The 144,179-nt window shown below is 39.3% G+C and overlaps 2 protein-coding genes across 3 annotated transcripts; one reads left to right on the top strand and one right to left on the bottom strand.

Annotated features, from left to right (window-relative positions):
- Positions 1-2,490: 2,490 nt before the first annotated feature.
- On the bottom strand, positions 2,491-25,744 carry SLC17A5 (solute carrier family 17 member 5). 2 transcript variants are annotated; one of them, XM_054280446.1, is made up of 11 exons: positions 25,536-25,744; positions 22,055-22,251; positions 20,414-20,647; positions 19,844-19,931; positions 17,116-17,202; positions 15,704-15,822; positions 14,628-14,786; positions 12,244-12,376; positions 10,416-10,563; positions 5,745-5,835; positions 2,491-4,146 (listed from the first exon to the last, which is right to left on the bottom strand). In XM_054280446.1, the coding sequence occupies exons 1-11, from the start codon at positions 25,594-25,596 to the stop codon at positions 4,009-4,011; spliced, it is 1,455 nt and encodes a 484-aa protein (XP_054136421.1). In that variant the 5' UTR covers positions 25,597-25,744; the 3' UTR covers positions 2,491-4,008. The 2 variants fall into 2 exon arrangements, with proteins under 2 accessions (XP_054136421.1, XP_054136422.1); XM_054280447.1 differs by lacking the exon at positions 25,536-25,744 and adding an exon at positions 24,970-25,035.
- Positions 25,745-41,876: 16,132 nt separating this feature from the next.
- On the top strand, positions 41,877-107,544 carry CD109 (CD109 molecule). The gene is made up of 33 exons (XM_054279971.1): positions 41,877-41,962; positions 42,232-42,392; positions 56,635-56,663; positions 60,238-60,468; positions 60,612-60,737; positions 67,195-67,234; positions 67,714-67,798; positions 70,130-70,226; positions 71,254-71,389; positions 72,258-72,367; positions 74,097-74,336; positions 74,666-74,767; positions 74,858-74,920; positions 76,313-76,489; positions 77,355-77,507; positions 78,242-78,316; positions 78,773-78,833; positions 79,346-79,481; positions 80,255-80,372; positions 83,104-83,217; positions 83,423-83,641; positions 84,336-84,480; positions 85,164-85,340; positions 89,345-89,426; positions 90,712-90,940; positions 91,446-91,611; positions 92,684-92,874; positions 95,248-95,403; positions 95,489-95,554; positions 99,705-99,841; positions 103,862-104,018; positions 104,436-104,538; positions 106,911-107,544. Exons 1-33 carry the CDS (start codon positions 41,889-41,891, stop codon positions 107,099-107,101), a joined length of 4,347 nt encoding a protein of 1,448 aa, XP_054135946.1. The 5' UTR covers positions 41,877-41,888; the 3' UTR covers positions 107,102-107,544.
- Positions 107,545-144,179: the final 36,635 nt, after the last annotated feature.

The following is a 144,179-nucleotide window of genomic DNA, read 5'->3' as shown; positions in this document are numbered from 1 at the left end:
GTGGTGATTTCCTCCCCATGGGCACAGAAACAGCAAAATGTGTTAATACCAAATCATTCATGTCACATTATATCCTTTCCTTAGCTTCAAGGCAGACAAAACTTCCTCCGGATAACAATTCAGGCCAGTATAATGGAGATATAAATAATTTGGGCTTGTATTAATGGAGACAGCATTTTTACTGACAGGTCTCAGAAAAGGATTTGGCCAACCTACAACTATTTGAGTGATAATTGCTTTGATCAATTTGATGTGATTTAATTGATCTTAAATAATGTAAATTAAGAGTAGACATGCACCTTTCTGAGATTCAGGTGCACAGGAGAAATGGGAGACTCTCTTAAAATGCTACTTACTGCAAGAGTTAACAAAACACAGTAGCAGTGTTTTAGTTGTGATGATTGAGCTCAAAATATGAAGGAGGAAGCCTAAAATTTAAAAACATGTCTTTTTTCTCTGAAGCTCTAGGTGATCTAAGAGAAGATACCACCTTTCCATACAAATTGTGTCTCACATATCTGTGGGATGTACAGGCTTCCTCATCCATGGTTTTCCTTCCTGAAAAATGCTAAAAATATTGGAAAACCCCTTAAACTCAAAGCTAGTTCATTTGTCATGGAACCAAACATTCCCACACAGCAAAAGAGGAGAAACTGAGAAATAAGTGAATAAATGATTGAGAGGAGAAGCCAGACGAAAGATACATCACAGGAACAACTCAATTTCTGGGAAATCAACCAAGATGACCCTTTCATAGAGCAAATGCAGTTGTTACCAGTTACAGAGGAACATGCAGATGGGGAAGCACCAAGCACTATGTATTATGGTGACTTACATGAACCTTCACTAGGTTAGCATTTAAAAGACCTACCTAAGTTAACTTGTATTTTTGGATGTCAAATACTTTGGACTTCCGTAAGGTACCTGACTGATGCTTTGTACTCTCAGAACAAAGAAATAGTGAACTGAAAACCACACCCATTACTTTGTGGCATTTCATCTTTTGCAAAGCGTGAGGAAGGCACTTTGTCAGGCTGCAAGAGACCATGATTCAGATCTCAGGCAATACCCATGTCACATGCTGTAGGATGTTCTAAGAAGGTAATCCATCTCTGTTTCTAATGTTGACAGAAATTTGCACTAAATGTTAAAAAAAAAAGAAATTTAAGCAGAACTGTGTCAGAAGCAGACATTGAAGAGAAAGCACTTAAAAATACCTGACAACACTAAGACATGTTCCCAAAGCAGTGGTTCAACTGCTGCTCTGAAATGGGTGAAATCTGTTTTTGAACTGACTTCCCTCATTCCAGGTGGACATCCTAGAGGGTTCTTCATGGAACAGAGAGCACAACTTACTCTGGTACTTCTTACCTGTTAAGGAAATGCAGCAAGAAACAACAGTTATGGGATTGTTTCAGGAGAAGAGTCACCCCAAAAATCACACAATTTCTGTGAAGATTCTGTGTCACACAGGTGAACTGACAGAAGAGGTGCTCAAACCCCTTGTTATCCCTGAAAAAAACAGAATATGAGAAATGTCTTTGAACAGATGAAACTGGCTGAGAGAACCATGCAAACAGTAGTGTGGCAATGCAATAAAATATAATGATTAGCAGAAAATATTTTGACAGCTTCTTCTAAAAGATTTTCATTTTTTGCAAGCATGACACAGAAAGGTAACTCTTAGGGGCTTTTTTGGGATATTCCTGCTTGTCATGTGTTAAAAGCCTCACTGAATCAGGAATCCCACCATATATTTTGATACTTTAAAAAATGAAATCAGAAATAGCTGTATATTAACTTCAGTGCAGCCTGCTGTCCACAAATAACATAAAGATTTATAGCATTTTTTCAGTCCTACTTTCCAAGCTGCCTTAGAAGTTACAGAATATGCAAAATTAATAATAATGGTGCATTAGGTGAAGGGAAAAGAAAATCTAGTGTGATGGTCCAAAATTTTCTGGACTGCTCAGGTGCTCATATGCCTAAAATTCAGTTTTAACTAAATCCAGTTCAGACTCATGTAACTGATACAGGGAATGTCTACATACACTTCTACTGCATCTACACCATTAAGTACGTTTTTTTTTTAAATTTTAATATTCAGCTGAACAGTTTTCAAGGAAAAAGACTAAAAGCACAGGAAGCTGAAGTTTCCAGCTTCAGAAGAGGTGGAATTGCAACCCTGTCCAATCTTTTATTTTTTAAACTCCCCCCCCCCCTCTTTTTAACAAAAGATACGGAAAGAGTACAAATTTCTTTTTACATAAAGTGCAATAATTACCTTTAATACAGTGTCAGGTGGAAGATAACACTTACCTGAAAAGACAGACAAAAATCTTCTGAGGAAGGTAATTTTCCAAGAAAACATTAAGTATTCCTTAATCCAGTCAACAACCTTGTTGTTCAGCATACTTTCAAAATGCTGTTCTAACTTCATGGAGACAGTAATTTTCAACAACAGATGCACATGTAAATATTCAATCCATTTATTGTAGAAACACTGAAGACACAATATAGTTTTAACATACTCCTACTGAATAAGTACTAATTTAATCTGAACAAAACATTGTTTATTGTGGAAATGCTGCAGACACAAACAGAGATTTAAACACAGTTTAAATCCACCATCAGAGAACATGACACTTCAAGGAAGGCCAAAACAAAATGGCTCTTAAAGCTAAAAAGTAGAGGCAGATGCCATTTCCTAGAAATGAAGGAAGGTAGGCTCCACTGGAGCAGCTTTAGTACTGGGCTTTTCTTTTGGATTGGTGGTAAATGAAAAACCCAGAGCCCAGTGATTTTTCCTTTTTATCTAATTGCTCCAATCCAGGAATCTTTGGCACAGGAATTTTCCTTTGCTTTGTGGCTCTATCATTATTCAGCCATTTGTTCTCAACAAGGCCACTGTTTTTATAATTTTTAATCCTACTCTGTGGCATTTAAGTGTGTGTTGTGCAAAGAATGTTCTTGAGTGTCAAATTCTATATTGATAGAAGAGTAACAGCACCAAGTTGTTGCACTAGTTCTTTTATACTCTAGTTTTATCTGGCTAACAAACAAGGCTGTTAGAGAACTGATTTTCCTCATTATTTGCTACACTGGCCTTATTTTATTTCATTTACACCAACAAGCTGACAAACATATCTACATGTAAGAGGAAAGAATTCCACTGCATTGATTTAAAGGGACAAAAAATTAATTGCCAAACTGAAAGTTATTTTAAGGTAATCATGCAGCTATTCTATTTCTAGTTCACTCTTGTACACTGCCTAGATTTAAACCACTGAGCTGCATTGCTTCTTTTTTGCAGAGAGAAATAAAAATAAGGTCTGTTTGAAAAACTTGCACCACAGAGGACATGTGGCTTATTCTCAGTTCCAATGCTACATTTACTTCTTTGTTGCTGTGTATTAGTTGTGAAACTGTATTCATGAAACAGGGAATGTTTATATATTCAAAACTTGTGCATAAAATACAAGTTAGCCATTGTTAAAACAATGACAAAATAAAAGCACTATAAAAGATTGAAACTAGAGCTCTTCTACAAATTTTTAAACAGCAAAAAACTATCAGTTTCATAATGGAAATCAAAACACATTTTTGGGTACAATTCTTTGCATGTCATTCCTCCTTACAGTGCTACAAAATCACTTTACTTTTTCCTCTCATTTTAGTATCAGCAAACATCTGCCTACACACTAATTCAGAAAATATTAATTAAAAACTGGAAAGTACTAGAGCCTAGCACACAGATTTAAAAGTCTCTGATCATATATTTGATATCAAGTCCTAGCATGAAATTTCTATAGTTAATCCAAGTAGTTTCTCGTTAGGAAATAGCAGATATAGTCTGCCAGATTATTTTCAGTACAAAAGATACAGAGATAAAATCATTTAACTGAATAGCTCTGAAGACTCCTAGGTATCAGCAGGGAAGGCACTTTCTGGTCACACAGTTCTAAGCACAACGGGACTCAGCACAGCTTTGGTATTTCAACATCTCCTTCAGTTTCTATGCAAGTGATATCCACTGACTGCCCAGTCCTGAACTTCTCCACTTGCAAATAATGCAAAGAAAATTGCTCCAAATAGATTAATAGAAGCAGCAATGTAGAAAACCATCTGCCATTCTTCCACAGTATTCTGTCAAACAGGGAAAAAAAAAAAAAAGATGCAGTCAATTTGCAGCTTCACACTCAAGAAAAAGTAATTTTAAAATCGATGCTACATGCCTTGCCTATTTAAATGTAAATGCCATTCAGCATGATTTCACAGCAACATAAAAGCATTATAAACATAAAGGATGAAATCATTAGTAAAGTCAACTTCAGTTTTATAATATAGTTTACACAGACAGTCTTATCAGAACTGCATTACCCTACGTGGATCAGTTTATCACCCGAGAAGCAGAACCATTGACACAAAGGCAGACAATGTTACTGTAAGGGAAACACTACTTTGGCTTCCAGATCAGGTGATCCGAGAGCTGAAGTGCCCTGCACTGTGCAGTATTCCTAATGACCACTATATGAACAGTCCAGATTCATGTGCCTTTTGGTCCAAACAAGGCAGCTACCCCTACTCAGATTTCAAGAGTAACCCTCTAAACTCTGGTATTTAAGAAAGGCCTTAATAAATGTGTAGTAAAGAACTGTGGTTTATTTGCCTTTTGGGTTTTTTTTTCTTTTCAAATAAAGAAAAAACATCTATAGACGCCTTAAAGGTTTGGGTTTGTTTTAAGTTCCAGATGATGCTGTAACAAACCTGCAAATGATCTTACTACAAAAACAGAATACCTGAAGAGTGCATTAGTATGGAGGGGAAAGAACTAAACTGAACAAAAATACCCTAAAACAACGCACTTGTTAAGGTATCTGGAAGAACTGATTTTATTGGAATGTATTAATGAATATTTTCTGATTGTTTTTGGTTAGAGCATGGTGATAATAACACCAAGGTGAATAGTTTGATCCTCATATGGGCCATTCACTTAAGAGCTGGACTCAAATATCCTTGTGGGTCCCTTCCAATTCAGAATATCTTGTGATCTGTAATTTTTAAGAAAATCTTTAGAATGACCTCCAACTCCAAAAACTTCAAGTGTATCACTAAGCTTATCTCCCAAGTGTATCACTTATCTCTTCAAGTGTATCACTAAGCTTATCTCCCTTTCTTGAAAAGGACAATGTTCACTGATTGTTCATCTTCACATTTTCATTGAAAAATTAGTAATAAAAAACTCCTCAAAAGCCCCAGTGCTTCTCTTTTTCTATCCAAATCACCACACCACCTTGTTAGTCAAATCTAACACTAGAATCTAGTTTCTCACTTGTCTGAGAAGTGCTGACATTAGAACTCAACACCTCACGTGAGAACCTAATTAAAAAAAAACAAGGAAGAACTTGTTCTAGTTTAATAAAGCAATACCACAAATGTCTCATCTAGTTGGCATTTTATCAGAGTTCTACTGTGATAAAAATATATTCATTCAATTCCTAGAGAATATAAGGAGTGAGTCAGTAAAATTTTCAAATCTTACAAAGGTCTTTGATTTTACCCTTATTTTCCTGATCAAAATCAGGAAAATAAGAGCTAGGAATTAAGTAATTCACAACAATGGAACAATGTGACTTACAGGTGTAACCCATGTTTCATTTAAGGACTGCAGACTTGAGAAGAGGGAATTTCTATTCAACTGAGATAAAAATATAACAACTGAAAAAAATAATAAACAGACTCACATTATGAGTGAGGCTTTTGGCAATAACTGGCCCCACCATTCCTGGGATAGTAGCAAAAGAATTTGTGATCCCAAGGAGAATTCCAGCATACCTGCAAGAGAAGTTGCTTATTAACTTGTAAGGCTTATCAATCATGGAAAAAATTTTGTCTAACTTGATCATGTAGGCCTTGTCTTGATCACACAAGAGAAATTAAAACACAAATATTCCACTGTGAATGACTTGCATTTCTTCTAATAACAACTGACAGCTTGGCACATACATTTTAAGGGACATAGTTTAGTGGTGGAATTGGCAGTTAGGTTAATGGTTGGGTGTGATGATCTTAAAGATCCTTTTCTACTTCAATGATTCTGCATGTCTTTATTTTCCAGAGGCTAGGTATGGAATTTAACTTAAATTGCCTATGGCTTTGCTTAAGATCCATAATCCAAACTCACATCCCCATTGCTAAGCCACAACCAAACTGACTGGAATGGATCCACTGGAGCAGTTAAAGACATTGCATGTCTTGAAGCAGAAAGACAAGAAGTATGACAAAGTGCTGCTTGCCAACAGTAAGAGTTGGTTCAGGTTTCACTGCTAAAAATTTGTTTGCCAAGAAGGCAGTATCAGCAGTGTGCCTGGATATCCCCATTACATTACAAAGTGTTTATTCCAAAGATAGGAGTTCAGAGTGCTGTGGCAGTCCTTCCCATCAGCTTTCTGTGGGTCAAGGCCAATGGGAAATGGGCCTGACCAAACCAGTTCTGCTGGTTGTCCTTCCTGCAGCTCCATTCCGAGGGCTCCTGCTCATGAACGTGCTGCTCTCTCACACACAAAATGTATGTGTATGTACCAGCAGCCATAAAAACTTGCTGGTAACTTGCTTAATATCTGAGTCTCAGCACCTCACCTCCAAGCAATTCAAGATCTCTCTCACAGGCATGTTGCAATACTGAAAGTTTGAAACTGTACCACAAGTGCAGACTTGTGAGAGAGACTGAAGAGAATTAAGAGCCAGATGTTCCACAGAAGTTTGACCTTCTAACCACCAGGGCACAGATCCCTATGTTTTGGATTTTCAAGGTGAATTTGCTGGGTGAAGAAACTTACAAAATACTAATAGCTGTAGTTTACTGTAAGAGAAAGGAATCATATCCCAGTGATCCTTTTCGGCTGTTCAGCGTAAAATTATGTCTTCACCAATATTAACATAACAGAAACATATTTCATCTCTAAAGTGAAATTCATAGCTTTGGAATTTTCTTTACCAAAACAGGAGAATTCAACATTCAACCATGCAGCATTGTTACAAAATATTGCAATATTCATTCCAGTGATATTAGAAAAACACGTGCTTTTTTTCCTGAGAAAGGGAAACAATAATCTAGCCTACTAGTTGATTTTGTTCTTGAAACTCTGCACTACATATCAGTTTAAAGCACGGCAATGCTTTAGTTAAAACTTCTTTATTTCTTATAAACCTAGCATGCATTCTTCCTATCTTGGAAAGTGGTTTAGAATTATTAGGCCTTTATGAAGCTGAATGTCAAAGTGTTAAAGTTTCCCTTAGGAAAATAAGCATATAAAGCAAAACCCTGTTTAAAGCCTTTAAGTAGAACCAAATGTACTTTAAATGTCTTCAACATGTTTAAGCACTACAACACTGCTAACAGACACTTTTAAAACTAAACATAGTTTAATAGTTTCTCTGGTCAACAAAGATCTTTGCCAACCAATAGCTGGCTAAATGCCTCTGTTTATGCCCAGTGTTTCTGACATAGGTTGCATTCCTGATAGTGCTTGCTGTTTGAAGCAGATAACTGGGATGGCACTCCCTTAGCACAGTGGAAACTCCCATATGAAAAGAGAAAGCACAGTGACATGTCTGTAGATCAGAACCAATAGAAGGCTGTTGGTCAGGTTCTTATGGCATACTGGGGATAACCAAATACAAATTAACTTGCAGAGCAGTCAAGTAGTAAAATCAAGAGTAAAATAAACAGCTATGTGAAGTATTTAGTGTACAACAGAGCCACATGAATATTACAAGGGACCATGGTAACACCAATATTAAAATTTTTAAAAATAAAAAGGTATTAATGTAGATTTAAAGCTAAAATAGAATATATACTCCCCAAAAGAACAATCTTGTGTCCCTCCTGTCCTCAACAGCATAATAAATACACCTTAGCAACCAAAACCACACAGCAAATATTGTTGTTAATTAAGCATCAGTATTTTCATTCACTTTTTTTCCTGTGAATATAATAATTATTTCTTTGATATAATGGAAGTTTTAGTAGCAAAAAGGGATCATTTGCTATTCTTGACAGCATACTTTTAACCAGTCTAAATAGGCATTTGTGCGTTTTGAAACTGCTTTGAACAATTTCTGGTTTTTCTAACATCTTCCAGTAAATTATGAAAAATAAATATTGAGCTCTGAGTAAACTCTTTACCAAGGTTTCCTTCACAGCTTTATGCAGAGCCTGTTTTTAGATTTCTACAATTATGTCAAGCATTTCGTTGAAATTGTGCATATCTGCCTTGATAATTTTATCCAACAAAGTTCAGACAAGTTGGAAAAAATTAAGTGTGAGGGAAGAGGAAAGACAGTCTTCTTTTTCCTTCTCATCTCAGATGTTTTTTGCATTTCTGTATCTGAAGAAATTTTTTAATAAGACCTTTGTTATGAGGACATGCTTTTTTCCTTCTCTGTCCCCATTTGAACAGATTTACCCTGAAGTAAAGCATGCACGTGCTGAAGAGAAAATCACTGATTTCAATCAAACAGCACTCACCCTGACCACATCACCACCAAGGAAAGTCTTCACACATATGCAGCCACTTGCCTCTAGAGGCAATGCTGGGCCAAAGTCTCTGAACCATCAGCAAGACATTTACCCTCTTGCAATCAGTGTGCTCCCTTCTGCCTGTCTGAGAGGGAAGAAGAGCTAGAGGAACTTGCCTGGTGCAAATGCAAAGGGAAAAAGCAGGATTTATCGAGGGCAGGAAGAATAGAGTGGGATTTGGATCAGCAGCAGTTCATGTGAGATAACTAACTATGCCTGCGGACAGGCATCAGCATGGTGTAACATCATTTTCTTCTTGTGGCTTTTTTCCAACACCTAAAATACTCTGAATACTGTTATAAACAAATTGGCTCTTGAAATACACATATTTGAAATGCAAAATGAACTATCTAAAATTAGAAGACACATACAACATCCTAGTTTGGGAAACCTCAACCACTGCCTACATACAGAAGTTCCTTGTATATGTAAATCACACTGCAGTTGCATGATTCCCTTTTTCCTGTCACAGCTCTGTTGTATTCCATGGACAGGTTAAATTGTACTCACATAACAAGCACCATTTAATACCTATTTTGGAAATTAACTCTTGTAGTTCTGCAAAACTAAGCTTGAAACAGAAGTTGTGTAATGGTCCCATAACATCCCAGAAGAACTGCTTTAAGTATATTTTCTAAGTTTGTAGTTATTTAAAATATGATTTAAAACAAAGTGCACCACAGAAACTGTTTTTCTTACTTTCATATTCAATTCAGCATTACAAGCTGTTTACACCTGGCCACTGATGCCTCCCCTCTTGCTCACTACCTAACCTCACCTGCCAAGATTAACCGGATTCCCATTATTTCATATCCATTTGTTAAGTCAAAAATTGTCCATTATTGTGGATATGACCACCGTCATTTCAATTGCCAAAGCCTGAATACCATCTTCAACGGGGATGCAAGGTCTCCTGTAAGTTGTCTAGATGATCAGAATTTTTGTATAGATGCTACTTCTACAAAATATTTTTTCCTCTTACACTTAAGGTCTTTTCATTTTACACATTAATACTGAAACACACTTTTCTTTGGACATTTGACCCTGTTCACATCTAAATGCTACCACAAATTGGTAAATGAAAGACAAAGCAAAATACTTGACTTCTACCAGTGCACTTTTAAAAGAATATACATACATACACACTCCTTGGGAAACTGACAGATCTGCCCAATTATGAATTTGTAACACATTGGAGAAACTACAGCCGGAAGTCTCAACTTTCCATTCTTGAAAATTATGCTTTTAAGAGCAATTGTACATACCTGATTTGTTACCTACTGACAAATCAGGTCAACTACTTGTAACAAGATTTAGATTTCAGTGTACAGAATGTTTTGCAAATGCACAGTGCTTAAATATGGTAATGTTCATACCAGAGGTTGATAGCTCTGATGGAGAAGTTGAAAACAGTGAAACACTTAGCTGTATTTTACAGTTCAAAAAGGACTCTCCTATTGTAAACATGAATAAAAAAAAAGCTGTCCTATTATAAACATGAATCAAAACTCTATCAAGTCTATAATTAAAATCTGTAACTACAGAAATTATATAATTAAAATCTGTAACTACAGAAATTATATAATTTATTACTGCAGGATCAAAATGAAATTATTTCAAACTATTGTTTGTGTCATATCCTCTGCCAAACTAGCACTTTTTGGAAATACAGTGTTTAATATTGTAAACCCAAGTAACTGTCAGTGTTTACACTCCAGGCCTGTACACCACATGCTCCATAGCTACATTTCCAAGGCACCCCAGCAACACAAAAAGAAAAAAAGGGGGTCATAAACTTTTCACATGCACTAACAACAGTTTCAGCAATACTTACGAAGGTGCTATGTCCAGATGGTTGATGCTGTAGCCTGATGTACAAAATCCTCCTAGTGTTGTCGATATGGTCACGAATGCCACAGCCAGGGCGTAGTTGCAGCCTATGAATCCGGCCGCTACTAGGAACAGCGCCGGTCCAATCATTCCTCCAAGACAGAAGCCTGAGACTCAATGGACGCCTGGAGGATCCCAGCGCTTTCCATCCACCCTCGGCCGCCCCCTGGCGCACGGAGCCGGCACCGCAGGGCGCGCCTGACGGCCGGGACATCCCTCCCACGGCGGCGGGACAGAGCCGGGCCGGGCCGGGCTGGACGGGACCGAAAGATCAGCCAGCTCCAACCCCTGCCACTGGCAGGGCCACCTTCCACTACATCAGGTTGGTCAAAGCCCCTTCCAACCTGGCCTCAAGCACTTTCAGGGATGGGGCAGCCACAACTCTGAACAACCTGTTCCAGTGCCTCACCACCCTCTCAGTAAAGAACTTTTTCCCATTATCTAATTCAAATCTACTCTCTTTCAGTCTGAAGCCATTCCCCCTTGTGCTATCACTACATGTCCTTATTAAAAGGAAGAGCAGACGGGTTGCAAAACTTGTCTCAGGAAACAGCAACTCGATCAGAAATATCCCACTCTAGTGGCAAGGAACAAACTAGATTAGAAAAGTAACAAAACCAACAGGTTCTGAAAATTACCTCACAAGTTAATTTTACTTGTTGCTATAAATAAATTGAAGCTGCACTGACACTGTGAACCCTGGGGGACTCCAAGATAGCTGTAGAGATGCTGCATGAAGCACTGGAAACAGTTTATCAGCCATCATGAGCTCATGCACACTGCTTCCTATCTTGGTAGCCGTCTCTCAGTACCAGAGCCCATTTCCATGACCCCAGCATGACTTCTGTGAACAGCTCCAAGCACACACTTTTGTTGATGAAGCCAATCTAAGTCTTGCTTTTCCTAAGACAACATTTTTTCTCATGAGTTATGCATACATGGGTGTGAGGTGTGCAGTCCTGCTGTAAATAGAATCACCAAAATAGCACGGGCTTAAAGACAAACAAAATGCCTGAGAATTTATTACAACAGCTGCTTTAAAGAAAGCAACTGAATCAGCAGAATTGAGCAGGCAGCAAGGATCACCATACAATAACTGGGTTGTAATTTTTGTGGATCATGTGCCTAATCTTTTTTTTTCTTCAATTTCTTTCTCCTGTCCCCTCTTTATTCAGCAATCAACTTCTCTTTCTTAAATACAGCCTTTTACCTGTGTTCATTAAAAGCCTGATCTGGCTGATCTGTTGGTGATTTCAGATCATCTCTCCTCCCAGTTAGTCAAGACCATTTTGGATTGTTTGGTCTTTCTACCGTGGTAGCAGCTGTAAATTTTGCAAGTGTATTCCAATTCAGTTACTTTAGTTTTAGATAAACAAAACACTGAACAACAGAATAGGCTCATGCAGAACAATAATCCTGTCAGTTTGATAAACCTTTTCTGATAACAATGCTTCATTCACCCTTTTATGGTGACTTTACATGACCATTTATTTGATTGGTTTGCTTGTAGTCCAATTATCTTGACCTAAAAAAAGCTTTTGACAATCTCTTATTGTTCTCTTATCCAGCAGGCCTACTTCTCATGGAAAAAGACAGGATTTACTCCTGACACATTAATGTACAAATAAAGTCGTTCCTCTCAAGCCATGCACAATGCTGACCCATCTCACAGCAGAATGTCAGACTACTCCCCATAGCCCTTAAATTTTCCCAAATTGATATTATTATATTTTCTAAGATTATATGTTCCAAGAGATAATACGTGCACCTACCTATTAGGGTAAAACATTTGCGAACACAAACAGTGGAGAAGTTCTGTTTTTCCCGTAAATAATCAGCAATTTGACCAGACAGAATTATACATAACCAGCATCCAAAATAAGGCAGGGCAGACAAAAATCCATTCTGTTAAGGAGGTAAAAGAAGGACAGTTAAAACACTAAAATGACAAACCAATCCTAACTTAATCCATAACTACCAATGCAGTCAGACCAAAAACTCAAAGGTTTAGATCAGCAACTAGCTCCAGGAAGAAGGAAATCATAACTGAAGGTATCCTGTGGACATTAACCTGATTGTGGAAGTTGCCAGGATACCAATATCAAGCAAGTTACTAAAATAACTGGAAGGTGTAAATATTATTCAGAATTTTGAAAACCACACAGAATCTCTGGGTTTTGTATATTGTTATATTATATTATAACTGTTATATTATATTATTCATAATCCATCTGCTGAAACATCTGGTGCTGCCTGTAAACAGAAACAAAATCTAGAACTAGAACTTTTCATCACATCTAGACTGGACATCCCACAGTCTCAAAGCTGAGTTATTCAGGATCTGACATCACTCCCACTGAAGTCACCAGCTAGTTCCCATTACTTTAAACACATGCTGCTTGGACCTCTGCCTGATTCTACATGATTTTCTGATGAAGGGGAACAAAAGATGCTACTAAACTGCCCACATTTACAGCCTTTCCAAAAAATTATGGATGGTTACTGATAACAAAGCTATAATTTGACCTTATCTGTGATTCAAAAGTAGAAATAGTATGACCTTTATACACTAGTATGAAATGTATATTTGCCAAGAAGTGAAAGATTCCCTAGAAGTTTTAACTTGAAATGAAACAAGAAATTCATCCCTACCTGGAGTCCATTCTACCAGTACTTAAGCATGCTGCCTGTTGGATTTCAGTGCTCAGTTTTCAAAAACAGTAAGTAAAATTTTGAAAAACAGAGACAGTCTCAGTAATTAAAAAACTTTTTCGAAGAACGATTCAATGACACAGTATTATTTTAAACTAATTTCTGTATTTTAGAAAGGAAACTGAACACCAGCAAGTGTATAATATTTTAAACCGTAATGCAATTTCCATCTAAATGTGTGGCAACACTTAGTCCAACACTATTACTCAAGTTTTGGTTTTTTTTGATGTTCACGACAGTCAGTACTCTAAGCTACTCCAAAAAGAAAAAAACATGACCCAAAGTTAAAGGAAATCACTTCACAGCAGAATCTGCTACCATTTAATGCAATGGTGTTTTACAAAACACACGCAACTGAGAGTTGTGGTAGCAAATGACCTTCACAAATATTGATGCCTCTTCAGGGAATACCTGAAGGCATAACGAGGAGCCCAACAAGCAACATCAGTTAGCTTTTTCCAGCTATTTTGCAGCTTGCCCTAATGCAACCTTCTGTTCTAATGCTAAAGTTCCCCATCTTCTCCTCCCAAGATTGTTGGTATCACCTCTTTCTTGCATGGCATTCATCTTCAGATGGCTCTAAACAAGTTTGGTTTGCTAAACAAGGAAAAGACTACATTAAACTTCTTGCAGTTTCTAAGCACCTTTTTTTCTTAGCTATACCAGTTTCTCCAGGTAAGCTATGCCATCACCAAAACTGCTTCATTAAAGACAGACCAGTACAGTCAAGTAAATGCTATAAATAAGAATATTCTGACTTCCTCACCCCTTAATTTTTCCCTGATAAATAATTTAATTTTATAAAATTTCCTTACAAAGCACTGTATCTGGATCTTAAGACTATGATTTTGTTTCATCCAGTTACCTTAGTAAGAAAAGGAATTTTACCTCTACTGCTCATTGAGGAAAGAAATGGACAATCTGGAAAGTGATCCTATCAGAATGAAGCTTCTCTCTGGTCCCTTTCTCCCCCCAAACCCCATCCTTAAAATAGTTTCAAAAATGCCACTTGTCCAATGGTTTTCTTAGTTTTATTTTTAACTGGAAATGTTCTCCTTTATGAATTAGCGAAGAAGTAGATACTATTTCAGAAGTCATAAAACTTGGTGTAAAATCTGAAATAGTCATAGAAGTCATATAACAAGGAAACTATTTTTATAGTTACTGTTTTAAAACAGGGCAGGTAAAGATGGGTACCATGCATCTTCAAACAGAAAATTTAACATGAAAGCTAGCACTAAAGGAAATAAGTCAAATAAGTCCATAAAGTAGAAATTAAAAGGCAGGCAACATTTTTGATGCATCTGCTTAACTGCGTGGGGTTATCATTTCCCAGCTATACATTTACATTCCAAGGTTCTTAAACAGCTTCCTCTATTCTAAACAGCAGGTGATTTAGTTGCTTTAATTCAGAAGAAAATTACTGTATTTGTATACATCTCACCTCCTGTGCATCAAATCGCAGGATTTCCTTCATGTACGTGGGCAGGAGTGTTAGAAGTGTATAGAAAGTCCAGTTGTAAGAGAAGTGTGCCACAACAATAGCCCAGAGTGGAAGGGACCCCAGCATAGGTCTCCAGGGAACAGACTTCTGTGTAGACAGCTGGCAAGCAGGAGACAAAGAGAAAAGAAGGAAATCAGAATGGTGATATGAACATTTACTAAATACAGTGGTTTTGATGCTAACCAAATCTATGCTCATGATCTATTCTGAAAGGCACAAAACAGTCTCAGTCGAGAGATGCAAGTCATCAGCAAGGAATCAATTACTTGTCTTCAGTTCTCAATGAAGGTTTACTAAAGTATGTTACTGCTCTGAGGTTTACTATTCCAAAGTAAACCAATTACTACATTTTGTAATTCAAAAAGTGTGCCTTCTCTTGTTGAAATTTGATGCCTTCTGCTTTTATTATAAACAATTAAATATTTAGTCACCCCTCAGGTGTTGATTTAGCTGAACCCTTCCTGCTCAATCCTAGATATTAATTTTGGTCTCTCAGCCAGCTTCACTGTTTGTAGATACATATCCCCCCAGGCATAGGAATGAATCTTATGCAGACTTCAGGAACTGGCTCATAAACATTTTCTCTGTGAATAGTAATCTCTTTCTTAGTCAAGATGACACACTGAGAAAGAGAAATGCTGTAAAATATGGTATTGCAAATGTTAAAGACATTATACAGGTCTGGATCCAGTATAAAATTACAGATTTGAGCATTTTTTTAATACAAAGTTTTTTAAATAAAGCACCTCAACAACATCTGTAACAAAAAGCATTATTATAAATGCTTTGTATGATTACTGATTGTTTTTCAGTTTACAACTGCACTATTTAAAAAAAAAATTGTTTGAAAAGTCCTGTCTCCATCTCAGGTTGAGAATGGTATTCTAAACATAAACCTATTTACAAAAACATATAACAAAACATGTAACAAACAATAAACAAAGCTTGACATTAATGACCATGTTTGTGGTTTATGTTCAGACTGAAGTAGGTTGGTCTCTACTAAAGTGCTGTACCTGATCTTTTAGAGAAGACAGTATATATTCTCTTTCAGCATGTGAAATGCTCCTGTGAGTTTCTGGTGTATCACTAACCAACAACATCCAGAAGAACCACCACAATACGCCAAGTGCACCTATTGTGAAAAGATGGGTGAAGAGACAGAAACCTTAAAAAAGCAATTTTATTAAGTAATACTCTCAGATGATATAGTCAGAAATGTTTTCTCAATACTCTAATACAATTTTAATGAACATTATTTTTCTATCTACTTACAAACGCCAGTTCCCCAAAGTGGCTTAACAATGCCCATTTAGATACAGTAAAGAATGAAGATGACTAAGCAGAATTTTTTCTTTTTATTTTTTCCTCTTTTGTTTCCTCTGCTTGAAGTTCTTCATACAGCAAGAAAGCTGTGTGCTCATACATAATTGTATTTTTATCAGTCACATGGAAAAGCCACAAAGGGTATGGCTCACCCTCAGGAAATAAAAAGTTCATGTTAAATTTAATCACAAGAAATACTCCATGCCCATATACAAAATATCATTACATAATATACCAGCTTATTACATACAATTTTATTAAGCTTTTATTACATAAAATATCAGCTTAATTCTGCAAGCCAAGTACAGAATTTTCATTTGAAAAAAGTTAACTTTTTTCCAAATTAACTGGACTTTTATGTACTTGTAACATTTTAACTTATTTCATTTTGTTCAGTTCTACATTTTAACTTATTTAATTTTGTTCAGTTCTTTGGTTTGAATCTATGTGACTTGTAAAAAGTTGGAGATTTTTTGTGAGGAAAAGGTAACTCTTGTCTTATATTCTGATTCTGCCTTTCCCATGCAGAATATGAAATGTCTCACACACGTAAACAGACCTATAAAAGGCATTAGGTGAGACATGCTGTTAAAAATAATTTTCTGTTTCAGCTTCTTCCAGAATATATGACACAGTAAATATGCTATGCATTCCTTCAGGGTCCCTGTGACTGCTAGGGATTTTCCAGTTTGCGTTTTAAGCAGCAGTAACTTTTCACACGTTTGTTCATTCAAAGTTGAGATTTATTCCTGGGATTAAAGTTATTAACTCAATTTCACACTTCAGATAAGAAATTTCAGCCTGTTGTTTTCAAGTGGTGGGAGAGTTAAGAGCATTTGACTTGCACCAGCTTTTGTCCAACTCAGAGACAGCTTTGCTCACTGGAAAAAGGCTTATTTAGCCATTCATTGGAATCTACTTAGCCTTAAATATCTCTAATTGCCCAGAAGAAATAAAACAGCAACCCAACATGTCAAACACTCTTTTAAAACTTAAAATAAGTTTTATATTGTATGCTTTTCAAAAAGAATATGGATTGTACTTTTAATAATTAAGAAAAATCAAAACAACACCAAAAAATCAAAGAAAAATCAAAACTCACCAAATATGTAGAACACATAAACCCAGTTCATATAGTAACAAATTAAACCAGATAGTGGCAGAGACACAACAGTTCCCAGCTGTGCACCTACCAGAAGAAAGCAAAACAAGGTAGAAAAATAATCAGATCCTCTATGGACCCCTTAAGTATAAGTGCTGTTTCAGAGTTATTTTATTTTTCTGTAATAAATCATGAATAAAAATTGTCACTACCACTAGAGGGTTGTGCACTGCTTTAAAGAAACTCAGGCACAATGAGCTGCCTTGGCAGCTCCGAGCAAATAGAGCCATAAAGCCCTAAGAAGCCAAAATTAGAAGCAATGAGCAATAGAAGATAAGGATTCTTAGCACATTTGTCCCAAAAAAGTGATGGCTCTAACACATCTAAACCAATGCAAATTAGTCAAAACAAGAGAGAGCTGAGCACAGTATAATTAAGGCCTTGGGAGTATAATGTGCCAATATAGTCTGTTTGCTTTTTTTGTATCTCCTTCTAGCACCACAAAACCAGGAATTCTAGAAACATGAAGCAGAAGTCAGGCATATATAACCAGTAAGTTCAAATTCCATGTTTCCTGAATGTGACAGGGTCTAGGATCAAGGGAGAAGGGAAAGATAAGCAGTTCAGAATAAAGCCAAAAGCCAGAAAGAACTATTCCTGTGCTTATAATTCAACATATATTTTGCAAAGAATAAGGATGGGCAGGTGTTTCCCTTTCAAAATCTAAACCAGAAACCTGTATTATTTACATACTTGACAGCCTACTGGTGATAAACAGCAGGTTTTGTCTCTTAATGTTAGCTGCAAAATTACTTCTCTGAACTTAATCTCAACTCAGAAAATATTATGTTGATATTCTGGCTACCTAGACTCCATCTTTATAGAAACAATTTTTATTTGAGGCAGAAAGCTCCAACAATGAATAAAACCATATACATCATGCAAAATATAAATCAAAATAACAACTACATATAACCTCAACCACATGTTCTCAGAAAATCAACAGGATCGTGATTAAATTAACTACAGACCACATGACTGCCAACGTGGAAGGAAAGGAAGGAAAACAGCCTGCCAAGATTACACAAGATATCTTATCCACCCGTGACTGCTAACAATGGGCTGCTCAAGGCCACAGACTCTTCTCACTAGTACATTAGCATATATTTTCACACAATACAAAAGGACAGTTTAAAAGCTTCCAGTTGTAAATGCAGTAGAAGGTAATTCCAACTCTGTTTGCTCTGCTTAACTTGTGTGCTAGGTCCCACATGAAGACTTCTTTTGAAGTATATTTAATTAAATACCAAGGCAGAAAACAGATTTTTAAAAAACAGAAAGAAAAAACTTTTTTGATGCATTTGATGAGTTGAAGTAGATCTTTGAAGGGTCACTTCAATGAGTGATGAGACACTTGGTTCAGAGCAAAGTGAGGAATTGTGAGGAAAACGGATTAAGGCTGCATCCCTCTGGGAAAAATGAGTCACTCTTAGCTCCTTAAGAAACTGTAGCTGAAATTTGCATTGTATAGACCTGTCTTCTTGATAAAAAACCTAATTATTACTAATAAGAGTGAGCAAAGCAAACCATTACTTCAGTAATCAAATACAAAATTTGTCATCCTCAAAGAAATAATATCAATTTTGACTAGCAAATTTAGAAACCTGTATTTTTCACCTGCCCCTCAAATACTGCACTGAGCAACGTGACTGACCAATAAATCCCCAAAAAGAAGGCTCAGTGGAGGCAGGCAAGAACAACATGTCCATCACTTGGGGAATGACACTGGGTGTGACCAACCACGACTTTATCTCAATACAAAGGGCACCAGAGGGTGGCTTTGGCTTAGATAAACAGTTATGTCAGTCGAGTGGATCAGCTGGTGGTGTAAATGTTTCTCCTCATTCAGTTCATTAAAAGTGAGACTGTCTCACTGACTTAGCCAGACCAACATGAGGGGAGTGAATACATGGGTCAGTCTAACACAAAGTACAAAAGTTAAACAACAACAGAATTTCTGAGAGAACAGACTTGACCTGCAGTCAACCCAAATTGAAGTGTATTGCAATTGCTATATTTTGCTAAGTGTCAACTTACATTTGCTAAGTGCTAACTTACACTTGTGCTGTGCTTTCAGTACATTCTGTATCATTCTGCTAAATCAAAAATCCTGTGTAACATCAAGTATCTTCAAAGAAGTTAATCTGATATCAAACATAACCCCTTCCAGACACAGAATATCTAGGACAATCTGGTCAGAGAGTACTCGACTCTGACAAGGAGCTCTTGCAGCAATATATGGGACCTTGGATGTTTTCCTCCCAAAGTTCTTCCAAGAACACTTAAAAAACCCTCCAAAAACCAACCAAACAGCTCTATTCTGTGACTGCCCAGCTTTTTTGTTCCTAATGCTAAATATTTTTTATTTTCAGTATCTTCTATTAATCATCTTCACAGTAATTATTTTCACCACTTTATACCAAAGTTAGACCCAAGTTTATACTTATTTGTAGATCAATACCTTTTGTCAGGTATTGATCACGACAAAATCATGACAACCATGAATAAATTAAGAAAACTAATGGAAAGCAAGATTTACTTTAATGTTACACTTTCTGGATTAAATGCTGATTAAAATTTGCAATATAAATCCCTTTGATTTAAGTCAATCCTCCCTATTTCTGCAGTAAAAATGTATAATCCCATTATCAGCGTGGGAATTTCTCACCTGCATATGAAATGCTAAGGAGCTTGCTGCGTTCCAGCGGAGGAGCCCAAGAAGACCACATTGAATGCATAGCTGGGAAGGTAACACCCTAGAAAACATCATTTCATTCTGCTGAAATGCAAGGGTTTTAGAACTCACTTCAACTTTACACGCTTCAAAGCACACTTCATTAAAAAGCAGTAGTACAATCTATGAGTTTGTTGTCTACCAAGAAACCACTTATAAAATTGTGCAAGGCATGAGAATACGGAGGCAGAATTATTTTCTCCTGCTTTTGAGTCTGTATGTACTGGAAAAGCAGCAACAATACAAACATCACTGTTTTGAGGTCCTGGTTTCCAAAAAATGAGAATAGTTTTGTCTCAGGTATCCTTACATTTCTTATTTGAAAAGCTTAGACTAAAATGTAGTACAAATGCTTTAATTATCTAAAAACCATAAAACTAAGCCACTCAAATGAAACAATCCATATACTATTCCAGCATAACAAACCCCACTGAGTCTAATCACTACAGTTTAAAACAAATTATTCAGATACATTTTGAAATTACATAGAGGAAACAGGATTACCTCTCCCAGTCCTTCCAAGGCTCTGACAGCTATGAGGTAGCCAACTCCCAAATTTGCAGCTAAGGGAGTAAGCAAGGTGAATACAGAGGTACCAAAGATGCCAAACCCCAGCAACAGTTTGCCTCCAATTCTGCTTGCAAGATATCCTCCTGGAATCTGAGTAATGATATAGCCATAGAAAAAAGAACCAAGGATCCATCCCTGAGTCTCAGCATCCCAAGAATACTTTTCTCCCTAAGAAGAGAAAAAACCCCAACAAAATGCAGTAAGTTAAAGATAGCAGTTTCTCTGACCGCATTTTTTATTACATTGATCCACTATTTAGTCTGTTATAGATAAATTTCAATATTTTTGTGACGTGCTCCCTAGGGTCTCCTTCCTCTACACCCACCTGTACTGCAATTAAAGTTGTGTTAAAAGCTAGTTCAGGTAGTTCACAATCTGTTTGGACATATCTAATCCAAGTATGAAAATCATTACTACATGAAATACAAGTGCTCTGTCCGTTACCCCTTTCTGAATCCTAAGCAGCTTGGGTTAGGTGACAAGTACTGACTATGTAAGTCTGCCTGAGTATGAATCCCACTTCTGAATCACAGAGTGGACATTCTGTCATGCTCTATGAAAAGGCTCTACCTGCAGAAAATTTATGGACCAAAAAAAAAACTAATAAGAAAATGCAGGTGCTTAAATTTAATGGAAAGAAAGAGAGCAGTCAAGGACAGGGCTCACAAGGGTAGGTAGAATAATGGGAGAAGCACAACAGAGGGAAGATGAGTTTAGTGGTCAATGCAATAAAAGTGAAGATGATTGAGACAGGAATCTGCAGTGTAAAGGAAGCCAGCAAGAAGACAGGAACTGTTGCCCAATAAAGTGATTCTGAAATTTGGGATCACTTCCAAAAGATCAATTTTTCCACATCTAAACAAGCAGCATACATTTCACAGAAATGATGAGACAGAATCTTCCCATAAAGTTCACCGTTATAATTTGTGATAAATAATAAATGAAAGCAAACAAAATGAAAGCAGGAAGATGGCAAGAGTGCTCACAACTACTTCAACTACAAGATAAGATCTGTGCAAGTCCAAATTCACAAAGCTGAGGTTTTTTTTAGAAATCTTTTTTTTCCATATCTGTCAGCTCAGTTAAGAAGCGTGATTTTAAGGATTACTGGAATTCAGAGGTAAAGGATACAAAGACAAAATGCATGATCTGGGAAAGAGATCGAAGAAGTGAAGAGAGAAATGGTACATGTTAATTTGTAATGAAATTTCATGCCATTGTGACTGTACAAAAAGCAGGCAAATTGGACAGTGATGGGAGCTCTGACGCAGATATAACAGTAATCAATTGGTAAGTGGCACACAAAACAGTGAGTCATGGCAGACCTACGTGGTCAGATTAGCCAATTTCTAAGGAATAGCACAGAAAAGAGGTATGTAAAAAGCTGACCCTGAGCACAGCACTTCTCAATTAACTAGTCATTTAAGGCTAATATTTCCCAGAATAGCTTTAAAAGAACCACTGGAAAGGCTATCCAATAAAAACCAGCCTGTTCTTTCTATGGTTCTATCTATCCCAGAGTTCTAAAGGCACTTTGACATGACATGTTACAGGACAACATGTGTGAGACCTCACCGTGGTGTTGCGAGGAACATTTATGGTGGAGGAATGCTCAGGGCACACATTGGAAGTCACATTCTTGACCGAGCTTGTGTTAGGTTCTACCATATCCACCAGAGCGACGCTGAGGTTCACACGCAGCGCATACACCAGGAAGAACCCAAAGCAGGCCAGGAGGGCGAGATTGTAGCGAGCTGAGCAGCACGCAGGGACTGAAATGAGAGCAAGTGAAAAATGTTTAACAGATCTAACAGAATAAGAACAACTCATCAGCAGTTTCTACTAAGATTCTCAGAAATCTTTGGGTAAGATAAAGAATCAGCAAGAAGACAAGATAATTTTTTTTTCTTAAAGGGGTAGAGTCTGAGGCTGGTTGAAAAAAATTTAAAACCCCACTTTCATACTGATGTGCAAAGCAAATGTAATCCTCGTTTAGACAACGGGCAGCTACCCACACTAGAGTGAGGACTGCAGAGGATGCATAGTGTGTGTTCTGTGGAAATGGATTTAGAAACATGGTATCAGAAGTCCTCTCCAAAATACTGTAATATTTTTTCAAGACAGAATTTCACACTTAAAAAAACCCCAAAACAATTAGTGGGAAGCCTGTAACATACACAAAAATGGCTCAAGAAACACAAATACTCCTAAAATTGTGCCGAAGAACAGTCATTGCTACTTCAGACTGTTTTCTAGAACAAATTCTCCTTCTATAAGTTTGCTTACAAGGGAATATGCATTTGCTGACAGCTGCCAAAACTACCAGAAAGGGGGATGGCAAACACTGTGGTGGCACTGTGAAACAGTAACAGGTTCCCAGTTGCCCAGTACACCCTCTTGGCCATCACAAGACAACAAAGGAAATAAGTCCTAAGATTCAGCACAAAATCTGTGCTGTGACATTAAAGTCAGCTCTGTCAGTTGTTTATACACAGATAGCAGACTATGCCCTGTAACACAGTTATTGATTTCCTACAGCAGTACACAGCAGCATTAGGCAGAGAGCATTCATCAGTGCCAGGAGATTTGGACCAGAGCTGAGCAGTAAGAGTTTGAATATCTGCAGCTACTCTTTGTGAACTAGGAATGCCTGAAACTACTGAGCAGGAATGTCAAATTGAGGAGGAACTAGTTGAACAATCTGCTGAATTTGCAAATTGAGCGTAGAGTTTCCCCTCCTGTGAGGTAGCTACATTACTAATGGTAAGATTTATAACCTGGATGTTTGAAACTGGGAAGATTAGCAGATATTACATCAGCTCACATCAGTCTACAGTGAACTCATCTTTCAATAGTCAGAGTTCAAATGATGAATAGAACAAGTACATCTATCAACAGGACCGACCAGAACCTTATCTGCTACTGCAGAATGTCGCTTGAGTGGATTTTCTGATCTGCAGTAAGAAACAAAGGGCATGCCCTGTGGACAAAGATACCTTCCCCTTCCCAGTAACTTGCCTGAAACAAGGAATGAGCCTATGTGATTTTAGATTTCAGGGGGAACACCAACAGAATCTTCCTGCAAGATTGTTTTCATTAAATTAAGAGAACTTTCCCATTTTTGAAGTCTTTAATCCTGACAAAGTTTATGTGAAGTTCATTATGCCTGCACAAGTTGTTAAAATGACACAGAGATGCTGTACTTGCTGTGTTCATTTAATAAATAAATAATAAACAAAGCTATTGTACAAATATGCAAAACCCCTTCCAGACCTGTGGTAATTGCAAATTTGGCCTCAGAAGCATTTGAAAAAGCCATCCTGGATTTCTAAATGACATGAGGGAGAGCAGCCAAGATTTTATTGCTTACATTAAAAACAACAGGCACCAAGAACAGGAAGTACTACACAAAAAGTAGTCAAGCAGCTTTGTTGTTCTTTGTTGCTGTTTAAAAAGCAATTTGCCTTAAGTAGAAAATGTAAAGTCATATAATTCATAAAAATGAATATAATTACAGGTAAAGTTACTTAACTGTTCTACTTCTTGTAGTTGCTGGAGTTAGATAATAATAACAGAAACCTGAATAAGACACTGATGATGTAACTCTTCCTTGGAAATGTAGATTAACTGGAACATCCATTACTCCTCCTCTATAAGGCTCTTACTGCTATACAACTTGCATGGAGAGCAAGCTCCACAAAACAGATGTGCAAGAACTTAAGGTCACTAGTGTCAGATTTTTTTTTCCCAACTGTAAACATTTTATTAAAAACGTTTGCCTAACAAACATGCAGAATTGAAGTCTGAAGCAAACAGCTACTAAATTATTGGTTCCCTGTCATTCCATCATGTGCATTTGAAATATGTTAAGAATATTAGATCAAGTTAACAAAACAGAAGATTCAAGAAGATTACAGGTGTGTTTCAGGAGAGTGCCATAATCAGAGACACAGACATTCACTCCCCTGAAGTTTAAAGCAGCTAACCAAAGCTTAAAGCATTGGGTTCAAGACTAGCAGTCTTTGGTCCTACGTCTATAGCAAACTCTGATTTCAGGGGCATGTTTTAAAGCAACGTAGCTATAATTTAACAAGATTCTTAAACTGCAGTTAAAAAAGGTCTGTGCTGCAAGTTGCACGGCAGTTTAAAGGAAGTTGCTCATCTGCAGTAGTTTTCCTTGTGGGTGAGGTGAGCCACCTCTAACTGGAGCCGGATACATTGTGCAAACTTATGAACATATTGCTTGAGGAAGACCTGAGCACAAATTCTCTCCTTCTGGCACTTTTAAAGTCATTTTGTTAGCAGCACTCCTTGATGCAGTTGCACATCTGCTAAGTAGGTTAGAGCATTTTTGCATGGCATGCTAAAGAAACTAAAGATCTTATTCTACTCTTTATAGGTTGTACATTCTGGGAAGCAAAACAGCACAGACAAATATGAACACGCAGGCTCTGTTAAGCTCTGACCATATATCGAGCCTCCTCTCCTACCTTCGTGCATCCTTTCACCTTCCTTCCTCTCCATACTTGCAACAAGCAATCAGTCTTTACTCAAATTGTGCCTTCATATGAAATTTTGACACGATCTCGGTGGACCCCGGTAGCTTTTAATATTTGCACCGGTATTTGGGCTGGGATGTCTTTACTGCAACGACACCGAGCCGAGGGCTGGTGTCTGACAGGGCTGCGCGCCTGGCCCCGCCACCGACAGAGCCGCGACCGCTGTCGGGACTCGGGGCCGTGCCTGATCAGCACCCCCGGGCACCGCGGCGGCCCCAGCACCGAGCGCCGCTAACGCCGCGGGCGGGCGGCACAGCCCCCGGGCCCGTCACCGCTGTCCCTGTCACCGTTGTCCCCCCGTCACCGTGCCTGCAGCCACCGCCGTTCCCCGCCACCGTTGGGCCCCCGTCACCGCTTTCTCCCCCGTCACCGCTGTCCCCCCGTCACTCCGGCAGTGTCACGGCGGCACCGACCCCGGGCCCCACAGCGGCGCTCGCGGCCCGCGCCTCCATGGCAACGCGACGCCGCCACCCGGGGGCAGCTGCCGCCCGTCTCACCCGTGTCGGGCTGGGGCTCCTTCAGCAGTGGGGTGCGATCGTCTCCCTCCTCGGGCTCCATCGCGCTGCTGTCACCCGGACCGCGCAGCGCGCTCAGGGCCAGACCGCCCGGCGCCACTGCTACGGCCAGGAGCGTGGCCCGGCCTGGCTCGACTTAGCTCGGCTCGGCTCAGCTCAGCTCTACCCAGCTCTGCTCGGCTTCAGTTTCCCCCGCCGCCGCTCCCCGCGCTCTCGGCTCTGCCCCGCCGGGGCCGGGCAGCGGCGGCCGCAGCCCCGGCGATCATGTGACGGGCAGGGGCGGGCGGAAACGCCTTCAGCGCCGCGCTGCTGGCGGGCCGCCCTCGGCCGCCATCTTTAGTGAGGGCGGCTGCTCCCTCGCTCCTCCCCCCCTCCCTCCGGCTGACGGAGCCGCAGGAGCGCGCCCACAGGCGGGCGGCGGGTGTCGCTGTGCGCGATGTCCCGAATGCTGAGGGAAAAGTTCCTCGTGGTTAGGACAAATCTGATCAGGCTGATTTCAGCACAAGCGGCTGCTCCTCAGTGAAGGCGAGCGGCCTCTTGGGGCGGGTCCCCTGCGGCAGCCACGGACGGAGAAGGAAAGGCTCGAGCTGCGGGCGCTGGGTCTGTCTGTAACCACCGAAATACCATTTAACAATAAATTGCAGTATCTGCAGTACATGGTCCTTTTGCTCTGTGTGTGCGTGCAGTGCACAACTGCTGGAGTGAGGCTTTAAAATCAGAATGTGAAGGGGTTGGAATGGACCTTACAGATTGTGAAAAATGCATATTATATGGCTTTATGCAGATATTTACTATATGTATTATGTTGTATTGATTAGTAGTGCTTTATTAACATTTTAATAGTATGGTAAATGTAGTTTTGTAGTTAAAAGGTAACTTTTGTAGTTAAAATAGGAACTATGCACGTGGGATATTTTTTAAAGAAAGGAATGAGGTAATCGCAGATAGCAGCCACAGGACATCTAAATCTTTCAGAGAAAGAGAATTTATCTCTCTCTTATCAGAAGAAACCTTCTTCCCGCCTTGCTCAGCCATGTGGACGCCGTTAGGATTAAGAGGAAGAAGTTGACACTGACCAGACCGAATCCTTTGTTTGAATGGAATTTATGCATCATGTATGAGATGTATGAATATGCTACAGGTTATGGCTTTCAAGGGTTAATCCTTTGTTAACAGGTGTCCTTTTTGGGGCTTATTTTGCCCAGACGGTCTGTAACTCTTTATTCTTATTGTCTCGTTTTGTCCTAATCTCATTTGTTCCAATTTTTCTTGCTCTAATTATATTGCTATTTTTATAACCATTTTATTACTGTTAATCTTTCAAAATTTCAAAACCAAGTGATTGGCGTTTTTCACACAGATCATCTTGTCCCAGCCTCCCCTGCCATGTGCAGGGACACCTCCCACTAGACCAGGCTTCGCCAGCCTGGCTTTGAGCACTGCCGAGGTTGGGGCATCCACAACCCTACCATGGCAACCTGATCCAGCGTCTCACTACCCTCACAGTAAAGAATTTCTTCCTACCATATAACCTAAATTTCTCTTCTCAATTTATACTCATTGCTCCTTTCCTGTTAGTACAGCTCCTGACAGAGTCCCTTTCTGGCTTCCCTGCAGGCCCCCTTCAGATACTGGAAGGTTGCTGTGAGGCCTCCACACAACCTTCTCTTCTCCAGGTGAACAGTCCCAACCTTCTCAGCCTGTTTTCACAGGGAAGGTGCTCCAGTCCCATGATGGAATATATGTGAAAATATAGATTTATAATCAATATAGATTAATAAGCATTGTGGGGTATGCAGTAGAGCTTCTCCTGTTGGAATCATTGTTTTTCAATCTCAGTCAAAGCTAACAGCAGAGTGGAGATCTTTAAATGTTACAGGCTCTTTCCTACATGAGAGCCATCTCCACCCACCTTGTCCACTCATCAGCCTCAGCTGAGTGCTGAGTCATTTTGGTGATGCTGCTGGTCATCACTGGAAGCTTTGACTTTGCTTAGATGCCCGTGCCATCCTACTAGTGTATAACTGCCTGGAAAATTCTGCATACTGGAAAATAGAGGAATGTAAAAGATTCCTGGCAGCATATTCAGCTATATTGTTTCACACAAGGTTAGCTAGATGAGTTTGCAAGTATCAATAGAACAGCTGTGGCTGTGTGCCTATCATACAGTATTGCACCTATGTGAAAACATGAAGCAAGTCAGTGCTTCTGTTCTAGTTCTGAAATTTAGCCTGAGGGTCTTCTGTGAGTCAGACTTACCTGGAAGCCAATCTTACAGGCAAAATTAAGGGAAGAAAACAGAAAAACAAAACAAGTATCAAACATATTTTGCATCATTTTATGAGAAGTGGTGATTTGGTTTGTAATACTCAGACTTTAGCTTTGCATTTCACACATGCTGTACTCTTCTTGGCATTTCTGCACCTACCACCAGAGAGTAGCACCCAGCCTGTGAGGAAGGAAGTGTAGGGGTGTATGGCCAGGACTGTGTGCAGCATACACAGGTTATGAGTGTGATCACTTCCATCCACAGGCTGAACCCCAAGTTCTCCATAGACTCCTCTCATCATAACACACGGATGATGAGGGGCTGCAGGGCCTGGAATAATAGACAAGGCTTTTTCTAGAAGTCCCCTTTTTTTTACCTCTTGTTTTTTCTCCCTAATGCAAGTTGCATTTTGAATCTATCTACACTCCCAGTACATGATAGTGCCAAAAGCCCTTGCATTAACAAGGAACATGGATTCATCTGCCTTGCTGCTTCCTTCTGGGGATCTTGCAGACCCTCACCATGGAGTGAATCTTAGTGACACACTGCACCAAAAGCAGCTTGATTGTGAGGCTTCAGACCCATAGGCAAAAGGTGACACCCATGAATACAGATTCAGGAGTGTGTGAGGAGCACTTACCTTTGTCACAGCAGGTAAGAATGTCATTCCTGACACCCTGGAGGTTACTTTGTGTGGACTTTGTGTGTAGTTGTGTGGTTTGCCTCTGTCCAACCTATCAGGCGTTGCTGGTTGTTGGTCTGCTCTGCCAGTGTGTCATACTTGTGATACATCCTCCTGATGTGGAAGAATTGAAGTATTTTCAGACTGCATTTATTTTTATTTCTAAAAAGGATAATTGTTTGTATTCAAACACTTTTGTCCTGGTTACTTCCATTGCTGGATGCAGCTGCTAGGCTGGGGAGGTGGTGAACAGCACTGCTCAGCACACTGCTTCCCTTGTCACCCAACTCCACAGCATAAAAGAGGAAAACAGCACAGCTTTCCGCTTCCTTCCCTAAATCCCACCCTGACATTTCAAATCGCCAGTCTAAAAAGACATCCTCCAGCATGTCTCATGTAGAGCAGTAGATGGCTCTCTTTCATCTGAAGTCCTGTTGGGAAAAGAAACACTGGGTCTTAAGAGAAAATCCAGCCTTGTTCCCTCAATGCCATGGCTTCTTATGGGCAAACTCTCATATCCATTCAACAGTGCAGACAGGATATAGCTGTGATGATGGAGGAATGTATTTTAAACTGATTACCTCTGCTCAATGGCTTAGAAGATGAAGAAGGTGGCCAGGGAAACTAGATCAGTGATGCTAACTTAAATTGTGGTATTTCCTCATGGAGCAAGATAATACCTCTTCTGTCAACCTATTAAGTTTTCTAGGATAGAATAAAAAAGTTGTTTCTGGATTCCTACATATTTTTCAGTTTTTTCAAAGCTACTATTACAAGATACCTTTATTTATTTTTCCCTTTTTAAGGAATTTGACTTTTGAAATGTTGTCTTTTCAAGATAAACAGAAGAAAGGAGCAGAGAAATACAGATCATATTCACAATATAATAATCATCTGCTTAGTCTCAAATAACTGAAAGTAACATAACAGAGTTCAGTGAGTGAAAATTTGTCTCAGTCTCCTTAGACACTGTACAGGATATAGAGCATTTTAATGTTGTAAAGGCCTAACAAGGATATTAGATTTTAGAATGATAATTTACAAAATAGAAGAATATAAAGTTAAGGTGTAAGATTGTATGGACAAGAAAAAATACACACATGCATCCAAGCAAAACATTTCTCAGGTTTCCCATAAGAGAGCAAGTTGCAGTCAATCAAAAAAGAAAATAATTAGGATGCCTTAAGCTGGGCAGTTCTGTGACTGTAAAGCTGAATACAAAGTCATTACTTAATCATGCATAAGATGATGCTGACCAAATCAGAAATGGCTTATGTGGCTCTGGCAGTACAATGTGTTTTCATCTGTCTGGAAATATTCCGTCTGCTGCAAATGCCTCAGGGCTCTCTGTCACCATGGATATTCTTGCCTGGGGGTTTATGTTGGGAGAGGAGAACCATTCTGCCTGCTTTTCTTATTGTTTGTTAGCAGAAGCATTCCATGCTGTTCAATTTTTGGCATTGGCCATGGCAGCAGAAAGCCTGGGACTTTCCTCAATTAGCAGCATTGCTTTCAAATGGAAGAAAGGAAGGCGTGTATCGTGTCCTCTACAAAGTACTGCTCTGGAGCACTATGCCAGTGCTCAGCTAGAGTTAGAGAAGTAGCTTAGGCCTTGTATTCCTACATTTTAGTGTTATGTTAGCCAGTGGAAGTATAGATTGGAAGTACAGGCAACCTTAGTGTCTAGACTCCCTCATTTATAGGTATTCTTTCTAAAGGATATGGGAGTGGCAATGATGCTAGACATTTCCTATTAAACAAGTGGCCTCTGTTCAGAACACTCATCTGTGCATGGAAACGTGGTCTCATATTTCTCCTCTGTCAGTGGCATTTAGTAACTGCAGTGAATGCTGAACCTCAGACAAGACAAGGCACTGGGGCTTTGTGGAATCTTTGTTTTTAACAGTAGTTGTTTCCTTATGTATAGAAGCCATGAATAACCTTAGGGAAAACAGTAGATTCCCCTCAAGCTTTGTAGATTGGTATTTTCTGGGTTAGTCGCTTTAAAAACTTCACTGTGGACTACAAAGGGATGCTGGAGTATGCTGGAGTGTTCACTGTGAAGAGCAGTTATTTTGTCTGTGGACTCATAAAACCATAGGAATAGGTATGGTCTGTCAGACCAGTGTTCCTGTCCCCACAGTACCCTGTCTCACACAGCAGTCAATAGCAAATGCTGAGAGAAGGGCTTGAGAGAAGGGACCAAGCATAGGGGATACCTCCTCTGAATAGTCTCTGAATGTTTGAATACACTGACTGGTGACTCAGGCTATTCCTGAGCAGGATATGGTACCTGTGTTCTGAATAGTCCCTGACATCTATCAGACAAGAATTTATACCATCTGAATCCATGTAAAATTCAGTATTCAGGTTCCCTGTGGCAATGAGTTTCACGTCTGAATTATATACTACGGATGTGTTGTACATTTATGGTCTTTCTGAGATTAAATGTTTTTTTTTCCTGAAACCCCAGTGCACTTAACCTCTCCCTGTGCACACACCTACCGATAGAAACATCAGCTTTTAAGGCATTTTACTAGTGGAGAGTCATGTTGGACTTGTTCTTTCAGCTGGGTGTCTCACTCTTGCAACACCATGACTTTATACCTGCCTGGTGCCAGGTTAGAATGATTCTTTAAAGAGTTTCCACCCCATGAGCACTGCATTATAATACTGCAATGTTGAAGGTGTTCAGATATGTGGCAAAACAAAATTAATCTGAATTATCCTGTCATAAAAGATGGAATCATGAAGATAAAATATGCTGATATCTCACAGGTTGTCTCCATAGTGTTGTCCTGTTCCTGATGGGAAGTTGATTAGTAGCTGGATTTGTCAAAGCCTGGAACTGCCAAAGAACATGCTGCAGCTCTCACTAAAGTGGTTTCTTTTTTGAATTCAAGCTCTATAGTGAAAGTTAATGGTAAAACTTAAAAAGAAAATTCTATTGGCAAAGCCTAAGTTAGTCTTAGAAGTGGTGATATGTGAAATTATGCACAATAAGTGAGAGATTCTGAAAATTATATTTCTCTTGTCAGTAACTAAGCAAATAATTTTTTCAGAGGTCTCAAAAATCTGGATGGAATCCATTATGCAGGACAGGCCAATGTGCTTTTTATGCTCAAGGAGCCTGATATGCCAATGAAGGTAAGAACGTGTGAATTAAGTACTTAATCATTGTCAGTCTCTTGCATTCACTAGGCATTCTCCTAGTCAATCTGGGAGGCTTCAAAATATGTGTGACAGTGTGATATGCCTTAGACTGGTTTGGGAAATAGAGGATGACTCTACTCATTTTTACCAGCAGGTGTCTAAGGAAGATGATGGTCTGAATATTCTCAGATGTTTGGCATCTAGGTGTGCCTAGCAAAAAGAAACAAAGCTGCCTGCAACAATAAAGACACTTCTCCTTTGACAAGGTTTTGAAAAAGTGTTGAACTTCTAAAGAGTAAATGTGGTATCTTTTTATTAAAGCACTTTTTTATAACTTTGACCAAAATTTGCCACTCCATACTTAAAAATTAAGACTGAATTAGTGGTAATTCTAACATTTTCACAACAGAATTGACCTGCTTTTTATTCTGCAAATGTTGGCAGCTATCCCTAGCTATTACATCTGGAGCATGTACATAAAAGCTTTATATAAAAATGCAATAGGAGTATTACAAAACAAATGAGAAATAAAGAGGAAAAGGAAGAGAAAGAAACAAAGAGAGGGAGAGGAAAGGAGAAAAGAAGGTGAGCCCCATTTAGATAACTTTTGAAGTGCTGAACCTATTTGTACAGCAGTGCTCATGCTGTCTCAGCTGGGTTATTTGCAGCTGAGAAGCCTTTTTGTAGCTGTGATGTGCTGCATGGTGGCAGGGCACAGAAGCTGCTGCAATTCTCTTTGGCTGTGGAAGCCAGCCATCCCTCAGAGATACCAGCATCAGGGAGCCTCTAGTACCTCGCTGCAAGCCCTGCCTTATCCTCCTGTGGAGTACTGGGGCCTTTGAAAAGCCCTTGTCTTTTTCCTCCTGGAAACTGGATCCATGTCCATGCCTGCCTCAGGATATCTCTCTGGGACGTTTCTCCAGTTACTTTTAAGTTGTTAATCCCAGAAAGATTTTGGTGTATGACTTAACAACTGTCACTTTCTACTCTTCAGGATTTGGAAAGTGGTACATATTTTTAAATTCAGCCTATAAAATTCTCAGATAATAGGCCAATGCACCTGTTACAAACTCTGTTTTTCTCATGAGGCTTGCTTTTTATCTTATCCTACACTTCAGATAGCTATAGGAAAAATGTTCTTTCTGACTAGCATGGAAAAGTCTTCTGCAGTCTTACATAATTTTTTAATGTTCCTTAAATACCCTTGCGCGCATTCTTCATTCTGTTTCCTGGGGAGCATATCTCCAGGGCTAGAACTTAAGATATATAAAATATATCTATACTTTCTTTGTGGTCCATGTCAGGGAATAAACCCTGACTTGACTCAGTTGGTGTCAACACATCCATGTTTCTCAGAATCACTTTTCACAGAATCACAGAATCACTGGGTTGGAAGTGACCTTCAAGATCATTGAGTCCAACCCATGCCCAAACACCTCAACTAAACCATGGCACTGGGTGCCACATCCAGTCTTTTCTTAAACACATCCAGGGATGGTGACTCCACCACCTCTCCAGGAAGACCATTTCAGTACTCTATCACTCCTTCTGTACAAAACTTCTTCCTACTATCCAACCTATATTTCCCTTGGTGCAGCTTGAGACTATGAACTCTCCTTCTGTCTGTTGCTGCCTGGAGAAAGAGACTGACCCCCACCTGACTACAGCCACCTTTCAGGGAGTTGTAGAGAGCCATGAGGTCACCTGTTTGGAACAGCCTGGCCTTGTACAAGATCAGCTGGATCGAATCCTGGCCTGGTGCCTATCACGTAATATTTTGTACCTGTATAGGCATATTATTGTACTGCCATACCTCACTGAGAGAGGACTCTGCTTCCTTTGCACCAAGTCACATTCTGTGTTTTGTACTATGCAGAAAAACTGCGTGTCCTTTTGTTGAAAGTTCTGTTTACTGGAGAAGGGGAAACAAGACAACAGCAATTCCTGCAGTCAGTAAAACAGCAACCTGGTTGTGGTTTACATAATGTCAATTAAGATGAAAATGCATAAGCATTGCAACTAAGCATAAATAAAATTGGAAAAATTTAACAGCCATTTCAGACATAACAAAAAATGTAATTACCAACTCCTGAGCTCTGTGTCATCCAACCATCAGCTTATGCGTCTCAATATTTGGAGATTTTCAAGACCTTTTTGGATCAAGCCCCAGGAAACCTTTTCTAACCTCATTACTCATCTTGCTTTGGACAGCAGACTGTGTCAGACAACCTCCTGGGTCCTCTGCTCTGAATTTTCCCATGGTCCTGTGATTCTGTGACCCCTCTCAGGACTAAAAACATCATGTGCACTAGGTGTTTTAAATATAGTTCATGTGTTTTTTAATATCCAAAGTAGCCAGCTGCTAAGAAAGAAGTGAAGAGAAAAAGAAAAGAAATAAGAAAGAAAAGGAAAGGAAAGGAAAGGAAAGGAAAGGAAAGAAAAGAAAAGAAAAGAAAAGAAAAGAAAAGAAAAGAAAAGAAAAGAAAAGAAAAGAAAAGAAAAGAAAAGAAAAGAAAAGAAAAGAAAAGAAAAGGCCTCCTAGACCTGCTGTTAGTGGTACCAAAATCACAGGGTAAGTCTTTAGCATAAGGACATGGCCAGGAGACCATAGAAGGATGTACAATATAGGGCACATTTCAGACATATGAGAGCAATGGCCAAACATTTGGTTGCTACAGCAAGGTTTGGAAAGATGTAGCTCTTGGGTCCACACCCTCTTCATTTAAATAAACACGACTGCTGCTGTGGGTGGTTGGCAGTGGAACAAACAGTTGCTTTTTGGACCGTGTGAATGAATACCCTATAGTGGCATTACTCAAGGGCTAAGTTTATTTAGACTGTGGCGTATTTGGTGACTTGAAACATGAAACCTTTACTCAGTTCCTTCTTAATTGCTGAGATCGGACTCCTCACCCTCCCTTCTTTCTTGTAGGCAGTATGTGGTAAGAGTTATTCCTCAGGGAGAGATAACTGGTGTTTACCTGTGTCAAAACTCAACACAGAGTTTTGTGCAAGTTTTATAAATAGTTAAAGTGTATTTTAAAAATAATTCTTCATCACTCTGTCTGTAGAAGCCATTTTAGCTACTACAGGAACTGATCCTGTAAGGGGCAATTTGTGTAATATGAGGTTGACGAGGCTGACTCTCATGTTATGTGATTGTCAAATAGATGTCATCTAAAATAGAATGGAGTTTCTAAGAAATTTTACCTATATAATTAAAGTCTACATACCTCTAACTATTTTTTCTTTATACCACAGTGGAGTGAGTTGGAAAGGGAAAGATTTCTTGTTTTTCTTTTTTTAATTATTTTTATATATATAGAAAAAAAAAGACAAACTAAACTTAAAAGTCACAGTTTTAACTTTTTAACTTTTGACCAATTTCCAAGCATAAAGTTTGGCTTTTATTTTTGGAATGAAAAAAATTTGTCCTGCAAGAGATCACATCCTACAATTTCTCATTTTAACAGCTGCTTCTAATCCTGTCTTCTTTTCTTTTTTCAGTGTTGACCTTTTCTGGATGTGACAAGATGGAGGAAACCAGGACTGAAATAGTATACACCATTAAGAAGTGTTTTTCTTTCCCTCTTGACAATTCTATTTAATTCCTTTGGGAGCAGATCCCTTCTCTGTCTTCCTAGGACATATTCATCTCTAAAGGATTTTTGGTCCCTTGACTCAAGAGCAACCTTACAGATTTTTGCCAAGCTGCCTGGAGTTTGCCTAGTCTGATCTCTATGTTATGGAATACAGAATTTCAGCAAGCTGACCCTCCATTAACCATCATTGCTTGGTTTAGCCTTTTGAAAAGGCATTCAGGTTTAATGGGAAGATGTAAAAAGAAGCAGAAACCACAGCTTTTCCTTAGTGCTGTGTTCAGGACAATAACCTCTGTTAAGTTGGAGATGAGTATGTGCCTCATCTCCAACTTGCATTTGACTGACTTTAATTGCTTGACCAGTTGTTCTTGTTACACTTTCTACCATAGATCAGCACCTGGTATGTTTTTTCTATGAAAGAAATTTGTGTTATGAAGGCTCCTCTCAGCCTTCTCTGACGGATAAATTAAAAGAGGCATCTTTTAGTCTGTTGTTTTAGGGCCTTGTCTCCACACCTTGATTTACTTTTGTGTAAAATGTGGGAAATGAGTTTTCTCTACACTATGAATTGCTCTCAGGTGAGTCTGCTTTTGAAAGGAAGCTGCCTCTGCCTACAGGGATACACTGGTCTATAAAACAGACTGCTGTACTAACATTCCCTTTTTTATGGGTACATGAATGAAATAAAAGCTATTACAGAAACACACATTCATTAAAAAATCTGCCAGTTTTTATGTCTTTAATTTAAAGTGAAGTTACAGTGTATGAATGCACATACTCCAGGGTGCTGTGATATACTAGTTTATGACATTATGGAAACACTGGGTTTAGAAGTTCCTTTTTAAAAACCTGCAATTGAAATTTATTGTTTAATTATAGGCTACAGTTTAAGATAATTAAATCTTCAGGGAATTCTTACATTCTTTAAAATCAAATAGTGTTAATTCACACTAAATTATTTCATAAGAATAAGGTTTTTCTTGGCTGTACTGACCTTTTGAAAACCCTGAAAGCAAAGGGAATAAGGACACTAAGGTAAAATGATTAATGAAGCTTGGTAAATGGAATTTCATCCCATAAAATATTGCCCTAGGAAAATAGGTTTTTGAGGACAAACTGTCATCATTTATGTATGTTTTTAACTTCTCTCACTTTCACAGAAAGGACATGTTTGCACATGTTTTAACATGCCCCTACTGTATGGTTGAACATTTTACAATCAGAGAATAATTCTAAAATAAAATAATGGCATTACATGAGGTTGCTTCCTAAAGTTCTGCATGTATGTGTTGGATAGGATGCAGCATATCACTCTAAGTTAAGGGGCTCAACATAGCAAATAACAAAGAAGAAGCTTTTCTCCTTTTTGGACATAGCTTGTTTGTTCTTATGCCAGTCTGAACAAAATCTGATCTCTTCAAACAGTGCCTGATCCAAAGCTTGTAAAAATTAATGTCTTTCTTTAGGTTTGATTCACTGAATACTCAGTGAGGACTCTTAAGATATAGTCATCTTACATGCTTGGTAGACAACAAGATATTTCAACTACTTGCCTTGGTTTACTGCTTAGAAATGTAATAGAAATTGGTGCTTTAAGAATGAGGATTAGCCTGATTCATTTAGAAGGCTACTTTTGAATGTCTGTTCATTCAAATGCTGGTATTTCAATGAGTCATAAAAATCTGTTCTGAGAAGTGCCTGCTTCATTCCACTGTCCATCCAGTGAATGTAAATAACCAGTTATAGACAATTGCACAGTCCACGTTTGATCACATGAATCCTACCCACTCTGGGTGCAGAAACAGTTCAAGCTGGAAGAGAATTTATAAATAACATTTTTCATCAAGGGAAATGTCTTCAGCTAATAAGAAAAAATAGTCTTAATTGTAGTTCAGACCAGATTTTCATAAAGCTCCACCCTGATAGCTCAGGGCAAATTTCAGTGCATGGCACACCCATTAACAGTGCAGTGTAAAACATTATGACACATTCCATCATCAGAAACAGCATCAGAAGTGTTCTGGGAGAGGTTTATAGCCTCTGCTCCTTGTCAGTAATTTCCAGCAAACACAAATTCTTCAGGCTGACATTCAAGCAAGGAATGTGCCTTCCTACTACCACAAATGATCTTCCACCCACTTATTTTTAGTATTAACTTTAATTCTTGTCCCCTCAGTATGAATGATAAAACAGACTGTTGCTTCCTTCCTAGTTCCATGAACTGCTGAATCACAGTTTCTGCTGGGACCTCATCCAAAGCCTATTGAGATTGATTAAAAGATTTATCCATCCCCTAAATGAGCTCTGCTGCAGACCTTGAGTTCAGTGATGCATAAGGCAACTGGCTAAACTTTTGAAGAGAGAATATTATGCTGGAAGAGGCTGAAGTGGTCTTCTGATTCAAATAACCACATAACTTTCCACATAATCTGAAATTCTTCAGATTTCCCCGAATTTGCCTCATTTCATGGAAACATATTGTTTGTACCATAGTCTGGAATGCCTGATGAATCCAGTTGAATATCAGATCATCCAAGTTCACTAATGCTAAAAGCAGATACAGGGCATTGACCATTCTAGTACTCACTGCTATAATTTTTGAGGAGATTTCCCCCAATATTTTAAGTATTGTAGTGCTCAGGTGTTTACATTTACCACAACAGCAGTTTTTACATGTGACATTAGAGAAAAGCAGACTTGCTGTGCATGTGTTTCCAGCCAATCTTCATACAATTACTAGAGCTTGCTAGAAGCTGAGGTCCTTCTAATTGATCAAGGCAGAAGTTGCTTGCTGGACTCATTAAGAAACCATTCTGGTTTTTTTTGTATTTACTTAAACACATTTTTATTTTCAATATAGTTAGGCTGCAACTCAGAGGTGTGATTTCTGCTGGTACTGGTACTTATATTTGGGCTAGACTTAAACTAAGTTGTGTAGAAACAGGTAACAGAATATTTGTTAGCACAGCCAGTGCTGTAGATGACTTTTGCAGGCTTTACTGGCTCTGCCTGTCAGACACCGTGAAGGATTGGCAAAATAAGGTTCCTGGGTAGCAGCAAAGGTGTAAAAGTGGCATTTTCATAATGATGACATTTCACAGATGAGTGTACAACTTGGGTCTGGTAAAGCTTCTTTAACTCCAAAGTGTGAACTTTGAACAGAGAGGGAACTGGCTTCTCTGGCTGGGATGCTGAACACAAGAGCCACCTTTTTTACCTCCCAAATTGTGTCTCCACTGTATCCACTTGACCAGCTTGGAGCAGTTGATTATTGTTAAATCCTTTCATGCTAGGTTATACTCCTTCAGATTTATTCCTAATATGCAGAAGTGAAGTCCAAAACCAAATTTCCCTTGCATGGTGATCTTTGTGCACAAATTAGTCTTTCAGGTGTTTGTCAGAAACAGGCATTTAAAACATACTTAGGCCTGAGATGCTGATAAATGGTTGTTTCTATAGCCTTAAGCGTGTAGACCAAGTAGTCTTTTGTTGAGTTAAAACACAGATGTCTTAGCAGTTAATTAGTACTAATGTGATCTGTTCCTTCTGCTTGTTCTGGACGCACAGGAATTTTTTAGCTGAGAATGTTGTGCATTTTATAACAGAAGCAGCTTTTTATAACTAAGTGCCCCTAAGTTTAAATTTGACAAGTTTACCACAAACTGAAGCACTGCTTGTTTTTGTTTGAGTTCCCAGTCTGACCTAAATCAAACAGAGACATGTAACTGCCTAACAAAACCCTAGTATAGACAACTATCAGTGCAAATGAGCAGATCAACAGAGTGCTGGGGAATGTAACAGTAATACAACTGGTAGGGTTGTGTGATCACTTATGCTTACCCAAAATCCAAGTCAAGTCCAAAAGAACAAATTGCTTAGCACTTAGTGAGCATGAATGGGATGAATGGGATACCAGTTTAGCTCAATTCTCTCTAACTGGGCTAATTTTCCAATTACTCATAACCAATTTTTATTCTTTGTGTGCAGAGAAATGTGCAGAGCAGGCTTGAGATACATGGTGTAGTTACAGGCAGTCACTGGCTATAGGGCTGAAAGTTGTCTCCATTTCTGATCTGCTCATGCTCCATAGTTTCTTATCTTACTATACGGATACCCACTTCTGGGGCTATGGGGCTGTGCTGCAAACAGGGCCACTGAAATGAGCTGCAATAGTTGTAAAACTCTCTCCAGAAAGCATTGTATAGCACGGGCTGCAGAATAGGGTTTGGAGGACTGTGGATTGCAGAGCTGGGAGGTGCTGAATGGAGGATGGGAGAGGGAGACATCACACAGTAAAACTGCTCCCTGTTCAGGTACAGTAGTTAGTGTTTGGGCACCAAAGAAGGACCATTTGATAAAAAAATGTAGGATTTGAAGCGGTGTTTTGAAGAAACCAAAGCATATATTGCAATGAAAATTAGCAGCTGCAGAGCACTTTTGAAAATCAAGACCTTGTTTAGATGCTGATAAGACATGACTCTTGAAATTATGTCTGAATGAGCATATTCTCATTCCTAAACATAAATGTGTTTAAGTTTTCTGCTAACTGGGAATTTACTGAATCCTTACATGCCACACTTGATTTCTAAATGTTTAACCATTAAAATCTTCTACATGTTACTTACAGTGTAGTATATCCTGTTTGGAAATGAAATTATGAAAACATCTCTGAGTGCATGGATACATCTGTAAGAAATGGAGCTTGTATGTTGTTATAGAATGGAATGTAACCATTTCTGTTCCTCCATTTCTTATCTGTTCTAAATCTATTCAGGAGAATCCCTAAGATGATAATAAATTTATTCTCTTACTTTCTGCTGTAGAATTCCTTTATTGGCATTTTTGAAGAAGAAGAGATTAAATACATATAGCAAGGTATCTTAAACTAGCAAGCCCCTAGGAGCACAAGGGGAAGATGGGAGTCCACAATATTGTTGCACAACTGGGCAGAACCTGTGACATTTGCAAGCATTTTCACTAATGAATTTTTGGGCTACATTCACGCTAATGAATTAAACAGTGCCAACAAATGTTCTTGGGACTGCAAATTGATTGTCTCTGCCCTCAAGCTGACCTTGGCATGGTTTTGCCCTGGCTGTGGTTTTTTCTTGAACAATTTCTGGTGCAGTTTGGGGGTTAGCATGGACCATACCTGATAGGTAGTTGGGATGTGACCACCTTGTTTTGGAGACTGAGAGAGCTGATTAGTACTGATAGGTATGGTGGAGTGCCAGTTTGGCTCAGTACCATGGAATTCAGATATCTGTACCATGTGTAGCTTTGCCATCTGAGGCTGGGGTTCTTAGAATGCAGTGCTACTCATAAGCACTTTTTCCCAATCTCCAAGAAAAGGAGTGGCAGTGACTGTTCATCTTCCCTGGCTGTTTCTCACCTGTAATAAGGAGTTACTAAAACCAACAGCAAACATCTCCTGAGCTTTGCCTCATTATGCACCTTTTGCAGGTGAGGAGCTGCCAAGACTGACTTTGCAAGGATGAGGTGGTTGTTGCACTATCACCCCTTTCCTAGTCTACAGAGATGACACCCTCTCTTCTGTCACCACAAAGACTGGTGGTCCAAAAGGAATCAGCTAAATATGAAAACCTAGAAAAGCAAATGTAAAAGATTTGAAAAGACTGCATGACTGCCTGGCATACAATTAAAGCACAGTGTTTATGCACATTACTGTTCATATCTGATTTTCATAAGAACATAGTGTGATGCTTCTGTTTAGGACTATAGCTGACTGCATTTTTCTGTGTACCACAATGCAGAGGATGCCACTCCAGCACTTCTGAAGAGGCACACATCAAGAATTGGGTATAATTTCTAAATCTATTAGACTTGTCCTGCAACGAAAGAATTTGCACAAATCAAACACTAGATGTTAGTCTACACAGTTAAAATTAACCTGCTAAAGGAACAGAAAAGATTCTGTTACCCAAGCTGCTTCAGTGCACTTTTTGAACTCTGAAGGTTGCTTAAGATTTATAAGTAGGTATGACCTTATTTTGCAAATACAGGGCACAGAGGACAGTCCAGCCGGAGCTGCATTACCAATCGGTTCACATTTAAGCAGCTGCGAGGCTCCTTGAATTTTTGCCAGCATCCTTCTCCCTGTTCAGACCCAGAACCGCTCCCGACCCGCCTCCGATCCCGACCCCCAGGCCAGGGCGCCTCTGCGGGCTCTCCGAGTCTCTCCGAGCCGATAACCGAGCATCTCTCCACAACGGGCTGCTGTTCTGCTCGGAGTTGCAGGCAGAAAACATTGCTCTCGATGCTGCTTTTGTACGGCGCTGGGTTCTGAGAACCCCACCCGCTTCTCAGCTGCATCAGCCGCAGCGTGCGGGAGCGATGGCAGAGGGGGTGACACACCCCTGCATCCCTGTGCAGATCGATGTGTGCTGCCGCCGGGCCGCCCACCCGGGCCGGCCCCGGGAACGCCCCGCGGCTCCTGCCGCCTGCGGAGCGTGCCTGGCGCTGGGGCAGCGGCCGCCTCTCCCTTCCCTTCCCTTCCCTTGCCTTCCCCTCCCCGCCCGCCCCGGCGCCTCCCGCCCGGCCACAGCCACAGCCCCGGGCCCGGCCCTGCGCGCAGCGGCGGACGCACCGGGCAGCGCGCACACAGAGCCATGGCGCGGTCCCGAGGCGATGTCCTCCTCTTCCTCCTCCTCCTCCTCTTCCTCTGCAGCTCCGCGGCGGCCGGGTACGTGGGGCTGGGGCACGGGGCACCTCTTCTTCCTCCCCTGCCGCCCGGCGCGGTGGCTGCGCGGGCAGCGCTGCCCGGGGCTCCCGCCTGGCAGCCGGTCCCGGGCGCTGCCGCCGGGGGTGAGCATCACCTCCAGCCTCCGCAGCGCAGAGCGACAGAACAGCTTGGCTCCGTGTGTCCTATGGCTTTATGTGTACGCAGTTACTTTTTATGAGAGTGTGTTTCACTCCCTGCCCTTTCTCCCTCTGCCCGTTTGGGCTTTCCAGACCTACGTTCCTTGTGGCAGCTCCCTGGAACATCCGGCCTGGAGCAAACTTGACTGTTGGGGTAGCTCTGCTGCCGGACAGCCCGGCACAGGTCACCGTAAAGGGAGAAGTGATCAGAGATAACGAGACCGTCCTGAGCAGGGAAGTGGTCTTTGAGAAAGGTAAGAAAAGTAATGGACTTGGTTTGGAAGTATTTCTGTCTGCCTTCTCACAGGAATATTTTGTTCCTCCCAAAATATCATAGCTTCTAAGTGGTACTAAAATAGGAAATTTATTTTACCAAGTAGGAGCCGCTATGGGAAAATAATCTTGTACACTGCTGGCTCTGTTTGGAGTTGGGCAACTGAGCTGGATATGAGTGATTGCATGGGAGTGCTAACTGTCTGTAAACTCTGAAAATAATCAAATAGCAAAGTGTGATGGATGTGGGATTTGTGAGGAACCAGGAAGTACTCTGGTCTGTGTAGTGGGGCCACTGTGGAAGTAGTGGAAAAGTTGCTTACTGGGAGCTTGCTGAGGTGCAAAGTGGAAGCGGTGGAACAAACAAGGTAATGCAACAACTGAAGCTGCTTCTTCATGCCCTAAGAAAGTAATGACCTGAGGACCATAGGAAAGTGAAGATGACTGTGTCAGACACTTGGAAGCTCTGTGCATTTGAAGAAACAAGAATTTTTAAGGATCACGAACTGAATTGTGGAGAGTTTGGGGATGGAAGATAAGTAAATGTGAGAAGAGACTTGATTTAATTTATGCCACCAGGCAGGGGTAGTGGATGGTAGGAGTTGTGAAAAGCTGAGATATCCTGGCCAATGTTCCTTTTTAGAAAAGTCACTTGGCAACAGAAGCCTAGAGATATCCTACCTGAGATTTGTCCTCATGAGAAAGAAAATATTTTTATGGATAGTCCAGCTTTCACACTGCTTTTACTATGAGGTGATATAAACGACATCTAAACTCTAGCTTTTTGTTTGTTAAAAGTAGAGAGTGTGAGGGCAGTGTGAGCTACTAAAAAATCTACCTGCTATAATGCTCTTCCTCTACTCTTTGTGTAATTCTTCTCTTAATGTCTTACAGTTAATGTAGATGCCTTAATTGGAAGCATCACACTTTCATTTCAAAGCCTGCCTTCACAGCCTGTGGAGAAGATTGAGGCTTTGAGTGTGATGGAGTGCATTTGAACAGATCAGAAAATTTTGAAATAGAACCAAAACAAACCTAAACCAGCCAGCTTTTTTTTTTTTTTTTTTTTTTTTAATTCAAAATTTTAAAAAAGAAAATAAATTGTCTTCTTTTCTTCCTCTAACTATACTGGCTTTTCTTTCCTGCTTCTGTTCTGCTTTAACATAGTGAGCCTTCAGTGAGCCTTGCATGAGTTTCAACCTGTCTGTTTTTGTCCTTCTCAATATTAAAAGCCAAGCAAGCAACTGGTAATTCCAAGCTGGTAAAAATATGTGGCTGTCTCTATCTTCTGAGTACACAGAATAATGCTTGACACCAGGAGCTGCTGAAGTCAGTGAATGGTGGGTTATTAGGAACAGGTATGGCACTGCATCAGACTGGATACAGTGAGGAAAAAGGACAAGTGCTGTAGTGAATTACTAACTTCTAATATTTTCCAGTCTTTTAAGTATATCTTTAAATTTTCTATGCTTTTTACTTGATAAGTGAAGCAAAGAACCAAAAAAAAAGGTGCTGAGCATGCTGTGTATTTCCTCTTGCAAAATTCTTAATGTTTAGTATGTGGCCATCAATTTTTTTTCTAGTCAGGTTATACAATCTGTTAGTCATTTGTTTTCTGTGAACAAATATGTAAGCAAATCTGTTAAGGGCCAGGGGTAAGGGAACTGTCCTGTAAAAGAGGATGTAGTCTTGAAGACTTGTATCCAAAGGTGATGCAGGTGTGGATCAGTTCTGACTCAGAGAGAAAGCAAGTTGTCAGGGAGAAGCAAATGCAGCTTGTCAGAATAAGAACATAAATCTTTAAAATTTTCATTGAAGAACACAACAATCTTAAGATAAAATATGAAGTAGTATTGTTGTAGCTGATCTTAGTCTGTGACTGAAGGAGGACTGGAGGTTTTATCAAACCAGCTGTTGCAGCTGAAGGAAAAAAACCAAGCATATCTCCAGGCACACAAAAATCTTCTTCAAATTACATAATTGCTGCATATATTAGTGCTCAGAGAATGTTGGTTTATCTGTCACTGAATACCTACCTTGGTTAGACTGCACATTCAGTGGCACTGTTGCCTAAGCTGGCTCAATTATGCTCTGTAGTTTTCCTTGCATGGTGACAGCAAAAGCAGGGGATTAACTGCTCTGAGAAACTGATCTGACTGGAAAATAAAGTTTTTATTTTGTTTGAATGTTTTTTTAGGCAGACAGGTCCCCTGGTTCAATGTGCAAATGTTTGTGCTGATGGAACCGAGTTGGAAATTGGATGCTGGAGACATAGCACAGGCTGAGGACACAGTTTTTATTAGAGGTGTTTAATCTGACAGGCCAGGTTCATTCAAGTACCTCAGTATAAATGGTATTACATACTTGTCTGTTAAATGCTTCTGCAATTGCCTTAAATTAAGGATTTAGCCTGGTTCTCTAGAAGGTGCTCAATATGATACATATAATGGTCCAAGTTTCTGAGTTAGCTCCATGAGAGGACCTTTTTGTATTAGAGGCATGGGATTTTTTAATTTCTATAATATAATTCTTGCTTTGGATAAGAAATAGAGTGTTTGCCCTCTGATGGTGGATAAAGCATTTGCTATTCTAATATGACTGGTAGTGGAATTTTAATAGCTCAGTGATTCTTGGGCAATTGTCTGTTTGATAAACACTTTAGCAGTGAAGGTTCCCATCATTATTGTGCTTTTTATATTACTAAGGGAAAATAAATATTAATAAGTGGCTAGTGGGTATTTGGAGTGAAGGAGAAAGTGTGCATGCACATGGATTTAAAGATATTTTGAGCTTGGCACAATATTCCAGAATCTAAATGTACTGTATAGGAAGGGAGATTATTTAGGGCCAATATTTTGGTGCAGAAATTAAGTTAATTGCATTTAATATAATGGAAAAAAACCCCAACAACTGAATGTTTGCAAGGGGGAGGTTGCTGCTGCAGGTAAATTTTGTGTGAGCAAGCACAACCCAAAAAAAATAGAATGCGTCATCAGGAGAGAATAGGTTTCCATTGCCTAGAGCAGATGCCAGGAAAGCACAAAGCACTAGCTAAATCTGTTTTTGTGAGCTGTATCAAGCCTTGACACACTTTCTGTGGAGATGCAGTATTACAAAGATCCTCATTGGAAATGACTGCAGAAGGTAACAATGGCTTGTGTGCAGTCGGAGATGTTGGGTTTTCTGTGTCAACAATAGCAAAAAAAAAAAAATATGGGAATAACAGAAGAAGCTAAATTCCCTGCATGAATAACTTGATCTTTAGTGATTGCAGTGAGGGATGACTCCTGCCATGCATAGTCATCCAGTCATTGATAATAAAGATGTAGTATGAATTGGCAGGAGGTGTTTTCTTACAGCGTTTGCTACCCAGACATTGCTGTGTGTATGAGAATCCTTGTACCTTGATTGCAAGAGGTTCTGAAAAGTATTTTCTGTGTTGGTGCTAGAATGATTTGTAAAGAGTAAGAAGCATATAAGTTGGAAAAAAGAATTGGTTTTCAGAAAATCTTCTGTGTGTAATGAGGTGTCATAATTTTCCCAGCAGCAGGAATGTTTTTAATTCTAAAGAGTACAACATAATGTATTTAAGGCGTGGTGAGTGAGAATTATGTGAACTTACTGGAGAATTATGTGAAGTTACTGGAGAATTTGGTTTACAGTAATGTTCATAGTTTGTAAATAACTTGTATGTGTTAATTAATTTATTCTGCTTTTCTGTATTTCCAGAGAGGAATACACTGACTTGTTAACAGAGGTTACTGAGCTAGAGCATGGTAAATACTCAGCTAGGATTTGTGAAGCATGATGGATTGTGAGAATGCTTGTCAAGCTCAGACATGTAGTGATCTTCCATAGAGACAATGGGAAATCTCCTTTTACCAGAAGGCATGTTTTACATACTTAATAATATGATTCTGACCACGTCAGTATAAGAATCAGTGAGAGACACTAGGATTAGTAAGTTGTAAAGTAACACCTAAGTGGGAATGAATGGCCTAAACCCCTCAGTCCCTGTTATTAACCTTGAGTTGCCTCTGTACCTTATGTCAGAATAAAATGACTGAGTTATTGGTGACTATGGTGTCTGTGCTGAATATCTGTGGGGTGAAAGGTTTTGCTGGCAGTTTAGTGGAACATCTCCTTTCTGCCCAATTTTTTGTCAATGCCTAAAAAGCCAAACAGTGAGAGAGCAGGAGTTGCCAGCAGTGATTTTGCATCCATAATCTCCACATCCAAAAGCACATGTAGCTGTGCCTTATGAAAAAGAAGTTGTTAAATAGTCAGCACATTCACATAACCTATGCAAAATCAGAATGAAGGAAAAGTTTTTGGGAAGGAGGTGTTGGGGCTGGACCCAGAGATGACTGATGTAGTAGAGAAGGTGCTCTTTTATGGGCTTTCATATAGCTGGAGTAGATTAAAAAAACAAACCAACCCAAAAACATAGAAGGAGAGAACAAAACCCAGCAGGTTGCTGTGCCTGTTGTTGAATCCATCCTGCTAAAGTTGTTTGCAGAAAAATGGGAGTAGTGATCCTATGCAGTACTTGAGCTTTATGTTACTGTTTGCATGCTGTTTGAGATTTGAGGGAAGGAGTCCTTCTGTGACTCAAGGCTTGTGTGGTTGTACATGAGGATTTTCTGGTCACCATGTTCTTTGTCAAGGGAGGGTGTGGCAGATTGAGCACCCCAGGCTGTTTCACAATATCTTCAAAAGAGTGGGATAAAACAGAAATGCAGACAGTGAGGCAACTCATGCAGATGAGGGAATATTACATGTCCCTGTGTGCAGTTCCCTGTTGCCACTGTGAACTGGAGGGGCTTTGGAGCTTTTAGGAAAGGGAGGAGAGAAGAACAAACTAAAGGTTGTGAATTAGGGAAAAAAAGAAGTGATGAAAACAAACAGAAATTGGTAGGTAACATGCTATCAGAAACAAGAAGGGAAGCAAAGGGTGAAAATTCCTGAGGGAGTCATACTGAAAGGATAAAAGTGCACATTAACAGAGCAGAGAGGTAAGAAATGAAGTAACTAAACACATTCTAAAGTGGCCAAAAAAACAGAAAGAAGGAATACTGTATGTAGAAACTATAAATGAGATCAGATTACAAAGGAACTTAAAGAAGTACCATGGGTAATGAAGAACAAAACTGGTAAGGCCAAACCATTAGTAGGAAAGAATGTGAAGGATAGTAAGGCAGGGTTTTTAAATAACGGATTAGTAGCAAGAAATCTAGCAAAGGATGTGGCTTGCTACCCTGATGAGAAGGGTTGCTACTTTGTTGGCTTGCTACTCTGATGATTAATGATGTTGAGAGGCAATAAGTGTTTAGTCTTCACTAAGAACATCAACTAACTGTCATGGAAAAGGCTTAAGAATTAAGATTACAAAAGGGAAGGAACAGTTTAAAGAGTACTTTGGTCAAGTGTTTAGGCTTGATAAAATTGCCTGTTGAATATTTAGGAAATTGATTGAAATAGTTTAAAATCTGCTAGTGAAGTTCTGAGAGCATAAGTGAACAGAGAGGTTCTGGAAGATTGAAAACCTGCAAAGAAAATGTGTTGCACTATGGGTTGGCAAGGGTTGTAAGTGGAGAAGAAGCAGGAATTTGTCATATTTTGATTTTACTAAGGCTTTTGATAGTCTGGCACAGAACTTTGGCAAGCCAGCTGAGGAAGCAGGGACAGCATGAAATTCTTATTTAATATGTTTGTAGCTGGATGAAAAACAGTGTTCATCAAACTTACTTGATGAACTTGATGAACTAAGTGGTTCACTCTCAAACTGGAAATGAGTTGCCCTGAAACTGCAGTGTTCAGTATGATTGACATAAATGAAAAGGGGAGAATGTTTATTAGATTAGTGAAGGAGTGGTAAGGATGCTGGGAAAACGGATAAGATTTTGAATGCATTTTGGCAATACCAGAAATGATTAGGGGAAAAACTGGAGTGTGATTCACTAGCACTAGTGCGTAGTTCTGCTTTTGTTGATGAATAAAAGAGCATGTGTTTATTGGATGGGGAAGAAGGTGATGCAGCCCTGCAGGAAAAGGGGCGTGTGTATGGGGTGGGGGCAATGGCTTAAAGGCAACAGAGGGTGAAGGCTTGTAAGTAGTACTGTGGTGCTCAAAAAAGAAGGTAAACATTGTACTCAGAGGTATACACAGAAGTATTTTCTGTAAGCTATGAGAAAGTATTCTAGTAATCTTCACAGCTTAACTGGGCATCCTGGGGAATGCTGTGCTTGAGTTTTGGCACTCATCATGGAGCCTGTGAACCAGCTGGAGAAATGCCTGGGAGAGCAGACAGAAGGATCTGAGAACTCTCGGGAGACGAGCTCAAACCTGACAGAAGATGGGCCTTCACATGAGGTGAAAATAAATTGTGGAACTCCATGTCCCAGTTGTTGTGAATGGAAAACATGATTGCATGAATTTACAAGACAGAAGTCCATGGAGGATTGGCCCAGTATACAGACACAAGGATTGCTTAGGTTGGGAAGAGTACCCAGGGAAGGGTCACTGTGTACCTGTTTGCTTCTGACACTTTTCTGATGTCTGTCCTTGACAGTTGCTGCAGATGGGATCTCGGGCTAGACAGCAGACAGACTTGGGTTTGACCCTGGGAGTCTCTTCTGCATTCTGGGTAATGTCTGAGGAGAGACGGGAGGAGCTGGTGTGGAGTATCAGGAGAAGTGTGCTATACACCTGCTATGTACTATTAGGTACATGTAAAAGCAGCTTTAAAGAGAGAAGAGTGGCAGCTAACAGTGGATGGGTCTAAGGTGATGTCCTTAGTGGTGTCTAGTTAGGAGATCCAAGCTGAAGTGCCAAGTTAGAGAAATACTTGCAGATGCAGCAGGCAGCTGGGAAATTGATGAGTTTCCAGTCATACAGTGGTGGCTTCTCTTTTCATGAGACCCTTATGACTCAGCACTGGCAGTGTTGCTGGTTTCCAGGCTGTGCTATCCATGACTACCTGCTTGTGAAGGTGGAGTTGAGATCCTGTCAGCAGAGACTGAATAGCAAGTGTCAAGAGGTGATGCTGGTTCACCTACATTCACTGCAGTCCAAATAAGTATGTGCATAGAAAACATGGTTATAGTGGCAGACCACTTCTTCAGCTTCCTGGAGGTATAACTGTGAGGCTCAGGTGCTTATTTTGTGTGGTATGGGTTTATATTGCCTTTATGTACTGATAAAGGAAGTCTCTAGTACTATTTTTATATTTTCAAATAATGTTATTGCCTCAGAAAAGTTATGTGGCTTTGTCATCATAAACTTTAAATGTGTTCCAGAAAATGGAACAAAACCAATATGAGAACAAACCTTCTTATTTTATTCACTTTAAGCAGAAATTTCAAGAGATCCTGAATGTGTTATTTGCAGTGAATGAGTTTGAGAAGTGACTTGACTTTGAAATTTTGCTCCAGTTACAGCAATTGATGTGATGAGGGTGGTGTTAATACTGCCAAATGTCTGGCATGTACAGGCTTAGCCATATTTTTTCCTAATGTGATTTTCTTGTGTTTTAATTTGGAATAAAAACTGCAGCTGCTTTTAATTGCCTTGATAGTGGTTTTGTCTGTGTTTATTTCATGGACATAGGAGTGGTGGCCAATAGTGCCTTGAAAGCAGCATGTGGAGATGTGTATGTCTGCGTGTTTGTACACAGTCACCAAGGGGATGAAGTGTATTTCACATTTAGTTGTGTAAAAGGCTTAAGTCTGAGATTATTCTGAATTGTCTGTATAGTTTCACAGTCTGGATCTGATGTCAAGAAAGTTTCCTGTGTAGTATTCAAAAATTGCCTTCCTAACAGCTGTATATTTATAGTTCATGGCAGTAGAGTTGTTATGGTATGGTAGGCAGTGGTAATATCATATGCGTGACAAGAAGTCCACAGATGGCTCTTAGGTTTGTCTCGGGAAAAAGTTGAAAAGAGGCTGCACTTGAGTTTATGCAGTGATAGTGCCTGGATAGCTCTCAGAAGGTCTCTGATTAAAAAAATTATTTAGTTTTGGAAGTATGAAGCTGTTCTGTTTTCCTACCCAGCATGCAGTGTCTTAGAAAACACTCTCTGGTTTATCTAAGTGTTGTGTTCTTGGAACTGGCCGGTCTCTGACTACTCAGCTGAAAGTGGTAATAAAAGTATAATCCATGGAGCTGGTTGGTTGTCTTCAGAGGATTGAGTGAAGAATTAAATGTCCAAATTATGCTTTAGGTCTAAAAAGGGCCAGCCAGCAGGAAAACATGCTACCTGCTTGGGGAAAGGATGGTGGATGTGGCAGGGCAAGGGAAGAGGTGCCCGGCCATCAGCAGCCTCTGTTGGTCTGAGAGGGTGGGAGATGGTGGTGTCCCTCAAGGGTAGGTCTGACAGTGCTGACGAGGCAAGAATGGCTGGAGCAGTAGAAGGGACAAGCAGGGGGGTACCACGACTCCTTTGCCATGTAAGGTAGAAAGACACAGAGAATGCTGTGGTCGGAGGCAGAGGAGAGGAAGGGCAGTGCCTGTTCATGCCTTCTGTTTGTACCTTCTGGTAAATCTGCATCTGTTGTGTCCTGGCCAGGAGTGTTTCTGGATGTGCTACGGTTGGGTTTCTTCCACTCTTCTGATCATGGAGGTTAAGGAAAAACTTTTATATTTAGATGAAGAAGGGTTTTTATCTAGTTGTCAGGAAAATATTCCTACACTTCCCATTGTAGACTGAAGCTAGAACTTGCTAGTAACTGCAGAGTTTGGTAAAACATAGCTTTAATCACAAAAACATTCATCCATTCTGCCTTTCTTTTGTCCTCCAGGCCTGTGGTGCCCTGTCTCTTGACCAGACTCTTAGGTGATAAAGTTTGGTCCAGTTTAGATTATTCCTCCTGTCCCCTTACATCTTTCTCCATAGGCAGCACTGCTACCTTGCTTCTCTCTCCTCCGTTATAATTTCTGAGTGCTTTTATCCTCCAGGTTTGCAAAAACAACTGAAAAAGATAAGGGGAGGAGGGTAGGAAGCGGCTGTGGAGGGAAGAGTACGTAGTGCTGGCAGACAGGGTTTAGGAGGCATTTTGGAGCAAGTCATACCCCTTTGCTACAGGCCTGGTGGCCTCATTTGGCTTTGGATGTCAGCCCAAGTGCTGACGTCCCCTGGCAGTCCCCGTTGTGTGCTTGAGTGCTGTGCTGCCCCTCCTTCTGTCATCTGTGCCAAACTGAGCCATAACTTAACAGCCATGACTTAAGCTCTGTATTTTGGGCTATTTTTGTAAATAATCAGTACTAATTTGGGTGGTAGCTTTAGCATGATAGATGAGGAGTATGACATATTTAAAGCAAACTGTGAACTCAACAGATTTGCAGGTCTTCTTTGAAGAATAAGTTGTTTTCACTTCCTGGACAGCTTAAGCCTTGGTATTACTGCCCGTTTTTTTTTTTTTTTTTGTTAATACAAAATTAGTATATATTTTGGACAAGAAAAATAATCTGGAAGGACATTTACTAACAGTAATTTTTATTTATATGATGGGAGTTTTTGGAATTGTTTCAGCAGTAGAAAATAACTCCATTTGCCATTGCAAAGAAAATGTTTTTCTGTAAACATTTCCTATGTATGGGTATATAAACACAGCTGTGAGAGCAAAGATGTGGCATAATTTCAGTAAATCAATCTGAAGTGATTCCAGTTTAATTTTCTGTTCTTACACATTACTAAGAAGGATTGGTAGAAAAGGATATAGGTAGAAAAGTTTAAGTGAGAAAATCTGTTTGTAGTAATAGCTGCCATATGAGCTAGAATATACAGTCAGTGCTGAATTTATGTAAATCAGAGACTGAAGTGCTACTTCGCTGATATAGTGGCATAAACTCTCGTTCACTGTGCCAAGCCATGCAGTCATTTTTCTAGAACCTCTGTCCTTTTTTGGGGTGGGAAGCTGAAACATTTATGACTAGTCCTAGTGGTGTCAACTCAAGAAGGCGTAGCACAAGTTCCTGGGTCTGGGTCAGGCCTGTGCAGTGGAAAAGAGTTTAAGATGCCATTGTTTGTGTTGTTCTCCATAAGTCTAAAAAAACCTTGCATGTGTTTACGTAGAATTTGTTGTATTTGCTTTATTGATAACAATACTATTACACTGACAAAAAATGGCAGGGTAGAAAAATACTTTCAAATACTGCTGATATGTCACTCCCACACTTCCTTTGATTCCTTTTCTGCTGGACAATCCTAAATGCCAGGGATTCTGAGGAAAAAGGGCAGGACAGTGTGGCATTTGTTTCCACTGTATTTCTATGTATTTTCTCAGTTCAGTAGTTGTTGAATGAATACAGTACAAGCTTCAGGAATTTTGTGAAAGAAACGGTTTTGCAAATGACAAGGAAAGAGATTTTTTTCTTGAAGGCTCATGTGACTTCTGTTGGGATTTTTGGTAGTTTGTATTTTAACTTCAAGATTAATCTTTAACAGTCCACTGAATTTTTCATGTCTCCCCCTAAAACAAAGTCATGATTCCCAGCTGGAAGTATTCCCTAACTAATCTGTTGTGCTAGCAGGGCCGTGTGCTCTTGCCTGGTTGTTCTCTGCTGTGTCCCACTCCAGTTGTGCTGGTGACTGCTGCTGCAGAGAGCAGATGGAGTGAGTCAGGAGGAAGTGTTGTAAGCGATGTGGTTTGCAGGGCTTGGTGTTGGTGGCTTGGCTGCTCTGGGCTCCTTTCTAAACCTACTTCTTCTGCCTGGTGCTAGCTACCTTGCATTTCATAACTGAAGGGTTTCTTTGCAGAGGTGTGTTGAAGGAGACAGAAAGCTGTTGCCATTTCTGGGGACAGTAGATGCCAGACTTGGCTGATCTCGTGGGAGTGTTACATGCTGCACGTGGGTAAAAGCTACACAATAGGAGGGCTTGCAGCAGAGCAGGGATATGTGCTAGCTGTTGGACCATGGTTAATTCCTTATAAACCTGAAATTGCTGTATGATCAAATATAACTTTAATTCATCAAGTGAACAGAAAAATTTGTGAATTTCCTCTATTCAGCATTGACGTAAAGGAAATGTTTTGCTATAGCTCTTGCTTGAGCATGTCCAAAGTCATCCCTAGGCATAGTTGAGCAGAGCTCCAGGGATTTGACTGTAGCTTGGTAGTCTCTGAGAATATGGGAAAATCTTGCATGACAGGAGAATCTGCTGCAATGCTAAAGAATTTCCGATCTGCCCAGGCTGCTCAATTCCTAGCAAAATAATTACATAGTGACATAAATTGGAAGATTACCTCATGCCCTGGAGCCTCTTTTATGATTCTCACTGGCTGGGAATTAGAAAGTGCTCTGAACTTTATTACAGGGATGCTGTGGCTCCCTAGCACTGCCTGAGAAGGTAAATCCTTCCTGAGTTGCACAAATGCAACTGTGATATGAATCTCCCTCCTCCCCAAGTCTTTCCCCATCTGCATTACATTTTTTACCTAGCTCAGACCTGATGTTAGATCTCCCAGGCTTGGGAGCAGGAAAAAAACCCTGCCATAAGATTTCTGGTTTTTTGCATGCCTCTTGTTCTCAAAACAGGTGGAGGCAAGCAGGCACTGCCCTGGTGAGAAAGCTTTGAAGTGCCTGCCCTGTTGAGGTTGCTTTGCAAGCTGCTGGATGCTGCACAGGACTACCACAGGGGTTCCCTTCGTCACTCTGCCCTTGTGGGGTGTGGGAACCAGTGTGTTTGCACTGGTGGGGTAAAGATGGAAATAGAAAACTCCATGTTGTGGGCTGTGGCACAAATACCAGATTTGTGTCTCCCAGTGTAATGAAGTCACTCCTGTAGCCATTGCTGTAATTAGCTGTGTGGATTAGATTAAAGCTAGCATAGCACAACAACCATGTGCATATCCCCTCAGTCATGTGGTAAATGGTTTCTATTCCTTGGTAATAACCAATTATCAGCAGTGACAAAGGTGATTTTTTTTTCCTCTGGTGTTATGGGTTGTGGTTGTACAGACCCCAGCTTTAGCACAGCCTTATTTCAGAGAGGGAAAGGAATGAGAGAAGGATTAGGGTTTTAGTGTGTAACTGAGAGAAATTTCAGAAGGTAACTGTACCATCTCTGTTGCTATTTACCATGCATCTTGCTCCCTTTACAGTGAAATATAATGGCCTAAGAAAAATTCTTCCTATTTAGCAGTAACTCACTCTGTCCTGAGTTAGGAAGACATAAGTTTTCTTTAGCTAAAATTATGTCTCTTGGTGCAACTGTTTGAGCATGGGGTTGTTTCAGTAGATGTTGGGAATAAATGTATCTGTGCATCTAGAGGTGTTTACATTGCCTATGGATCAGGTACTCTGCAGGACTTCGTAATGCCTCTCCTGTGTGCCAAGCAAGCTTGGCTAAGTGTGAGGGCTCCCTGCCACTGGAATTGGGGCAGTTTGTCCTCTCCACTGGCTGCTGAGAAAAGTATTTTGCCAGACACTGCTTTGTGGAAAACCTCAAAGGCCAGTGGGGTTGCTCAGAGTTAATGACTGCATGAGATGCTTCTCAAGTGGCGAGACAGGTGATATGAAAAAAAAAAAAAGTAGGTATAAACATGTTGTGGAAAGAACTGTGTTCTTTAGGCCCAGTACTGCCCATGCCTGTTAAGATTTTGAGTACCATAATGAAGTATTGGAGTGTGCTACCCGCAGACTTAATTTGTGGGATGTGAGTCATTTGGTTTAACCTAGTTTATAATTTGGATAGATGGTACACACTGGATAGCATTTTTCTTCTGGTGCTCTGGAAGCAGTCAGGACAACCTGCCTTCAGTTCATCGAGATTCCTTCTGTTTGCCATTGTCAAAGGCAAGAATTCATTGACTTCTAAAACTAACATTTATTGAAGTTCAGGGGTCAAGTGATTGCTTTATCTTGGAAGCAATCCCTTTAGGTCCAGGATCAAGAAGGACATAAATAAATAAATAGATTTTTTTTTCCCTTACTCTGTGAAACAGTTGAGTAAAAGATAGGTATAAACCCGTGGCTTTTTAGGAGATACAAAAAGATCTAACTGAATAGAATCAGCAGAAGCAAATACGAGTCAGCAGTGTGCCTTGGCAGCCAAAAGGGGGAACCATGGACTTGAGGGTGCATCAAGTCCAGCATCACCAGGCAGTCAATAGAGGTGATAATCCCACTGCATTCAGCCTTGGTGCTGCCTCACCTCGAGTACTCTGTGCACTTCTGGGCCCCCCAGTTTTAGGAGGTCCTTCAGTGCATCTGGAGGAGGGCAACAAAACTGGTGACAGGGCTCAAAGGCATGTCCTGTGAGGAGCAGCTAAAGGATTTGGTTCCTCTAGTCTGGCTGAGGAGCACTCCCATTGCTGTCTACAGCTTTCTGAGGAGGCCAGGTGGAGACAGAGGTGGGATCTCTTCTGCCTGGTATCCAGGGGTATGAGGTGTGGGAATGCTTGAGAGCTGCAGCAGGGGAGCTTCAGGCTGGACAGTGGGGAGCATTTCCTTACTGGGAGGGTGGTCCACCATTGGAACAGGTTTCCTAGAATGAGATTGATATCTGAAACCTGTCAGTGTTTAGGAGGATTTTGGACAATGCTGTTATAACATGCTTTAACTTTTGGTGAGCCTTGAAGTGATGAGGTCCCCTTCCAACTGGAATGTTCTGTTCTATTCTGTTCTGTCCTGTTCTATAATTCATGATGTAATTAAGATAAGAGCTGTGACACTAATGGCTTCATGATGTAATGATATCCAGGAGTTTAACAGGACATTTATTTGGATTTTAAAAATATTTGAAGCCACATTAGTTGAAATAGTTAAAGCAATAAGTTATATTAACCCAAATATATTGATATGTTAGTTACTTTTTACCATGGTGATATAATTCTGTGAGGTTAATTCTGGGTGCTCCTTTCCTTAAGAGTGATAAATCCTGTGTGTGGTTTCAAAAAATTTAATCTTTATCTGGGCTGCAATGGAAAATAACAACTTGGGTGGCATAGAGGGTTGAATGGTTCGTAAAAGTGTTTCAGTCTCTGTGGATGCAAAGAAAAATGTTCAAACAGAGAACATGGAAAACAGCTCCCACCAAACAGAGAAGTAATGTTGCTGAAGGTTGGTGTTCATACTTTTGCAGCACTGCAAAAGGTGTCTCACATCTTCCATCAGCCTTGGAAGGGGAGCAGCACTGCTGTAATGTTGATGCTTTGGTAAGTGTGTGGTAGTTAATCTCACAGATTTCTGACGCTGTGATATTTCTTCTTTTTCGTTCAGGTACCTTTGGGACTCTTGTTCTTCCAGCAGTAAGTATTGTTTTCCTTCCCTCCTTCCTCAGAAAATGTTGACTGCTTGTAGCTTACCACCTGTTGATGTTGCTGATATATTTTGCATATGATCCCAGCTGTTTTCACAGTATCAGATGAGTGTATTTCCTGACCAACAAATCAAGGGTTTTTCAGATCAAATGCTCTGCAACTTGTTAGAAGTAATTACAGGACTCAGGAGCTGATTTCCAGCATCAGCACAAGCTATCATAGAATTGAACACAAAAATTTAATTTATGTCTTTTTTTACTGATTGATACCTGTATTTTAGATACACCATGAAGGCTAATTACAGCTGAAAAAATCACGTAAAGCAACAATTGAGAAATACCAAAATAAAATATATTTATATACAATCTTTGTAAGGGCTTAGAAATGCATTTTCAGTGAAAGTACATTAAAAACCCAAAAATGTATCTTGAATTGTATGTTGTGTGTGAATCCTGAATTTATGATCTTGGATATTCATCTTGAAAACCCAATCTAAAGAGTTATGTATTTATATCAGGAAAAAAGTTTTACCAAAGTCAACTATAAGTCTGTGTATCCCTTAATCTGGGATAAACTGTCTCTGGTTAAATAATCTGGAAGTATTTGATAGATGGATAATCACTGACAATGAGCAGCTCAACATTATGAAGATTACTAGGTTGAAATGCATGTGTATGAACTATACATTAGCAAATGTAGAAAATTCTTATAATAAAAAAAAAATCAATAAGTTTCTTAATATAATCTGGACAGGTTTTAAAATGTTCAAGCACCTTACACTAGGCAGGGTATTTTCCTCCCTCTCTTGCTGCTGTCTGAAGAGATGAAAACTGACTCATTTTAACTGCAATATTTTCTATTCGTTTGTGTAGCCATGGTAGACTTAGATTTTGTCCAGAGTGTAATTTGCTAGCAGAAGGTGGGTAATGAATTTCTGGATTCAGCCTCATCTTTTCCAGAGGAAACAGTAGCTGCTTTGTCTGAGGTACTCGTGATGGTGGTTGGTGCAGTCAGAAGTACGTGAGATGGCCTTTTTCTCTCTTGTGCTAGGACTGCCAAAATGGGGATAGTAATACCATTCATTTGGGATGTTTTGACTCAGATAAAATATTTTCACAGCAAGTTCCTACTACTTAGTGTTAAAAGCTGCCTTGCTCGTGTTTGGGCTGAGAAATAACCCTTTAGAGAAGGAGTTGGTGAGGCTGAGGTAGTCACTATTACTGTAGCAATTGTGGAAATGTATTAGTGCAGTTTCTGGTAGCATAAATGTGTGAAACAGAAGGTGGGTTACATTGGGCCTCAGCTGTCCTAATACACTGCCATGGCACTGCAAACCTCATTGTCTCTGACCTTTACATCAAGAAAGGCAGTTGTGTCACCATGTTTTGGAAGGAAAGATCTTTTGAAATGTAACAGGTATAAAAATCTAGGGAGAAACCCATGCTGTCTATCGTTATTTGTGGTAGGAAAGGGAAACAGGAAAATAGATGAAGTCTCTAAATGGCATTTATAGAAGATTTACATTTTAAAACATGAAATTGAAGACAATACTTGCAGCAAAATATTACCATAAGAGTACAATTCATTGCAACGGTGAAACAAAACAAGGTTATTTTCCCCATTTTGATTTTTAATTATTATAATGTGTCCTGGACTTGTTGTAGCAAATCCTATCTGATTTTTAGGGATTACAGCTTCTTTAAGAAATAGTAATATTCATAAAATGAATGTTTGAGGTTACAATAAGGTAGTATTTGATAGATGCAGTAGCTAAGGCTGTTCCTCTTATTTAAGATATTGCAGAATACTTGGCATGGAATTTGGACGGTGTTGAAATATGTGAATCATATGTTCTTGGCAATGTGTGTACAAAAACCTGCAGCTGGAGAAAATGCAAAATCCTTTTCAGTGTGGGACTTTGCATCTAAAATTTAATTCTATAAATCCAGATTTTAAAGGGAGGATGTCTTCTTCCCATGTCATCACAGGCCTGCTTATGCTTATAGGTGAAAAAGGGCTTTTTTTTATTTTTCCCCCTTGATTTTTTTTCCTGGCTTGTTTTAAAAACAGAAAGTTAATAGAGAGGGATGGAATTGTAGTTTATTCCTCTTTATTGGTAAACACACAGAGAAGGAAATGTATTCTCTACAGACATTTGCATCTACCTCATTTGTCACCCAGTGACATTTTCCTATGTTTGTGAATCCCTGTTGCCTCAGTGTGTGCTGTTAAAATGAGCTTTGACAGCAGCACAGCCTTTCTTTATAGCACTTGGTAGGATGCTTTTGAAGTGCTGTGCCTGCTGAGTTAACAGCTGTAATTTTCATTACACTGCAGGAGGAGTGCTTCAGTTCCATATGTTATGCTGCAAAATGCAAGCCTGCCTTTAGTTGTCTTAACTTCAGAGGTTTTGCTCCAGATTTACAGTTTCAACTCCAAACAGAAGCATGTGACTCTTAAGCTTTTCAGCAGGGCTGCTTGTTGGAATGAGCTGTGTGCTGTGTTAAAGCCCTTCCCCTTCCTCAAAGAGCCATTCTGGTGGGACAGAAGCAGCATCTGGGCTGGGATGTCCCTGGGGTCGCTGGCTGTCTGTGAAGGCTCTGCTCAAGTAAAATTCCAGTGTGCTGCAGCATCTCTGCTTTAGGCCTTTCAACCCCTGTGACTGGGATTCCTCCCAGCTGACTTTAGGAAATGAAGTGATGCATCTGAATTATGAGCTCTAGATTTCCTCTGTGCACTGGAAAGACACAGAGAGAGAGAAGGAGAAGAAGTCTGTGCATGATTACTCTGACCTTACGTGGTCTAAATTTCCTTGCCAGTGATATCTGTCTTCTGCCAGCACTGAAGGAGCTTTCAATGTCTATCCAAAAAAAGTTAACCATATAAATTTTATATTCCTTTATTTCCTAATATTTTTGGAAGAATAATTATTTTACTTTCTAAATGAGTCATGGTACGTGCTGTAATTATTAATTATGAAAATGAAATGAGACAAAATCAGTGAGGTTGCTATTGAAAAGCAGTACCTCACTTTATGAAAAACAAATTCTGTATTTGATTTTTCTACCCCATAGGACATAAAGCTAAAGACTGTAAAAAAATAAGTGCAAAGTTCTCTTACTGTCTTGCTCATCTTGCTTACACATACTTTCTTTAGATATTTTATTTTTGGAAAATTTCATAGCAAAAAATGATGAAGAAAAATATTAGCCCATTATATCAAACCAAAGAAATTTCTAAATAACTTAAAAAGAGAGGACAATCTGTGCATGTATAAGACTGTGAATTGCATATAAATGCATTGATACTTATATTCTTGAAAACCTGATTGCTACTTAAAATTAGATGGAAATGTGTTGTTGTGCTTCTGGTAAGACATTTTCTGGTAATTGTTGAAATAATACATTAAAGTAGTGAATAAAATCCCCTTTCTCTTTTTGAAAATTTACATAAGTTGACAAGTTCAGGTATATATTAGTCTTTTATGTAAAATGTTTTTTAAATAATAGTGTTTTCAGGAATATTTTGGATACCTAACAGAGTGTCACTATTTCTTTTTAAGCTGCCTCTGAACAGTGCTTCTGGGAATTATGAGTTACTGGTGGAGGGCCGTGCTGATGGCCGGCACATCTTCTCTAACCGTACCAGCCTGATGTACATGTCAAAGAGCACCTCTGTGTTCATCCAGACTGATAAATCCATGTATAAGCCAGGACAGGATGTGCTCTTCAGGATTGTCACTGTCTATCCTGATCTCAAACCTTACCAGGTGTCTCTGAATATATATATCCGAGTAAGTATCCACAGGAACGCGGTTAGATGTTAGATTGTGTCACATGTTCTGAATTTGTGACAAATATAGGTGGTATGAATTGCTGCCTAAATCTTGCCAGCAAGACCACTCACATTTAACATGCAGCTTGGCTTTTCTCCTAGGACCCTCGGAAGAAATTGATTCAGCAGTGGTTGATGGAGGAGGGTGATTTGGGTGTGGTTTCCAAAAAATTTCAGTTGTCAATGAACCCTCCACTAGGAGACTGGTCCATAGAGGTGGAAGTGAATGTGAGTATTAACATTGCTAAATATCAGAGAGATTTATTTCTTCTGCTAGATGTGTATAAAATTGTGTTTACGTTGCTGAAACCAGTTATAAACATGGATCATGAGATGAGCAAATCCTTTCCTCGTGTCAAAGATTGGGCAAGATGCTATGCAAACCTCACAAGATTTTCAATAGTACATGGTTTTTTGGGGAAGAATACAAAACCCCACATACATACTTTATCCTAAGGCCTGTGTTTTGATTCCAGGATAAAAATGATATTAAAAGAGTGAGGAGTTGTAATATTAATATAAAAGAAAGATATCATGGAGTAGAGTTTTTTTCCTTTTTAGGTGAAATGCTCCTACATTTATTTTGCAAGCAAATACACAGAAATTTGTTGTATCACGCTGTGCAGCCAGTCAATGTCTAAAGGGTTGAGGAACCAAGACTATTTACAGATCTTTGCCTAGTTTTAGGCGTGTTACAGCAACTCACAGTGACTGATGAGTTACTGAGGAAAAAATAACTTTGTAAAATAGAAAGGATGACTAGTAATACAGGATGATTGCAAAACAAAACTGGAAGAGTCTGTGTTGCATGTTGCTATTGGAAGTAGCTCTCTCAGGCCAGTCCTTCAAGCTGTTACACTCCTCATACACCATGGAACATGTTTCAAAAATAGCTGGAGGTTTAGCTGTTCAAAACTCTGTGTGTCAGGGTTATTCAGCCTGCTTTTTAATACCTATAATTTGGGAACTGCATTTCCTATTTGGCTTGCAGTGGCTCTTCAGAGACATTTAGCAAGTATAAACAGGACTGGTTAATGTTACATAATGAGGGAGATGATGGGTAGAAAGGGGAAAAACTCACATGATCATTTATTACTCAGGAGTAACATTTACCAGTACCAGTTATATGTTTGATAGATCTCTATAGTCTCAGGCATGTGAGGGTGGTGCTCAAGTGAGTGTCAGGACTGGATTTTTCAAACGCTTTGTCATGTGGGTGTGGAGTTGTTGCTGTTGTCTGTGATGGGAAAAATGTATGAAGTTGTTCCTGTGCTCCTCCCTGTGCTCTGCCACTCCTTCCCATCTCCTGCCTACTATTCAGTGGCTTCTCAGTCATGCTAAAGCAGCTGTAGTCAGGCTGAGATGTAAAGTGCAGTGGGGAAGTGACCCAAACTGAAAAGCATCTGTGTGTTTTTCTTGGCCTAGACCAGACCAGATCACTGATCCAGCTGAGAAGCCATCCCCACTCACAGCTATTGTAGGTGCTTCTCAGCACTGGGGCAAGCATGGCTCAGACATGGAGACAAAGCCTGGTGGCAGTGGTGGGCTCCTTCAACAGCTCATATGCCAAGCAAAAAAGTGTTTGTGAAATGTGGCTTGGGCTTTCTGCAAAAGCTTGAGAAATGCTGAAATTAGGAGATAATTGATGAAGGGGTTGTGGCAGCTATTTTCAGGATCTGAATGAGTGCCACTCCCTCCTGAAATAAAACCGAAGAGAAAAAAAAATTGTGAAGTTGAAAGAAACATGCCTTGTAAATTCATCTGGGGTAATGAAACAGCTGTGAGACAAGTGAAGTGAAACATTAGTAGAGTGTAGTTGATGGTATTCTAAATTTTAGCCATGCTATAGAAGGTTAATGATCTTGGAAAATATATGTCAGAGTGAGAGTGTCTCTCAAGTCATGAGTAACAAGGAGAAAGTAAATAGAGAATGTTTTGTTTCTGTCTGTTTCAACATATAGCTAAAGGGCATCAGGTAGAGGAGGTGAAGAGTGATTTCAAAATGACTGAGACATCATAACTGAACTGCAGAGCACAGCACTGGCAGTTATTGTGAATACTCAAAACTTGGGATTAAAAGGGTCTGGACAAATTCTCGGCACACTCCATTGAGAACTGGTAGTAAAAAGGCCTTAGGTGTCAGCTCAAGACACAGTGTCACTCCTGGTTACCCTGGTTGACGCAGATCCCTAGGCATTCTCTATTATTTCATGGTTGTCTTTTTGGAAAATGCATTCTGACAACACAGATTGCTGGAGCAGCTGAATACAAAGGTACCAAACTTGTGTTAAAAGGAGATCAGGCTAAATGGTTCCTTTTGACATTTAAACTCTTTGAACTGAAAATTAAGATAGGGGAAAAAAAGAAGTGTATATTATACTTCAGGAAAAAAAAAAGGTTTTAGACCTCAGTGTCCAGAAAAAAAGGCTATTCTTACAGTGCTTATCCTTTGGGAATAGAATAGCAACCCCAAGTCCCACACAGAAATAGTTATGTTTACTTTCAGGCCCTTTTTTCTTTAACTTGCTCTGCTTTAATTTTCAAATTCCACATTGACATAATGACAAAGCAATATGCATTATTTCTACAGCAGTGCCAGCATATCTTCGTTGGCTAAGGGCATCATATGCATGATACATTAAGTGACTACTGCAGTATTCACACTATTGGATTAGGTCTGCCTAGTGTGTTGTCTCACAGACTTATTTTTCTGAAAGTATGCCAACCATCAGATTATTGAAACCTGCAAGACACCTTGCAGAATAAAGGAAAAGAACTTTCCTAATGGGAAACTCTACTTTATTCTCTTGGTTGCAAGGGAGTTTATGCTGTGAAATACAAGATCATATGGGATGGGATTGCATTTGAACATGGAGTTGTGTTGGTGATATTGTGGAGATTTAGTGGGTGTTCAGTGAAAGCTGCTGAGCGACTGGATCCCTCCTCGTGGATATTCCTAGCTATTAACTGGGTATTCCATTCTCTTCTGCAGCAGTTCTCCTGTTCAAGGGAGATGTAGTTTTATTATGTCATGTATAAAGTCGCGTAGATCCGCCAGCTCTTCCTGATAAGAGAGGCCACTGAGAACTTGCAATTACTGCTAAGGAAAGCTTAGTATAAAACAGATATGTCTTCCTCTCCTTAACTAGTACTGCCAGCTCTGGCCCTGCATGGCATCCAGCCAGCTAATGGATCTGTTGAGGCTTTAGGAACATCTTCATATGGCAAACCCAGGCTGATCTATGCATGACTTAGCTATCCTGATGCCATGACTTGGGCTTTCTAGTTAAATAGCCAGCCTTTCTTTCTCAGTTTGCCTCTTGTCTTTAAAGAATTGTTAAGTGATTAAATAACGTTTCCCTTCTCTTGATTACAGATCAGTTTCCAAGTGTACCGAGTCTTGATTTTTGGAAGTGCTTCCTCTGAATTCTGTTTTAAATCAGGTTTTGGCTGCTTGCTGCTGTTAAACATCCTGTAGTATTTTTAATAAAAGTTCAGGTGTTAGTACAGCTGTTCCAGGAAAACTCAAGACAGAGTAATTATGGTCTGGTTTCCAAGCCTCTACCTTGTATTTTAGTTGGATATCTTATATTTCCTGTTGCTGAAAGACTTCCAGTTGCTGAGTTTTTGTAGCATGCACCTCTAACCAGAAGTTTTTTCTAGTTAAATGGCATTTTGTAATCTAATTTATGGAAGTTGTTATGTATAAATTTATGATCAAATATCGAAGAGTAGTAATGTTTCAGGTGCAACAAGGGCTTTCCAAAATATTTTTAAGAGTATTACATTTTTTTTAAAGCTTCAGCTATAAAACAAACTTTCAGAATCAACTGGGAATGATTATATACTATACAGGTTGAATTTTTTAGCTTTTGAGGTTTAATACATGTTGCAGTGTATCCACAGCAAATTTTGTCATGTTTTATGCTAGATTAGTTATGGATTTCACATTTGATGCGTTAAGTTTAATGTTGTATATATAATTGCTTAAAAAATGTGTCACACTTCTTCAAAATCAGACTGTACATAAAGCCTTTGGCATTGCCTGAGTATTCAGTAGTTTGAAAATGTGCACAAATATTCAATCAGGATCTGCTTGTGTAAATAGTGGTGACACTGGTGGGATGCTGACTGGTTTTTGGAGACTGTGCTATTGAATTTGAATAGAATTTCATTTTGGGGTTTGTTTCTTGCATGTGCAAACAAAGCATGGAAGTGATCATGAAGTGCTTCTGTTAGTTCTGTCTAGACAAAAATCTGTTTTATTGAGCTTCAGAGCCAAGGTGGAAGAGTGCTCCTGACAGGGCCTGTGGGACAATGAGGTAGCTCAGGAATGCTGCTAGTGCCAGCGCTGTGCTTTTCCAGGGCAAAGCCCTGGACCACACCCAGAGTCTTTCCCCATGCTCTAACAGCAATGCATGTCAATGTCAGAAACAAATAAGAAAATGGACACAGATGAGATTGATTTCAGGGACTTTCAGTTGCCAAAGAAGAAAAAAAATCTGTGGGGAATGGCTCCTGTGACCTCAGTTTCATTGGATCAGACCCAATGAATTAAAACAGGAGAGTTCAGCACAGCAGAGCAGAATCTAGACTGTAGTTAGGGATTCTTGGATGTCAGGATACACAGCATCTAAGGCTTCCCTGCAGAAAGGCTCATCCTCATCATCCCAGAACACCTCTTTGGATCTCTTTTTGGCACAATTTTCTTACTCTGGGCGATTGGCACAGAATGCAGTAGGTGTTCTGCAGTTTAAGAAATGCTGATTTAGAGCAAAATGTTGTTAGTCTGGAAGGGTGAGTGTAGCTAAGAAGCAGGAGAAGGCATGGAAAACAAAACCTGTACTAGAATGAAGCTGCTCTGGGAAAAATGGAATAGGCGTGGTGTTGTTTTCCTGTCCTAAAGAAAACCTCTAAAAATCTCTCTTGGGTTGTACATATATAATTAACTGACTAACTGCTTGTCTCAAAAGCTACTGTTCCTGGAAACTGGTTTAACAACTTCCACAACAGTATATTTGAACAATATTTGCCAGAGAGACAGCCTTGCCCTAATGAACTAAAATGATTGAGTGGTTGAAGTGTTGTTACTTGTTTTACTTCAGACCAGCTTGGCTAAAAAATGTGTTAGTGGAAAATCTGGCTTGGTATTCACATCATCAGGATGACCAAGTAGGGTCTTTGCCTTTCCCTGAGCTATCAAGCACGACTTGATTTCTGTCACAAAGCTTGTCATTTTAGAGAAGATGCAGCCAGGAGTACTAGCCTCTGTAGTACTAGTACTGCAATCTGTTTTCTACTACTTACAGTTATCTTAGTTTTTAATTGTAGTTTTAAAAATTTTATTTTTACTTCTAAGATGATGGGAAACAATATTTCATATTCAAGGGAGATGCTTTTTAAGTGTGCTGTCTGGGGTAACATTTTGTTCAGGTTTTGCTTTATGGCAAGGATCACGTACATAGTATTGAAAGTAAAAGCTGTACAGAGAGCAAGAAGTGAGGTGAATTCACTTCAGGACATTTCCCTAAGAGGTGTTCCTAAGACAACCTGATAGTAATCTGATTGTGGACTGATTTATGCATGTCAGAGCTGTAGCATTTTGTCTTGCAAATATTATGATTTGCACAAATGTTGTGAAAGTCGATAATTCTGCATGCATATTTTCAGACATAGGCATATAAAGATGATCGGTGCCTTGATCATCAAATTGGCAGCAATCTGATTTTTACTTTGATGGGAGTATTTTGCTAGGAGATGTGTAAATACAGATACGTAAAGGGCTTGGTCTGAGGTGCTTAACTTGCAAGGTTGTTGATCAGGTAACAAAAGTTTGTAATTGTTTCCATTTTAGGTCCTGGTCCTAGGGTTTTCCTAGGGTTTTTACCGTAGGAGTTCTCAGCTTATCCTCTCTTGTTACAAAGAGTCATTCCTATCTTACACATCTTGATGCCACCTGACAAATGGTTATCCGTATTCATTTTTCTTTTCCCTCCTGGAGGAAATGAGTAAAAAATTTAGAAAACTAGGAAAATAGAAGAGAACACAAGTAACAGCAAATTATGTAGTTCCTTGATTTCTTTCCTTGATTTTAAGTAACAAATAGCTGAAACAAGAAGAAACAACACAAGGGTGTCTCTGCTGAAGTAAGTATGGCTGTGAACTGTAACAAAACTGCAGCCACCTTCTGAGTAAGTGTACAGTCATAAGATTATACAAGATTTTGAAATAGTCTCATCCACTAGATAGACTGTGTAGGAGCCTCTTGTTTGTAGAAGTTAATTAAAGATGTGCTAGCAAAGATGGTGCTGGTATGTCAGTCATGTTTTATCATGACTGTGACTACTTATGCTAGTTAGCTTTATGCTAGTTAGCTCAAGTATTTAGTTTTTTAGTACAGAAACCAGGCATATATTGATAGATGTCTGCAGACTGGAAGCTGCACAAGCTGTTCATGATAAATACTTAGAATCTGCTTCACATGAACTTCTGTGTCCTTCTGCTCTGTAAATATGTACTACTGGTCTCTAGAGGAGCTGATAGTGATTGAGCTATGATTTAAAATCACACCATGTCAAATTGTAGTTTAACTTGAATATGGGTGGGATTTGGCCAAGAAGGTATGTTAAATTTACTAATCTAACCACAATTGTATGTATTTTCTCATATGAATTTTTTTCAATAGGGTCAAGTTCATTATCAAAGATTTAAAGTGATGGAATATGGTAAGTGCTATTTAGTAGTGACCAAAATCAGTAGTGATTCTCCATTAATTTATACTGGCTTCCCTTGTCTGGCATGAACATTTTAAATACTCACAGAAAGTTAAATTTCCAAATCTTTGGTTTCTCTGAGACTGACAAAAAAATCAAATCTTATCAGCTGCCCTGTTTATCTTTGGTAGTTTTAATGATCCCAAATTACCTGGTTGGGAAGCTTGCTGATGAATTCTGTAAAGGCTGAACAAGCTAAATGTTTTATATTTCTGATTTAGAGGCTTCTATGCAGGCTGTTTTTATGATGCTTTTTTCTCCTTTCAACAAAAAGTCGTAGTCAGGCAATTGGCTTAAAAATACATCTTACCTTTTATTAGGAAACTTAGGAAACTAGTAGTGTTTATTAAATTACATGTTCTACCCTTGTTACTTAAAAAAAGAAATATTCCTTCTGTGAATTTAATACTTCTTGTAATTTTTTTTTTTAGTTTTACCAAAATTTGATGTCCTAATAACAACACCCTTGTACTACTCTTTGAGAGATGAAGATGTAACTGGTGTTGTCTCTGCAAAGTAAGTAAATCGCTGATACTGTTGTCACGTTCACTCTTTAAGAAACTTATTGTGGTTCTTTAAGTGTCAAAGTAAAAATTAGAATGCTAATAAAGCCCCATCTATTCAAAATTTGTTGGCTAGTATCTGTTTCTACTTGCTGGATTTTGTTGTAACAAGATTTAGTAGATTTTCAGACTTCTAGTTAGTTCTTTTGGTCTGGTAAATATAGTTCTAGACTACAGCTATACATTTTCAGCTACCTTACTTGAAAATTTCTTAAGTTTCTTCCCTGTTATATGTGTTTTGATGGTTTTTTTTTGTTCTTATGGTATTTATGTTCTCTTATGGTACTCTCCAATTTACCATGTTAAGGTCTGTAGGTATAGTAGCTGTATTTCATTAGACCACTTGGAAAATAAGGCAAACTTCTATGAACATCTTCCTTGTTCCAGTAAATCAGCATTGCAGATTTCAAGCCTAGGTTTCTTGTATCAAAATACCAATAGCTGTAAATAGGTAAAGAATGAAAACTTCTTGAGAAATTCAGAAGAGGCTTCAGTGTAGACTCCTGTGTAAATTACATTTTATATTTCAGCTGAGCTAATATCTAGACAAAAAATTACTATGCATTAATCTCAGAAATTAATTTAATTTTTGAAGATGAGAGCCAGATAGAGCTACCTGATAGATCCATCCAAGAAGACTGAAATAAAGGGTTTTTTGTGGGTTATGTAATGCCTTAAAATACATACCTTCTGAAGAAGCACTCAGTTTACAAGTGAAATGCAGAAATCATTGTTTAGCAGGCTATTTAAATTGAATGTTTGGACTTTGAGAAAGCACTTCTTTCTGTAGAGTGCACGCAACCTGATATTATAAACTATCAATGCCAGGTTGGATGGGGCCCTGAGCAACATGGTTTACTGGGTGGCATCCCTGTACATGGCAAGGAGGTTAGAACTATATGCCCCTTAAGATCCCTTCCATCTCAACCCATTCTATGATTCTGTGAATCTCCTAAGGGGCAATTAAAAAAACGTTTTCCTTACTTTTTGTCCCCCCATTCTACTTTGCTTTTGGAATTCATTATATGCCAGCTAATATTTGATTTCTTAGGCTATTTTGGACCCTTTCATTTGGTATACTCATAAGGTGCTTGAAAGTGTACCTGTTTGCTGCAATAAATTCATACTTAGACACCAGTGAAGCATCTGAGGTTGAATCCCAGCAGTGACAAAGTTTTACTGATGCATCGTAATAATTTATAGAGAATGACTTGATTCCTGATGACTGTTTTTTAGAGACATAATGCTTCTTTATACGACCTGTAGATGTCATAAAGCCCATTTTATTCTCTGGAGTATTATTAGATCAAGTTAAGTACAGGGATGCTGCTCAATGGCAGTATAATTTCAAGGTTAATGGCAGCTTATTACTGTAATAAATAATAAGGTCTGCTTAGACTGAGTTTATATGCCAGACAGTGTTATCAGAGTTGTTTCTGTAACTATGCTGTTTGATTTTTCTTTCTTTCTGCTTTTCAGCTTTGATATTACTTAAGTGGCTGCATAATTATTTAAAGTACTTAAAAGTTACCACAGCTACACGTATTACTGCTGAGGACTAGAATGATTTTAGGTGTCCTGTCTGTCCTCGTGTCGTTCCTCCCCTCCTTCACTTCTCTGTCTCAATCTGATAATGTTGTGGTTTCTCTTAAGTATAACTTGGAAACATTTATACAAAAATTTTGTTTTATTGCTGCTTAGTGGCTGCAGGTTGCTATTGTCATGCTAAGAAGGGAGTATGTTACAGTTTTCAGGTTTGCCACAGCTGGACATTGTTTGCAATGATTTATTGAGACTGTGTTTACTAAATAAGTAGTAATAATTATGACCAAATGTCTAGAGATATCTCATTTTGGGTTGGCAATATTTGGTAAGCAAAACACACTTCCCACATCCCATTTTAACTCTACTGCATATTAGTTATGATGCTACATCAGTGTTCTGTCAATAAGAACAGAATTGTTCTTCTAATTGCTTTCAGCGTTTAGCCTAGTATAGTTAACTTTTGTACATCATACAGCCCATAATAATTTTAATAGGATTGTAGAGCTTGTGTAGTGGAAAGAACAGCACTGTGTATCTTCTCCAGGTTTTAGGTTTCCAGCTTTGATGTTGCTAAACTGGTTTCAGTATGGAAAACTCCATGTTTTGGAGTAGGAATGTGTTCTGCCCATATCTGAGGCCAGAGAATAAGATTTTAGTAGGATCTTGTGCCTTGAGAGCTCTTCAGGAGCCCAAGTCCTGGAGGGTGGTGTGTTGTTTGACTTTGCCTGATGTGTTTCAGGTACACATATGGAAAGCCAGTAAAGGGAACTGTAACAATCACTTGCCTTTCTGTTTCTTACTGGACAAACAAGAGAAATATAACAACAACAATGGAGGTGAGTAATCTCTTAGTAGTTTCTTTAAGTCTGTGTCCTGTTGTTGGTTAAGTGATGCTTGGAATCATTCCTGAGTGCCAAGCTGGAGAGTGTTAAACTCTCTTTAATTTCCAGCCTAAAGCTTCTACATTCAGACTGCTTCTTGGGAATGACACTTGGCACCTGTGCTCCATTTACTTGTGCCTGGAAGTTATTTTGGAGTGTACCAACTGACCCAGGTAGAAAGATTTTCCAGGAGCTTCATAGGTGCTTGAGGACCCATGCTCAGGAATGCTCCCTGGCCCCGTGTCTGCCGCTGCACACTGAGCTCAGTGTCACAAGGCTGGAGGAGAACACTTCAGGTGTCTGGGTGGAGCTCTAGCATGGTAGAAACCAAAGCATTTTGCCTACTAATTGCCAGCAATTACATTTGAGCTACTGCGCTAATTGTAACCTGAAGCATGAAATTTAAAATGACACACAACGTGAAGGCTTAAAAGAGGTGATAGATTGGTTGCATTCTTTTTGCAAAATCAGACATTTTACTTTTAAGACGTGGACTGTTAAAAAAGGTTAAGGTTTTGCTACATTAAGTGACTGTAATTTTATGTTTGCTCACTTCAGCCCCTGTCTGTCTTCAGTTCCTTCAGCAGCACTTAGTCTACAGAAACTCTAAGTTCAGATACTGAATAGAGTATACCCCTCTCCTTAGGCAGTAACTTGTTCATTGTATTTTCCTGTAAAGCTTAGGTACGACTGTGCTAGCCATGTAGCAATGGGTAATTCTAGAAATTAGGACAAAAAAGTAACTTTTTCCCTAAAGCATTGTTGCCTCTAAAAAAGTAGTGAACTTCTACTGGATTTAATAAAAATGGTTGCTGACAGCAAAAAAATAAGGGGCCAGTGTTCATAATTTTCTGGTGTTCACACTCCAAAACTTGGTTGTGGAGAGAGCTACAGGACTTAACCAGAAATAAGCTACAGTAGACAGAAAGGTGTCCTTTTCTGGCTTTTCTGGCTCAACAGTTATTTTTTTCCTGTGTTGCAGATAAATGGATCTGTGAATGTAACCTGTAACAAGCTGATGTTGCAAAACTTGAATGCGGAGCAGTTGTGGCACCACGGTGGCAGCGATTACACGGAGCCGATCGAAATGATCGCGGTGGTGACCGAGTCACTCACAGGTGTGTGAGTGGGAGCTGTGGGAGCTCTCTGACAGAAATCCACAGTGCCTTGCTGCTCTGAGCAACAGCTTGGAGCTCGGGAAAAGTATCATGCACTGATCTCAGCTCAAACCATCCACATTCAAATATATTGTCTGAATGTTGCTTGCCTAGAAATGTAATAGTTTAACCAGCTGTTAACTCAGTAGAATAGAGTTCTGTGCTAAATGATTTATTAAATAACCAAGAAACACATTCTGATAGGAGCTTGAAGTCAGTGACTGATCATTTTTGATGAGAAGAGCAGGCATAAAGAATCGCTAGCATTAGCCTGAATTTTACAAACTTAACTTTAATCATAAACTTACTGACATTGTGGGTTTGTAAGCCACATTAGTAGAAAGAGTTTCCTGGTCCTAGCTTGTCCACAGTCTAGCCTCTTCTAGGTGGACTGATTTGCAAACTGAGGGTTTTTTGTGAGTTCATGTTCCACTGCACCTTGCACGTAAGAAAAAAAATAAAAAATCACATGTACAAAATGTATGCCTGTCCCAGAAACTAGGTTTCATTACAGACTTTCTGTAGAAACCCCAGCAAGGTGAAGCTGACTGATTTGGGATTTAATAAGTTTCTTCCTTGTATCATTCTGGCATAGTCTGTGTGAGCGGAGCCCTGTGTGATATATCTTATATTGCATTGTGGCAGGCAGTACCAGTGTATGTGCCAGCTTTGTACTGATGCTGAGCTAGAAGGATGAAGAATGATAGGAGTTCAAATGGTGAAAAAGATGATAGAATTATTTCAAAGTCATGGGCAGCAAATTGTATTGCTTCTAAAGCAAAATATGTGTTAAATGCATGTTGTCTAAACACATACAATTATTCAACAGGAATCTCCCAAAATTCAAGTACCATCATATTTCCGAAGCAAAGTGACTATTTTATTGAATTTCTGGACTACACTAGAGTTATAAAGCCTTCTCTGAACTTCATAGCAACTGTAAGTTCATTTGTTTGATATCATCTGTGGGTAAACAAATGTGACTTCTCCTCTATGCTTAGATAGCAAAGATTGCCTTGGATTTTTAAGTGTAATTTACAGATTTATTTTCAAATTCTCTCTTTTTTTCACAATACATATCAGCAAATACTAAACTTGGAGACATTTGCTCTAGAAAAGGGTAAGTGGAAGGGAATGCTGTATTTTGGCAGGATATATTTGTGTATAGTTTATCAGCATTCTTGTGGAAGAGAAATCTTCCCTAGCTGATTTTTTGACTGTGCTTTGAAACAACACATTAATTATTATGTTTCAAACCTCTTTATAGTATAGATTTGTATATCCAAGTAACTATATATATGTATCTATACATACACACAAATATATACTTTATATAGTGAATTTGTATATTTAAACAGCTTTTATTTAATTCAGTTAAAACTCATCAAACCACATTGCTTTCAAGTGAAAGTGTTGCTTCTGCCTTCTGTCCTGTCCTTTTCATGCCAGCTGCAGTCCACCCCTATAAATATTTTACGTTCTTCATTCTGTCCCTCATCTGCACTCAGTATTTCCACATTTTGCAGAGGTTGCATATTGTATCACTGCATTTTGCTTGAAAAGGGGGGTGAATTTTACAATTCTTGAGCCTTTACTATATAGAAATGTGACTAAATAGCAGTGATTTAGGCTGAATATTCTCTTCCAGAGTGGATTGGCTCAAGACGTAGCTTTATGCTAGCCTGGTCATTTGGGCTTTTTGTTTTTGTGCTTTTCATTTTCTTTGCCAGCATCTCAGTTTGAATCCACCTGTTTTTTAGTCCTCTTCCAAAGATGAACTAAGTGAGAGATAGCTGAAGCATCTGGCAATTCTTGCCGCTGGCAGACAGGAAGGTTTCAGTTGTGCTGCCAAAGAAGTGGGAATGAACAGCTGCTGCTGTTACTAAAAAGTGGATATCTTACATAAAGAGCATATATTCTTCAGAGAGAGCACAGGGAAATAGGGGCTGAGGAGGAGTGGTAATGTAGTGACATCTATGGGCTGAAAAAGAAAAAGGAAACATTAGTTCAGTGCTTTTAAATATAAAAGTTGATTTTTATGTCATGTATAATGCAGAATAAGAATGATTTTACTGGATGAAAATCTGCTTGAATGTGGGAATGAAGGTTTTAAGTTGTAGTGCTGATTGATGTATGATGGAGTGAAGATGTTGCACACTGTCAATTTTGGGCCTCGTTTCAGTCTTCAGCTCATTTGATGAATTCATAAAAACATCCAACTCAGCATCATCTCTGCTCATGTGACTCATTTTCCCACATTATGTAAATGTTGGGTTGCCCTTTCTTGTGGTGATGAAGTGCAAGTGATAAAATTAAGTATTCAGATTGTAGGTAGGATATGTATCATTTACTTGAGACACAAACATTTTCAACTAGAAGAGTAATTGGGAGAGCAGAAATGCAAAATGTCTCCTTTCAGTTCCATCTACTTTGCTTTCACTCTTTTTTTATTCCCTGGAGTTATGAATAATTTTGTTCTTGCCTGACTTGCCTACTTGCAGTGCTTACTAGGGAACAGAAATAAAGCTATTGATGTGTGAGAAACCTGAGGATGCATTTTTTTTTAATGTGATGTGAGTGCAAATATATTGTTATATGCTATGTGTTGTGCACTTTAGCTTTACCCTGTTTGATGTGTTTGATAAGTGTTTTGTTTCTTTTTGTTTAGCTAAAGGTGTCACGTTCTGATAGCAACCAGCTGACAGCTGAAGAGAGGCAGAATCTTGTAACAATCACTGCAGAAGAGTCAGACCTGCTTTTCCATCACTCTTCACTTTCTCACCTGGAAAATGAGGCAACAGAGGAGAGAAATCTGACAGTCCATGTCCTGAACTACACAGTTCCAGAAAATGGAGTAATTGATGTTGAGTTTCCAATCCTGTCTGCTACAAAAACTCTGAGAGTTCAGGTACTGCTTTGTAACATGTTGCTTTGGAGTGTTGACACACTAAATTGCCTGGGCTGGGATCACTGATGTGCTGTCCTGCTATCTGCAACAGCTGACATGTCACCTATTGTTATTTTTATTACTTCATGTTACAGCTGGAAAGAAAGTGAAAGATCCTCTCAAATGGGATTTAATAATTGCACTATGATATCAAATGAAAAAACCTCAGATACCCAAAGCATAAAGTGGACTTTTGCTAAGGCTGCCATGCTCTTGTAAACTGTACCACAAAAATGAACACCACAGATTTTGCTGTTTTGTTAAGAGGGTTTTTTTGCACTGTCTTGCAGGCAGAGTTCCTCAGCAGTAAGACTGACATAGGTGTTTATGATGTGTTCAGCTCCCCCAGTCAGACTTATCTGCAGGTTAAAACAAGGAGCCAGGATATAAAGGTACAGTCTGAGACAAAACTTGCCATGATTAAAGCCTAGTTACTTATGGTTTTTCCATACTCATCCATATGAATTGTGTGCTTTTCCTAGGCTGGGAAGCCTTTTGAGCTGAGTGTTGCCAGCAACAAGCCAGTGAGAGAGTATCACTATCTGGTAAGTTACAGGCTTTACATATGGGGACAGTGCAAGGTGACCTTTACCAGCTTGAGAAATACTCCAGTGAGTGGAATGTGATTAAACATTTGAGATTTGGCATTTTTTAATTGTGCTTTGTGGAAGAGAAGGCCCAAAAACTTCCTTTCCACCAGAGGGTCCTTTCTGAAAGGGAACTCTGTTATTCTACCTGGGAGGAATGCCCCTGGCACTGTAAGGAAGCCTTCTCTCACCTGGGTGTTGGGTTATCTCTGACAGCAGATGTGAGACAAGGCACTACTGTGAGAGCAATAGTTTCTGACTGTGCAGAGCATCTGCAATGGGAGACGGGACAAGGACATCCCAGGGCAGCCCAGGCTGTGGCTTTGTCAGCAGGTCCTGCAGGTGCAGGTGGAAGCAGGGGCCTGGTGGATCCTGTGTGCAGATTCTGGAGTGTCAGGTTGAGCCTGTGGGTGCAGGGGGAAAAGGGCTGCCTGCTGAGGAAACAGATGGTTGAGTGGACAGAGAGGCATTTTAACAAGGGAGATTCATAGGAAGCACTTTAAAATAAATGAGTCTTGAGTAGTGGCTTAATTGCTCAGCTGCTCTACTGTATCTTGAAGGATCAGGAAGATTTATTATATAGTCTATTGTAAGTTTCCCATCCTGTCTTTAACACGTACCTGTCTTTTTCACAGTCTGCATCTTAGTACCATGGTAGCTAGGATTCTTTTTCTTTCACAGACTTTAAAGGTAAACTGAATTAGGAAAACCATATAAAATTTGGGCATTCATATTTATTTTCTAAACTAGAAAAACTCTATAGAAGCTTTGAAATAAATCAGGTCCATGCAACCAAAGGCAGGGAACTGCCCTTCATCTCTCTGTCTTCATTAGTAAGTGTATGATTCAGTAGGAACAAATTTAGAGTGAAAAAATTGAAAACTAGGTATTAGACTAGCTCTAATCTGATCTGTTAAAATGAATGTCTACTTTTAACTGGAGAACATGACTAGACCCCAGTTCACACTCTCCATGAGGCAAACCAGGTGTTCTAAGTAGTTCTGGAGGTTTGCTTTTAAAACTTTGTGCCTGATCCAAACTAAAATGCTGTTACAGATAACCCACGTGAGTCAACCCTCTTACTGTTGTATATTTATGCTCTCATGTGTGCGATTGGTGTAGTTCTTTACTTGTCCATAGTGATACAAAAATTAAAACATGGGGAAAAAACCTATTATTTAAATATTACAACAGATACCATGCCTGTTTTCACAGAACTGGTCTATGTGTTAGTGGAAAAAATAATGAATCACAGCTATGTGTCTCTTCTTTAGCAGCTACTTGTAGAACCAATTGCTGATGGCATTGAGGATACCAGTAGTTTGAGTGTTTGATTTTTTTCTCTTTCAGGTATTATCTAAGGAACAAATTATGGCTTTTGGCACAAAATCCACAAAAGCATTCACTTTAACAGCAGAAAATTCCTGGGCTCCTTTGATATCTATACTTGTATTCTATGTAGATGAGCTTGGAGTGGTAGTAAATGATGCTCTCACTGTCCCCGTCCAGCCTGCTTTGGATGACAAGGTAATTGTGTTGAACTTGAGTCTGAGACCATGGTTTTGTCTGGGTGTTGTGTGGTAGCTTAAAAAAATTTATTTGAGTTCATAGGATTGTAAATGCAGAAAATTTTCATTGAGGACCTAACCTGAAGTTTGTGCAAGTCTTTAGAAAGACTTTCGATGATTTTAGTGCAATTAGGGTCCAGTTTTTGCATATTTGAGAGTCCTCTCTACTGGTGCTGTGTTTTCCACATAAAGAGATGCCCAGCATCTCCTGGTGTTTTTAGTGGTTTGGTCAATTACTGAGCCAAAGGTTACTGTGGCCAATACAGTGACAAGGTATCGTGTGCTATAAGGGTAGAATTCTAAAAGTTTATAAAGACCTTGTTCTAGCCAGGCAGTTGTCACATTGTGACCAGTGTTTGTGTTTCATGTGACTATCCAAACTTTAATTCAAAAAAGTTTGAAGAAGTGTGGGGAATTTCAATTTCATCACTGAATTGATTTTTCCAGCTTGCTTACCAGGATGAGATTTGGTCCTTTGTGCAAATTAAAGCTTCCCTATAACTTTTTATAGGTAGACCATCCAAAGTCTGAATGGGTTCAAATTCTTTCTCTGCTCTGGAGACTTTAACACTTATAACCAGTAATCATTAGCAAGTCTGTTTGTCCTGCTGCACGAAAAATGTTTCAATTTGCCTCATAAGTTATCCAAGTTACCAAAAGTCCTAGGAAAAAGACTCTCAGACGTCCCCAGTGTCCCAAAGATTCTAGGAAAAACAAATCCAGGCTCTTAATTATAGCCAAATAATCTAAAAAACCTGCTTCCTGGGAATTGTTAACAGCTGTAAATAGAATTTAAATCAGTGTTGTGTTTCACTTTTTTCTAGATTAAAATCTCTTGGAGCAAAGATAAGGCCAAGCCATCTGAGAAAGTCTCCCTTAAAATCAGTACAACAGAGCCAGGATCAGTAATTGGAATCTTAGTTGTTGATAAAAGTGCAAAGCTTCTGGGAGAAAGTAGTGACATAACAGAAGAATCTGTAAGTATATGGGAAAAGGAGGTTGTCATTATTGTGTGTATGAAAGATGTATGTTTGTGGAAATGTTGCAGATTATATGTTGAACTAGTAATGTTCTTTGAGCATGGTTTTTACACTGTAATTATGCAATTTGTTTTTTACTTTTACAAGTCACATGAGTGGCAGAGACTGTAAAGCTTAAGAGGTAACAGGCACAGCATTTCCAGTTCCAATCAATACTTCATTGTTCTTCACTTGATAAATTGTTAAATAGCTTCTTCTTTCAGAATAGACAATGTCAGAAAAAAACCCCTAATGATTTGTTCTTTGTGCTGTTTAAAATTAATATTATAAAATAAAGATTTTTTTTCTTGGGAGGGCAGAATACATTATTCAAGTTTAAATTACCTTTGCTTGCAGAAGATCAACTGCATTTACATTTTTAAAGAGCTAACAATATATATCATTCCTAAGGTGCTCAAAGGACATGGCCTAAATGCCATAAAATATCAATGGGCTGTAGGCTTTATTCCAGGCTTATATACAATCTTGGTCTTGGTCACTCTTCCATTAATCATAAACCCACTACAACTAACCCCCTTCATCCTGTCACAGATTTTCTCTTTGGCATGAGAGCTAAGCAACCCACAACTTGTGGTGCAGCTGTATGAATTAGCAACAGTGAAAGTTCTTAAAATGTGAGCTGACATTCAGTCTGTGGATGATTTTTGTTGTTTTTTTTTTTTTTTTCTTAGATCCTCCATGAGCTCAATTTATACAGCACAGTGCAGTATTTCCCCCTGGTCAGAGGTTCTTTTGGTGTATTTCAGGTACTGGGTTTTTTTCATAATGCTAGGCTGTGGGTTTTTTTTACTGCTTAGTGATTAGAATGTCACTTGCTAGAAAAAAGTGAAATTTCTAACTTTTGCAGCTATAGACAATGTAATGTTTTCATGGCTTGTATGAGTTTCAAGTTGTGAATCTTGTCAATATGTGATACTCTGAACGCCAAGGAATGTATTTATTTCTCCTTATTTATACCTCCATAAATACAGGTTGCTATATGCTTGATATAGTCTTCACTTTGGAAGGTTTTCAGTCATTATGACAATATTCAGATTCATATAATCTCAGTTTTTTAGGTTTCTGTATATTATTTGCTTTAGTTTTATGCTTGCTTTATGACTTTATTTACTTAAAAAGAAAGAATAGAAAAAGAAAATAGATAAGCACTGCTGATGTCCTGAATGTCCTGTACTGAGATATACTGTATAAATTTTATCCAGAAATGCAGCCTTTGGGTATCAACTGATGCAGTTCTTGAGGAGGATAAGGAACATTTTCTTTGTAAGTAATGCAACAAATGAAGCCAAATCTGATTTACTGAGAGGGGAAGGAGGTCCATGGGATAGGGCCCCCATTATATCTTCTTACTGTGCTGCATACAGGTTGCATCCAGCCTCGAAAATCATTAGCATTTCAAAGGTTCAAGTCATACAAAATTCATGCAATCAGTATTTCAGAAATTGTCCTTTTTTACTGCAGTGACATTACCCCTAAAAGCCTGAGGATGAGTGCAGTTTTCATTTGCAGCTCCAGTTGATATATATTGCTGTGGTTTGTCATGTGTAGCCAAATTACACCAGTTTCATTCAACTCCACAGAGGCCATATAGAAATTTGTGTGAAACTTTTTTTATTCTTAAAATAAAAAATTCCTAGAGTCCCAAAGTAGTCTTATATGTAACAAAGCTATAGATTAGACTCCAAACAACATATTAATTTAACTTTTCTTATCTGTATTTATTTGAGCTTTCTAATGTGGATATTTGGAGTAGGACAGCATTTTTTATTTTGCAGATGGTGGAATGATACCTATAGAAGATGGTTTCGGTGATGATATGCCCGTATCTAAAAATGGACCTCCTGATTTCAGCAATATCTATGTGAGGACACATTTTCCTGAGACTTGGCTTTGGATTGACACTAAAACGAGGTAAAAGTTAGAAGCAAAAGGAAAACAATTTGCAATTGCCTTTTTTTTTTTGTAGGTTTCAGTAGAATTCTGCACCAGTGCTGAAGAACGCTGCTTAAAATGTAGATTTATATTCTGCTACCACCTAGAGGCCACAAGCGAGATTGGAGATGGAAAAAATGAGGAATTGTACAACTGCACAAGAGAGGATTATGAGGCCTGACTGTAGGCCTAGGAGTTTCAATAGAAGTTAGATAAAAATCCTGAAGACAAAAGGAATAAACTCTTAAATTTACAAATGGGGAGATGATGGATAGAGAGACCTAGCCTTTTTCTCTACAGTATATAAAAAGATGGTGATTAGCCCAGAAAGGGATCTGAAAGGGAAATCTCTTGCTATCTGCACCTAATTCAGTGAATAGATCAAACTGTCAAGTGATGGTGAAATCTGACCTGCATTGTGAAGAACAAATCTTGTATTCTTTTACAGCTGAGAAGTTCAGGAAGCAACCATCACCTGGGATTGTTTTAAACGACCTGTCAAAGTGGATTACATGTAATGTGATGCAGTGTAATTACCTTCAATTAATGTAATTTAAAATAATTTAAATTTTTAAAATAATTTTGATCCCATCACAGTATTTTTAAATGGTTAGAAAAGGAAAATTGTATAATGAGCAACTTTTCTTTCCAGGAATGGAACTAATTTTTCATGCATTTTAAACATATATGTCCACATAATGATGTCTATAAATGGATGGTTTTGAAAGTCTGCTCTCCCCTTCTGCCATCAGATCTGGCCCAGAAACCACAGTGGATGCCCTTGTACCTGACACCATCACGTCCTGGGTAGCCAGTGCTTTTGTGGTCTCTGAGAGCGGCGGGCTCGGAGTGACGACTGCTCCGCTGGAGGTACCATCTCTCTGGAGAGCTCTCCTCTAGGGCTGCTTACACTGCAGGCTCCTGCTGGACTCCCTGAGTTAGTTCTAACAGCAGCATCTCCTTGTACTAATGAGGAGATTGAGAGCCTGTGTGTGTTCAAGCTGTAGAGAAAACATCACTGAAAAGATCTGTGATACTGTATCTGCCTTCCCTTCCTGCTCTTCTAAGACTCCACACAGATATTTGGATGCCTGTTTCTGTTGGAGAGGTTTTTTTTGTCAGAGTACTTCCAGGATTGTGCCCATTTCAGAGTCTTTGTATGTAGGAGAGTGGAATGACTCTTTGGGAGCACTGTTCCATGTTTTCTTGGCTCTGCCCAGAGGGCAGTCTATGAGCTGGTAATGGATGCAGTGAGGTGTGCACAGACTGCCTGGGATGTGAGAGGCATTTCTCTGCTGCTCTGTTAACACTTATGGCTAATGCTTACCCCAGGAGGGAGAGCAGGAGGGGTGATTTAAGGCTAAATTTATCTGTCAAAAGCAGTCCTAGAGTAAACACAGGTACAACCTGCTCTGGGTAAACTTGCAGGGGACTTGGACGAGATGTCATCCAGAGGTCCCTCCCAACACAACCATTCCGTGATAGGTGCCAAGTTTTGGGTGACTTAGCTTGAGGAGCAGAGTGGACACTGAGAGCTGGCATGGGATACCTAGCTCTCAGTGTCCACAAAGGAATTTGTTGCTCCCAAATTCCTGTGTCCTGAGGCTCTTTTCTCGCTTCCAAGTGTTTGAGGAGTTTAGCAATTTAAGCTAAATTCAGCAGCCCTGAGGTTCCCAGTGAACAACTGCAGTTGTCCTAGGATCACTCTGTAGTCAAGGAAACCACTACTTAGAGAGTTGTTTGGCCTGTTTAAAATAGGAGTTAATTCTTGAAGTCTCATTTAGCTTGTATTTTACATACACAGAATAATCTGTCCATTCATCATGTAAAGAGCCTAGAGAAACTATGTTCCTATCAGAGACAACTCCACTTCCATACCTGAGTTTAGAAAGGCTGAGACTGTGGTAGTGCGCTGTAGATTTCCGTTCTGGTTCCTGGACTAGTGTAAGCATAGCCTGAAGGCAGCCAACTTACCCATTCAAGTTCTCATGCCCTCAAATTCTTGGGGAGGGGCAATTTTTGAGATCCAAGTGGAAATCTAAGTCCAGATTTCACAGTTGGCTGCTATACCAGACACAGAGCTTGTGCTTTGAACATCCTGATCTGAACTCCACTACAGAATTTGGAGCCCAATCTGGATTTTGTGGCTAAGGCTCCTTTGAGACTGGAATATTGATTCTTGTTTCTTTCACTTGGCTTGGCAGCGATGGGACAGAAAGAGGAATAGTTTTCTGATTAAAACTGTAAGGAAATACACACTTGGCTTCTCATCCTCAAATGTGAGAAGGCTCCAAGTAGAACAGATGTTGAGATAATAATTTAGCTATAATCACCCCCATGCACTGTTCAGTACATCACTATTGTTGGGACATTTAGGTTGTTCTTAGAGCTCCATATGGCTGAAACATGTTAATCAGTACCATACAGAGAAGCAAGTAAAAGCAAGCCATGAAAAATGTAATGGGGGAAATAAATGGCATCTGCGTGCTTTATGTCATGTACTGCTTTGCATCACGGTTTTATTTTGACTTCTCCTACACAGAGTGTCAGTAATGTTACTCAGTTGTATTTTTGTAATATACTGGCATATTCCTGAGTGTAAAACTTCAGTTTTAAGGAAAAGTAAAACAAAAAAGACAAAGAAAATAGGTATGTAGGGAAAACCTTTACTATGAACTAACCAAAAAGTTTCCATCAGAACTTCTCTAATGTTTAATATCTAAAGAAGTTCATGATGCTGAGAGCTTTAGCAAACAACTTTTTTTTTTTTTTTGAGAAAGCATTGGAATATTTGCTAGCTAGAAAAAAAAAAGCTGAGGAATTTTTGTTTCTGAAACTCAAAACACTTGGAAGATGTTTTTAAATGCAAACTGAATTAAAGTACTTTTTAGTTGACATTTTGATAATAAAGGATAGCATGTCTCAGCCATTCTTATTGTGCCAATGTTCAGTGAAATTTTGATCCCACTCAGCTTGATGAGACCTTACCATTGACTTCTTAGAGGCAAGACTTCTTCCAAAATTCTCTATTTGTAGAAAAAAGAAACTCCTTGCTGGTATATTTCTGCGGTTTATATTTTAATTACTATAGTATGTATTTTTAGAAGTATAATTACAGAACTTTTGATAAGATTAATCTTACTAAATAAAAAAACCAACGTTGTAAACATTTTGTTGTTTAGTTACAAAATTTGGGTGAGGCAGTTATTTAGTTACTAGTGCATTGACATGAAGATAAGTCAACTGACATTGATCCATTACTTTTGTACTCAAAGCAATTCAGTTACTTTAATTAGAGCTCAGGAGAGATCACAGCTTCCAAATTTGCCAGATGATACTCTCATAGTCCTAATTCAGTTGCCTCTGTTGGGACTGCCCTGTGAAAGCTGTTGGCAGCTCTCATCTGAGTACTGTCTCTAAAGGTGCTAATGTCCAGAAGCATCTTCTCCTTCTGTTTCAGCCCTGCAGTTATATGTTTTGTCAGCTGTAGAGTACAACTAAACTCTGTCATTGAATTTAAAAGTGATTGGAAGACACGTTGTATAGTAATTTTCTGTCTAGTCTTTGGTTGTAAGGGTTCATGACTGATTTTGTTTTGCAGCTAGAAGTTTTTCAGCCTTTTTTCATTTTCCTGAACCTTCCATATTCTGTCATCAGAGGAGAGCAGTTCATTTTGGAAGTGAATGTCTTTAATTATTTGAAAGAAGAAGCTGAGGTAACATAACAATCTCTTTATCTTTGAATGTTACTATATATTGCAGGGTTTTCCTCACTGGTGGAGACCATGTCTTTCTTTGTGAGGACTGGTGTATTTTCTTCAGTGGGCAGACCTATTTCTCTATATACAAAAAGGGTGGCAGCTTGTGAAAGCACCTTTTCAAAATTAACCCTTTGTGTTGCAAATTTTACTGTATTTTCAGGTTACTGTGATCCTGGATATGAATGATGCTTTTGAAATTATTCTAACATCCAATGAAATAAATGCTACAACAAATCAACAATCTGTATCTGTACCGAGTGAAGATGGGAAAACTGTTCAATTCCCAATCAAGCCAAAACAACTGGGAGAGATTCCCATCAAAGTGACAGCAATATCATCTGCTGCTTCTGATGCTGTTATCCAGAAAGTTATAGTCAAGGTAAACAGTCTGCTGCTTGCCTTGTTCCTGAAGTAAATTGTTCCCCAAAACAGGCTACATAGTAGGGCAAAAAGGCAAACCAATGTACTTGTCTGCCTCGCTCTGTTTGGGGTTTGCGGTCAGGTGACTTTAAGTAGAAAACACTGCTTATAAAATAGTTTTTTAAAAGTGCTTTAAAATTCTTTAGAACCCCTTCCAGGAATGAGCTCATAGATCTGTTCTACTACAGATAGTTTATCCAATGCTTCTTGAAAGCAAGGTGAAAGCTGTTTGTGTATCACTGAACTCCTGGTGCTGCAGTTAGTTTAACAACCTGTGCAGAGTGGACCTGGTGACTGTTTTGGATAAGTGCAATCGACGTTGCCATACATCTGGCTTTCATTCAGATTATTTATTAATAATTATTAATCTATTTTAGATTTAAATTTCTGTATTTTGCTACAGATGGAATTTTAGCCTCCAGATTTTCTGATAAACCAGACACTGATAAGACTTGCCTAGCTTTGGATATCTAAGTCTGGTTCATATTAGGCTCCATTTCAGTGGTGGACATTTGTGTATCTCCTCCTGCAATAAAAGCTTAAGATATAGAACCAAAGAATGGCTGAGGTTGGAAGGGAGTAGCATGACCTTCCTCTTCAGGGCAGGAGCAACTACAGAAGGATACTCAGAATCCCTGTCTTTATCTTTATAGGCTGAAGGATTGGAACAGACATATTCTCAGACAGTCCTTTTGGATTTGACTGGGAATAAACGACAAGCAGTGTCAAAAACTTTGGAATTCACTTTTCCTTCTGATGTTGTAAGTGACAGTGAGAGAGTGCAGGTCACTGCTGTTGGTAAGAATTAACTTACTCTGTTTATATCATTAGGGAATTAATTAAGGCATTAATTTTTATTTAACTGCAATATAAGTAGGTTGAATCATTAAGTCACAGTAATTTACCATCGTGCATTAGGCTAAACATAGTAAGACCTTATGGATTGATTGTTTTATTCCTTTAATTTGTTTAATTTATGACAATATGACATTTGTAAGTTATTTTCAGAGTTAGAGAGTTGGATTTTGGTCAGAAAGGTCCTGCAAAGTTTTCTAGTATCCTGTTATAATTACTCTGTCTGCGGAATGGTAACTATAACCTGACTAACTGTTGTTTACTGTGACACCTACGATAACTATAGGTGAAAGAAGAAATAAATTAAGTTTACATTTTGCCGGATTAAATAGATTTTGGTTATGTAGGGTTTTGTTTGTTTGGTTTGGGTTTTTTTCTTTTTCATTTTTAAATGGCAACTCTTTGAAATTACTCTGTAATTGGAAAGGTCTGTAAAGAGCTGCATCAGTGGGCATAAAGTGGATTAGTGGATGAAGTATCTTTTTTGCCTGCTTAGAGGTGTTTAGTAGAAACATTCCTGATGTATCGTATATTCCCCCAGTTTAGATTATACCACCCTTTATATATGATGTATGCTTTTATTTGCAATAAGCTTTAATTTATTTCGGTTGAATTTTATCTTTCAGGTGATCTACTGGGGCCTTCTATCAATGGTTTGTCATCATTGATTAAGATGCCTTATGGCTGTGGTGAACAGAATATGATCAATTTTGCTCCCAATGTTTATATTTTGCAATACTTGACTAAAACCAGGCAGCTGAGAGACGATATTAAATCAAAAGCGATAACATTTATGAGAAAAGGTTTGTATGCATAAACTAAAGATGTTAGATTTTTAAGAGCTCTTCCTAGTAAAAGATTTCAGTGAGTCTGCCTCTGGTGTTTGAAATATTGCTCAGTTTTTGTCATGAGAACGGGAAGAGAAACCCATTTTTTCTTTTTCTTCCTCTTTATTCTGGGTTGATAGAAGTAGACAGCAAGTTATTTTGTTTACAAGGGCAAGTTTTCTCAGAAAAAAATTGTTGGTTTTGTATAATTGCTTTTTTTCATCTGAGAAATGTATTTTAGAAGATAATTCACACGGATTTCCTAGATGGTTATTACTTCTCGTTTGATAAAACCACATGTGAGCAAACATTTCTGATCTCTGCCTGAGGCACAGCAGTTTACAATGAGTCAGTGAGCAGAGTGAACCGTGTTCATTCCACGTCTTCAGTGACACATCCTGACCTGACATGTCCTTGTAGAGCTCAAGGAGTGCCATTTGATCTCATGGCTGGCTTTTTTGCCCACACAAATTTTAGACTTGGTCAGAAGTGAACTCTGTGCTAGAAATCAAAAGCTGGAAAATTTTAGTTGGAAATTGTTATATATTTGAATCGGGAGATACTCCAGAGCATCACAAAGTTTGGAGACCACAGTTGCACTCTGGCTTTTGGATCAGACAGTGTCTGACTGTGGTGTCCCACACTTGCCATGAGTCAGTGTCATGCTGAGCCTGCTCCTCAGAGAGCAGTGACACCAGCCCCATGTGAGCCTCACCCCTACTTAGGCATCGTGATGACATTTTCAATTCTTGTTTACTCTCTCTAAGTCTTTTTTGTTTGATTTTTTTAAGTTGTTGACATTTCCCTTGGAAAAGGCAGAGCTCAAAATAAATTTTCCTTTCATCGGGATTCCAATTTTCTGTCAAAGCAGTTAAATGATTTTTTTTTTTAAACTCTTCCTACTACATGGTTTAGTTGAAAAGTACAGTGGGGAGGAAGAGATGTGTTATGTACACAGCTACTCTGAAGTTTGTAAGCAATCTGTCACTCTTTTAATTCTGAGCTTTGGTACCATAGTTTTCTGAAGTTTTCCAGTAGTGGGTTTATTTATTTCAAAGCAAATGAAAATTACAGGTTTAATGTCACTTACATACAGATTGTTTTGTGTTCTTAACTTTGTTCTGATGCTCTGAAATGAGGTATGTGTTTTTAACACCGTAGGTGCCAGAATATTGTGTGCTGAAATATTTGTAACCTTAACATAGAAAAGAACCACGACCTAAAAATATTCTGTTTTTTGCTTTATTTTAATAATTGTTTTCTGTTGTTGCACTGATTATTTTCTCAAGTGTTATAAGTTGAAATTGTTGAATAAGTTGAATTCAAGTGTTTTAAGCTGAAATTAACTAGCTTAAGATGCAATTTTTATAGGCTCAGTTTTTGAAAGGATTGTTATGAAGTTTAATTGAAAACAGACTATTTCATATGTCATAATTCACCAAGTATTTTAAAAAGTAACCTCAGAATCTGAAGTAAATATAATTAATTTATGGCTAAATACTTGTGAGAAGAAGGGATCATATACCTAGCAGAAACTGCTATATGGTCTTTATTTTAGCAGTTTCATTTACTTAGAACAGAGGCAAAGCCAAAGAATGGTTGCCTTTTAGGCACATTTCTTAATTGTACTAATGACAAGTCCCATCTTCAAATCACTTTTTCTGAAATGAAAAAGACCCCGGTTGGTCTAAAAGCTTTGTAGTTAGACCCAAAGAGGTAAGGATTTTTAGCAGAATTTCCAAGCTGTGTAGAAGGCGAGATCCTTTGGATCTTTCCATCTTTCTGAAGTCCTTTCCATCCTGATACATTCCTCTTGGAGCCTTGTGAGCTCTTTTCAGTGAGCCCCTTACATCTCTTGGGTTGCAGCCAGCCCTCTGAGAACAGCAGTGGGCATCTTCATAACAGGATCCCTCTTTTCCTTCCACGAGCTGACGTTGGAGTGTCGTTTCTCGCGCGTGACCGAGTGTGCGCAGGGCCGAGCGCGGCGGCTCGCAGGAGCCTCTGGCCATCCTGTCCCAGCGTTCCCGTGTTAGATACGCTCCTGCTGGAGGCTCGTGCGTGACTGCAGCAGGGCTGGCACGGAGACGAAAGCAAGCAGAATGTGGGAAATAGCTGAGTGATCTCTCTCCCTCTGGTTCTGCTCATCTTTCTGATCCCTCCCCAGCTCACGCTCTGAGATGAATTTGTGCCTGTGTGCCCGGCAGCCTCTGTTGAGCAGGCTGAAAGCTGTAGTCTCATGCTTCTACACTGCCAGCAGGATGGTGGTTATTGCTTATTGCTGTATATTGCCAGTCCTGCAGAGAAGCAGAAGACCTTATTTTCAGGCCTTGCAGTCAGATACTTTTGAAGAGGAAGCAGTCTGTATATTTACGTGTATTTGTGCTCCTCTTAGAACATTATTTGAAACCTTAAACTTTGACATTGACTTTTGCTTTTCTTGGGGACAAATGCCACTCATTCCTCCTTCTTTTTCCTTCCATTTAGTATCATTAACTGAGTTGACAGGTATGTCATTATCTGAAAGATTCACCAGTTGTAGTGATGCAATAAGCCACTGTCATGCTAAATACATAATAAACCCCCTATATTAAAGAAAAAATTTCAATTGCAGATTCTTCTAAAGACCTAAAAGCTAGATTTCTTGCATGGGAAGGTACCCATATATACTGATTCACAGCTTTATTTCTCATTCTCTTCTATTACAGACAGACCATTCATCTTATACTGGCACTTAGATTGAGGGATCAGGCCCTTTGTTCCTCAGTAATTAGGGGTATGGTTCACTCACTGTGTATCTACAGTCAGGATTGTATGGAAGTGGGTGATTAATTCTTTATCAGTGAAAGCAAGGAACATTTTCCAGGGATGTAGTTACAGTTGTAGCTGGATGGATCTCCTGGGACATATTTGTGTGAATTCATTCATTTGTGTAGGACTTACTGATGCTTGCCCTGAGAGTTTTCTTTCTGCCTGTCTGATTCTGTATTGTGTCTGTATCTATCAGGTCTTCAGTTAATGAGTATACTTTCTTAATTATAATAGCTAAAATAGTCAAACCAAGGGAAAAGACAAAGTGGAGGAAAAGAAAAGATGTGTTATGAAATGGTATAAATAGATGCTGTTACTATTCTGGATTCACAAATGGCAGGCAAAATGCAAGGGAACAAAGGCTTTAGATACCAGAAACTACAGTGAATAGCCTATCATAGGAAGCTCTTAATTTCTACCATGAATGAACCCTGGTTCTGTACAGAAATCATCTATGAGTGACAATGCTGCTGGTGGTTATGAGCAGCCAGTGAGCCTTTGAGGTCCTTTTATTATGGATGCCTTGCAGTCAGGAGATAGCTGCACTTGTTCAGGATATTGAAAAAATCTTAGGGTAGCATTTTAAATGGTGGTTCTTCTTCTTCTTCAGGTCTTTTGAAATTTTTCACTAATTTCAGAACAACCAATTTTCAACTTGCTTTTTCTGATAGCAAGCCTACTGATTTGTCAAAAGCCACCTGAAGAGGAGACCTGGTTTTCCAGCAGCATTTGTAGCCTTTCATTTCCAGTTGGAAAACACTTAATTTTTGCTTGTGCTGTGAAGATAGAGCACTTCTGTAGGTACAGAAGATCCCCAGAATGATGAAGCAATGAGCTATAGCTGCATCTCTGCTCTGCTCTCACTGCTGTGCTCCTGGAACCTCTGGGTGTGTGGGAGGACATCTCTGCACTGGCTGGGCAGCCACAGGGGTTTCTGGTTCTCCTTTTGCAGATGGATCCTTTCTATTGTTCTCCACTTCCTCACCATTTTCTACATGGTTTTGTGTGTCCCTGCATATTTGGGAGGTTTTTTATGAAACACAAGCCTTAAGTACTGCCCTTCTGAGCCTTAGAAAGTGCCTTGGTTCATACCAGCAGTTTCAGTTCCAGTTTGTGCAGGAGCCCACATGAGAGGAAAGTGTTCAATACCTGTCTCTACTTTTCCACTTCAGGCTACCAAAGAGAGCTGCTTTTCCAGAGGGATGATGGCTCTTTTAGTGCCTTTGGAAATGAAGATCCCTCTGGGAGCACATGGTGAGTAGTTCTGCCAGAATCATTGTGGAATTTTAGTTTTTGAGATATTTTCCCTGCATCTGAAAAGTTTTTGTGAAGCTGGTAAAAGTTTCCAGCTGTATTAGCCTTCTGCCTGGTTTTCATTAGGTGTTTAGGCCAACTCTAAGTCTTTCTTGCTGGATAACATATTGTCAAAGGCATTATTAGGGCAAGGCTTTTTAATTTTGTGGGAAAAAAAAGGAATGATGAATTATTTTAACCAGGGAAATAGTTTAGTCTGAAAGTTTTTTCTGTTGCTTTCCTCAAAAGAATGAAGACTAACAATTAAATTAGTTATTCTTGCACTTGACTGAAACCATTTAGGGCTGTGTTATCATCACTGCTTCAATCAGATTATCAGTTATCTCCATACTGGAAGCTGAAGCATGACAGACATTTTGTAGGGGGTGAACAGAGTTACTAGTGACAGAAATTTGTTCTACTTGCATCTGTCACACTTCCTTTTATTGAGACTGTAAACACAGCTGAAAAAGTCTTTTCAGTGCTGAGTTTCACTCTGGGAAGCGTACAGAGCATAGTTGTGGAAGCCAGATAGATAACAGAGAGGGGTTCCAGTACTTTGTTCTGCTAACCCTTGCTCAGTTTAGATGTGGTGACATATTTCAGTACAGGCTTTTGTCCCTGTTAAATGTGCCACTGAATGAGACTTTCTTCTGGACTCAGTGGGCATCTTTCATTGCCATCAGCAGGATTTGCCTTTGACTCAACATTGATGGATTGGAAGATGAAGATTGCTTACCTCTACTGGCAAGTCTAGTACTTAAATAGTGCAGTGACAAGTTACATGAATGCACATTTGGAAAGAAGGGAGTCGAGGGATAATGTGAGATTAATAATAAAGCAAAGCTTGTTTCAAGGATATCATTACAGGGATATTGCTGATAATTAACATCAAACCTCTTGCTGCATTACTTTGTAAATTATAACTTCTGTCTAGTGGCAGAAAGCCGGAGAGCAATGTTTGAATAAAGATATGCTTGTGCTGGCAGACTCAGAGTCTATACTCTGTATTTATTTTTGAAACATAGCTGCAGAAGGGGTGATCTTCAGGAGAAAGGACATATCTTAATTTTTTGGTGGATTAAATTTAGCCTACTTGCTTATCTGGGTGAGGCATGCATTTTGCTCTGCTTGGTAGGGGTATGTAGAACACCTTATGCTTTATAGTTATTTTTATATAATCTGAAACAGAGGATGCTGTAATGCACGGCTAATTTTGACTTATTTGATGAACCTTTTCCCCAAGGTTATCAGCTTTTGTATTGAGATGTTTCCTTCAAGCTCGTCCATTCATAGATATTGATGAAGATGTGCTCATGGATACAGCTAAATGGATTGTCCGTCATCAGAAAATAGATGGAGAGTTCCAGGAGCCTGGGAAGGTGTTACACAGTGATCTTCAAGGAGGCACCAACAATCCAATTACTCTCACAGCTTACATCATGTCATCTCTCCTAGGGTTCCCAGATAAACAGGTATTGGAATTCATAAATATGATTCATAGTTAGGAGACCTGGAAAACACTTGGTAGTTAATAGAAATAGAGGAATATTTAAACATTAGACAAAATCTAACCTCATTGTGTTAAAAATCCCTTACCTATTCAAAGCAATGCAAAGTTGTGTTAAGCCCTTCAGTTTTATATTTGCAAAATCTAAAGGCAGTTTCTGTTGGCAAGAATACTGTCATGACTTGAGTCCAAGAACTTGGAAAGAAATTTCTTGGGGGCAACTAGTCTTAAAGATATTAAGCCATTCCAATTGATTTAATTGAAATTATTCATTGTCATAAAGACAGTGCCAGATCAAAAGGCTTGCCTTTGAGATTTGTGTGTGACTCTGAAAGAGATTTTCATTGTTTCTTGGCTGTGGTTTGGGGCCAGTAATTTCTCTGGTTCAGTACAAATTTGTCTTTAACATTTTTCTACTCCAAGATATGTTTTATTCACTATACATTCTTCAATATTATCTTAATTTCCAGCATGCTTATGCCATCAAGACTGCTACAAACTTTCTAGAAGATAAGTTAGAAGAAGGCATTTCAGATAATTACACATTGGCACTTGTGACATATGCATTGTCCTGGGCAAAAAGTCCAAGAGCAAAGGAAGCACTGAATATGCTGAACCAGAGAGCAGAACGCCAAGGTACTCCACAAATATCTCACATGGTTGTACAGATAGATTTTTGTCAAATTTAAAGATGTCTATCAGATATCTACAGCTCTGTGCTCAGAATTCAAATCTGTTCAGAGTATGATATGGAGAACAAGCTGAGAAGTCCCAAGACAGCCTTAATAAGAAGTGTCCATAAATGAGTGACAATTCACTCAAAGTGTGTTCAGTCTCAGTTAGTGTGTTCCTGATATAGGAGTACTGTGATGCTGTTGAACGACATGGCTTGTCAGGTTTCCTGTTTTAATCACCTCGTATTATCAGCCTGATTAAAGAGAGATGGATGAAATTCACTCTTCCAGTGTAGTTTGGAGAGATCAGGAGGGTATTGGGGAGCAATGAGTATTAGAAAGAAGAGGTGAAGTATTGGAATTTCTATAAGGCAATGCAGAGGTCGATTGCACTTTCTCTGGGGACCTATCATCTCAGTATATTTAACTTCTTTCAAGTTCAGCTGAATTATTTTTCCTAATTCAGGGGAAGAACAGACCATATGGAATATAGGAAATTGAAGTTTTTGGCTCAAAATAGTAACTGTCATCATGAAGAATCCAAAGGAATTTGTGTTGTAGCCTAGCAAGGGAGCCTTTTGAGTGTCTGTCTGTCTTTACTGAGTTAGGCCTTTTGGACAGCCACTTCTTGGAAGAGAAGAAGTAATTTTTTTGGGAAGGCTTTACTCAAGAATGAGTCTGTTGAGCAGCTGTGCTGCCTGAGGTGCCTTCTCTGGTCCTGAGAGAAAGGAGCACTAGAACAACAAGGTCGCCTTTTCAGAAGGGCTTCTTTTTGTGAGCACTTCAGGCTGACAAGGAAAGGATCAATGTAAAGTTCACTGAAATCAATTGAGTGACTATTTAGACCCCAGCTTTTTTTGTAGGTAGATTCAGACATTGCTGAGGAAGTACCTTATGGAACACACACCTAAACATTAACACAAATGTGTATAGAGCCCATGTGTAAGCATTAATGAAGAGTTTTCCCCTAAGACTTTTCCAGAAATCCAAAGACTTCAGTCTGTGGATCAGGTTATTGTTGGTTTCTTTTGCAGGAGAATTTCGTTTTTGGGTAACGCCTGCTTCTGAAATTTCTGACTCATGGCAGCCACGGTCCATTGACATTGAACTTGCAGCATACGCTCTGCTCTCGCACTTTCATCAAGACAGATTAGCTGAAGGCATCCCTATTATGAAATGGTTAAGTCATCAAAGAAATCACCTTGGGGGATTTTCATCTACTCAGGTAATATCTTGTCTTAAGAGGTTTTGCTGTAATTTTTAAACAAGCAGTGTATATTTCAGAATTAAAAAGGACCATTCTTACACAATAATTACTGAGTTTTGTTTTGCTGTAACAGCTTTGGTTATGTACAAGCTTGCATTATTGGCATCTTACTCCTGGACTGCCAGTTTTAGTATTTTTGGGAAGTCTAATAAGAAAGAGAATTAGAGGGAGACCTTCTTTATATAATGTACTAATAACAAATAAAGAAGAAATAGTAGTGCTTGTGGAAAAGTAATTAAATATATTTTCAAAATAAGTATGATGAATATATATGCTTACTTCCTTTCCAAGGAGAGAAGCCTCTTTTTATTTTTACCATGTGCCAGTCCTCAAACTCTTGAAAGGCTATTAACTTAGCCTTTTACTAAATGGAGTAGGTTTTAGAAAAACAGCCTAACCTAACCCCTCTTCTGGCAGCTGGTCTTAACTTACTGATGTACTTTGTCCTTATTATTGCATAGATTTTTGATGGGCCATGAAATTTGGAATATCATCACTATCTCCAGGAGGCTTCCATGTTATTGAAGCCGCGTCTTGTAAGCTATGCTGACATCCAAAAAATTAGATAGTACTATGGATTGCATTGGTTTAAACTAGCTTTTAAATTAACTACAAATGCTGGTCACAGTAAAATGTCACATTTCATCATGCTGCTGGTACCAAGGTGTACAGGCTATCCTTCATTATTTTCAGATGTTGGTTAGTATTAATCTGAGAGAAATGTGTTCTGAGTAAAATGCAATTTAAGAACCGGCCTGGTTCCCCTGAGGTATTACTGCTTTCCTAATGTGTTAATTCTTGCTTATTATTTGGAGAGGTTGATTGAAGCATTAAATGAGTTTTAAAAGCTTTTCTCTATTCTCCAGAAACTTATTTTACTTGGAAGTTTAAAAATCTATCTTTTACCCTTGAGAGTGAAATTAAGAAATTAATTTAATCCTTTTGTTCTTCCATAGTCTAAACTATTTGGATTTCAAAATTGCTCCAATGTCTTGCTAGATGCCTTTTTTAATTTGTAGAAATTACTCCATAATTTTTTATTTATCTTCTAAGTTTGCTCTAAAAAATAACATTTGGAGTGTTTCCTTCCATGAGTTTATTACATAAGAAACTTAATATATTGTTGAACAATAAGGAGGAAAGCATTAAGTTGTATGTGTGATGCTTTATAAATTAGGGTGTAGGAATTCACCATAATCTGTATACATGATACAGTTTACTGTGAATTTGCAGTTCTTTCTGCAAATTCAGCTGATCTTTCTGCATTTCTGAAATCAGTGAAGCAGGGCATCTCAGACAAGGATGTGGCATGGGAAGGAAAATGTTTTTTTATCAGTTAGAGTGAATAGTAAGCCCCTACTAGCCCCTTAAGGTATGGCACAGTCACCATGTTGTAGTGAATGAATTCCTGTTATGTTTTACTAGAAGGGGCCTAATAATAAATAAAGTATCTGTATGCCAAGCCTGAAAGGCCAATTTCTTCACTCTGACTGGTTAAAAATAGGTGCAAAATAAACTGCTTGAACAGTAAAAGTCCCTGAGATTAGACACATATATTTGATTACTGTATTTCTTCCCAGAAAATAGTGGATGTTAAAATTCTCATTCCTTAAACTGGGCTGGACCAAACGTTCAAACACTGCCTCTTGTGCTCAAAACCTGGAGACCTAAGCCTACAATCACACACAAAGATAAAAAAAATAGAATTTTAGATACATATATGACTGTGTGTAAGTATATTCTGCAGTGGTTAAACAATTGCACAAAACCCTTGAATCAAATACAGAGGGCAAACTGGGCTGAAACCCTTTGAAGTTGTTGCTGAGTGTCTGATAACAATTCATTTCACCCTTTTGTTAAAATTAGTGTTAATGATTTTTCAGACCTGGAGCTTTTGCATCAATGATCAAGGCACCCTGAAAAACTCCTGTGCAGTACTGAGCACTTAATGCACAGTCACTAAATAAATCTAGAAAGTATCAATGTTGTTACTTTCCTCTGTGTCTTTCTCCATGATTGGTGTGTAATTCTGACTGTTGTGTCTTTCAGCTTGTCAGGTGTTGCATGTACCTTGCACAAGAAAAAAACTTCCTTGGCTGGCTCCCACCTCATTTTCCATTCCCACAGGAGCTAACTTCTTGTCTTGTGTTGCTCTCTCTTCTGGGCTGGCATCTTCATGCCAGGGGAATCCAGACATAGGGAGGGCTGCAGGAAGGTTCCAGCATGGTCAACAAATGGGTCAATGCAGGGACTACGAGCTCCCCAAGGCATGGTCTGTGTGCTGTGCTGGCTGCTTCTTTTCAATACAAAAGGGTTTGTTTCTCTCAACAGGACACAGTGGTGGCTCTACAAGCCTTGAGTCTGTTTGCAGCTCTCACTGTGGCAAGCAAAACAGAAATGGATATAACAGTGACAGCCCCTTCTTTGGAAATGCCAGAGACATTCTCAATTGATACTCAAAACCGTTTCCTGCTTCAGACTAAGGAGGTACTGTAAAAAATGAGGAATACTTTTGTACAGTCTGCTGACTGAAAGTACTTTGAAAATACTGGTTTGCTCATCTTTCTTTCAGATTCCCCCTGCACAACAAATGACAATGACAGTGTCAGCGGAGGGAATGGGATTTGCTGTCTTTCAGGTAGGCAATGCAGGCAATCAGGTAGGTATTCTTGCTGAAGATATGCTTTCTGTAAGGAAGGTGTGTTTTGGAAGTTTTATAAAATCTGTTAATAGGAGCAGTCTTCCAAAATGTCTTAAATCAGTAGCAAAGCACTTCTGAGTGCTAAAAAGCACTAACTGAGGAGTGCTGTGAATAAAATATGGATATATTCCTGTCGTTTCTGACCAATGGTGTGGCCTTTTAAGTACTGCTGGATGACCGACAGTTTTGGGGTACTTCCATGAGCCAGAGGTGTATCAAAGCAGCCCTGTCCTGCACAAATGCAATGTCCATTTGCAAGACAAAGGACTGCAGTGGTACACTGGCAGACACAGAGTTCAGAGTAAAACAGGTATGTGGACTAGAAATGCCTCAGAAATGCCTCATTTGAGAACCTGTGGTAAACCATAACAAGGCACAGATCAATACAGAATAAGATTGCATTGCTGGTTATAAGAATTGTTTTCCTTTCATATCCATGTCCATATTCATATTATTTTCCTTGAAGTAGAAGGCAACAAAAAGTAAAAATAAGAGGTTATTATAGCTAGGTTCTCCAGCAATTTTTACAGTGTTCTGAAATAGTATGAAAAACAGAGTCAGACAATTCTGCACACTACAAAAAGTAATAGACACTTAGCATCAACCAAAAGTGTGGGCATGGCAGAAAGTGGAAGGAGAAATACCATTTCAGAAAACAGTATTGGATCTAACGTGATATGGCCAGCAGTGGATCTCACTTCCCTGGTGCCCTCTCCATGGCAATTGGTTGTGACCATGCAGGTGAAAGAGCAGACCTTGGAAAAGTTAGCAGAAACACTAGTCTCTGAGCACAAGAAACTGATTTTATTGAAGTATAAACTTAGACTTGATGATACTGTCCTTCACTGTAGTGTTCTAACGCATCTGGGAAGCAAAAAAAGCCTGGTGATAGTTGTAAATGTACTTTGGGATAAAACAACTTTCCAAAGAATTCTTCACAGCTGCCTATCAGCAGTGAACAGCATCTGGAGATACACCTCATTCATTCACCACCAGTCTGCAAAACCCACAGTGCCATAAATCACAAACCATGATTATTAATTCCCAGAAGTACAAATGAAGTTACAGCAAAGTTCAAAAGTTTCAGAGGATAATTTAGATTCAGACTTGCAGGCCAAGATAGTAATGAAGATCTCAGCAGGACTGTGTTCACACATCTGTGGTTTCAGTGTGCCTGTGTGTGTGATTGTGTGGAATATAACAAAGGGGGCTCCAGAACAGTTAAGACTATTTAACCCTAATCATTGTTGAGAAATACTTTGTGATATTTAGTCAGTTAATTTGTCAGGCGAGCTGATGAAAAACTTTTCAGCAAATTGTTTCTTGCTGGAAAACACTAATTTGTTGAAATTAATACCTTTTGTGAAAACACATTGGTTCCTATTATATTATTTCCAGCAGGAAAATTTCACGTTCAAGCTAGCATGTCTGGTGAAGACTGGGCAGAAGTCTTCCACTGAGAATAGCCAGTTGACTGTGGTGGAACATTCCCTGGGGGTGTATAACACAAGGGTTTAAGTTCCTGGTTTGTTGCATGAACGTGGAAATGTGCTCACAAAGAACTGCTGTTCACGAACCAAGGCTAGATTACCTTGTTCATTTAGGTTACTGTGCTGTTGCCTCTTTTCCTGAAGCTTTGAGTCAGAGATGCTGTGACTTGATTCAGAATATTACACTTAACACCCTGGAGTAGATCCTCCAAAACCTTGTCTTGGATGAGATCAGTTCCTTCCTTCTGCTTCCTTTGGCAAGTCTGGTATTCTAAAAGAAAGAGCACTGAGGACATTGAATGAGATTTCTCTTTTTCCCAGACATAGGCTAGGTCTGGATCAGATTTAATAAATCAGATAGCATATGACATTGCAATCACATTTCTTCAGCTGGGTTTCATTGTCCTGGGCCCGTCAGAGTACAGTGGTAAGAATCACTTTTCTGGGATTTGGCTTTCTCACCAAATGTAGCGTGTCAAAACAGTAATTCATTTAAGTATCACACAACACAAGATTAAATCCATTAATGGAAACATCATGCTTTTCCAACAGAATGGATTCTTAGGAAAATTTTTTTTTTGTGAAATCTCACTCTCTGTGTGCAAGTTGGCAGTGCATTCTCTCCTGACCCTTCAGGATCTCATAAAATGTATTTATTTTGGATATTATGATTGTAAAGGCAGACATTTACTTACAGCTTTTTGGTCCAGATGTCAATAAAGTTTTCTAGCTTGTCTCTCCATTGTAGGTATATCCCATTGTTGGTATATCCCATGCATGACCTAAGACACTTTGCAAGAGGGAAGTGAAGATGGGTTAGGGTATTATGAAGGATGCTCTAGAGAAGGGAGGCAAAGAAGCAATCTTCCTTAGGAGGCCTGCTGAAAGTCTTGAAAGAAACATGTTTCTTCTGTGAGCTGGACTTGACACATGACTAAAATAATTGGCATGGCCTGTGCCAATTGGCCTCCTTCTTGGAAGGAAGGAGAATGCCACTAAAATCTAGAACCAGCAACAAGGGGAGGGTGGACAGGCTCAAACAAGGGTGGGTATGGGCAAAGTGGATAGGTGAACAAGATCTCCTCAATCTCCTCATGAGGTATAGAGAGGGAATGAGGAAAAAACCTCAGAATTCCCTGTTACTCATTACTGGAAACAGTGACTGTTTTTTCCACTCAGTATATTTTTGCTGGACTTAGGCAGAGGACTGAATGCTATTTAGTGTGATGGTACTGAAATAGGTACATGATGAAATGCACACACATTTCTCCATTACCATTTGAATGGATGTTGAGTACTCAAAATGGACAGAAAATATTGGAGATGTTTTCATTGAATTCACATGCTCAGTCAAGCTCATTTATGCTGCTAGTTAGAGAAGAAAAGGGATAGGCATTGATTAGAGGATTATAAATGTGCCATATTTTTAAAAGTATAGCACAATTGATAGTGTCAGCTACTATTTGAAGCATCACTCTCTTTCAGAACACTAGCTTTTAATTTTCTCTCCTTCAGCCTCTCACCAGAACTGGTTGCACTACACACAAGACTGGACCAGTTCTGCCTTTAGCTTTGGCAGTTGCCTTTTAAAACTTAAGAAATGCATTTGCTCATTTTGTTAATTTAATGTGAGTTTCTGTATAATAGCCTTCTGTCCCCAATGTGAGTGTGTATACAGAAGAAGGCTTTAATTAAACTCTGTGTTGTGAAAATGTTTGCCTTTATTGTCGTGAGGAATAGGGAAAAGAAAGACCATAACAGCAATAGCTTATTCCATGAAAATACTAGCTGATTGACCTGTTCAGTATGTGGTTTCAGAACTTCCTGCCTTGGCAGTAAATTCCCATTCATTAAGTTTTTTCTGGCAAAAGTTAAAACAGTTTTGTTTCTATGGTGACAGATTGTTGAGGCACTGCTTTTTGTGTGCCTTCAACTGGCAGGCTTTCTCGATTGGTTTCATCCTTGGTACTGCCTTCTCCTGGGGAGCAGTTGTGCATGATGAATCTTCACAGCTGCACCATGGCTGTCCTGAGTGCTGCTGCAGAATTGGCTCTGCACTCTTACAGCATGCTAAATTCAGCAGTGTTGGGCAGGGCAATGGGAATTATGTGTAGAGATTGAAAGAAGGAGCATAATTTTTGTATCAAGAAGTGAGAGGCATAGCAACAAAAGCAAAAATCAGAAATTAAAGATGATTCCCTCCCTCATCCAGATAAAACACATAGTATGGTGAGGGGGTTCTTCTTTGCTTCTGGTAGAAAAATAAGCAGAGAGTGGCTAAAATAACTCCCCTTGCAAGACCCCAATATGCATTTTGCTTGGCTAGAGAAAAGGGAATGAAAAGTGCTTCTGGAAAATCACAGTCCTTCTACAATGGTTTTAGGTAGCAAATGGAAAATTGTCAGTCCGAATTTGAAGGTATGACACAGGGGCTTGTCCAAGTTATAGGTTAGCAAGTCAATTATGGGCTAGCAGGTCTGTGCAAATGTGTGTTTTCTCATGTGAACACTCCTCTGGTGTTACAGTGCTAGCAACTTGGTGTTTAAACCACACTGATTTGCTTTGTGTCACCTGATATCTGTACTTGCAATCCACAGCTGAATGTTATGTACAACACAAAGCACACTGATCAGACGCTCAGATCTTCCCAAAATCCAGAAGCCTTTGACTTGAATGTTGATGTAAAAGATGATAAAGATGATACAAACCACTTGACTTTGAATGTGTGCACAAGGTAGGTAAATCAGTTGGAGCTTCTCATACACGTTTGTATATACCAACTTTAGATTGCTTTTAATAAACTGAGTTATCCATTTGTTTGTATGAATTTACTAATGTCTGGGATATAAATGTATACCTGAAGAAGATAAAAATTACTTTGCACAAATGATAGTAGTGAAACTATGAATCAATTTATAAATCAATTTTTGCTGGCCAGGTGATTTTTTTTTACTATTTTGCATAAAGATCGAAGTACCCTAAATGTTAGAGGAATGTGGAAGAGTTTGTGTGAAATACAAGAAAAAACTCAACAGTTTCTTTGGTGCAAGTGCTTTTGAGCTATAGGTATGTGTGTGGAGAGACTTGAAAATTGGATCAGTATCTCTGCGTTCTAACTTCAGTAGCAAGCTGTGACAAGGGCCTATTACTCTTACCTTTCATGAAAACAATCCTTTGCTTTTAATACAGAAGTAGATACTTTTTTTGTAAAGAGAGAAGTAAGTTCTAAAGTGCTGAAAACACCATGAAGTAATCATTCTTTTTTTCATCTCCATAATTAACTCACTCAGAACGATTTTGGCAGGAATCAAAATCCATATTTACATAGTAATAAATTCCCATTGCCTTATTGTGCAACTATCTTTGTGGTCTTTCATTCACCAGTAGCAAGGAACTTGGTAATAGACTACAATACATTATTCTAGATTTGAAAGAGGTGGAAAGTTTTCCACCCAGGCTAATTCTGTTCTTTTTGCTGGATAAGGGAGAGGGGGCAGGAGGATATGGGAGAACATGTGCATCCGGGGTGATGGTTCTTGTTCAGTAATCAGCTACTAAAAACTGAGCTGAGCCTACTCAAGTATCATCTCAGGGACCACAGGACAGCCACCTGGTGTTACCTGGATAGAATTTACATCACATGAGAATAGGTGACTTTGAACTGAGTATTCCTAGATCAGCCAGTCAATCAAGTTATTTCTTTGACTGCTTTGTGCCTCCATTTTGCTTGCTGTGGAAGTGTTCATACACATATTTCTGTCTTCTGTCTTTTATAATCCACAATAATGTTGTTGAGATGACTGCATTTGTTGTATTTAAGGATTTCATCCATTTGTGAATACTTTCTCTAGAAACACTGTTTTTTTCTTGTGGCATTATGCATATTAGATATGTAACATCTTGTTACATTCCTTGTAAATGCAAGATTTGCAAAGTACCATCTGATCCACCATGATTCCTCTTACATGCCCTTCATCCACACCCTCTTTTTGCTATTTCTTTAAACTTTGTACACCATATGCCTTGAACTATTCTTGTGCTCTGCCTTCCACAAGGGAGCTGTGACTGGAGATGAGCCTCTAGGTGACACCAGCATACAAATAATCAGCTATAGAGAATATTATTTCAGTACAGAGCATTGATTTAATTTGGGAAATAGCCAGCAGGCATAAAGCCAGAGCTCTGTTTTTATATGTTTCTAGTATCCAGTTCAGTGAAACAGATGGTGGGCAGAGACGCTAGAATACATGAGAGCTCTTGAAACAGAACAGGCTTGTTATCTTTTAAACTTTTCTCTGAAGTGTCAACAGTATTCTAAAGTCTAGCACAAACTCCTGACATGTAAAGGGTTTACATGCTGAGTTTTGGGCAACTCTCTAGCTAAGACCTTTCGCTTAAAATACAGAGAAGAAGTGCTCCATCTCTCTGGGGATCTTCTAGGGTGGTGATGCTTTAATTGCCAAGTGTTCAAAAAAGAGAGGGAAATCTAGTGACATTGAAAAGCAGCCTCAAGAGATTACTTGGAACATTTTGATAGTTCCAACATCAGTTCCATCAACTCTTATTGTGAGAAGTGGACGGGTACTTTGAGGAAGTCTGTTTAAATTGCTTAGGCTATGGCTTCATCTCTGATTGCTGAGCTTCATAGACGAGTCACCTTCCTCTTCTTTTCCCTATAAACTGTATATAATACATGCCTTATCTATATTTCTAAATTAGTTTAAAGTTGCCTGCTTAGGATCTTTATAATATGATCTGGCTTTCTAGTAGAGAAACCAATACAAAAAGGCTGTTGAAATCTCAACGCATGGGTGTGTATAGTCTAGCTGTGGCTATGCATCTAGTTGTGGGTATACGTAGTTAGGTACTGAAGGCTTCAACTTCACAATTTTTTTTCTTTAATCTGGAGAATATCCACCTTCTCTCAGCAAGCTTGATAGGGGTTGGCTATGGTCTTCTTAACTGGTATTATTTATGACACTCGAGCAGATGATGTCTCATTCAAATTGAAGTGGTTCTTGGTTAGAGGAGCTAACACACCCTCTCTGGGAGGCAAATACCCAGGACTACTAGTTTTTTCTAAGTCTTATTGCCTGCATACCTTTTCCAGGCATGGGAAACTGATCACTGATGGTTCAATTTACACTCTCATTTCTGCTTTCTGCCTACATTAGCTTGGTTTTGTTTTCTCTTTGTATCATCTCTGAGAGGGTCTCACCCTGATTTCATATTGCTGAAGAGCTGAAACATAAAGTTCAACTGAAAATATTATCCGTTTTCCTCAGGTCCAAGTTTCAAGTCTGTCTTTCTCTTACTGATCATTCTTGCATGATGATTCTTTTCCCTTTTTTTAAGAGACCATGGATTTGAAGAGATGGTACCACAACCCACCTCCAAGGCTGCCTCTCTTCCTTTTTTTGAGAGGCAGATCCTCATAAATTCTAGGGATATATCTAATTCACTCCTTGACAGTACCAAGATAGTTTGGTTCCCTGTTGGTGTTTTAGTAGCACCCCAGGCTGGCTAGACGCTCGGATATTTTATTCTCCTCTTATTGGTAATTATGCAGAAATAATTACATCCAGTTCCAATTCAATTATTTATTTTCAATAGCAGCTACTTTGGCACAGCACATCATCAAACAGATGGTTTCAGTTGTTTCTAATCTTGTGAGCCAACTGAAGTCAGCAGTTGTGCTGTATTTCTTTCAAAGTTGTATCTGCCTTGAATCAGCCAGGCTTAACAGCATTGCTTTGAAAGCAACTCGTCCCTTTTATTTTTTTTTTAACTACCCAGCTTTACAAAGAAATAATTTAATTACTTTCAATACTGCCAGGCTTTCAAAATGAGGATTGGAGACACTTTTATTTTAGTGGAAAAATAATCATTTACCTTCTGTTCTAAGGCCGGGGAAACTTTTCTGCTACCTGCTTTATTTAAAGGAGTAGAATTTTTTGCAGGTCATTTAGGTGACACTTGTAGCACAGAGCACCATAAGTACATTTTGATACATCTTTTATGCACCATAGTGTGCAAGACTTGCTCAATAGAGCAAACTCCAGCATCTGGTTTTTACATTGGAAGAAGATATAATAGTAAGCATTATTTAGGAAAAAAAAAGGGACTCAACTTATTAAATCTTCTTCCAAATGTGGATTAATAACATGGCTATGCATTCTAAAACTGAAACTTTGTGAAATAATTTGGTGATGACTTTGTTAATGGTACCATCAGTCTCTGTAAAGGAAATATGAAAAGGTCTGGGAGACTTCTTTGGTGTACACACATGTATCTTGACCTCCAAAATGAATAAAAGCAAACCAATGCATCCATAAGAGGAAATACATATATTTCAGTACAGGAATTCCTACAGCAGTTTCTTAATTGCTTCTTTTGAAATGTGTTTAATTGCAATAGTTTCTGCATATTTGTAAGATAAACCTGTACTAATAGGTGCCGATTGAAAGTTCCTCATGGTGTCAGTGTAGTCTCTCACATGATTTATGTATTGCAGTTTTCTCAGTTCTAAACCAGCTTTTGCATATGTGTCTAAAATTAGCTGGAAAAATAATTGAGAAATTACTTATTAGCTCTTTATTGTTAGACATTTTCTTGTCAGTATTTTGTTCCATTTCTTTCCCAAGTATTAAGCATTATTACTGCATTAGTTGGGACTTAAAGATCGAATGTTTTCTTTGGAGAGTGGGCTACTGTATTTCTACTAAAAGTTTCTTTGTCTCTGTGTTTTGAAAAGGTACTTTGGCTCTGGCTCGGCTCCCAGTAGTGGTATGGTCCTCATGGAGGTTGGCTTACTCAGTGGTTTCTCTGTGTCACCAGATTTTGTTCCATTAGACAGTACAGTTAAGAAGACGGAAAAGGATAATGGAAAAGTCAACCTATACTTTGACTCTGTAAGTTGGAAATAACAAAGAAATGTGTTTGTGGTGATTTTCATCTTGACTCTGACATTGTTAGGCTTAAATTTGGAATGGCATTATGATTGTGTTCACCAGGGAAAATCAACATCTGCTATTTACATGGAATTAATAGTTCTTCTCGTTTTGAGTGAGACTGATTGGATAGGTGCAACTCAATTTTATTTGTAAGGACTTTCTAAATTAGACCTCTTAAAAATCACACATAAGAAGGCAGACATTTAATGAAGTCTGTAATTTAACCAAAATGACTGCAAATAAGATAATCATCTTTATATACATCCTGACTCTTAAGCCTTTAGAAATGGACTACCACTGAGCTAAAAGTCCTTAGCTCCTCCATGAAGCCACCATCCCATGGGTTCTCAGGAAGTTTCTCTTCTGTTTTCCTAGCTAAATGAAACACAGGTTTGTGTGGATATTCCAGCTGTGAGAGACTTCAAGGTGGCAAATATCCAAGATGCTTCAGTGACTGTACTGGATTACTATGAACCTAGTAAGTGCCAGTCATTTCAAATTTAATAATTCAGAAGTTTAAAAGAAAGTTTCTTCTTGTGGGAATAGGAGAAATTTTAGTGAAGAAAAAGCTGCTTTGAACTGTGGTCTTTTAGGACATTTACATGCCCAATTTGCTAACAAGTAATAGTGTTTTCACATATCTGCTGTCCTAATGGGTTGATTCCTCAACTGTTGAAAATTGTTTGGCCCAGTATGTTCCCAAAACTATCAAAATGAAGCAGGAGCTTCACTGTGATTCACTTACCAAGTTAATAATACCTCTCCAGTAGCTTTGCCATCTGTTTCTTACTTAAACTAAGAGTCCTTCTTGGGAGAAAATGCCAGTGTTTTGACTTCTGTTGTTACCTAAAAAAGGTGTACATTGAAAAAGGAGTTTTAAAGGGCTTTTTTATTGAGAGCGGGCTTTGGGTTGGTTTGCATGTTTGTTTGTATTTTTGGGGGGTTTTTGTTTGTTTTTTGTTTGTTGTTGTTGTGTATGAGTGTATTATATGTATTATTAGTATGTGCTGTGTAGAGTGTGTTTTAGAGATGGGCAACAATTTACAAAGGCATTTTTCAGAATTAAAAGCAAGAAAAAAATTACAGGCTACTGGAGAAGATACTAGGTTTTCACTACATGAACCACTTGGTACATTATTAAGGATTTGGGCTTGGTTTGAGATAAGGCGTAAAGAAGTTGTATAGGCAATTTTTTCATGCTTTTTTTTAGCTCAGTACAAAAGACAACCAGATATGATGTGTGCTACTTCAGCTAGATGAAGATCACATTTATTCTATATAGGCTGAAATTATTGTTCATTTACAGAATTTTAAAGTAAAATAGGAAATTAATGGTTATAAGTACACTGCCCATTAATTAGACCATGTTTAAGGGCTAGAGCCTTAAAAAATTACAGCAAATTTTTATTTGAGAGAAACACTCAAGCCCTAGAATTAGAGGCTGAAATGAGTTTCGAGTTCCTAGGAGAAGAGCTCAGGATCTAATCTTTCATAAGAATGCTATTAGATAGAATAATAAATATGTTTGTTGCAAAGTTACAGGTAAATGCACATGTAAATATTTTAATTATATTAATAAATTTAATTCATAAATTCTCAGTTAGCAAACTAATATTAAGAACCAAAATTTATATTATGAAATCAGAGCTGTAATTTTTTAATCAGAGCTGCACAAATCTTTAATTTCAAGATAATGATTTGTGGAAATATTATTTTACAGGACACCATTCCTATCAATATATAGCAAAGATATATTATTGATCAATAGATATATATATATATGCCATGATTGAGTTCTTTTGGGAGGATTCTTTCCAGTCTAATAGAGGAATGTGATTTTATTTTAAATTATTATTTTCCATCACTGTTTTAGTTGGTGACCCAAGCAGCAGGGATATATTTTATGTGATAATGACAGATTCATGTCATATTCAGAGCTAGGAAATGCTCTGGAATTTATTGATAAATGTGATTTTGTTGTGGCAAATAGTACAATTGACAAATGTGTAAGAGCTGTCTTGGATGTCAGTTCAGCAGTATTCTCTTATCTGACATTTTATAACTAGCTGGATGTCACTGTTTGGTAAAGATTTTGGCCCTTAAAATTACATGTTTTTAAATACCCTGAGACTTGTAATAAAAATGAATGTAATTCAATACCTGTAATAATCAGGTAAAAAATGCTACTACTAAAAAAAAAAGAGGTTGCAAGGTCTCTAGTTGGAAGGACAAAAAAAAAAAAAAAAAAAGGCCACTATGAGGAAGAAGCTTTGCAAAAGCTTGTTCTGTGAGCCATTACCATGTATTGATGTTTTTGAAATGAAATGATTAAATGAATGATTTCTAGTCTGGCTCTGTAGCAATCCTTAAGGGAATGGGAGAGTAAAATACAAGAGCAGGACCTAGGTTAGGTAAGCAGTCCCAGATTCAGGAGGCTGGAGCTCCCATACATGATAGTGAGAGAAAGCATCAGTTAGAAAAGAACTGGCTCTTAAATATGATAGCCAGCAGCTTGCCAGGTAAAGCATCTGAGTTCCTTTGTCATGTAGGTAGGGACAAAATTCCTTTCAAAATGTTTTTCCAAGGTTTGTGAACAGATTGTGTAACAGTTGAGATTGAGTCTATGAAAGTGTGCCTTTCACCAGGTGTTGGCCTGAATATATTGAGATGTTCTGGGTGAAGAAAAATGAGTAATGGCTGGGCTTAAGTATCTGGGAAGTGTTTTGCAGTGCATGGTGAGCTCTGTGTCAGAGTTGAGTGGATCCTTTAAAAATGATTTCTTTTTGAAGCTGGGTTCTTGGTTAATTTCCAGAAGTTCATTAACTGATGTTAATTAACCTTTCTGAACAGGAAGAAGAGCAGTGAGAAGCTATAATTCAGAAGTAATGCAAAGTATAACCTCTTGTGACTTCTGTGAAAGTGATTGCCACCTTTGCCACAGAGATGGTTCTGCAGCTTTGCTTCAGCACTCTTCATTGGCCTCCTTGTTCTGTGTACTCTTTGTCCTTCATGTAAACTTGCTGTGCAGTTGGGTGCTGTAAAAGGAAACAGATTATGTTTCACATCTAAGGTTTCCATAAATTATCCAAAGAAAATTTTATGTTCAGATACCAGCCTGTCTTTAGTGATTACCATGACCAAACTCCTGCTGTGTTCAGGGAGAGCTGGGCTGGCCCATATGGTAAATTTCTGGCTGTGCCAGAAAACTTCTAAAAGTGTCTGCTGGAAAAGCTTTCCAAATGTTAGTTTCATACTGAATTTATTTTCTGAAGAAGCACAGAGTTACTGAGAAAGCAGTGTGATAAAAAGTAAGCTTAGCTCCATATTCCCACTTTGTTTTTACCCCAGCTTCCAACTGTGCTTATTTTTTAGGGATGTTAGTTTACCATGCTTTTCCAAAGCACTATCTGCTTCTCCATTAGGGTGTTGATAAGCAATGATAGGAGCTTGATATCAGAGCACACTTTGTTCTGTTCTGAAGATGTGACACTCAACATTAATACTGAATTTCTCTGTGTGCTCTCATGGGGAATAATATGAAAAAAAAAAGACGCTGGCTTCAGAGCAAATCCAAGAGCCAAAAAGTACTGCATTTACAAACTGCTGGATGCTCCAGAAATCTGTCAGTCTTCTTCTTTTTTTTTTTTTTTTTTTTTTTGTTTTGAATCATTACAGAGCAGGTAGGTGGATTTTTTTGTCAATTCATAAGCTAATAATGCTTGAAAATAACGCCTCAGGATGTTCTAATGCATTTTACTCTGAAAAGCTTTTTACTGTAAACATGTCAAAGATAAAGTCTGTTTATCAGACTTCATTTTTACAGGGTTATTCAGAAATAAATGCAATTCTCTTTCCGTGTGAGAATGCTGGTGTCAGCTGGCATATATCTATGGCCAGATGAAGGAAGTTTGCTTTGAACCTGTTCTGGTTTTTTTGATATCTCCTGGAAGTGCTCTGGGGCATCATTTGCGCTTTCAGCGTCACCTTGTCAGCAGTTCAGGTGGCATAGCCCAAACAGTTGTTTACTGCTCTCAGTGCCATGTGAGTTGGTGGCCCTGGTGCCATCTGTGCCCCTATTGCTGGTGGTGGGAGAGGCTTTTAGGAGGCATGGGCTGCATATGCACTCAGTCCAGCCAAACAATTCACACACTTCCTTTACTTTAACCACATCCATGTGTGCTCAAGTGCTCTGCTGAAGTGGAATGAAGGAGAGGGATGGTGAAAAGTAGCAGGCACTTCTACACCCAAACCTGCCCTTTGCACATGGGGAGAATTACAGATCTCTGTGAGTGTGGAAATGTGTGAGCTTGGGAGCTTGTTGCTCCTGAGTGAGTGTACAAATGCCTTTGTTGTCTGGCAGCCAGTCTGTCCTTCTTGTACACTACCTGTAATATCTAATGCTTATTTCTTTTTGATAAGGCAGCCAAGCTGTTACACTCCTAGTTACTGAAATGAAGTTAATAGCTGTCATGCTGACTAAGAGAGGTGGAAATTTTAATTGTTATTGATTCCCTTTCTTTCATACCTTTTTTAGACGGAGTGTGTTTTTGCGCACATGTAATAATATGGCAGTCACTTTCCTTGAGCAATTTCTAATTTTTATTCCATTTTTTCTACTGCTTAAAATGTATATTTTTGTATTTATGGTCATCTATAATGTTGTTCACAAAGGAAATTTTGCATATTAGCATGGGAAGAGGCCTGAACTTCCTTGACTTGGGGTGCCTTCTATAACCAATGTATACATTTTCACTGCAGAACTAGTTTAGATGGGGTTATTTGTTTTACTTCACCTGTTTTTGGAATTTACAATGTTTTTCACAAATCTGGGGTTCTGTCCTATTTCTTAGGTAGAACTTAGTCCTGCTGCTTCATGGTCTTTCATGCTTTTCACTTGTCCTTGGTCTGTTTTGGATTTAGCCTTTTGAGTAGTTAATTAGTGCCTGAGCAGAGTGTGTGTGCTGCTCTGACCCACATGAAGTAATATATTTATTGAAGCCAAACACACTGCTTAGTCAGCTGGATGCAGGATCTTACCCCTGTAAGCCATTCACTTGGTTACATGGGTCCAAGGCTGAGAGAAATGAAGATACAGAATTAAACACAACTCTACATCTCAAATCCTTTATTCATTTATGGGAGCCTAAATCTGACTGTGCCAAGTTTGTAAGATCTGGAAAAAATTCTCATCTAAACTGGGATGTGGTTTTTTGTTCGTTTGATTTGTGACCTATGAAAGTTGGTCTTCTCTTGTCTTTGAGAACAGCATACTTGACATGTCATTTGTCTCCTTTTAATATAATTTCAAAAACCTAAAGCTCACATACTTCCAGGTGTTACTATGTGCAGGGCTTCTAATAGGGACATTGGTACCTGATTAATGATAGGATAAAGGGGGTTATTTTCTAGACAAGATGTTTTGGAGATAAATTGCTCTGTTGAAGTAGATAGTAGGAATAAATTAGTTCTGTTTTGCATGCAGTCCAATCTTCCTGAAAATCCTCCAAGAAAAACAGATTTAAACTGCTTAGTTGAGTTTTGGACAGTGCAGCTTTTACTAGTATTCCCTTACATTTATTTTTCAGACAAACAACACATGTTTTTAAATGACTTTTGGCTGCCTTGCACACTATATTAAGAATCATCAGTCATGATGTACCATGTCAGGGAAATTGTTGGAGTCAGTGAATAAACATCCTCTTTTATTTTACTTCATTCTATACAGAAGGCATTTTATTGCAGGCATCCAAATCTGCATCTGTATCAAGCTATTTTAAAGAAAGCATGTACATTGTATGACTGTAAACAAATGTTTACACTAGGTGGCCTTTAACATTCCTGCATCAGTGCCTTCAGTCACTTTGCAGTAGTGACTTTGAATGAGTTGCAGAGAATAAAATTTGTACTGTGGTGGCAGTGAATGGAATATTATTTGGCATAGTGACTTTTTTTTTTGTTTTCCTCATTGTTGTATGGGAACCTTTACACAAATGTTCAGCATATATATTATCCCCATTGCTCTATGACACCCATTTTGGATGTTAGGGGGGCCGTGCTCCCACTGAAGTTAATAGGAAATCTTGTAGTAAAAAGTCTTTTGGAGCTCTTTAGCAATAAGGTCTACAAGGTTTTAAGAAGTGATGCTAAAAAAAACCAGTAATGAACAGGTATTTTGTGATGGCATCTTCATATTGTGTTGTCTGAGCATTTCTGCTGTTCATTGAAATCTGAGTGTATGCTGGTATTTCGCGTGCCCTTTTCAGCCACAGGGTGTCAATGGACATGGTCTGTCTAGGGCTCTTAATATGCTATTCAATCAGTAAGAGATATTTATTTAGGATTGAGTCTATGATGTATTTTAAAGGTGTTCCCCCTGAATTCTGCCTCTGCTGTCATCCATGATCTTAGCTGAGGGTTTCTCTGCAGGTTTTGATATGGGTGTCATTTAGAGATCTTCTGTATTAAATGCTGTAGTACAGAACAGGGAACGAGTGCTGCTTAACAAGTTTAGAGCACCTCAGAATCTGCAGGCTGGGCCAGTTTGGTTCCGCACCACCATGGAATTGTTTATGTTGGAAAAAACCTTTAAAATCATTGGGTCCAACCATTAAGCCAGCTTTGCCAAGTCTGCCACTAAATCATGTTTCCAAGTGCTACATCTACACTCTTTCTAAAAACCCCCAGGGATAGTGACACCACTTCTTCCATTGGCAGCCTGTTCTGATGCTTAACAGTGAAGAAATTTTTCCCAATATCCAATCTAGACCTCCCCTGGCACAGCTTGTATCAAACAGAAGCAGTGTGGGTATTCCCAGTTAGCTTCCATACCACATGCTCCTGTTCACATCACAAGCAGGAGTTTGTGGCTTGTGCACATCAGCACCACAGGATGAAAGGGGGAGGTGGCCAGACAGGTGCAGGAGAAACAGGAGAGGCAGATCCATAGAATCATAGAATGTGAAGGAGTTGGACGGGACCGTAAGATCATCTTGTTCCAGCTCCTCTGCTGTGGGTAGGGACATCTCCCACTGGAGCAGGTTTCTCAAGGCCTTGCCCAGCCTGGCCTTGAGCACTGCCAAGGTTGGGGCATCCACAACCTCCCTGGGCAACCTGTTTCAACATCTCACTACCCTCACATTAAAAAGCTCCCTAATAGCTAGTCTAAGTTTCCCTTCTTTCAGTTGGAGCTCACTTCTCCTTGTCCTGTTACTACAGTTCCTCACAGAGTCCCTTTCTGGCTTCCCTGCAGGCCCCCTCCAGACACTGGAAGGTTGCTGTGAGGTCTCCACACAACCTTCTCTTCTCCAGGTGAACAATCCTGAATTTCCCAGCCTGTCTTCACAGGGGAATCTACCCTGGAGAAGTGCTTCAGTCCTCTTGTCAGCCTCATGGCCTCTGAACTTGCTCCTACACTTCCATGTCCTTCTTAAATTACAGGCCTCTCTTTTGCCTTGAAAGTCACTGTTGACAATCAAACCTAAAATAAAAAATTTGGCTTTATTCAGTTATCAAAATATTATCCTAGCAATATTTCTCTGAGTGGGTTGTTCAAGTTGGTATGAATATTGACAACATTTGATTTTAGCTGAATCCTGCAGAAAGCAGATGCATATACGTAGCTGTTATAGGCTGCAGTGTTCTGCAGTGTGTAATGTATGTGCATAAACACAAGATCTGCACAGTGCCCAAACCAACAATGCAGTGTAATGTTCTATTTTTAGGAAAGAATATATATTAGAAAGCAGCTAGTGCCTAATGGCATAATTTTTCTGTCTGAAACGCTAAGAAAGAGGATTCAATTTTAATTCTAATGACTAACATTATTTTGTTATAACATTTCTTCTTCTACCATTAGTTCTTATGCAGTGAACCAAGTCTATATGATCTGAAGATTTTGAAATTAGGTCCTTAATTTATCTATAAAATGTAACAGCAGTTGTTTCCTTTTCCCCATATCAAAATACTTTATTTTGTTTCTTGTTAATGTATTTCTGTGTGCCAAATGGAAATGCCATTGCTCTATTGCTATTCTATGCAATGAAATAAAGACTGATAGTATGCTGTATGAGATTAATCTAATGATTATTTTTCCTATAGATAGCTTGTTTTCAGATAGGTATGAGCATTAATGCCTTATGTACTGCATTTGAGTCACCAGTACTCCAGTTTAAGGTTTATCTTTGAATTCAAATAATTTGCTGTATTTCTTAGTAGCTACCCAAAAACTTCATCAGCATTGCTAATATCTTATAATATTATAATATGAACTGGATTTTTTGTTGTGGTTTTTAGCTTTCTTAGGTTGTATGGGATATTAAATACAAAGAAGAAAATCAAAATATGCTGGCTCAGTGGAAGTATATAAGCAGGTATAATGTTCTACTGACTGACACATCTCTTCTTTTTCCATATCAGGCCTTTAAAAATTTGAACTAAAATTCTTGACTGCCTTGAGACATAGGCAGATACCCAATTTGATCTAAGTTAGGATCATCATTCAGATTTCCACTTTTGATCAAATCAGAAATCATAGAAAAAGAATGCTTTTATGAGCTGTTTTGAGCAAACGGAGGTGAACTAACATGCCAACTATGCAAACAGCTTTTCTCTTTTCAAGTAATAAAGCAAATGTTAAGGAACAAGACTATTTCAAGGGACTTTGGAAGATTGTCATTAGTTTATTTTTCTTCAAATAAAGTTTGCAATAGCTATTTTTAAATGCTATTAAAGATGACTTTTAATAATATATGTCTAATGTTTGCTTGTTTAACAATACAGCTACTTGTAGTAGATCAGTTTCTCTACACTGCTGACCACTACCCATCCTCAGCACTTTTTAGAGGTTTCCTCATCTGTGTTTTAAAGCTCAGAATTTAATAATATAGATAAAATTTAAAAAATTATTACAACAGTGGCTTCCCTGGTTAGGCTGTAAACAGTCACCTCAATTTAAAAGTCTATTATTTTGTTCAACATGAAGTTATTGCAAAGTTTGCTGGTGTCTGTAAAAGAGGTAGCATAAATAGTCTTATGTGATGAGCTCAGTTCAGGTAAGCCCCTTGTGGTCATGGAGAACATGAGGAACTGTACTGTTGTGTGAAAAGGAGAAAATCATCCAGATACAGAGCTAATTGCTGAAGTGGAAGTAAAAGAGCACCAAGAAATTTTTATGCCAAAATATTTTATACAAACATAATTGAATTGATGTGCAGATATCTTTTTTCAGGTGACCTGCTATTTTAACTGCCATTTTTCATGATTTAGAAGTTTGGTCTCCATGACACTGTCTTTTCCTAATTTTCCTCATAATTCTCTTGCTGTTCCTCCTGCCTGCCCTTGAAAGAGCTTCCTGGCCCATTTCAACTCTGAGGTCAGGATCTGCTAAGCCTCACTTACTCTTTTGCCCTGACCACCTCTGCTATAAGTTCAGTGTCCATTTCTGTGTTGATGTGTCACAGTTCTACCCTTTCCTTCAGAGCCTTTATGACATGTCCAGACTAAAATCTTCTCTGTTCTCATGGAGAAGTAGCTATCAGCTCAAACTCAGAATGAGTAGAAAACACTTTGACTTGTCAGCACAGATTTTTGAAGCTGAAATAATCTTTAACCAACCTAATAGCTTTCTGTGGTACGAGAATTGGCTGTATGCATGAGGATGAACAGTGCACAGACTTTATTAAGGCTTTCTCTCATAATTTTTTTCTGTTTCAATATTGATAGTAGTCCTAAATAAAGCAAATTTGGAATGTGAGATATTCTGATGATAGACCAGTCTCTAGAAAAGTGGTTTTGGAGCGAGCTAAATGTAGAATGGTAAAATGTGGAAGCAGCCAGAGCTTAAGTGTAAATATTTGTGCAGACATACATACCATCCCTTCCTACACAAGAAGTGTTGGGCAGATGCACATGTAAGCAGTACATGAGTGGTGATTCACCTTTCTCCTGCCCCTGGACACCTTTAAAAGAGCTGTGAGCCCCTGCTGAGGATGTGCTCGTGGCGGTGCTCACGCTCAAGCTGCAGTACCCTGCTCCTTGTGCTGTGCTAGCACACACACACACCTGTTCTGCCCTAGCTGGGTGTTCATGTCCTGAAACCAGCCACGATCCTGGGCACGGCTACTTAGCTAAGTGAGGATTTTAATATGTCTGAAGCAAAGAATGAGAAATCATATCCCTAATAAAGAGGAATAAAATTACATAAGAAAGAGCCTCTTGATCTGATTCTCAACAGCTGCCTACCAGGGAGACTGTATGGATTTTCCTGGGGATTCTTCTGGCTCACACTGATGGAAAGAGAGGACTGAGCTGATGGATACTTTAGGTAAGTGGATAGACATTTTGTCATATTTTTTTTAGACAGGAATGCTCACTTAAAATGCTGGATCAAGTGGCAAAGATAGCAATATAAACACATATGGAAATAATGTACTAAGAAAGCTCTGTGGTTTCATATGCAGAAGAAGATAGAAGCCAACTCTAGCTCAGTGGGCAGCTAATTAAGCCAGAGATCTCTCTGTACATTGTTTTCTAAGTTCAGTGCAAGAGCATGTATCAGCAAGATGCCATGTGATTTTCCCCTTACAGTTCACACTTTGATTTCAGGAATGAACTATGCATCATCCCCATCATGATTATTTAAAGATGGGGTGGATGGATGTTAGATGAGTGTCAGTGTGACAAATATGTCTTGTTTGTGTGGATGATCATTGTCCTTGATCGGTTGTTCACATGTAGTTTAGGTCTCATTTTTCTGTTCCTGATTTTAATTGAATCTTAGAATAATAAAAACACATATGCTTTTACTGTTCAACAGCATGAAGTTTTATTGAGACAGTTGTATGGAGTGATTTTGCCATTGCTACATATTCTGCTTGCTCCACTTAAGATTGAATGCTACAGCTTTCATGGTTCCTTTCTCAACTCCATCCACCATTTTTCCAATACACAGAGACCAACCACAGTCTAAAAGACTTTTATTACAGGATACAGGAGAAGCAAAAAAAAGGTGTGAATTCTTTGTGAGGAAGCACAGCGTGTGGTCTCAAAGTATCTCATACTCATACCAAAGGAGTATGAGACTCCACATTATACAGAAAACAAAGCCTGGTGTGATCAACACAGCTCTGCCTCAGCTACTTCTCTGTTTTCATTAGTTTTCCATTCATCCATAATGACTTTATTCTCCTGCTTTTGCAAGAAATAGAGCTGGGATAATGCTGCACAAGGTCATACACAGGAACACTCTCTAAAGCAATCCTAAACTTCAAGTCCCTCTAGATTAGCACATTTCACCTGGCAACCAGTGGGGCACATCTGGCTTGCAGGAGGTTTGAACATAGCCATTTTCCTTGGAGATGATGGAAAACAAGTTATGTGAACTGCAGGCAGAGCCGAGCAGCGGCAGGCAGGAGGTGACAAGGAGAGGGGCAGAACAAAGGCGGCTGCCTGGAGCAGGAACTGCCTGGAGCAGGAACCGCCTGGCAGAGAGCGCTGGTTTGCACAGGCTCACCCAGTGCCCAGGCACAAGAGGGGCTGTGTCCCACCTGGGGAGGCAGCCAGCCTCTGTGCCTGGTCTCTGGCCAAAACATACCTTTGGCAATGGGATGTGAGTCTGCCTGAGACATGAGAAAGCTGGCTGTGTGGAAGAAGGAAAGCAAGAGTGGGAGAAGGAGCGGAACTTTATTGTGGTTAGAGTTGGACTGTTAGTGGTAGATCAATATATAGATCAGTACTCTGTGCTAGGGGCAGCAAAACTGACTCTCCAAGCTGACATCTGGTTTCACAGGTCACAAAACACTCCTATGTGTGTTCAAGTTGCATTTTCTTGGCCTGAACACAAACCTCTTGCTCCATGTCCCTTGCAGTGTGGATGGCTCTATAAGGGATGTTCAGGAACAGAACATGCTGCTGCAAACAACCAGTGAGAGTCAACAATGACAGGCTGAGGTACAAAAAAGCAAACAGCAGAGTGTGATATATAAACAAGAGTACACTTGGGAGATGTATGGTGCCCTTCTAAGCTACTGGCCATGCCTTGCTGAAGTCTGTGACATCAAACCAGTGCTCTGACTGTGGGGCTCCTGTGGGCAGAGATCAAGAATTTTCTAGGAAGCTCAGCCACCATGGGAAGATTGAATGAATTGGAGTCCCTTGAAACTCCAGGAGGTAGGAGTGTGGTTAAGATATTTCTCTCTCAGCTATGTCTAGCTATTTCAAAATCCCTTGAACATTCAGGAGAGTAATTATTCCACTGTGACCATAAGAGTTAAGATTAGAACCAGGTGAATACATTGCAAAAAGCAAGTTTTAGTTTAAACAGCTGGGAGAACCTTTTTAACAGGAGAAACAAACTGTTGGGCAGGCTGCTGTGGGAGACAGCCTCCTTTCTTCAGAAAGAAGAGCAAGTTAGAAGAGCAACACCTTCTAATAATGACCCAGGTCTGTGTGAGACTGTCTAGGTGGTGGAGATGGAATAAGTAATATCTTGATGTCCTTCCCAGAGCTGTTTTCTTTTGAGCTGCTGTCTGCAAGCTCTGCTGCTATCACACAGAATTGCCAGGTTTTACAAGATACCTACTGAAATGCATGAAGTGTAACTTTCTGCTGATGCTAAGGGAAGTGCTGAAAAACTGCTTTGAATTTACTGGAGTTGTAGTGGAGTTACAAGGTGATTATGAAAATCTAGGCCATAATTCTCTTCAAAAGTCATTGCTAATTCTTAAGAGCAAGGTAGGACTGCCTGGACATTTGATTTACAATAGGGTTCACAGTATGTGCAGAATGAAAGTGATTCCTGAAAAGGCTTCATTAGAAAGTAGAAGATCAAGTGTCCTATAAGAAGAGTTATCAGATACACTGATCTGAATTTTGGAGGCTTTCAGGGGTTGTCTAGAAACACGTAATTGTGACCCTGCAACCTAACTACAGATTGGAGCCTGCAACAACAGAACAGCTGTTTTCTCAGGCGGTTCCTAAGGCCAAATAATATCTTAGGTTTTGTAGGTTTCAACACCCAGCTCCTCATAATTATAAAAAGATTTAAATGTTGTGTTTGTGACTGTGGTGGTTACAGCTGTGATGTTGGATTACAACTTTCAGATTCAATGTACAGACTGTACCTGGGGAGTGTTTTCATTAGTGGCTATGATTTTGTGCTAAGATTTGTCCTCCATATCATATTTCTGCTGAAATTTCTTACTTATTCACCATTTTCCTTCCCAAAGATAAAATCAAAATGCTGGAGGTAACAAAACTGGAAAAATTCTACCAGGTTAAGTGTGTGCTGAAGGCAGGCTGGTTAGGCAGGTCTACACCTAGTGCCTTTGAAATACATCTATAATGAGGCTGGTGTGGTCCCAGTCATTCCTATTATTATATTTCTTGCTGTACTTAGAGTTCTGCTGCATTTTAAGTGCAGTGACTGACTGTGCAAGGGGCTTGGGAGTCCAGGACCATAGAAGACCCCAAGAGTCAGGGCCCTTCTAGGGTGTCTCAGCCATAGGAGTCCTCATGAACTTTCTTAATGATTATCTCTGCTCTTGCTGTTCCCTGGTACCAAGGTGCTGTGGAAAACAAAGTCTTCTTATTTAAGCCACCAAATATCTGTCACGTATCCAACCAAACATCCCATATATCTATGTCTATATCTATGTCTATATCTATGTCTATATATCTATATCTATATCTATATCTATATCTATATCTATCTATCTATATATCTATATCTATATCTATATCTATATCTCTCCTATATATATGTTGCTATATAATATATAGCAACCAAATATCTTTCACTGGTGTGCTGGGAAATGCAATGCAATTGGTGGTTGCTCCATGTTGACCAACAAACTGCTGCTCCAGCAAAGACTGTGTTGAGGATTGAACCTTGAAGGGGTCAACCATGCAACAGGCCATGTAGGGCATCAGCCTCAGTAGGCTTTGGATGCTGGATGTGTCTGTTGGCAATGACAACTTGACAAACCTGATGATTCAAAACAGAAAAAAAACTTGGGAGGCAATAGAGAGGGTGATATGGGTTGTAAAACAAATAAGGAATTTCTTACTCCCTGGTGAGAATTCTCACTTCCTCCATAAGGGCAGCTTGAGAAGAGAACAAGCAAGGACAGAGAGATGTCCTGACATTGTTAAATTTTAAGCTCTTGAAAAAAATTTCTTCAGAACTACTCTGTGTCTTTTCAAATATGCCATTAACATTTGCAGAGGGAAGCCTGTCCTGGTTCTTCAACAACACTGCTTGCTAGAACTGCTAGTGACCATTCAAGGGACTCAAGAGAATTACAGAGTATACCCAGTAGAATACATTTATCAAGGAGAAGTCAAACAAACCCAACTTGCAGGATTATGTGGAGGCAGCTATAAGTACAGGGAGAGATTTTGCACCTCTGCAACGTAAAAATTTTGCATATCCACATAGAAGCACAGAAGTTTGTGATTTTCTGTTTTACAGCTTGCAGCTACATATATAAATACCTTACATTTGAAATCCTCCCAAAGACGTGAAATGCCCAAAGATGTAGGTCTGATATCCTGGCAGTTCAACTCAATATCTCCAAATGAGTGTTGATGAGGTGTGCACACTCATTTGATACTTTCTGTATTTCTGTTCTTCTGGGATGCTGATCCTATGAAAGATGCCATGATGCTGGATCACAGCAAATACCAGAATTGCTGCCCTTGAGTAATTTTAGCTTTGCAGTCTGGGAAAACAGTTGATTGCATCAATTTTAAAAGTCAGCTGCTGTGTTATTAATTTTTTAAAAAAATTATTAGTTCTTCGTAAGGCAATAATCATTAGCACAAATGGGTGCATGCCTCGCAGCACGTAGAGCACAGAGTCAGGTACGGAATTTTCTTTGGAGGCCACCAAGGAGTCTCAGCTGAGGCACCTTTTCAAAGTCCTGATGTAATGCTCATCCGCCAGCTGTACATATTTTGATTTTTTAGGCTGCCTTCAAGTACTTATGTTGAATATTTCAGAATCAGAAATACAGATGACTTTCAGTTCTTGGTTTCTGAAAATCCCTGAGTCCCAGGGAACTGTAAGTGATCCGCTCCTTTGAAAATGAGCTCACTGCTCTTCCCTGACCTAACTATGATTATAAGAGCTTACTGGTAAGTTAAGATTGGAAAAAAATTGCTAGTAGGCAAAAAATGAAAAAAATCTGCACACACAGTATTTACACTACTTGTGTAATGCCTAGTGGGTGAGCCTGGCAGGGTCTGAAAACCAGGTGACAAAAGATATTTCTAATCCTTTTTCTCCTGATGCCAATAAAGAGCTTGGTGTAATTCTAGTTGCTGTCCTCAGTGCTCAGCATGCTGTATTAGATTTTATCTGGTTTTATTACAGTAGTCCGTTTTTGTGCAAGTCTTTCCATACATGAGTTAAGCAGAGAAAATAAAAGAGGTAGAAATATTAAATGACTACACTGTTATTTTTTTTATTTACATTGGAGCAAACAAACCTTATGTACCACCATCTTTTATGAAGGAGGTTGATTCTCAGGCAGAAGAGGTTTGCATTTAATTTGTTATTTAAAATTCCACTTTTTTAGCTTATTTGGAGAATGCTAGCAGTTTGGAGAAAGCACACATTTAGCCACTGTCTCTTTCTACTGGATCCTATGCCTAACCCATCCTATTACAAGGTTCCAAAGCCACAGGAACTTACCAAGTTTCCTTTCAATCTTCCAGAAGATCTGCAAGTATTTCAGTAAGTCTTGTGTAGAATCCTAATACAAAATTATATCCCTTAATTAAAAAAGAACATGCAGTTCAGTACCCAAATTCTTTTTAAAAAGTTCTTCTTATTAATTTAATTATAGAGAATAAGAAAATATCTATATAAGAGAATATATAAGAGTATATCTTTAAAAGCTCAGGAAATGGTTTAGTCTCCAATGCCTTGAAGAACAAACTCCCCTTGTGAAAAATCTCCTCTTTATGATAGTAACTGATATACTAATTTTCTAAACAGATTTTCTGAAAACAGATTCTACTTCAGATGAACCTTAAGGAAAGCCATTCAGGTACTAAACTAATGCGAAACTTCAGGCATGCACACACCACATCCAATTTCTAATGGTGTGGTGGAGGAGCAATTGTCACTTCAGCATGATCAGACAGGTCAGGACATGGTGCCTGTGCACCAGTTTGCCACTGACAGCATTGTGAGTGGCAGATGGGAAGTCCTGCTCAGTGGCCCTGACCCACCTGTGCCAGGTATCATTCAACCATGGGGCAAACATATGTCTGCAAACTGCAGACAACTCCCTGTCAACACATGGAACAGGGAGGACACAGAAGGGTGTGGACAGATGTAGGGACATGAGGAAACAGCGAGACAACTACAAAGCAGCAGGTAGGTCAGTCTTGGTTCATAATATGTGTCTGGTAGAACCATGACGGCAAAATTCTGAACCAAATCTTTGCATCTTCTCTTTGAATCTCACTAAAGTTACAAAACATCCACAACTATGAACAAACTTTTACTGTGTCATTAATTGGGGCTTATTCTGCTTTGCATAACAGGTACTTTAAAGGTATGTCAAGACCATTAGGACTACTTCAGATGGGACCTGTAGTGGTGTCATGATTGATTTTAAGGGTCAGTGGAAGGACAGTGATAGAATTTGAGTTCAGCTATAAAATTTTGAAGTAAATGCAAACTTGGGGATGAGAGATTGCCTCCTTGTTTAAATGTTATAAAGAAGCCTTTCTTTGTTTTTATTTCTCCCCTATGTAACTAAATAGTTATTCTGGAAATACCATTAAAATGGATGAAAAAGAAATATTATTCATAAAAGAAGTTTCATCATTACATTCTATTTTCTCTATGGAAAATACTAGGGTTTTGATGTAGTTGAATGTCAAAGCCCTGCAGATGTAATTGTTGTGTTTTTGAAAGGAAAACATTAATTAAATGAATGTGTCACTCCATGATAGTTGCTGTTCCATCTCTTTTGTGCAGAACATGAGAGTGAAAAAGTCACACAAAAAACCTGAGAAATGAAAAAAATTAAAAGCACCCTAAAATTGCTGGCTTTATCTCCTCTTCAACTTATACTGTCTTCATAAATAAAAAGGATGACCACAGTATTCTCGAACTGCCTTGCCATGCAGAAGGTGATTCAGAAATGGAGGAGGTCCAGAAGAATTATGATGGTAGTAAGGAGACAGCAACAATTCCAAATTTAATGACATTGGAAAATTCGAGTCAAACCTGAACTTCATTAAAGTTTTCAAGCTTTTTTCTGAAATTTGGAAATATCAGAATGGTGCAATTTCTCCACTGGTTTAGAATTTCACTTTTTGGAGCTGGAGGAAGCAACTCAATTTTGAGTTAGCTTCAGAGCGCTCCTGCACCTTAGCCATGTATGTTGCTGAACACTGGAATAAAGCCAATAGTTTTATGCCTCCAAGAGACTGAGCTCCTTGCAAGGCCTGAGGAAGCAAAGTAGTTTAGGACTGGGAAAATCTTTATCATCCAGCTATCCTGGAAATGTTTGGGTCTGAGTTAAGGGTTACACGCAATGGTGTGTAGCTAAAAAATATAGATGCTTATCTGCTGTACTTCAGAATACTTTATGTACATTCTCTATGCAGTGTGTGGTATGTATGAACCTCTGGAATTAGCAGATAGTATTTTTGATAGTTCATGCTTTGGTCATTTTGTACTTTGTCGCAGCTGGGAACTCTATTAAAAAGTCTTGCAAAAGCTGAGCATTTGTTTGAAAGGGTTGAATTTTGAAACAGGAAAATAAGGAAGAAGTGAATGTAGATTAGAAGGGACCTTTTACCTGCCAAGCTAAGCCACAAGCACAAGAGCCTCTTGAGCTTCCAGTTTTGAGAATTCAAGACGCCTCAGACAGCTGTTTGGGCCTGAGGTTTATCATCACCAGTGCATCGGGGGAAAAAAAGGAATATTGACCATGTTGACATTCTAGGGGAGAGCTGCAGAAATTTCTCAGAATTTCTTGTTTTTCTCTTTTACTTCCTTTCAGTTTTGATACTGAATGTGAATTTTCAATGTAAGATATTCTTGATTTCTATTTAGAGAGTGTTTTATGATGAGTGCATTAGATATCTTTGCAATGTGATAATTCAGCATTTTATGGCAATGATTTCACTCTGTAAAAGTTGTAATTCAAAAAAACTAGAGAAAAGACCATAAAACTTTGCTGGAATTGTAGAAAAATTTCAAAGTCTAACTCAACTAGCAGAAGCTTGGAAATTTCAGTGAGCTGAGTTTCAGATTTGATTCAAATATTCCAGATTCACTGAGTTGTGACGGTTTTCCTTAAATGATCTTCCTGATCTCATTTAATAAAAGTATTTTAAGAAAAATAAAACTGAAGACTGATTTAGTCTTTGACATTTCAGAACTTTGGTGAAGGGCAGAGGTGTGGGAGTGGTGTGTGTGTGTGGGGGGAGGGGTATTTGTACTTCCTTGAACCCTTTTGATGATATTGAAAAAGATACTATTTTTCTCAAAGTATCACCTCAAAGAGTCCAGTTATGGTAATGCATATTTCTCTCATTATGAATTAGAAAATATCTGGTAGCATGGAGACCTAAACACACATGTTAGGTAAAAGATTAAGTTTTAAGTCCTACATGGCATGAAATCTTAATCTCCCAATAAATACTTAAATATGCAGCTGTTGTTATCCTCTTATAGACTGATTTTCTATGGAACAGAAATATGAACTGAGGATTAAAGAAACTTTTTACCAAAAATGTTTTTTACATTTCTGAACTCTAAGTAAAGGAACCATGTAGTCAGAAGTCAAATCTTATGGTAAAACAAAAATTCTGTTGGTGCTAAAAACCTAAAATAGATCAAGATTTGCACCATAAAAGACTGTAAGAAGTGGCATTCAAACAAAAAACCAAGCTTTGGATTCTGGTGAAAGGCAATATTGGGTTAGTTGCTTCAGAAGAAAGAGCTACTGAAAAGCAAAACCTTAAGCCCAAAACCTCCCAAGGAGAAGCAGCTGGTTTTGGCTTAGTATGTGTTTATCAGTCCTTAAAATTCCAGTTTCATGGCTCCAAACTCATAAAACAATGAAGAACACCTTTAATATTAGCAGATGAATATGTTGCTACCATAAGGGAGCTCCAGTCAAACTGTTGATGAACTGTACTTTAGAAACTGGTTTAAATTCTTTTTCCATCAACATCACATAACACCATGATCTGACTTCTCCAGAGTGTGAATGAGGTAGTGTTAAATTAAGGTTTCTAACTCTATTTAGTCCCTGCACAACAAAATGTTTCCATCCGTGCTAGTAATCACATGGATCACATTTCAGGACGAATGTTATGGATTTGCTAAAGCAAAGGAACTCCAAACTGATTTTCTTGCACACAGATTTTCTCACTGATTCCCACAATATGAATATACTTAAAGTGTGCTGAAAATGGGTTTGGCACTCTGCACAGTGTCTGGTAAAATAGTCCTTCAGCTGTCTTTAGACTGAAAAACAGACTGACAAAAGTTTAACTATTGAGAAGGCAGATAGCAAAAGAAACTTGAACACATTAGAAAAACTTAGCTGCAAGTGTTAGGATGAAATACTACTAATTTGTTTCAGGAGTCTTTATGTCCATTGATTATTGCCATGGCCCATTGCTTAGAATTAATAAACTGAATTTATTGACCAACATTACAGGATTTCTTTCTTTCTTCCAGAATTCATATGAAGTATCATCAGTTACTTTGAAAAACAGCATTTTTACCTCACAACATATTGAAGTACTGAGTCTCTTAATTTATTTCAATGTTAAAGAATGCCTAGCAGTAAAAGTGAGCCAAATATCAGCCTTGGCCACTCAGTGGGAAGGGTGGTGTGTTCTCCAGATGACAGTGGATCAAATTGTTATTGTATACAGAGATTCATCCAGAGATTCTGGACACCCTTAATTCCCAGGCATGCCAGAGAGGCTTAGGAGCACTCAGAAATTTGTAACTTGTGAGGCTTCTAGATGAGGTCCTGGCATAGTGGTTATTCAGACTGATGAGCTCTGTTCACAGTCTTCCTTTCAGGGAGGTGTGAGACCTGCCATCTAGTTCATAAACCATTCTTCCCTCCTGGGCAACATCCTGCCACTTACAATCCCAGAAAAATGAAATGTATAGCCTCTCATTAAATTAAAATTTAAAAAAAATCATATTTTTAACTTGCAAAGTTAGTGATGTTTTCTTCATTGCACTGGTCAGGTTCCAGTGCAGCTTGAGGTGACCTGGAGTCACTGCTGGCCTGAGAGTTTGATATAGAACCAGCAGAAAGGACTCTTTTCTCTATAACAGCCCTTAGTTCATTAAGAATTGCTAAAGTCCCTGAAAATTTTTCAGAACTGAAAATTCACAAATTCTGTATTGTGGGCCACAGGATGAGTGACAAAATTTTGGCCTATCTTCTTCATCTCCATGAAAAATTGTAAATAGTTCAGATTAATCAAACCTTAGCTGGACAAGAGTGAGTCAGCCTTCTCCAGTGTCATCTGTCCTGGAGGGGTGATCTCTAGTAAACACTTCCCTGTTTTCTACTCCCTTTCATTGTTGAAATTTTTCCACCCAAATCTTTACCTACTCAGCTGTTGCTCTCTGCCAGGCTTTTCCATATCTCTCCTCTTCCCTTCCAGTAGCAGGTCACTCTTGGGGCTGCCCTGAGAACTCATGTGCAGATTTCCTCCTCCTCTCCTTCTGCCTTGATTTTGTTGAACTTCACTGTTGGGGTTTCTGCTTCTTTTGAGAGAGTTTATGGCTATCCAGAAATTACCTCTGCTAGGAAATTATTATTTTCCTTAAAGGAATGCATTCTTAAAATCAACACTAACCTTTCAGGGTAGACTCAAGAGATGACTAATATTTTGGCATACTCTCAGCAGTTCATATCTTCTCCTCTTTCTCTTTCCTTTCAGTTCCATTGTGTGGATTTTCTAACTCTCTTTAGAGTATAACTGGAAAGCATATCTTTGTTTATTTCTTTCACCACACTGTTTTTTTCTCTCTAGTTCATTTTCCTGCTCTGGGAATACAAAGTACTGTGAACAAATAACGGATAAGTAGTGCTTTAATGACCATTGTCTTTAATTTCTCAAGGTGCTGTCAGACATGCTTTTTGTCTTCCTAATTTTTTGTCATCTGTGGAGAAGACAATGCAAGCCTTAGGATTTTTCAGTAGACATCTGTAATAATTCTCCATTTTCCTTCTTTCATCTGCAGAAATTGAGCTCAGTCTATCTTCTTCAGAATTAAAGGGTTTGAAAAGTATAGACAGTATAAATCTCTGTTCTTTTTCTCTCATCCAGCTGAAATGGTGTGGGCTTTGTTCCTCTCTTTTATTTTTTTTTGTTTTGGTGTGTGTGAAGAGGGCCAGAAGATTACTGGGATGTCACCAGTCTCCTCTGCTAAGTTGCATAATTGCCAACTTGAAAAGGTTCCTGGATGCTTCTCTTTCCCAGCACACGCTGTTCTACTGTTCACACCGCTTATTCTAATACTTGTCAGGCATGCAATGCCCTTTTTTTTTTTTGTTGGTTTTTTTTTTAAAGCACTAATCAGCCCAAAGAACTCACAAAATGTGTTTTAGTGTATTTTCAAGGAAGACATATTGAGAATGAATAATTTCTGAAGGACAAAGGGGTGAAAGCCATTGCACCTGCTGATGTCCAGAGCAGTTACAGTCTCAGAGGTGACTTCAGGGCAGGGTTTGCAGCAGTGTTGGCCTCCTGTATCTTCTGCTGCCTTTGGCTGGGGTGCAAGGAAGTGGCCTGGTCCATGTCTGCTTGGGGACAGCCATGTGGAGACTTGCACAGGAGGCATCCCTGTGACCTCACTGAGGCCATGAGAATGCTGAGGACACAGGAGGCTTCCAGATCCTTGACCCAAGGCCAGGTGCAGGAGATAATCCCTTCTGGCAGCTGACTGGACTCTTCCAAGAACAGCCTGGGAGCCCACTTTGTTTGCCACCATCTCCTCCATTTAGTTCCCATGCTGGGAATCTCATTTGCATCCACATAGTTTTGCTCATTAGAACCTTTCTTTTAACACCTAGCCTGTATAATCTGTCATTTATGAGCTGCAGAAAGCACAAAGAGGTGATCACCGACAGTGTGTTTTACTGGCTTCTTTTTTTTTTTTTTAATGTTTCTTCAATGCTTAGTGTTTTTCTAATCTAGAGTTAAACAATGTTGTTTGTCATGATCCCCTTTTTCCATTTCCATCGAGAGGTGAGTCTCCTTTTAGCATGCCTCTTTATCCCATCTCATCAGCTCAATGCTGTTATAGGATGAATGAAGTACAATAGACTTTCTGTGGGACAGCTGCTCTTGGAGGCACAGAGGCACAAGCGGCTCAGAGTCAGAGACACGCTCCATCGAACTGCACTTTAGAGACAACAGAGAGGGAACAAATGAGCTCCAGAATAGTTTGGGTAGCTTGGAATCATTCAGGGATTCCACATGAAATACCACTGGCTCTTTTTCGCTCTGCTGCTGGAGATTTAAGCAGCACAGGCAGGTGGATAGGAGCCCCAGGGAGCTAAAAAGGAAAGGCACTGTCCATCAGGACTCTTTGACAGTGCCGTACCCCTCTGTGGTCCAGGATAAGTGAGGACAGACACTGCAGTGAGTTCCATAGCTGGCAAAGGAGATCAGTAGTGTGCTGTCCAGTTTGCTCTGCACCTGTTGTGAATGCCTTTCTGCTTGGCTCACTTTCCTTTTCCTTGATCTGATGTAATTTTTACTGATGAGGCATTCATGGAAAGATTCCAACAGACCTCTAGTAACTTTTTCCATTGAATAATGCTTTATCCTTTTAAAATTGTTTCAAACGAATATGATAATTAATAGAGATAGGAAAAAAATTAGGAACATAAGGCATTTTTGGAGGATGAGCAAAGACCACCCGGTATATCACATACTTCCCTTACCCACGTATCTTTCCAGCCCAGCTCCAGCCAACTGCTCCACAAACAGCTCTAGTATAACAATCCTAACTGTTTTATTGGTTATGTCTAGATTTGCCACAGTCATAATTAAAAAATTTGCTGTACTTGTGACCAAAGAGTCACAGAACATCCCAGAAATGATAGAAATCAGGGCTGCTAGGAAATTTAGCTGATCATTATTTCCATTGTTTCATGACCACTTGACATGCCTGACAGATATTTGTCCAACTTGTTCTTAAAAGTTTTGTGTCTGCCATTGTACTGCTTTGGTCTCCCAGCTAAACCAGTGTTGCACTTCAATAATCACCCCTCAAGCTCTGCTGTTGCCTAACAGCAGGAATTCTTGCTCCCAAAAGTTTTCATTCTGTGCTTCCAATGAATTTGGAACTGGGGATAGGTTTTACTCTTCCTGGGTAAAAAAAGTTACCCCAGAGTTTCATTGCATAAAACCCACTGACACAAATTAGAGGTTCAATTCCTCACCTATACATTCAGAAGCAGATTGTTTTTGCCAATCACAGTAACAACAAGAATAGCCTTGAGAACCTGCTTCTCCTTTCTTTCCGTACAAGGCTTTCTATTTATAAAGGTGCTCATAAGAGAAAGTGCTCCCAGTGCTGTGGCACCTTTGGCAGACTGTAAGTGTGTTAAAATGATCAGTTACCATTTCCTTGAGTGTAGCCCCGAAACAGCAAGATCAGAAGGAAGGAAATGAGTTCACCCTTCTTCCATCTGCAGTTTTATGTCCCTCCATTTCTCACCCTCCTCCTTGCAGGCAAGGAATACGATTCCCACTCAGAGACTAATAATTGCATGTGAATTTGGTGGGGGAGGGGGATATTTTCCAAGACATTGAGCTGTAATAGAGAATTTCCTGCTCTACTTCTGCTCCTTCAGCAGTGGGTCTCAGCAACAGCACATTGCTAAGGCAGGTGTGACCAGCTGCTACGGGGGAAAGAGGATGTCTCTTGGGAATTGTCAAGCTTCCCAAGACTGGCTTTATAAATCAGGTCTGGAAGACAGCACATTGCCAGCACAAGTCTGTGGAGAACCCACATTTGGTATGTCCACAAAAGGAAATGCCTCATCAGAGGTGAGAGACTGAGCTGATTAGCTGCAGCCTCTGAGCAAACCAAACCACTGCCCCGTGCAGAGCACAGCCTCACCATCTCATCTCCAGAGGACACAGGCTGTTCCTGTGTTCCAAAGTTCATATCCAAACAAAAAAATAAGCACAAGAGCACAATCCTTTATCCATCTGGTAAATGGAAAATTCAAACTTTGCCATGGAGGTTGCTAATCTCCTCCTGGCAGCTGGGATGCTGAGCAGACACCCTGATGCAAATCCAAGCAGCAGAAGGCAGGCATACACCTGTCAGGAAACGAGGAGAAAGCATGGCTCTTCCCACTGCTCCGCACAAGCAGCCAGTGTCACCTCCCCAGAGCCAAACTCCTCATGTCTCAAAATGCTACGTAATGCAGTTCCAGCCACTGGAGTCAGTGCTTTTAAATCAGCACAGGACTGACTGTCCCTGGTGCACCGCCCTCGCCACATCCCGTGGTCATTCATTTACGGGGTCCGCATGCCTTCCAAGTTGTGGATGCTACACAGATCTGAGAATAATGCTGGCAAGGAAACTTTTCATCCCCTCTTTTGTGAGCATCCTATCCTCAGCAAGAGACAGTGAGGTGGGAGAGGAGTAGAGGAGACAACTGGGTTTTATTTTGCCATGTCTAGAGAGGGGCAGAGATGAGGAATAGAAAGAAAGGCAGCAAGCAAGTCAACTGTTGCTCCTGTTTTAAAAAGAAATATTATCTCCTATCTCTGGGGATTTGGGATACAAGTCCTGAAGGAATGGGGGGAAATCCTAAAATCTCAGTACGAGAAGCAATATGGGAAGAAGCAGAATGCCCCTAAGCTGAAAGCCCTGATGACATTTGTTGGTTTCCCACTCAGTGTTGGTTTTTTTTTGAAGCTCTTGCCATCTTACCTCATGATGAGCACAAGTTAGACTCTTAAAACTTTTGTCTTGTGAGGCTTAGAGCACTCTAGACCCTCTCTGGACTTGATCCAGCACATATCTGATGAGGAGTGGATAGACTGGAGTGCCTGACAGGGCTGGTGTCAGTCCATGGCATCAACAAACCCAGCCTGTTTCAAAGTGCTCTGAGGGACATGCCTGCCTTTAAATCATGGCTGGCAGGTGGGAGCTCTGGGCTCTCCTTGTCTTCCTTCAATGCATGGGGTACAGCTCAGGGTGACAGAAGAGCTCTGACAAGCCCTGAGGCTGGGTCTGAGGGCACCCTCTGGCTGCTGCTGGCAAGGCAGGCAGGGCTGGTGCTGGCCTTCCCTGCTTTTGGTCAGGGCTCTGCCCTCTAGAACTTCATCTTGTGAGAAGCCTGGCTCAGGCAAGAGCTATGCAGCAAAAAAGACTCATTTGCTTGGCCTGGCTCTTTAATCAAGAATGGCTCATTTGCAGTGAAGAGCTGTGTCCACAGGCAAAAGGAAATATCAGAATGGATTGCCAGAAATAGGTGTCTGATTTGAGCCCAGCTCAGGTGAAGATGTATCAGTAGTTAAATGCAATGGAGGCAAAAAAAAAGGTGAGACATATCCTGTTTATTGACTTTCACTTCAACAAAGTAAATTTGCTTCTCCTGCTTTTTGCTTCTTTCATCTCTCTAAATGAGGATTCTATCTGTAGCATTTTACAGTTATGAAGGATGGAGAAACAGTTCAGGGCCTGGCATTATGTTCCCTTGTTTTCCCATCCTATTCCCATGGAGATTTAGGGAGGAACTGCTCCAGACACAGCATTTGGCAGCCTTTGGTCTTTATGTTTTTCTGAGCCCAGAAAGCTCTGTTTCTGTTTGATCCTGATGAGACTGGTGTTGAGGAATTTGCCACCAGTTAAAAAGGCCACTGAGCTTTCGGGGAGGATGAGACCACAAACATTTGCTGCTGCTCCTGGATGAGAAAGGCTAACTGCATGCACAGTAGCCTTATTTAACCTGCGTGCTGCCCTTCAGACGTCCTGACATCGGAACCTGCCGCGATGGCAAAACAACGCTGCTCCGAGTCTGCAAAAGTCATCAGGACATTCTGCTGCTGCAGGGACTGGGGCCAAGCAGCAAAGACAATCTGCCTTTGAATGCAATCAAACATGAGTTTCTGCTCTGAAGGCTGGAGGGGAATGCCAGGAGGACAATTTGAGAGCTAGCAGGACGTCTGGCCCCGAGGCCAGGCAGTGTGCCAGCCAGTACTGACCCGCCCGGCCACCACCGCCTGCCTCTGTCCAAGAAAACGCTGGGTCATTCTAAGAAGATTTGAAACCAAGACCTTTGGTCTTCCAATATTTAAAAGATACTCAAACTGTTACTGTGGCTACTATGGGTAATGGCAAAAAAATCACATCAAATTCTAATTAATATAATGGCTTACCTCAAATTATCAGGATTAATGTCTAAGGGAAAAATGGCAGTGTTCCATTATCATAAATTTTGTTTGTAATTGAAAATGCATTCAGCATAGATTCAGGGTTTTTTCAGGCTGAAGAAAAGAAGGTTTACAAATACTAACAGGCTGGGCACCTGTTAGACCTCTTGCTGATCTCTATCCAAGCTTGGATCCAACTGCTTTTCACCATCAAGGTGAAATTCCAAGCTGCAGCAGTGCTGGAAATTTGCTCCTCATCCATTTTTCCTCTAGTTCCAGGAATGAAATAACACTATAAAAAATGCATCAAAACAAGCCTGGAAAAATATTTGCTGTTGTGCAGAAACCAGGAGGTAGGAAGATTCATGGACCACAGCAGTTTCTGAGCGTATGGCCCAAACTGAATCAAATTTAGCTGGCAATTCTTATTTTTTTCTTGCAGACTAATTTTTCTGCAACAGTTGAACTATGACATTGTCTGCTCTAATATCTGTGTGCTTCTGTCTAAGACAGATCTTATCTGTACTCTATCACAAAGGACAGTAATTCCTATATGTGAAGTGATTTATTGTATCAGTCGCTCTTAAACAACACAGACTTATAGTGGTCTGCCAAATAAATTATTAGTTGAATAAATCTGAGGTGTGCAAAACACTCAGTGAAACTTCTCACCAATATTTCACAGTCTCCTGAAACAAAGCTCTTTTCCTCAGACTTCTGAACAGCTGACTCCATATATTTCATAACCCCAGCATTAAATATATTATTTATTTCAAGCAGAAAGTGAGTGGCAGAGAACTGTCAGTCCTACCAGCCTTCCCCCTGTTTTATATCCAGGCATTCAGGTCTTCTGGTTCATGTCCTGCACTGTCAGAAACTGGGTTGCTGAGACACCACCCCATCTAGGCATCATTGAGGATGTCCTTTCCCTGGTACAGAAAGGGACTTGCTACCTTAGTAGTTATTCAGGGGTGACCATTTGTTTAGGAATGGTACTCCCCAGTTCAATGCTCCCACAGAGACTCTCCAAACCACGTGCCTCTCTCGCTCTCCTGCTTTTCCCTCCCTGCTGCAGTGTGCTGGAGAGGGGAATTGGAGGCACAAAAGATTTGCCTTTGATCACAAGTTTAGATAAGAGCAGCTTACTGGAAACAGCAATGAGATAAGAAAAATTAACAGCAACAGCAACAATATGAACAATAAAAATGTACAAAGAGGGTGATTCATACACCCAAATGCTTACTGCAGAGCATGACCCAACTGCAGCCGACAAAATGCTCACTCCTCACCACCCAGCTACAGGAGACCCCTTCTTCTGGAATCAAACTCCCTTCCCCCTGCCTCCAGAAATGTTGTAAGGTGGTATAGAATAACTTTCAAGTCCTAGCCATGCCCCCTCCTGGCTACTGCAAAAAGGTAATCCTGTCCTGGCCAGAACCAGGACACCATTACTAGTCTGTTCTTCTGCCCGGCACAAAGATATCTCACCAGCCCATCATATCAAGGCAATAGACACATGGTAGCCAGTCACAGCCCCCATTTTAGAGCTGGGGGTGAGGACAAGGAGGACTTTCCTGCTGTCCCACACCAAATACCCTCCCATGGCCAATCACAGACCTTCCAGCCCCTTACCTTGTAGCCCTGCTGACTCTTCTCCTGTTCCCTTGCTTGGTTTCTCTCATGGTTTGACACAGTAAAATGGTCATTGGAGTACAAGAGCCGTCAAACCATTCCCATTTGCAGATGTCAGGGAAGCTGAGCTTTGCCCCCACAGCATGTGTTGGTCTCCTAGCTATTGGTGGCTGTGGGGGTAGTCCAGCGTTGGCACAGCAGGGCTGATGGGGGGTGCAGCCAAACCCCCCATCTTACCTCAGAAAAGGGGTTTGAGAGGGAAAACCCTTTAGTAAGCAACGGGATTAATCACATCTGGGGTGGGAATGGCAGATTGGAAGTGCAGAACAAAGTGAAAAGGTGGCTTTGATTACAAGGATTCATAAAGTCATCAGTGAGAGAAACCCTGGGAAAGGCCATGTTGCTTGGAGAGGGAGAGCAACAGAAGCTTTAATTTTCACGTTTTTCTTGCGCCACAAAGCAGAGATCACACAGGGAATGCCATACCCCAGCCCCACCTTGCCACAGACCAGCTGCTGAGACGTGAGCTTTGCAGTCCTGCATCTCCCTGGGGGATGAATACTCATCCTCTTCAGAGGCATTTCAGTTCAAACTGAAAGAATATTAACCAAGATGGCTTTGTGTGTGAGAAAAGGCAAACAGTCAGTTGTACAACTGTGACTCCTCTGTGTGCAAAGACCTTCATTCTGTTTCCCTGAACTGTAAGAGAAAGGAGGAGGATTTCCGTGGTAGAGTGGCAATGGATGCTTCACAGGGACAGAGACTGGAGAGGTAGCTGCTTGGAAAATTTCTGTGTAAAACTGAAAACACTGAACTTTAATTTAAAAAAAGAGAAAACTTCAGTTTAGCTTTCAGCCAAAAATGGCAAATGATGGAAGAATTGTGGTTTCCTATGAAAAAGTAAGAGAAAAATTTCCAGGAAAGTTTTTGTCTAGTCAAAAATATTCTGTTCCATTATAAAATAAATTTAAAAAAAATATTAGATCAGACAATTTCTTCCCAGTGCTGGTTAGGCCCAGCATTCCTAAGAGGACAATACCCACTAGATGTCAGTGTATTGCCATGCAATAAAAACAAATGAGCCAGAAATGTCATCAGGAGTTTTTTGGGATGAGGATATTTCCACTGTGCTGTCTTCTGTCAAAAATGTTGCCAATAACTCCTTAATTTCTATAAAATTCCTAAGCTTTGTATTTCCAGAGATTTTCAAGATCGTTGCAACACATTCCATGGACTATGCCAGCCAGATATTTTTCCACTACCACATCTAACCCCCAACTGACCTTTGAGTCCCCAGATCTTAAAAAAACCTTTAAGCAACTTTAGAACAGCACATAAAAGGAGTGTTATCCCCCTGACTTCTCTACCACCCCCACCTGCTCCTTCAGTTCATGGTGTTGCAGATTTTCTAGAAACAGAGAAACAAGCACTTTATTTAGCTGAGGGGTGGGTACACAGAAAAAAAAAATCAATTCAGCAATATTTTAAATAGCTGAAGTAAATACCTCTCACCTTGATACCAACATGAGAAGAAAAACAGAGTGCATTCTATGAAACACAGATGTTAAAAAAAATCTATGATTTTTCTGCTCTCAGCAATTGTTCATTTTGGGATTCAGGTATTCCAAGCAAAGGCCAAAAAACCCCTTTGAGATAATGACTACAGAAAAGTTTATTCTCCCCACCACTTCTGACAAATGCTATGATACTGCAAACTGCTCTCCTTCACTTTTGTCCCTAAATGGAATTCAGTGGAATTTATGGCAGTTCTATCACAATAAAATGTGGCCAACATTTTCTAAAAGTTGTGATCTGTGTGGTGGGCTGTTTCAGTATATTCTGCTGCTTGTGTCTTCTTCAGTACCTTCAGTATTGTTTGCACCTTCTTGAATATTTATTCTGTTTTAAGAAAAATGCACAGCATTTACCTCTGGCAATAGGAGAAATTGTTTAGGCCTTAGATAAGAATGGAACTTTCTTTCCTAGATGCAAACTTCCATTTTAGGAGAGTTGTTCACATATTTCTGCTGCTGCATTCAAATTTGAATGTTCAGAAGATCAAAACTGCCTTTCACATACACATACAAATATAAAAACAAGTTAAATTCAGATTTGGAGTGTTTTGCGTATGACAAGCCAGTTTTTCTGAATAGCACATACAGACACCTGAGCAACATTTTATATACAGAATCAGTTAGGGCTTCTGGGTTGAGGCCTTTTCTTGGTAATCAGTTGGGATTCCTTCATTCTTAGTAGAAACTCTCTTTCTTAAGAAAAGTGAAATTTTTTTCTGAAGATTTTTTTTTTGTAGAATTATTTTGCACCCATGAATTCCATGGTTTTATATCGCTCCTATGCTTTTAAACACCAGATTATTGGGAGACAGCCAGCCAATAAGGAAAAGAAAAAAATGTATGTATCAGATCTGTATTTGCAAGACCAGACAAAATTGGAAAGAAAAGAAGAGCCCTCTTAGTCATAAAACTTCAAAGCCTCACTTTTCCTTGCAGAATAGAGAATGCAGGAGTGAAAATTGAGAAACATGCCTCCTCATGTTAAATACCCTCCTGCTCTGCTTAGTGGTGGGCATCAAGCCATGCTTCACAGTAATGCTTGTGGGAGAGACCAAAGGACAGGTTTGGCTGGCCACCAGTCCTAGGATGGTAATGAGAGGAACACATTTAATTAGAAATACTGGAGCCTCATCTTCCGCCCAAGAAACTGCTGGGACTGAGCTGCACAAACTAAACTTGTGGCTGGCACAGAAGTGTAAAAAGGTAGTTAATAAGTTAAGATGCTTGGTGTTTATTGGACCTTAGTGCCAAAAAAATTGTCAGTAACGAGACCCATACACATGCAACTTTCTCAAAAGGAGCCTGAAGAGATCAGCAGCAGGAGTTTTGGGGAAAACACCAGCTCTATACGTGTTCTGACTGGCAAGCACTATTTCCAGCCACATTTGGCTTTCATTTACAAGTCATGCTTTGCACATGGGGTCTGTCTCACAGGTGTAGCATGTTCCAGACAGCAGAGATCAAACGAAATTGGATAAATCTGCCTATTGAGACTTAACACATGATGTATACTGGAAGATATGATACAACACCTTTGGTCCTCTGTAGTTATTCATAAGTTGGAACACTGTCCTACTTAAAGAGGTTCACTGTAAAACTGTTATTTAATTTGTTCTAGCCCAACACCTTCAAATCATCATTTGGGATTTTCCTTGTAACTGAAACAGTTTATGGGAGCTGTGACATCTCAGGTGGGTCTTTGTTTTTCATCAGGTCCAGGTTGATTACACTGTCTGCTGCTGACAATTATTTCTTCCAGGTCTTTGGGGACACACAGTAATCAAGCAGTTGAAACAACAAAGGAGTCAACTTGCTCTATTCCTTTGCAATTTCACTGTTTTACAAGCCCTAGCCTAGAGGGTCATCAGAAAGATTTAATTCTTCCAATCATAGTCCAGATATCTCTAGAAGATGGGAAATAATAATGCTTTTGGCATCAAAGTTTGTTCAACAAACTATAACAACAAGAGAAAGAAAAGTCCAAGGCTGCTGTTTTTCACTTTTGTTTTGGTTTGATCACTAATGTGAAAAGAATCTTCTAGTAAATTTATTGGTAGTAACCCTTCTATATGATAAATTCTATCTTTAGGGTTTATTCTGATAACCCTTACCCTGAAAAGAGTAATTGAAATAATGTGAAGGCTTATATATTCTCACTGTCTTAGAAATGGTGTGGTGTGGGTTTTTTCTCATGCCAAGGCTTAGATCATTGAAAGAATCAGGAGGAGATAAAGATCCTTCTTTGGAGGACCCAGTGATCCTTCAAATTGTGAATGGAAATAAGGACCATCATCATGTTCTTGTACAGAAACCAAGAAGTGTTTCATCCTGGGGATGTATATTCTCCAGACCAATTTATTTAGAAATTATTCTGTTGTGTAAGAATTCTGACACTAGAAAGCAGAAGAAAGACAGAGGAGCCTAAGAAAAAGCAAAATGTTGCACATGAATAGGAATGGATCTCCAAAGTGTTAGTACACTGAGAACCAATGAATAGTATTGCCCTTGCACTGAAGAAAGGTGGCTGGCTGGAAGATGATGATAAGTTTCAGTCAGTCTAGGGATGCATCTGTAAAGAAGAATATTAGATATATCTTCTGAAAGAGAAGTGTACTTCTACAGCAGAAGCCATTTAGCACCAGGTTGATTTGCTTCCTTCTTATAACCATTCTGGAAAATTTAGGACGTGGTACATACTGGCAAGCAGTGTGAATGAAGAGATTAGAACAACAGCTGAAATGCTGTTCTACAAAACCCTAAGAATGATATCTGCTCCATAGGAGGAGTTAAGGAGCAGCTCCAATGCCCTGAAATCTTGCATCTTGCCTTGGTGTGATAACTTGGGTGACCAACAGGACTCAAGAGGGCTCCGAAGTGAAAGGCTGCTGTCCACTGGACCCTCTTTTTCAGGCCAAGAAATTCTGAGTCACAATTCTCCCTAAAGCACACAAAGGTGACTGAGTCCCATATTGAAGGGGGACACATAATCTTCACTTTGCTACAATAGGTTTTTCCTGGGGAACTTTTATTTGGGCACTCTAGAGGAACCTCTAAGGGTGCCTGGGCCCCACCTCTGAAATGTCACAATGGACCACCTGGGGACAGTAAATAAAATGGCCAGAACATTTTGGTCTGGTTGGACATTTTTATGTTCCTGCAGGAAATGCTGCCCATCCCCAGCTGGTCAAATCTAGAGTCTGAATAAACAAAGAAATTCATAAGTGTGGGAGAGCAGCCATGGACAGCAGCAGTTCTTCAGATCAACTCCAGAAAGAAAGTCACCAAGAAGTTAGTGAAGAAGATTGCTTAAAACATAGGGCACAGCAGAAGGTGAGCGATGGGCAGAAACACAGGGAGGATATTGCTGGAGAGCTGGAGCAGCTGCTGAAAGGGATGTAGTAAAAGATTTGATCAGCTCAAGGAGATAAGTGCCAGGGTTGCACTGCTTGGCTTGTTCCTGGGAACAGAGTGAGAGTCCAGAACACTGGGAAGATGGTGGGATATGATGGCAGAACACTCTCCAGAGGTGCTGGACAGACTAATATAACAAAGTAGTGCTGCCTGAGGTTGGGGAAATGCCAGGTACCTCCAGGCAGACACTGTGATACTGCAGACTGTGGAAACAGAAAGGAGAGGTGGGAGAGCAGAGTGGAACATTTTATGAAAAGCAGTAATATGCTGTTAAGATACCAACTACAAAAAACTGAATCAATTTAGTGAGAAAAGGATGTAGAAATATCTGGATAGATGTTTAAGAGTAAAACAAGTTGCTCTGCCAGGACAATCTGCCTTTAGACAGCTGGGAAGGAACATGAAAGGGGCTGACTAGCAGCAACCTTCAGCTGAAGTCAGGCTGAGAGGGAAAACTTTCATGTCTAAACATCAAAGATGCCTAAAAGGCCTAAGAAAAACTTGAGAGATTTTTTTTAAGCATTGTTCTTGCCCTAAGCAATGCTTGGCAGACTAAATAGGATTCTTCTTCAAGGTGTGAATTTAAGTTAGTGTTAGGTCTGAGGCACAGCCTGAAATGTGATAGTCAGTATACATGTTAGTGATTAATACATATATTAATTATATGCAATAAGAATATATTATAATTCAATAAGAGTGGTCTGGGGCAAAGAAATAGTTGACGGATGAGTTTTTTGTTGCTGGACAATGTTTAGCAAGGTTATTTTTTACAAACAATACTCCAGGAATCAACTGTTCCTTCTGAGATTTTTCAGAATGGGAGATTGTGACGCAATCTCCAAGAAGGTCACAAAAAGAAATGAATGGATTTTTTTTCCATATAAAAATAACAAGGGAATGCTAAAATTCATCATTATTGGCAGCCTCAGGGCACATTGCAGCAAGTCAGTGCTGCTGGGACAGTGCAGAGAGGTTTGGACCAGGTCTGCTTGCACTTTGCCGAGTTCACATCATTGCTTATTCATTTCTCACTTTCCAAAATATGAAAGCCAGCATTTTTCATATTTTGATGGCAAAGTCCAGCTTAGTTAATGAAATCAGAAGTGAGAAGGATACCAAGTGATTTCATAGACCATGTCAGTTGTGTTTTTTATGTAGGGGATTTTCTCAGTATGCTGTTTGGAACACGGAAGAAAAATCATAATATTGTTGTATTTTCCCCCAGTTTTAGTATGCATGGTAAGTGATGCTCCTCTGACTGTGCCATCTTTGTCAGGAGAGATATGGCAGCTCCTGACAAGCTCCGTGCCTGACCAGACAGGTAACAGCAGAGCAGCCCTAGGATTCAGACAACCATCCAAACTGGTGGAGTTTGACAAATTATTCCATGTTCATTGAGTAATTCTGTGGATATGATTTAAGCATAAGGCAAATTTAGGTTACTGTTTTATAGCTTCACCCTCATTTATTGCAGGCTGAAAAGTCTGCAGCAACCAAACTAAGAGCTATCTTCTGTACTTACTCCACTAGAAGAGTTACAGTCGTAGACAATGGAAATTTTATATCACTTGTGATGTCTGAGCAATGGAAATTAAATATGGGTTCTACTGTTCAAGACTAAATATTGGGTCAAGTTTTGCCATCAGCATGCTTTGACCTTTATTTGCCCACAGAGTTGAATATGCCAATTTTCACCACTCAGCAGTCCTGCTTTCCTCTCTCACCCCTGTGTATAACCTCGCTTGTTCAGACCTCAGATATGATTATATGAGGACTGACAGCAGCTGGTAAATAACTGTGATAGAGGGTTGTGTGGTGCAGACAGAACCTCTCCAGAAATTGGAGGATGGCTGCAAGGATGATGTGTTCACAAAGACTATTACCAGAACCAAGAAAAATAAGGCTATGGACTTAGTACAAGGACAGCAGGATTTGAACCCTACAAAATTAAATTTGACCTACCAAAAAAGTCTTTTTGCTTTTGTTGACACCTTTTTATCAGGTCTCTACATTTTCAAAGTGGCATTATACAGTGAATCTTACTATATAAAAAATGAAAAATACATTAGACTTTTATCTGAGACAGTGAGATGCACACCTTGGCAAAACTAAAATGTGTTTTTCTGGCCATTAGAGGTATAAGAAGTTATTTTATAGCTCTCTGTTCTCATTAATTTTTGCATGTGGCTATTCATCAACAAATATATACTATGAGTAATTTCCATTAAGAACAGTTATATTAAAGTTTTAGTCTCTCACAGCACAACTGCAAGAGATTCCAATGCGGTCATAAACTAGTAAGTAGCTAACTGATTCCCTCAGGTAGCATTAACAGAGAGGAAACTGTACCGCCCACATGCCTAAGACAGTTTTCCACTGATTTTCCATTAAGTGTTCTCTAAGTTTGCTGAAGTTTGGTTATTGAAAGAAGCCAAAATAATATATAGAAAAGAAGAATTACTTAGAGGTAAGAGAATAATACTCTGGGAGTTTTTTTTTCAAGTTTGGGAAGTTGCTCTTTAATTTTTTTCCATTTTTCCAGGAACCACAAACAAACTTTTACCTGCTTCAGTGTTATATGCAGTCTTACAATGTCTTGTAGGATTAGGAAAAAGGTTTTTGTGCCATGTTGAAAAACTCTTCTGATCTTCTATTTTCTTGTCTCTAGTCTATAAATTGTAAGTATTACTAGAGGAATTAAGTCAGTGTGGGATCAGATTAGAGAAAGATTACCATCAGTGTAAATAGCAACCATCAAAAAGAGAGTGAGAACGAGTGGGGATGTCTAAAAATACCCAAAGGGAAATATCTGAATATACACTGCAGTTATGTTTAAAATACACTTTTAATCTGTAGTCACTTGGTGATGCTCTTGAGTTGTATTTCAGCTTTGGGACTGATAATTTGCAGAAGGGAATGTGCTACTTAAATGTTCTTCCATTTTCACTCCAATCCCCAAGCTGAATCCTGAATTTAGTAGGGTCCCACTGTACACTTCTAAGCTCTCTCCTAGGTCTCTCCTGCACAGACTCAGTAAGCAAATCTGAAGTCATTGTGAGTTCTATGCCAGAAATGATCAGTCCAGATGGTGTGATGCATCTCATTATTTCCAATCCTCTGAAAGCATCCACTGAAAATTAGTTGTTCAGACTCTCTTCAGTGTTGCTAGAGACTCCAGAGAGTACTCCATCTCAACTCACCATAAACCAATTCTCTTTTGACCACACAAGAAGCCTAAATGAATAGATTCCCTTTTTTTTTTGCGAATCCTTCCTAAGTTTGTTTTCTGGTTGTTTTTGGCCTTGTGAGCTAACCCAGCCCAGTACAGCAAAGCTGGGATCTACCTGAGATATAACGGAGAGCATCTCATGCTATAGAAACCATCCTGAGGCACATGACCAAATGCTCAGAGATTTCTGCAGTACCTCAACTGTAATAGGAACCCAAGGACCTAACCTATATCTTGAAACAATGGTAAAAAAAGCTGCAGCAGCTCTGCCCTGGAATTTGCAAGACATTCCTTTCATGCCAGCTTCCCATGGATTCTCTGGGAGCTGAGTCTTCTGAAACTGCAGCTGCTGAAGCCCAGGAGTTGGTGGAGTTACCATCCCTGGAGGTGTTTAAGAGGTGTGTGGATTTGGCACTGGATAATGTGGTTTAGTGGTTCAGGGATTACAGTGGCAGTGCCGGGTGGATGATCCAACTGGATGACCTTAAAGATCTCTTTCAACCTTGATGTTCTATGATTGCGCGAGGGCGTACACGGCCCTAAGTCCAGCTAGCTGAAGGGATGAAGCGGCCGACGCCCCTGCGCATCTGAGGCCAGCCCCCCTTGGCGTCCTGGCCTCGGGCTGGGCTGGATTGCGGACTTGGATTCGCGCTGGACGAGACGAGAGAGGAGGCGACCACTTGCTGGGGGTAAAACGTCGGTTTATTGAAGAGCCCACAGGCAGCACAGGGCAAACCAACAGGTGGAAAAACCCACAGCCAAATGGCCCCGAACACGGGGGGGGGGGGGGGGGGGGGGAGACAGAGTTTTACAGGGAAGGGGTGGAGACGGGAGGGGAAGCCCAGCTAACCAATAGGGGAACGTGTGGGGAGGTACATAAGAAAACTGACACAAGAACTTATCCAATAAACATAGAACAAAGGAGGGGCCCCGGGACGCCAGCCAACCACAACCCCCAGAGAGAAGAATGTTCTAGAAAGCAGGGAGGAGTGGGGGGTGATTGACTGGGCTCAGGGAGGAGGAAAACTTTACTTATATGGTGGGATAAGGGAGGAGCAGTTATGTAACTTGGGAGATTGACAATTAACAGGGGCAGGGGTAACCATAGTAACATAACTGCCAAAGGCTCTGTGGCGGGAAAACTGGAGGGGGAAGAACCATTTTACAAAGAACAGGGGGGAACAGTACATAAAATGGGGGAACAAAACAAGAAATTTAAAAACACACTACAACATATGATTCCATGATTCTCTGATCCTGGGACTGTTCTGACACATTGCTGTTCATCTAAAACAGTTAAATGGGAGTTTTAGAGTTTTAGACTCATAAAATGATCTAGGAAGTTTTGACTTGTATACAAGGCCAGAGAACCAGTTACATTTTATTTTTCATCATATGTACTTTCTGTAGCATCTATTTCCTGAGATGGGTAACATCTTTAAGATATTGACTACTTGGATTAAAATGTTATTGCAAAGCATAAATACTTACACAGACACTTTATATTCTGTGTTTTAAGAGTGTGTAAAAAGGAAGCTACCTGTGTGATGCCAGAAAATATGCCTTAAATAAATGGTATTTAAAAGAAATACCTGCAAGTTACACAACAGATGATTTTATATTTAAGGAAACTCAGTTGGAAGTGGGGGGACTTTAAAACCAGACTCAGATGTGAAGGTCTTTTCATTGGTAATGCCCTGTCTTTCCAAAGTGTATGCTTGAAAGTTGTAAGTTAAATGTTTTTACTTTGGCCTCGTGATCTGACTAATCACAAGCTTAGAATTTGTAGATGTTGTATCAATACCAATTTTCCTTAAATTCCAAAGTTTTTTCTTGGTTGGCAGCAATTTAAACAACATGCAGCAGACCCTGTCTAAATGGAACATTGCATTTATGTTGCTGTGACATCTCAAGTAAATACTATTTCAAAGTTTTATTATTGGATGTGAGCAGTGAACACACAAACTAGGAAAACCAATTAATGCCAGACATTATTTTCAAACTGTAACATCCTGGGGAGTGCTTGAACCTGGTCAGCTGTGTGGGAATGTGGTGGAAGTGGGGTGCACTAAACAAGCTGAGAAAGCTGCTGAAGTACTGAGGAGGTGCTGACACTCCATTGCCTGTAGCAGAGGAATTTTGTTCTCACAGACAGCAAAGGTGCTCTCAAGGCAGCTGCTAACAGCCAAACACAGCCGTCAGATGATGGCTGAGCCATCACCTACCATGAAGATGTCAGTGAGGTTCACGTGAACTTGGACATCTAAATTTTTATTCCCCCTAGTCTGCAGTGCATTGATTGATGTTGCTGGCAGGTTTGGCAGCGTTTTTTGGTCCCAGAGTCATAATTCCCATAGAATCCCCTCAGCTCAGGTAGAACAGAATGTTTTGTTGCTGTAACTAAAGGGCAAGGGCACTTTTAACCCTCTCTCTAGGAACAAAAAGCAAAAGCAGAAACCCAACTATAAATGTTCCTAAGCTTTCAAAAACAAATTACAGTTTTGCTTTTGGGTCAGAGTCCTTGTCCTGTGTTCTCCATCAATGGAGAGAAATAATTATCTGTTGAATCAGTGAATTCCTCTCCAGCAGATTTCTCAAGCACTATAAAGGAGTCTAATACATTGAACAAGACATCTGTATTGAAAATTTGAAGGAATGCTTATTACTATTTTGTCTCAATGGGTATTTTTCTCTCTATCTCTTTTTCAAGAAAAGAAAACAATCTCGGTATTCATTGGTCTGGTATGTGTAAAACATTCTGTTTATTTCTGAATGACCACAGGAAAAATTCTAAAGTTGTATGTTTACTGGAAATTGTATGAATTATATGAATTATTAGTCATACAATCCCCTTAGTTTTGTAAAACAAGGAAGAGCATATGTTTCAAATTTGATGTAAAATAAGGTCATCTTACAGAGAGGCAGAAAACCCTGAATTTCACATATTGGAGGAAATAGTAATTCAGAATAGCTCTAAAGTATATTGCCACAGCCTATGCCAGAAACTGAAGATATTTTCTACTTCTTCCTCCACCTATTTTTTTTTAATTCATACAAAACCACTCTTTGCAAGAAGAGGGACTTTATATCAGGATTTGATTGTCAACTGAATGTAAATGATGTTTTTCAATTAACATGTTTGAATACTGAGTATTAACGTGAGAGTGAGTGTGCTTAAAATTTAAATGGTTGCTCCTGCAATAGTTGCTAATTTTATTTGCAGATTTCTCCATCTCAAATATAGCTTACACTGCAAATGACATAGTGAAACCAACAACATTAGTAACCTTAGAATATAAGATTATTTGTAGAACTTACATTGCTTTTAGGCCAAGTGCTATAAACAGTCATGTTTTCACTGCATTCTAAATTATGTCTATGCGATGTCTCAATGTAATTTAAAAAATGTGTCCAGGTAGGGTAGAGTTACTGGAAAGATATATATTGATCACCTTGCTTTTCATTGGAATTGCTGTCTTTCTGGGGAGCAATGGATGGTGTGAAACAAGGGGCCCAAGACTGTAAAGCTTTGAGGCATGCCAAATGTATTAAGACTGGAACTAAGGCAATGCAATTCTCTACTTGAATCAATAAATTAAACTGCATTCTCCAAGCTGCTATTTAATAATTGCTGATGATGGCTTGGAATATACTGTGTAGTCACTATAATGTGTAATCTAGTGGCAAGCCCGGAGCTAATGGTGCCTCTGCCAGCAGCTCTTGGTGTGGAAAATCAGATATAGTCTGTAGTTACCTATGCTTTACTTTCCAGCTCTTTTGTTCATATGCTTTGGTGTCTTAGAGCCAGCTGGATCTCATGGAATAATTAAGCTGCTGGACGTTGAGGATGGCCTGGGAAAA

The sequence above is a fragment of the Melozone crissalis genome, unplaced genomic scaffold, assembly GCF_028551555.1.
Source record: "Melozone crissalis strain CALT ecotype California unplaced genomic scaffold, PUWL_Pcris_2 ptg000027l_1, whole genome shotgun sequence".
NCBI lineage: Eukaryota > Metazoa > Chordata > Aves > Passeriformes > Passerellidae > Melozone > Melozone crissalis.
The sequence above is the reverse complement of the archived record's forward strand: the minus strand, read 5'-3'. Positions and strand labels throughout refer to the sequence as shown.

Coding starts and splice junctions, on each gene's coding strand:
- SLC17A5 (XM_054280446.1), bottom strand. CDS start 25,596: ATGGAGCCCGAGGAGGGAGACGATCGCACCCCACTGCTGAAGGAGCCC. Junction 17,203..19,843: donor CCTTAGCATTTCATATGCAG/GTGAGAAATTCC, acceptor TTCTTCTGGTAG/GTGCACAGCTGGGAACTGTT. Junction 10,564..12,243: donor CAAATGTTTTACCCTAATAG/GTAGGTGCACGT, acceptor TCTGTCTTGGAG/GAATGATTGGACCGGCGCTG.
- CD109 (XM_054279971.1), top strand. CDS start 41,889: ATGGCGCGGTCCCGAGGCGATGTCCTCCTCTTCCTCCTCCTCCTCCTC. Junction 56,664..60,237: donor GGACTCTTGTTCTTCCAGCA/GTAAGTATTGTT, acceptor TTTCTTTTTAAG/CTGCCTCTGAACAGTGCTTC. Junction 76,490..77,354: donor AGCCTGCTTTGGATGACAAG/GTAATTGTGTTG, acceptor ACTTTTTTCTAG/ATTAAAATCTCTTGGAGCAA.